Consider the following 144,179-nt stretch of genomic DNA (forward strand, 5'->3'; position numbering starts at 1 on the left):
TCTTGAAGACTGCGCCAAGTTGTGACCGTGGATGAGATGAATGAGTGGACACAACCAATGATCGGTAAAAACAATTTATTGTTTTAAAATTAAAAAAAATAAAAATTACAAAATTGATTTAAAAAATGATTTCATTGATTTGTTTCAGGTTTTGTCAAGAGATTGATTCAAATTCAAGTGAAGGTTTGAATGTCAAGAAAACAGTGAATGTCAGAGAAGAGAGAACTGTTGTGATTGAAGAGTGATTGATCAGAGAGAGAGAAAAAGTGAATTGTCGTCCACTTAAGTAGTGGAAGGCCTGAAGAGTCGTCCAATGAGAGTGAAGGGTTGGTTGAAGTCTGTTGTAAGTGTGTGTGTGTGATCTGTGGGCCATCTAGGGTCACAATACTGTAGTTATAACTTATGGACAAATAAGATAATTAGATAAATTATAAATAGATGTTATTGTACAATATATTATTATTTTTTATTATATTTTTAAAAATTATAAGTGTATAAAAATTAAAATCGATAATTATCCGATAAAAATATAAGTATATTATTTTAATAATAGTGATAAAATAATATATTATGAATTTAACATTAACATTATTATTATTTGATATAATTAATACAATTGAAAACAAATAAACTTCAATATTTTTTTATAGTTTATTTCTAATAACTAGTTGGATAAATTTAATTAACTAATTATAAATTTATATATAATTAACAATAACAATAAAATGTTTGATGAATATTATTAGTTATATTTTTAAAAATAATTTGAAAATTTGTTAAATAATTTGTATGATTTGTTTGCACAGTAGTTGACCGACGCTGCAGTAAATATAATAAATAAAAACGATATCAATAATCCAATAAAACCATAAAATAAAATTAGATTTAAGTATAAAATTCACTTGAATACCTGTCCATAATAAGATATACAATGAGAAAACAATAACTAATCCAAAGTACARCCAAATAATTAACAAAAACTTTGACCAATAGGTTTGATTATAGCAATCAATTTCGGCAAACAATTTGTACATTTGTTTCATAATATTTAACAAAAATTTACGCTTATTTCGGTTTCGGTGTATTTTTTCCAATTTATTGTAGATTTTCATGATTTTTAATTTTAAATATCGACATAATATATAAAAATAGATTACCTGATAAAATAGTAGAGTGAAAAAATATTTACTAAATAAAGCAAAACAACAGGCATTGGGTATACCATATAATAGGACTCAAATTAGGGATAATCTGTGGACATAGGGTACCAATGCCAGCATAATTGATACAATTGGTACTACAAAATCAGTATTAAACTGACAAATACTACACAATCGGGTCATCGATTTGATAAGTTTCAGAATATCCTTGGGATCGGTTAGACCAACATTTTTGGGTGTTATCAGCAAACCGGACATCATTTGAAAGACACGCATAAATGTCGTTTCAATGCCACAAATATAGTTATGATAATACATTAATTGTGACATTAATATTATCAACGATATAAATATTAGTATCGTATCAATTAGTATCCGTGCGCCGAAAAAATAACCGAAATCACCTAACAATGCAAACATTTGCCAATTTGTTTCATCGATGACAAACAGGGCTATTATACGTTCAAACATATATATCATACTAAATATAAATATAAAAAACGGTTTATAAAACCAGTGTCTAATGGGATAACAATTGTGAATCCGATGATGACTTAAACCGATTCTATATAAATGATAGGCCGACCACTTGTAGGCCATATTTTTTGATAATAACTTTGATGAATCAAAACTATTCATTTTTCAACTATTTTTATCTTAATAATAAATATTTGCAACAAAATAACTGTAGATAAAAAATTATAGATAAACAAAAATTTTATGACTAAATAATTACTATAATATTATTAATAATAAATAATAGTATTATATTTAATTGACAACTATTTAAATATGTTTTTGTTAAMAAATACTGTATACTGACTGGAAATGTCAAACTARTATAACTTAATTAAAGTTAATAAAAAATATTATTAMTAGTWATTATTATAAMAATATTAWTATTCATAATTTAAATAATTATAACTATTAAACAAATAATTAGAAATCTATAATTAATTAATTAATTTGCAAATATATATATATACTGTACAATACATTTACATAAAATACTAGTAATATCCAGTTTTAATGATTACATAACTGTAACTTTTTTTATGARAATGTGTTAACAATATGTTATTTAAAAAAAWTCCATTAATTAACTGTTAAATTAAAAACAATTAAACTTAATTTATTATAATTATAATAGTTTTGTTAATTATCTTATTTGACTATRACTATTAATTAGTACACGTATAGACAAAATTAAATAATTTATAAACACATATTCATTAAAAGRTACTGTATGTTTAAAAAAAAATATATATTATTATTATATTAGTATATATTTTACAGTTTAAAACAAAAGTTTACTATTTGAATAGTAGAATAAAATTAATAAAWATATAATTTTTTATGTAAATAAAAACAAATTAAAAAACATAATACAAATATTATTAGTGTAATAWTAATAATAGTATATAAAATAAATGTTTTATTATTATTAGTATAGTCTAGATAATTTTCAACAAAAAATGTGAAAATAAAATGTGAAATATTATATAAATTAAATTTTTAATAAAAATATTTTATAATTTTTAAAAATTATATACAGAGTACAATATTTTTTTCCCCAAAATAATTTAACTAACTAATTAGTATATACTTAAATTTATTAAATTGATGACCCGATTGTGTTTATGTCAGTTAAATGTAGATTTTGTAATACCTATTATAACATTTATAATGGTTATGATATCCTATGTTCACAGATTGTCACCAATTTGTCTCCTACTATATGTTTGCCTTATTTAGTAAATATTTTTTTTAGTATATTATTTTAGCAAGTTTAATAATTTTATCTATTTTTATATAATGTGTCGCTATTTAAAGTTTAAAATGAATAAACTATACAATGAATTTGGGGAAAAAAATATCAAAAATACATAAATAATAATAAATTATTGTTAAACATACTGAAAACAATTGACAAATTGTTTGCCGAAATTGATTGCTATAATCAAACCTATTGGTCAAAGTTTTTTGTTAATTGTTTGGCTGTACTTTGGATTAGTTATTGTTATCTCATTGTATACCTTATTATGGACAGGTAGGCAATTGAATTTTATATAAAATCTAAGTTTATTTTATGGTTTTATGTATTTTTATACCATTTTTATTTATTATATTTACTGCAGCGTCGGTCAACTACTGTGCAAACAAATCATATTAATTATTTAACAATAATTATATGTAATTTTTTAAAAAAATATAACTAATAATATTCATAACTTTTTGTTATATATATATATATAAATTTACAATTAGTTAATTAAATTTATCATAAATGTTATTAGAAATAAACTATAAAAATTATTGCATTATATTAGATAATTATTTTTTTTATTATCTAATTTAATTATTTTTGTTTAATTATCTAATTTATTGTACGTGTATAACAAAAACAACAAATATAATATCAAATGTATTATTAATAGATATTATAAGTGCATATTTATTAATTAATTAATTTTTCTGTAATATCTATAAAAGATTGCATAATTAATAACTTTTTTAGCCAATATTATTAATATTGTAACTGTTATAACAAATTATTATAATATTTTTATTTATTATCTTATTTTTCATTATACTAATTAATTAATTTTATATTATTTCTTAAATAGTTTATTTTTTTAGTCACAAATTATTTTATTACTACTAAGTTTTAGCTATTCATAAGTAAATTAATTAAAATATTAGTTACAATAACAACTATCTATAATTTAATAAAAATTATCTATTATTATATTATTTATCTATAAGTTATTCACTATTACTATTAACTATTATTAAATATATAGACTATAACTTGAAAATTATTCTGTATGTATGATTAAAACAAAGTAAAAAATTTATATAAGCTTAAAACTAATGTAAAAATATAACACATTTTAATTTAATAATTGCTAATCAAAATGTCTATCATTAAAACAACAATGTTATTACCTGCAAATATGGCCTACAAGTGGTCGGCCTATCATTTATATAGAATCGGTTTAAGTCATCATCGGATTGACGATTGTTATCCCATTAGACAATGGTTTTATAGACCGCTTCTCATATTTACATTTTGTATGATATATATGTTTGAACGTATAATATCACTGTTTATTATCGATGAAACAAATTGGCAAATGTTTGCACTGTTGGGTGATTTCGGCTATTTTATCGACGCCCCGACACAAATTGATACGATAATAATATTACTATCACTGATAATATTAGTGTCACAATTAATCTATTATTATAACCACATGAATGGCATTGAACCGACATTTTTGCGGGTTTTCAAAATGATGTCCGGTTTGCTGACTACACCCAAAAGTGTTGGTCTAACCGATTCCAATGAGATACTAAAACTCATAAAATCAATGACCCGATTGTGTAAATTTTGTCAGTTTAACACTGATATTGTAATACCAATTGTGTCAATTATGTTGGTATTGTTAACCTATGTTCATCGATTATCGCCAGTGTATGTCCTACTATATGGTGTACCCAATGCCTGTTGTTTAGCTTTATTTGATAAACATGCTTACAGTATAATATTTTATCAGATGATCTACTTTTATATATTGTGTCGATATTTAAAGATTAAAATGAATAAAATATACAATAAAATGCATAAAATATCAAAATACAGAAATAAAAATAAATTTTTGTTAAATATTATGAAACAGTTGAACAAATTGTGTGTCGAAATTGCTGACTATAATCAAACCTATTGGTCAAAGTTTATGCTAAATGTATGGCTTTTTCTTGGATTACCTACTATTGTTACATTATATACCTTATTATGGACAGGTAGTCAATTGAATTTCATGCAAAATTTAATTATATTTTATGGTTTTATGGGATGTTTGATACCATTTTTATTTATCATATTTACGTCCGCATCAGTTAACTATTGTACAAACAAAGCATACAAATTATTTAACAATAATTGTTTAGTTTATTTTTAATACAGTATATCATAATAATATTCATTACAGTTTATGCTAATTGTTATTAATGAATATTTTTTTATAGGTAAATTTTTATTAAAAAATCTAATTATAATTTGTTATCTAATAATATGTTTGATACTGTTTTGATATGTTTGATAGTTGTATAATTAGTTTTTTCAAAATTACTAAAATCCTATTATTAATATTTTTTCAAGTATTTATTTATTTTTTTTTAATTAACTAATTTAATTATTTTTAGAAAAGATAATTAACTTTACACTTGAATCATTATAATTTATATTGTATTTAACCATATTAAAAAATTTATTAAATTGTCTTGTTACAATTTTAATTATTTAAGCAAAAATAAATCATATTATAATTTATAATATTATAATATGACTTATTTTTGCTTAAATAATTAAAATTGTAACAAGACAATTTAATAAATTTTTTAATATATTTATTATAATGTAGATTTATTTATTAATCTTGGATTAATTTAGTTAATAAATTAGTATTTTTTTGGTTTTTAATTATTATTTTTATTATTAAAAGGTGTTAACTAAAAAAATTTATAGTATTATTTTATTATAAATAGCAAAATACTATACAATATTATATTAAAACTCATAAAACTATATGTTTAACAAATATTATTATATTTAATTTTTAAATAAACATTTATAATAATATTTTTACATTATTGTTAATTAAAATATGAATTAAAAATTAGTTTATACATAAAATGTACAATAATTAAGTAATAAACAGTATTATTAAATAATTTTATAAATATTTCAAGTGTAATAAAATTATACAAACTTTATTATGAATTTAATATATTAAAAACATATTATTACCAAATACTTAATTATTTTTTTTAATTATTATTTTGTAATTAGTATTAAGATATTATTTTATATTTTTTATGATATTATTATTATTTCTAGTTTATACTGGTTTTATGTTTAATTATCTAAAAGGTTAATAATATAAATTTTTATTATTATTATAATATTAATTATATATATTTTTATTTTATATTAATATTTCTAATATATTACAATAATATTTATTAACAATAATTTATATATAAACTTTTTTTTATTCAATATAATATCATTAATATAATAATTGACTTAACATTTAAATCTATTTATATTATATTGATGTTTAATTTAATTGTATTCTTATAATATTAGATAAACTTGTTTTTTGAGTTTTAAAATTTTTTAGTCTGTTTAAAACAAAAATTTTTATATATGAATAGTTGAGTAAAATTAATATATATATATTACAATTTAACTAAACAAGAAATAAACTGCTAATCAAAATGCCTATAATTGACACCTCTATGTTATTATCTGCAAATACGGCTCGCAAGTGGTCGGCCTATCATTTATATAGAATCGGTTTAAGTCATCATCGGATTGATGATTGTTATCCCATTAGACACTGGTTTTATAAACCGTTTTTTATATTTACATTACAATCAAAAAATATGTTAAAAGTTTATTGTATTAATATTATATTTTGTTAATTATCTTAATTGAAATAATTCTAAAAAATATAAATAATAAAATAAATAATTAGTATGTACATTACAATTTAAAAAATAAATTTTTTAATAACAAAAAAAAATAAAATTATATAGAATAATATAAATCGATTATTATATTAATGATATAATATTGAATAAAAATAATGTATTTTTCTAAAGTTTATTTATATATATTATAATATTATAAAAGTCTATAGTATAGTAAATGTGTTTTTATTTTTATACAGTATTAAGTAATATAAAGTAATATAAATACAATATATGTATAAAAATATAATGTATATACTGTACAAACATACATTTACTATATACTAAATTTATTATTACGATTTATATTTTAATAGTTTGCTAATTGTTGCTAAAAATTTGTTTATAACTAATTAGACAAAATTAAATAATTTATAAACACATATTCATTAAAAGATACTATATGTTAAAAAAATATATATCCATTATAGTAGTATATATTTTTAAAGTTTAAAACAAAAAGCTATATGAATAGTAGAATAAAAATTTTTATTTTAATAAAAAGCCAATTTAAAAAACATAATACAAATATTACTAGTGTATTTATAATACATAATAGTGTAGTATATAAATTTAATCTTTTATTATTATTATTAGTATAGTTTAATAATTATGAACCAAAAATAAAATTTATAATTTAATTTTTTATAATTTTTTAAAATTGCCGCCGCCGCCGTAAATATGATAAACAAAAACGGTATCAAACATCCCATCAGACCATAAAATAAAGTTAAATTTTGTATGAAATTCAATTGTCTACCTGTCCATAATAAGGTATATAATGTAATAACAATAGCTGATCCAAACATTTAATAAAAATTTTGACCAATAAGTTTGATTATAGTCAGCAATTTCTAAACACAATTTTTTCATCGGTTTCATAATATTTACGAATAATTTGTGTTTATTTCTGTGTTGTGATATTTTTTTCAATTTACTATAGATTTTATTCATTTTAAGCTTTAAATAGCGACACATTATATAAAAATAGATTACCTGATAGTATAGTATATTGAAAAAATGTTTACTAAATAAGGCAAACAAACAGGCATTGGGTACACCATATAGTAGGACCCAAATTGGGGACAATCTGTGAGCATAGGTAACTAATGTCACCGTAAATGTTATAAAAGGTATAATAAAATCTGTGTTAAACTGACAAATACTACACAATCGGGTCATCGATTTGATAAGTTTCAGTATATCCTTGGGATCGGTTAGACCAACACTTTTGGGTGTTATCAGTAAACCGGACATCATTTTGAATACCATCAAAAATGACGGTTCAATGCCTGACATGTAGTTATAATAATAGATTAGTTGTGATACTAATATTATAAGTAATAACAATATAAATACAATAGCAATTTGTTTGCGGGCGCCATAAAAATAGCCGAAATCACGCAAAAGTGCAAACATTAGCCAATTTGTTTCATCGATGAAAATCAGTGATATTATGCGTTCAAACAAATAAATTAAACAAAATGTAAATATGAGAACCGGTCGATAAATCCAGTGTCTAATGGGATAACATTCATCAATCCGATGATGACTTAAACCGATACGATATAAATGATAGGCCGACCATTTGTAGGCCATATTTTCGGATAATAACTTTGATGAATCAAAATTATTCATTTTCAACTATTTTTATCTTAATAATAAATATTTGCAACAATAAAAAAACTGTAGATTACTATTATAGATAAACAAAATTTTTTGACTGTATATTATATTAAATAATATAATATACATAATAACATATATATAGTATTATATTTAGTTGAAAACTATTTAAATATGTTTTTGTTAAACGCTGTATACTGACTGAAAATGTCAAAGTAGTATAACTTAATTAAAATAAAATACTAATTATCATTATAACAATATATTAATATTCATAATTTTAAATAATAACTATTAAGCAAATAATTAAAAATATATAAATTAATTAATTAATTAATTTGCAATTGAACTTAATATAATAGTTATTTGTTATAAATGTTATATAATGTTATACGTAATGATTAAGCAAGGTTTTGGCTCACTTACTTATTTTAATTTTTTTTAAAAATTTTATTACATATCAATATTACAAAATACTTATACAATAAAATATTTATAGAAACTATAGTATTATTTATAAGATATACTATACATCAAACAACATTTGAAATTTAAAAAAATGTAATATTAAAACTAGTTTAATATATAAAAAGTTTTATTATACATTAAATATATTTTTAGTATATTATTTTATCAGTTAATCTATTTTTATATAATGTGTCGCTATTTAAAGATCTATACAATGAATTTGAAAAAAATATCAAAACACATAAATAATAATAATAATCATTATTGCTATAATAATTAACATAATGAAAACAATTGATAAATTGTTTGTTAAAATTGTTGACTATAATCAAACTTATTGGTCAAAGTTTATGCTAAATGTATGGTTTTTCTTGGATTACCTACTATTGTCACATTATATACCTTATTATGGACAGGTAGTCAATTTAATTTCATGCAAAATTTAATTATATTTTATGGTTTTATGGTATGTTTGATGATGGTTTTTAATAAAAACTTTAGAATTTAATATATTAAAAACATATTATTACCAAATACTTAATTATTATTAATTAAGTATTTTGTAATTATTATTAAGATATTATTATTATATTTTTATGGTATTATTAGTATTTCTAGTTTATACTAGATGGTTTTATGTTAAATAATTTAAAAGGTTAATAATATAAATTTTTATTATTATTATGATATTAATTATATATTTTTATTTTATATTAATATTTCTAATATATTACAATAACAATTAATAATAATAATTAATTTATATATATAAACTTTTTTTTTAATCAATACAATATCATTAATATAATAATTGACTTAACATTTCTAATATTTATATTATATTATATTGCTGTTTAATTTAATTGTATTAAAACATATTAGTCTGTTTTAAACAAAAATTTCATATATGAATAGTTGAGTAAAATTAATTTGTATTACAATTTAACTAAACAAAAAATAAACTGCTAATCAAAATGCCTATCATTGACACCTCTATGTTATTACCTGCAAATATGGCCTACAAGTGGTCGGCCTATCATTTATATAGAATCGGTTTAAGTCATCATCGGATTGACGATTGTTATCCCATTAGACACTGGTTTTATAGACCGCTTCTCATATTTACATTTTGTATGATATATATGTTTGAACGTATAATATCACTGTTTATTATCGATGAAACAAATTGGCAAATGTTTGCACTGTTGGGTGATTTCGGCTATTTTATCGACGCCCCGACACAAATTGATACGATAATAATATTACTATCACTGATAATATTAGTGTCACAACTAATCTATTATTATAACCACATGAATGGCATTGAACCGACATTTTTGCGGGTTTTCAAAATGATGTCCGGTTTGCTGACTACACCCAAAAGTGTTGGTCTAACCGATTCCAATGAGATACTAAAACTCATAAAATCAATGACCCGATTGTGTAAATTTTGTCAGTTTAACACTGATATTGTAATACCAATTGTGTCAATTATGTTGGTATTGTTAACCTATGTTCATCGATTATCGCCAGTGTATGTCCTACTATATGGTGTACCCAATGCCTGTTGTTTAGCTTTATTTGATAAACATGCTTACAGTATAATATTTTATCAGATGATCTACTTTTATATATTGTGTCGATATTTAAAGATTAAAATGAATAAAATATACAATAAAATGCATAAAATATCAAAATACAGAAATAAAAATAAATTTTTGTTAAATATTATGAAACAGTTGAACAAATTGTGTGTCGAAATTGCTGACTATAATCAAACCTATTGGTCAAAGTTTATGCTAAATGTATGGCTTTTTCTTGGATTACCTACTATTGTTACATTATATACCTTATTATGGACAGGTAGTCAATTGAATTTCATGCAAAATTTAATTATATTTTATGGTTTTATGGGATGTTTGATACCATTTTTATTTATCATATTTACGTCCGCATCAGTTAACTATTGTACAAACAAAGCATACAAATTATTTAACAATAATTGTTTAGTTTATTTTTAATACAGTATATCATAATAATATTCATTACAGTTTATGCTAATTGTTATTAATGAATATTTTTTTATAGGTAAATTTTTATTAAAAAATCTAATTATAATTTGTTATCTAATAATATGTTTGATACTGTTTTGATATGTTTGATAGTTGTATAATTAGTTTTTTCAAAATTACTAAAATCCTATTATTAATATTTTTTCAAGTATTTATTTATTTTTTTAATTAACTAATTTAATTATTTTTAGAAAAGATAATTAACTTTACACTTGAATCATTATAATTTATATTGTATTTAACCATATTAAAAAATTTATTAAATTGTCTTGTTACAATTTTAATTATTTAAGCAAAAATAAATCATATTATAATTTATAATATTATAATATGACTTATTTTTGCTTAAATAATTAAAATTGTAACAAGACAATTTAATAAATTTTTTAATATATTTATTATAATGTAGATTTATTTATTAATCTTGGATTAATTTAGTTAATAAATTAGTATTTTTTTGGTTTTTAATTATTATTTTTATTATTAAAAGGTGTTAACTAAAAAAATTTATAGTATTATTTTATTATAAATAGCAAAATACTATACAATATTATATTAAAACTCATAAAACTATATGTTTAACAAATATTATTATATTTAATTTTTAAATAAACATTTATAATAATATTTTTACATTATTGTTAATTAAAATATGAATTAAAAATTAGTTTATACATAAAATGTACAATAATTAAGTAATAAACAGTATTATTAAATAATTTTATAAATATTTCAAGTGTAATAAAATTATACAAACTTTATTATGAATTTAATATATTAAAAACATATTATTACCAAATACTTAATTATTTTTTTTAATTATTATTTTGTAATTAGTATTAAGATATTATTTTATATTTTTTATGATATTATTATTATTTCTAGTTTATACTGGTTTTATGTTTAATTATCTAAAAGGTTAATAATATAAATTTTTATTATTATTATAATATTAATTATATATATTTTTATTTTATATTAATATTTCTAATATATTACAATAATATTTATTAACAATAATTTATATATAAACTTTTTTTTATTCAATATAATATCATTAATATAATAATTGACTTAACATTTAAATCTATTTATATTATATTGATGTTTAATTTAATTGTATTCTTATAATATTAGATAAACTTGTTTTTTGAGTTTTAAAATTTTTTAGTCTGTTTAAAACAAAAATTTTTATATATGAATAGTTGAGTAAAATTAATATATATATATTACAATTTAACTAAACAAGAAATAAACTGCTAATCAAAATGCCTATAATTGACACCTCTATGTTATTATCTGCAAATACGGCTCGCAAGTGGTCGGCCTATCATTTATATAGAATCGGTTTAAGTCATCATCGGATTGATGATTGTTATCCCATTAGACACTGGTTTTATAAACCGTTTTTTATATTTACATTACAATCAAAAAATATGTTAAAAGTTTATTGTATTAATATTATATTTTGTTAATTATCTTAWTKGAAATAATTCTAAAAAATATAAATAATAAAATAAATAATTAGTATGTACATTACAATTTAAAAAATAAATTTTTTAATAACAAAAAAATAAAATTATATAGAATAATATAAATCGATTATTATATTAATGATATAATATTGAATAAAAATAATGTATTTTTCTAAAGTTTATTTATATATATTATAATATTATAAAAGTCTATAGTATAGTAAATGTGTTTTTATTTTTATACAGTATTAAGTAATATAAAGTAATATAAATACAATATATGTATAAAAATATAATGTATATACTGTACAAACATACATTTACTATATACTAAATTTATTATTACGATTTATATTTTAATAGTTTGCTAATTGTTGCTAAAAATTTGTTTATAACTAATTAGACAAAATTAAATAATTTATAAACACATATTCATTAAAAGATACTATATGTTAAAAAAATATATATCCATTATAGTAGTATATATTTTTAAAGTTTAAAACAAAAAGCTATATGAATAGTAGAATAAAAATTTTTATTTTAATAAAAAGCCAATTTAAAAAACATAATACAAATATTACTAGTGTATTTATAATACATAATAGTGTAGTATATAAATTTAATCTTTTATTATTATTATTAGTATAGTTTAATAATTATGAACCAAAAATAAAATTTATAATTTAATTTTTTATAATTTTTTAAAATTGCCGCCGCCGCCGTAAATATGATAAACAAAAACGGTATCAAACATCCCATCAGACCATAAAATAAAGTTAAATTTTGTATGAAATTCAATTGTCTACCTGTCCATAATAAGGTATATAATGTAATAACAATAGCTGATCCAAACATTTAATAAAAATTTTGACCAATAAGTTTGATTATAGTCAGCAATTTCTAAACACAATTTTTTCATCGGTTTCATAATATTTACGAATAATTTGTGTTTATTTCTGTGTTGTGATATTTTTTTCAATTTACTATAGATTTTATTCATTTTAAGCTTTAAATAGCGACACATTATATAAAAATAGATTACCTGATAGTATAGTATATTGAAAAAATGTTTACTAAATAAGGCAAACAAACAGGCATTGGGTACACCATATAGTAGGACCCAAATTGGGGACAATCTGTGAGCATAGGTAACTAATGTCACCGTAAATGTTATAAAAGGTATAATAAAATCTGTGTTAAACTGACAAATACTACACAATCGGGTCATCGATTTGATAAGTTTCAGTATATCCTTGGGATCGGTTAGACCAACACTTTTGGGTGTTATCAGTAAACCGGACATCATTTTGAATACCATCAAAAATGWCGGTTCAATGCCTGACATGTAGTTATAATAATAGATTAGTTGTGATACTAATATTATAAGTAATAAYAATATAAATACAATAGCAATTTGTTTGCGGGCGCCATAAAAATAGCCGAAATCACCCAAAAGTGCAAACATTTGCCAATTTGTTTCATCGATGAAAAWCAGTGATATTATGCGTTCAAACATATATATCATAMAAAATGTAAATATRAGRASMGGTCTATAAAACCAGTGTCTAATRGGATAACAATTGTSAATCCGATGATGACTTAAACCGATACGATATAAATGATAGGCCGACCATTTGTAGGCCATATTTTCAGATAATAACTTTGATGAATCAAAACTATTCATTTTCAACTATTTTTATCTTAATAATAAATATTTGCAACAATAAAAAAACTGTAGATTACTATTATAGATAAACAACATTTTGTGATTGTATATTATATTAAACAATTGTAGTATATTTAGTTTGACAACTATTTAAATATGTTTTTGTTAAATACTGTATACTGACTGAAAATGTCAAAGTAATAGCAACTTAATAAAAATAAAATATGAATTATCATTATAACAATATATTAATATTCATAATTTTAAATAATAACTATTAAGCAAATAATTAAAAATATATAAATAAATTAATTAATTAATTTGCAATTGAACTTAATATAATAGTTATTTGTTATAAATGTTATATAATGTTATACGTAATGATTAAGCAAAGTTTTGGCTCACTTACTTATTTTAATTTTTTTAAAAATTTTATTACATATCAATATTACAAAATACTTATACAATAAAATATTTATAGAAACTATAGTATTATTTATAAGATATACTATACATCAAACAACATTTGAAATTTAAAAAAATGTAATATTAAAACTAGTTTAATATATAAAAAGTTTTATTATACATTAAATATATTTTTAGTATATTATTTTATCAGTTAATCTATTTTTATATAATGTGTCGCTATTTAAAGATCTATACAATGAATTTGAAAAAAATATCAAAACACATAAATAATAATAATAATCATTATTGCTATAATAATTAACATAATGAAAACAATTGATAAATTGTTTGTTAAAATTGTTGACTATAATCAAACTTATTGGTCAAAGTTTATGCTAAATGTATGGTTTTTTCTTGGATTACCTACTATTGTCACATTATATACCTTATTATGGACAGGTAGTCAATTTAATTTCATGCAAAATTTAATTATATTTTATGGTTTTATGGTATGTTTGATGATGGTTTTTAATAAAAACTTTAGAATTTAATATATTAAAAACATATTATTACCAAATACTTAATTATTATTAATTAAGTATTTTGTAATTATTATTAAGATATTATTATTATATTTTTATGGTATTATTAGTATTTCTAGTTTATACTAGATGGTTTTATGTTAAATAATTTAAAAGGTTAATAATATAAATTTTTATTATTATTATGATATTAATTATATATTTTATTTTATATTAATATTTCTAATATATTACAATAACAATTAATAATAATAATTAATTTATATATATAAACTTTTTTTTTAATCAATACAATATCATTAATATAATAATTGACTTAACATTTCTAATATTTATATTATATTATATTGCTGTTTAATTTAATTGTATTAAAACATATTAGTCTGTTTTAAACAAAAATTTCATATATGAATAGTTGAGTAAAATTAATTTGTATTACAATTTAACTAAACAAAAAATAAACTGCTAATCAAAATGCCTATCATTGACACCTCTATGTTATTACCTGCAAATATGGCCTACAAGTGGTCGGCCTATCATTTATATAGAATCGGTTTAAGTCATCATCGGATTGACGATTGTTATCCCATTAGACACTGGTTTTATAGACCGCTTCTCATATTTACATTTTGTATGATATATATGTTTGAACGTATAATATCACTGTTTATTATCGATGAAACAAATTGGCAAATGTTTGCACTGTTGGGTGATTTCGGCTATTTTATCGACGCCCCGACACAAATTGATACGATAATAATATTACTATCACTGATAATATTAGTGTCACAACTAATCTATTATTATAACCACATGAATGGCATTGAACCGACATTTTTGCGGGTTTTCAAAATGATGTCCGGTTTGCTGACTACACCCAAAAGTGTTGGTCTAACCGATTCCAATGAGATACTAAAACTCATAAAATCAATGACCCGATTGTGTAAATTTTGTCAGTTTAACACTGATATTGTAATACCAATTGTGTCAATTATGTTGGTATTGTTAACCTATGTTCATCGATTATCGCCAGTGTATGTCCTACTATATGGTGTACCCAATGCCTGTTGTTTAGCTTTATTTGATAAACATGCTTACAGTATAATATTTTATCAGATGATCTACTTTTATATATTGTGTCGATATTTAAAGATTAAAATGAATAAAATATACAATAAAATGCATAAAATATCAAAATACAGAAATAAAAATAAATTTTTGTTAAATATTATGAAACAGTTGAACAAATTGTGTGTCGAAATTGCTGACTATAATCAAACCTATTGGTCAAAGTTTATGCTAAATGTATGGCTTTTTCTTGGATTACCTACTATTGTTACATTATATACCTTATTATGGACAGGTAGTCAATTGAATTTCATGCAAAATTTAATTATATTTTATGGTTTTATGGGATGTTTGATACCATTTTTATTTATCATATTTACGTCCGCATCAGTTAACTATTGTACAAACAAAGCATACAAATTATTTAACAACAATTGTTTAGTTTATTTTTAATACAGTATATCATAATAATATTCATTACAGTTTATGCTAATTGTTATTAATGAATATTTTTTTATAGGTAAATTTTTATTAAAAAATCTAATTATAATTTGTTATCTAATAATATGTTTGATACTGTTTTGATATGTTTGATAGTTGTATAATTAGTTTTTTCAAAATTACTAAAATCCTATTATTAATATTTTTTCAAGTATTTATTTATTTTTTAATTAACTAATTTAATTATTTTTAGAAAAGATAATTAACTTTACACTTGAATCATTATAATTTATATTGTATTTAATCATATTAAAAAATTTATTAAATTGTCTTGTTAGAATTTTAATTATTTAAGCAAAAATAAGTCATATTATAATTTATAATATTATAATATGACTTATTTTTGCTTAAATAATTAAAATTGTAACAAGACAATTTAATAAATTTTTTAATATATTTATTATAATGTAGATTTATTTATTAAACTTGGATTAATTTAGTTAATAAATTAGTATTTTTTTTGGTTTTTTAATTATTATTTTTATTATTAAAAGGTGTTAACTAAAAAAATTTATAGTATTATTTTTTATAAATAGCAAAATACTAAACAATATTATATTAAAACTCATAAAACTATATGTTTAAGCTAATATTATTATATTTAATTTTTAAATAAACATATATAATAATATTTTTACATTATTGCTAATTAAAATATGAATTAATAATTAGTTTGAAATATTTTAATTACAATAAAATTATAAAAACTTTATTATGAATTTAATATATTAAAAACATATTATTACCAAATACTTAATTATTATTAATTATTATTTTGTAATTATTATTAAGATATTATTATATATTTTATGATATTATTATTTTTTTTTAGTTTATACTAGATGGTTTTATGTTTAATTATTAAAAGGTTAATAACAAATTTTTTTATTATTATTATGATATTAATTATATATTTTTATTTTATATAAATATTTCTAATATATTACAATAATATTTATTAAAAATAATTTATATATAAACTTTTTTTTTATATTCAATATAATATCATTAATATGATAATTGACTTAACATTTCTAATTTTTATATAATATTATATTGATGTTTAATTTAATTGCATTTTTATAATATTAGATAAACTTATTTTTGAGTTTTAAAAATTTTTAGTCTGTTTAAAACAAAAATTTTTATATATGAATAGTTGAGTAAAATTAATATATATATTACAATTTAACTAAACAAAAAATAAACTGCTAATCAAAATGCCTATCAATGACACCTCTATGTTATTATCTGCAAATACGGCTCGCAAGTGGTCGGCCTATCATTTATATAGAATCGGTTTAAGTCATCATCGGATTGACGATTGTTATCCCATTAGACACTGGATTTATATACCGTTACTTATATTTACATTTAGTATGATATATATGTTTGAACGTATAATATCACTGTTTGTCATCGATGAAACAAATTGGCAAATGTTTGCATTGTTGGGTGATTTTGGCTATTTTTTCGGCGCACGGATAGTAATTGATACGATTCTAATATTTATATCGTTGATAATATTAATGTTACAATTAATGTATTATTATAACTATATTTATGCAATTGAACCGACATTTTTGCGGGTCTTTCAAATGATGTCCGGTTTGCTGATAACACCCAAAAATGTTGGTCTAACCCATCCCAAGGATATACTAAAACTTATCAAATTGATGACCCGATTGTGTAGTATTTGTCAGTTTGACACTGATTTTATTGTACCAATTGTATCATTTATGCTGGCATTTGTAACCTATTCCCACAGTTTATCGCCACTGTATGTCCTACTATATGGTATACCCAATGCCTGTTGTTTTGCTTTATTTAGTAAATATTTTTTTCACTCTACTATTTTATCAGGTAATCTATTTTTATATATTATGTCGATATTTAAAATTAAAAATCATGAAAATCTACAATAAATTGGAAAAATACACCAAAATAAGCATAAATTGTTGTTAAATATTATGAAACAAATGGACAAATTGTTTGCCGAAATTGATTGCTATAATCAAACCTATTGGTCAAAGTTTTTGTTAATTGTTTGGCTGTACTTTGGATTAGTTATTGTTGTCTCATTGTATACCTTATTATGGACAGGTAGTCAATTGAATTTTATACAAAATTTAATTATATTTTATGGTTTTATTGGTTTTTTGATATCGATTATATTTATCATATTTACTGCAGCGTCGGTCAACTACTGTGCAAACAAATCATATAAATTATTTAACAATAATTGTATGTAATTTTTTTTAAAAATATAATTAATAATATTCATTATTTTTTGTTGTTTGTTATTGTTATATATAAATTTATAATTATTTAATTAAATTTATTCAAAATAAACTATAAAAAATATTGTTGTTTTTTCTATATAATAATATCAGGTAATATTTTTTTTAATTATCTAATTTAACAATTTTTGTTTAATTATCTAATTTATATTACTTGTATAATAATAAAAAATCTAAATCTAAAACTTGTCTTGTTACAATTTTAATTATTTAATCAAAAAATATGTCAAAAGTTATTTATTGTATTAATATTATATTTTGTTAATTATCTTATTGGAAATAATTCTAAAAAATATAAATAATAAAATAAATAATTAGTATGTACATTACAATTTAAAAAATAAATTTTTTAATAACAAAAAAAATAAAATTATATAGAATAATATAAATCGATTATTATATTAATGATATAATATTGAATAAAAATAATGTATTTTTCTAAAGTTTATTTATATATATTATAATATTATAAAAGTCTATAGTATAGTAAATGTGTTTTTCTTTTTATACAGTATTAAGTAATATAAAGTAATATAAATACAATATATGTATAAAAATATAATGTATATACTGTACAAACATACATTTACTATATACTAAATTTATTATTACGATTTATATTTTAATAGTTTGCTAATTATCTTATTTGTCTATAACTAATTAGACAAAATTAAATAATTTATAAACACATATTCATTAAAAGATACTATATATTAAAATATATATATATCCATTATAGTAGTATATATTTTTAAAGTTTAAAACAAAAAGCTATATGAATAGTAGAATAAAAATTTTTATTTTAATAAAAAGCCAATTTAAAAAACATAATACAAATATTACTAGTGTATTTATAATATATAATAGTGTAGTATATAAATTTAATCTTTTATTATTATTAGTATAGTTTAATAATTATGAACCAAAAATAAAATTTATAATTTAATTTTTTATAATTTTTTAAAATTGCATACAAAATACACATTTTTTTACAAAATAATTTAATTAGCTAATTAAAATATAATATTGTTATATAATTTTATAAATGATATCAGCATTATGATATGTTATCAGCAAGTGTTTTATTATTTATTATTATTAAATTTATAATATTATATAATTAACTTTGAAAATAATAGATTAATTAATAACAATATAAACTAGTAATGATTAAAATATTATATTAACATAAAATAACATACATTTGTTAAATATTATGAAACAGTTGAACAAATTGTGTGTTGAAATTGTTGACTATAATCAAACCTATTGGTCAAAGTTTATGCTAAATGTCTGGCTATTTCTTGGATCTCCTATTGTTATCACATTATATACCCTATTATGGACAGGTAGTCAATTGAATTTCATGCAAAATTTAATTATATTTTATGGTTTGATAGGATGTTTGATACCGTTTTTATTTATCATATTTACGGCCGCATCAGTTAACTATTGTACAAACAAAGCATACAAATTATTTAACAATAATTGTATTTAATTTATTTTTCAATATAATCAATTGATTATATTTATCGTATTTTTGTTTTTGCTAATTGTTGTTAATTATTAATATATTTCTAATTAATTAATAAAATTATTGTATTAATAATAACTATAAAAATATTGTTGTTTATTTTGTTCATTCTATAATTCTATAATTTTTTTTTTAATTACCTAGTTTAATTAATATTTTTAAATAATATTTAATTGCATATCAATTCATAAGGGTGACTGGGGTTAGTGCMTTAGGAACATAGGGGTGGGGAGGGGTCTAGATTTATTTTTTAAAAATGCGAACGTAATATGAGAATCACTTTCTTATTTATATTTTAAACTATATTTAAATTTAATAAAAATTACTAATCAATAGTGTAAATACTTTAACCTAATATTATATTATTTAATTTTTAAATAAAACATTTATAATAATATTTTAATACATTATTGCTAATTAAAATATGAATTAATAATTAGTTTGGAYATAAAATTTACAATAATTAAGTCAACAGTATTATTAAAAATATTTTAATTTGTTTATCTTATAAATATTTCAAGTATAATAAAATTAAAACAAACTTTATTATGAATTTATTATGAATTTAACATATTAATGTTAAATTCATAATATATTATTTTGTCATTATTATTAAAATATTATTATTATATTTTTATGAGATAATTATCATTTCTAATTTTTATACACTTAAAATTTTTATAATATAATAAAACATAATAATATACAGTACAATAACAACTATTTCAATTATATTTTATTTTATTTTACATACATACATACATACATACATACATACATACATACATACATACATACATACATACATACATACATACATACATACATACATACATACATACATACATACATACATACATACATACATACATACATACATACATACATACATAATACAAGTATATTATTAATAGATAATAAATAGTTCAGGTACATATTGATTAATTGATTAATTAATTTTTCTGTAATATCTATAAAAGTTTGCATAATTAATAACTTTTTTAAACCAATAATATTAATATTGTAACTGTTATAATAAATTATTATAATTATTAATTAATTATCTTATTTTTCAATATATTAATTAATTAATTTTTCTATTATTTCTTAAATAGTTTATTATTTTAGTCAAAAATTATTTTATTACTATTTAGCTATGCATAAGTAAATTATTWAAATATACTGTACAATAACAACTATTTATAATTTAATAAAAATATCTTTTATTATCTTATTTGTCTATAAGTTATTCACTATTAACTATTATTAAATATATTGATTATAACTATTAATTATTAGACAAAACAATWATATTCTAATATAATATAAAATATAAAATTAATAAAATATTAAATAAAATATATACACGAAAACTATTAATATTTTTGTTTAAAAATTAATGTTTAAAAATAAATATATTTATATTATTATAGTCTGTATGTATGTTACGYACAGTATGTCTATGTATTTTGTATGTATAATTATAATAAAGTAAAAATTTATATAAGCTTAAAACTAATCTAAAAATATCAATATATCACTTATTAATTTTAGAACTTAAATTAAACAAAAATTAATTAATTAAAAAAAATAATTGCTAATCAAAATGCCTATTATTGACACATCAATGTTATTACCTGCAAATATGGCCTACAAGTGGTCGGCCTATCATTTATATAGAATCGGTTTAAGTCATCATCGGATTGCAGATTGTTATCCCATTAGACACTGGTTTTATACTCCATATATAATATTTATATTTTGTGTAATATATTTATTTGAACGCATAATATCACTGTTTGTTTGCGATGAAACAATGTTTGCACTGTTGGGTGATTTAGGCTATTATTTTGGCGTTTATACACTAATTGATACGATATTAATATTACTATCACTGATAATATTAGTGTCACAACTAATCTATTATTATAACTACATGAATGGCATTGAACCGACATTTTTGCTGGTATTCAAAATGATGTCCGGTTTGCTGATTACACCCAAAAGTGTTGGTCTAACCGATACCCAAAAAATACTGAAACTTATCAAATCGATGACCCGATTGTGTAAATTTTGTCAGTTTAACACTGATTTTGTTGTACCAATTGTATCAATAATGTTGGTATTGGTAACCTATGCCCACAGTTTAACGCCAGTGTATGTCCTACTATATGGTGTACCCAATGCCTGTTGTTTAGCCTTATTTGGTAAACATTTTTTCAGTATAATATTTTATCAGTTAATCTACTTTTATATATTGTGTCGATATTTAAARATTAAAATTMACAAAATATACAATAAATTGCAAAAAATATCACAACACAGAAATAAAAATCAATTTTTGTTAAATATTATGAAACAGTTGAACAAATTGTGTGTTGAAATTGTTGACTATAATCAAACCTATTGGTCAAAGTTTATGCTAAATGTCTGGCTTTTTCTTGGATCACCTATTGTTATCACATTATATACCTTATTATGGACAGGTAGTCAATTGAATTTCATGCAAAATTTAATTATATTTTATGGTTTGATGGGATGTTTGATACCGTTTTTATTTATCATATTTACGGCCGCATCAGTTAACTATTGTACAAACAAAGCATACAAATTATTTAACAATTTATTTATTTTTTAATTAGCTAGTTTAATTATTTTTAGCAAAAAATAATTAAATTTACATTTGTAACATTATACTTTATGTTGTATAATAAATAACTATATATTTTTAAAAACTTATTATATTAATTTAAATCTTTAAATTAAWATTTGTTATAATATTTAATATAATTATTGCTATTGTTCTGTATAAATCTATCTATAATTATAATGTTGTTTTTTTATTATGAAAAATAATAACTAACATATAATTTAATAATATACTAAATAATTATAATAAAATARGTGTTAAATTATATTTCAAATTAAATTAAACAATAATTGCTTRATAAAAATGCCTAACATTAAAGTTTTATTTTAYAGATTAAATWCTATTAATTATGTAATAAAATAAAATTTTTAATATTTATATTATCGTATTATTATAAATTGATTTTTAAAATTTACTATTAATTAATAAATARAMAATAGTTATTTATTAATTGCTAGATTGGTAGTTAATACTGTACAAATAAAGCATTCAAAMAATAATTTATTTTTTAKTTTTCTATTATTTCTACATATATCAATAATTATTTTATTAATGTTAAATTAGTGTTTTTTGTATAATTAATATTTATATTAGATAATTATTATAWATTTTTAATAATAATCAAATTTTTATAACTARATATAAATTATAATTGATAAGTTGATAATCTTATATATCTATAATTAGTAAAATTTTTAATTATTTCAATTATATTTTATTTTTATATATTGTAGTCAATGTATTCTATAACTATTAGTACCAAATGATAAAATAATAATATGTTATATTAAAAATATAATATTATTAAAATTAATTAAATTATAAAYACAACTTACTAWATACTGTGAGTTTATAAATAAAAATATAATATAAGTGTAAAAATAAGTGATAAAAATAAAGTCATTATAATTATAGATTTCAATATAAGTATAAWAAWTTTTAGTTTTATACAATTTTATATAGTTTATACAGTTATAATGTATTAATTAAGTATTTATACARAAAAATARCAATTATTGTATTAAATATTAGCATTTATTTAAAAAAGATATTTTCAATTATTATAATAAAAGTCAATAATATTTTATTTTTAAAAAAATATTTAAAATTATTATAGATAAGCTAAAAATAATATATATATTATCATAAATTTTATATATTTAATTGCCATTAAATACGAAATATTATTTACTTTAAAATACTCATTATATTTAATGAATAATAAAACTTAAGTCAAATATAACATTTTAAGTGTTAAATTAATTTTTATATTACATTTTTATTAGTTAAAATGTTGTTTGTTGTATACCGTATATAATACTATAGTTTCTATAAATATTTGATTATATAATCAATAAGTATTTATACTATTGATTAGTAAAAAAAATTTCATAAAGTTTAAAATATAAATAATAAGATGATTCTCATATTACGTTCGCACTTTTTAATAAATCTAGACCCCTCTCCCCTATGTTTACATGTACCTAACCCAGCTACCCTTACTAATGTAAGTTWATTATTAAGTAACTAAAGTAAATATTATTTTTTTAAAACAATTAATTAATCTAGGTAATTTAGTAAATCAAATAATTATAGAAAGAATAAAATAAACAAAAATATTTTTATAGTTATTATTAATACAATAATTTTATTATGTAATTAAARTTATAATTAATAATTAACAACAATTAGGATAAACCAATAATAAATATCAGATATTAAAAATAAATAATACAATTATTGTTAAATAGTTTGTATGATTTGTTTGTACAGTAGTTAACTGATGCGGCCGTAAATATGATAAATAAAAACGGTATCAAACATGCCATCAAACCATAAAATATAGTTAAGTTTTGCATGAAATTCAATTGACTACCTGTCCATAATAAGGTATATAATGTGATAACAATAGGTGATCCAAGAAATAGCCATACATTTAGCATAAACTTTGACCAATAGGTTTGATTATAGTCAGCAATTTCGACAAACAATTTATCAATTGTTTTCATTATGTTTAACAATAATTTATYATTAATTATGTTTATTGATATATTTTCCAATTGATTGTAGATTATATGCATTTTAAGCTTTAAATAKCGACACATTATATAAAAATAGATTACYTGATAGAGTATTATACTGAATAAATGCTTACAAAATATGGCAAACAAACAGGCATTGGGTACACCATATAGTAGGACCCAAATTGGGGATAATCTATGAGCATAGGTTACAACTACAAAACTAAATGCTAAAATAGGTATAACATAATCAGTATTAAACTGACATAAAGTACATAATCGGGTCATCAATTTGATAAGTTTGAGTATCTCCTGGGAATCGGTTAGACCAACACTTTTGGGTGTAATCAGCAAACCGGACATCATTTTGAATACCAGCAAAAATGTCGGTTCAATGCCATTCATGTAGTTATAATAATACATTAGTTGTGATAATAATATTATTAAGGATATCAATATTTCTATTGTAGCAATTTGTGTCCGGCGCCAAAATAATAGCCGAAATCATCCAACAGTGCAAACGTTTGCCAATTTGTTTCATTGATGACAAACAGTGATATTAGGCGTACAAATAAATATATCTTAATAAATGTAAATAYGAKAACCGGTCTATWAAACCAGTGTCTAATGGGATAACAATCGTCAATCCGATGATGACTTAAACCGATTCTATATAAATGATAGGCCGACCACTTATAGGCTATATTTGCTGGTAATAACATTGATGTATCAATAATAGACATTTTGATTAATTTATTAATTTATCAATTTATATCTGTTTAATTAAATAATAAATTATAAAAATATTTTTAGAAAATTAGCAAAATATTATACATTTAAATTAAGTAATAGTTTATATTATTATAATAAGTTAATAAACATATTCTAAAATAAAACAATAGCAATAATAACTTAACTGTAATAAAAAAATTATCGAAAAATTAACTATTATTTAAAAATATAATAACAAATATTTATCTTAATATTATAATAATATAATATTTATATATAGAATAATATTAATTGTTATGTTTATGTCGATTATTATATTAAGGATATATTACTAAATAAAAAATAATGTATTGAATAATATTTTTATAAATAAATACAGTATACGTATATAAGTATATATTGTAACACTAGTTGATTTGTTGGGTTAGTTGGTTGTGAAGGTTAGGTTATAAAATATATTGTAACAATATTGGTACTGGTATTGAAATAATTTTAATATCATTTTAAAATTTTAAATGGATTTATTGAATTAATTTATTGGATAAATTTAATGGAAAAAATTAAAATGGATTTTAAACGTTATCCAATAGGATGATAGTTGAGGAGTGGCATAAAGTATGTTACAATTTTACTCAGCTACAGATAAATGTTGTCCATAAACATTGTACATTATTTATGGTATGAATGGATATAATATTAGTAAATTGATATTACATATTTGCAACTGCGGTCTATGGGAAACAGGGTCCAAAAGTATTTGTTTTTTGGATTTGGTTAGTTGATTGGTCTAACGCTAATGTAGAAAATTATTAGGATTTAGCAGCTTCACCGGCTTTAAAACTTTTTAATCATCCCGAGACTTAAAAATACTGGTGCGTCGGTTTACTACTTCTGTTAATAGTAATTGACAACACTCTCATTCTGGTAGACAGTATTAAAACGATGACCCTACTTTTCCGCTATAGGAATTTGTTGATTCCCGTACGAGGATTCATAAGGTTATTAGTATTATTTTTATATTTAACGACACGTCTCAGTTGACTCATGAGATTTCGCGTACAGCTATAAGTTTATCGAGAGATGTTAGAGTTGTTATAAACTTTGTAATAAATAATAAACTATACTAATTACCTCCATAATAGGATGGAAGAGGGAAGTTGTATATATATGTCAACCTTTTTTAATCATTTCGTCAATAGCATATTTTCTTTTGATATTTTTATTTTTAATTATTTGAAGTAATTTTATTTTAGGTAATTTCGCCTTTTTTCCAACTATTATTTGGAACTCTAAAAAATAATAAATAATTATAATAAGTAACATATATAGTTATTTTTTCTGCTGATATAAAATCAGCTTTTGTTGAAATGCTAACAAATATTTGATTTGATTATTAGCCAAATAGAAGCTAAATATTTGGATCAAAATTCTCAGGTAAAGACTGTTTCAACTTAAGTGATCATACAAATATAATGTCCCCCATTACGTCCAATACATATATAAAAACGATAAATTAAATTATCTTTGATTTTAATAAAACTATTTTTATCAAAATTAATAAATGCATTTATAATTCTTGTTTTCAATTCAATTAAATTATTTGTGGGATTATCGAACGGGAAAACATTCATTTTTGTTTTCCCCCAAAAACAAAAGTCCAGCGGATTGAGATCTGGTGAATGACTTGGCCACTCAATTACATCTGATTTTAAACTAATTAGTCTATTATCAAAATGTTGTTGTAATAAATTAAGTTGTTTGTGCTATTAAATAATTATATAATTTAATCGATTGCAATGGTTGGCAAGCAATAAAATTACAGTTTGAGAATATAGCTTACAATGAAAAGTTTATTTACCTGTATGAGAACTGGCTCCGTCCTGCATAAAAATTTGTCTATTATAATCATCTTTGGTCAATTGTTTGAGTGTAGGGATAAAAAACTGTTGAATCATTTGTTGGTATTTTTCATCATTAATGGTATTTTTGCCCTTTTATTTTTTCAAAAAAATGTGGGCCAATAAATCCAAATTTGACATTCCAGGCCACCCACACATAAATAATCGGGGTGAGCCTGAATTTCTTATTTTATTAATTGATATAATATTGTAGTTCCAATTGCAGAATTAAATCGCAATTGTTTAACAATGTCTTTATTTTATATGTGATTTTTTAATAATTTGTTATATTTATTTAATACTAATTTAATTATAACAAATTATTGACTAGTAATTAATAACTATTAACTAAAATTTTAATATAACTAAATATCACAAATAATTGCACTCTAAGATATAAATAAAACATAATATAATATAAAAATAATAATTTATGGTCAGACATGTGCTCATATCTGAAAATATAAGCGCGCTTTATAAAACCTGCTTTGAAATTTATTATTTTCAAAGTTAATTATATGATATTTTAAATTTAATAATAATAATATAATAAAACAATTTTTCTAAAATTATATAATTATTATATTTTAATTAGTTAAATTATTTTGTAAAAAAAATTGTAATCTGTATGTAATTATTGAAAATTTCATTTTTTATAGGATATTTTACTAAATTTTACATTAATTTGTCACCCAATGACAAACGACGTCTCACTCAATTGGCCAATAATCACCGAATGCAAAATTCGATGGGATTGCGGCTGAATTGTTCAAAATAAGTCGTAGCGGCGGTTCGGACTTTTAAAAAGGCTCACGAAACCAGTCATAATCAACACCACTCCACAAATAAAAAAAAGCTGGTGGAGTTGTGTATGGTCAACCTCTATCGGAACTGAACTATCGTCCTATTCACCGACGATACCTATTTTCTCATTTTCCACAACAAAGTCAATCTATAGTTGAGGAAATGACGGTAAAAACAAGTACCTAAACATGGACTGGAAATAATGGTTTGAGGAGGCATTAGTGCTAACGGAACGTCAACTTTAGGGATGGCCATGGATACTATTACCGCCGATAGATATCAAGATATTTTTGATAAAAACTTGTTGTCCACTGTTGATGTTCTTCTTTTTCCCCATGGATTTGTCTTTCAATAAGACAGCTTCTAACGTCATTTATGTAACAATTTTGATTATATAAATACTTATTATAACTAACTATATATTAGTAATTGTATAAATATAAATAATTGTATTTTGTTATCAATAAATAATTAAAATAAAATAATTTTTGTTTTTATAATTATTATATACTATATAACAAAACATAATAATCCATTCTAATGGCGGAAGAATTAAATATTCATTTTTAATTAAATTAATTAAATATTATTTATATTTTATTTATATATATTTTATGTTAATTTTTATTCAACTTAATTAACTATTGTAACTACTAACTAAATAGTAAATTGTCTCAAAAATATTTGTCTCAATAAACTTTAATATATAATAAAAAATATGTTTAATTGTGTTTAATTTAATAGATAATAAATGGAAATGTTTTTTTTAAATAATATATTGTTTATCTYACTTGTTATTAACACAAAAATACAATTATTTTTTAATAAATATAACTRGWTATTACTAGWATATAGTAAATARTATATTTAAAAAAATAATAATAATTAAAATATATTAGTTATTCAAAAAACAAAAAAAAAYACATTTASTTTATACTTTTATATTATTATAAGATATATATATATATATATATCAACTTTAGAAAAATACATTATTTTTATTCAATATTATATCATTAATTTTAGTATCGATTTAAACTTAACAATTTACTTATTATTCTAAATAATATTACAATTTTTTGTTATTTAAAAATTTTTTTTTTCACGAGTAATATTATATATTGAAATTATAAATAGTACATGTACAAGTACTTACTAATTAATTAATTATTTTATTATTACTATATTTTAGTTTATTTAAGTTGTCAATAATATTTTAATATTTTTTATTATTGTTGTTATTGCTTTTTGGCATAACTAATATTACTTTTATATAAATTAATTTTAATCTAATTTGTCTATAATTATTAATTAGTAGACAAAAAAACTTATTAATCCCAATACTGTATGTTTAAAATAAAAAAGTGGCATAAAATTAATTTTTAAAAAAAATATTTATTAATTTTATTATTTAATTAAACAGAAATTAATTGTTAAATTACTTTAATAATCCAAATGTCTATAATTGACACATCAATGATATTACCTGCAAATATGGCCTACAAGTGGTCGGCTTATCATTTATATAGAATCGGTTTAATTATTCATCCGATTGCCGATTGTTATCCCATTAGACAGTGGTTTTATCGACCGGTTTTCATATTTATATTTTGTGTAATTTATTTATTTGTACGCATAATATCACTGTTTTTCATCGATGAAACTAATTGGCAAATGTTTGCACTGTTGGGTGATTTCGGCTATTTTTTTGGCGCCCGAAAACAAATTGCTATTATATTTATATTGTTATTACTTATAATATTAGTATCACAACTAATCTATTTTTATAACTACATGTATTGCATTAAACCGACTTTTCTCAGTGTCTTCAAAATGATGTCCGGTTTGCTGATAACACCCGATAGTATTGGTCTAACCGAACCCAAAGAGATACTGAAACTTATCAAATTGATGACCCGATTGTCTAGTTTTTGTCAGTTTAATACAGATATTTTTGTACCAATTATAACATTTATGATGATTGTGGTAACCTATGCACACAGATTGTCACCAATTTGGGTCCTACTATATGGTGTACCCAATGGCTGTTTGTTTGCCTTATTTAGTAAATATTTTTTCAGTATACTATTATATCAGGTAATCTATTTCTATATATTGTGTCGATATTTAAAGCTTAAAATGTATAAACTCTATAATAAATTGGATAAAATAAGACAACACCGAAATATACATTTATTATTGTTAAACATTTTAAAACCGATGGAAAAATTGTTTGTCGAAATTGTTGACTATAATCAAACCTATTGGTCAAAGTTTATGCTAATTGTATGGCTATTTCTCGGATCGCCTACTGTTGTCACATTGTATACCCTATTATGGTCGGGCAATGGACTGAATTTTATACCAAAATTAATTTTATTTTACGGTCTAATGGGATGTTTGATACCGTTTTTGTTTATCATATTTACGGCAGCGTCGGTCAACTATTGTGCTAACAAATCATACAAATTATTTAACAATAACTGTATTTAATATGTTTTATTATATATTAATWACTRATTATGCTTATTGTYGTTAATTATTAATAAAATTATATAATTAGTTTATTAAAGTTTTTTTTAGTAATAATTTAAATTTTAATACTAGTTAATATAAACATATTGTTGTTTATTTGTTGTTTCTATAGTTAATTAAAATAATTATTTTGAAAATAACTAATTTATTGTAYATTTGTAGTAACAAAAACAAAAAGTTGATTAATTAATTGATACATATTTTATTTGCATATTTAATTATTTACACACAAATATACTGTTATATTGTAAATAATTGAATAATAAATAATAAAATTGTATATAAAATAAAACAGATATTATTTATTAATTAATTTTATATTAATTTATTTACTAAATTAGTATTGATTTAGTTTTCATATAATTATTATTGTTATGGTTTAAACTTTTAAAATACATTTATATATATATATTATTTAAAAATACCTAATTATTTTGCAATATTTTTAAACTARTATTTTAATATAATATTTTTTTACATAATTACTGTTTATAATATTACTTAATAAGTACAGTAGTTTGGACCTAAAAATTGCAATAAATTTAGTCGACAGTATTATTAAAAATATGAGTTTATTTTATACACATAAAAAAACTAAAATTATTATAAAATTTATTACAAATAAAAAACATATTACTACAGCCTTATTATTATTTTTTGTTTTTTATTTTTATTATACATTTTTTCTAATAATAATAATTGACTTTAGCTTAAMAATTTAAAATTTCCAATATTTATATTATTCTATATATATTTATATATATATATATATAAATTTATCTATTTATTTATTATAGTATATATATACTGTATAAATACAATTAAATTATTTTGTTGTGTATTAAAATAAATTGCTACTTAATTTAATTGTATTTTTTATAATATTAGATAAACATGTTTTTAGTGAATAATTACTGTACTTTATAATGAAAATAACAACTATTTATATCTTAATATAAATAATAATATTTTGTTAATTACCTTATTTGTCTCTAATTATTGTTTTGTATAAAAGATAATAATAATAATAATAAAATGCTATTCAATATTATTGTATATATATATATATATATATTAGTTTAAAATAAAAAGTTTTCTATATGTATAGTAGAGTAAAATTATAACAATTTTAGCACTAAATTAAACAAAAAATAAATAAATAACAACTGTTTAAATCAAAATGTCTATTATTGATACATCAATGTTATTAYCTGTAAATATAGTCTACAAATGGTCGGCCTATCATTTATATCGTATCGGTTTAAGTCATCATCGGATTGCCGATTGTTATCCCATTAGACACTGGTATTATCGACCGGTTCTCATATTTATATTTTTTGCAATATATTTGTTTCAACGTTTAATAGCAATGTTTTTCATCGATGAGACAAATTGGCAAATGTTTGCACTGTTGGGTGATTTAGGCTATTATTTTGGCGCTCAGACACAGATTGATATGATATTAATATTGCTATCACTGATAATATTAGTTTCACAACTAACCTATTATTATAACTACATGAATGGCATTCAACCGACATTTTTGCGGGTCTTCCAAATGATGTCCGGTTTACTGATTACACCCAAAAGTGTTGGTCTAACCGATTCCCAGAATATACTCAAACTTATCAAATTGATGGCACTATTGTGTAGTTTTTGTCAGTTTAATATTGATTTTGTTATACAAATTGTATCATTTAGTCTTCTAGTGGTAACCTATGCCCATAGATTATCACCAATTTATGTCCTACTATATGGTGTACCCAATGCCTGTTGTTTTGCTGTATTTGGTAAACATTTTTTAAGTATAGTACTCTATCAAGTAATTTATTTATATATTTTGTGTCGCTATTTAAAATTAAAAATCAGAAAAAATTACAATAAATTGGAAAAAATATCACAACAGAGAAATAAAAATAAATTATTGTTAAACATAATGAAATCAATGGACAAATTGTTTGTCGAAATTGCTGACTATAATCAAACCTATTGGTCAAAATTTTTGCTAAATGTTTGGCTATTTTTTGGATCAGCTATTGTTGTTACATTGTATACCTTATTATGGACAGGTAGACAATTGAATTTTATACAAAATTTGATTATATTTTATGGTTTTATGGCATGTTTGATACCGTTTWTATTTATCATATTTACGGCAGCGTCGGTCAACTAYTGTGCAAACCAAGCATACAAACTATTTAATAATAATTATACAAAATGTTTTAAAAAATAATAATTTTTTTCACACACTGTTTTTCATATTGTTAGTAATTTATATATATATATATTGTTAAATTAAATGTTAAYTAAATTGTGTAAAATAATATAAAAATAAATTATTGCTTTTTTCTATACTTATATAATTATTAAGTTCAATTAGTAATGAAAAAAAATATTTATTATAACTGTGTAACACTATTAATGATATAAAAAATAAAATTTTTTAAATTACTATTTAGTTTTAAATTACTAAATATCAATATATACTAAGTTATTATTATTATTACCTTATTTTATTGTCATTATAATTATTATTTTAAAATTATAAATTTCATTACTAATATAATGTATAAAAAATTATTGATTTTTCAATTAAAATAAGTAAAATATAATATATAGAAACTACAATAAAATGTATTTTATTGTATTTTTATTTTAATTTTTGTTTATGAAGTCTATTGTAAATATTTTCATATATTCTTTAATTTTTTTCATAGGAATTATCATAAATTTAAAACAAAAATTATTATAAAACACATTAATTTAAATTCAATTGTAATTTCTATATTATGTTACTATTATTATTGTCTTATTATTTTATTGTTATAGTTATTGTCTTATTATTACTGATTTTTTGAAAATATTTATACAAATATAATAATAATGAATCAATCAATAGCTATATTATTTTTAAAAAACTCATGTGTGACAACAATTAAATTATTTTTATTTTGAATACTAAAAAATTGTTGAATAAATATATATTTATTAAACAATTATTAAATTGTTTGGACAGACAGTTCAGAGAGTTGTTTGTATTTGAACAGCAATTTTAGTAACCTATACCCGAGTATCTGTGTGTGTGTGTGGGTGTATGTCCTGTAAAATGTTACCTAAAATTGCTATCAAACGTCTACAAAAAGACTACAAAGAGCTACTCAAAGATCCCATACCATTCGTGACGGCCGTACCGCTCGAAAGCAATATACTTGAATGGCATTACGTACTGAAAGGACCGCCCGATAGTCCCTACGCGGGCGGTATATATCACGGAACTCTGGCGTTTCCCAAAGAGTTTCCCTACAAACCGCCGGCCATACGTATGCTGACACCGAACGGCCGTTTTGCTACCAATACCAGCCTATGTTTGTCGATGAGTGAATTTCATCCCGAAACGTGGTCACCCTTGTGGACAGCCGGTGCCGTACTCAACGGTTTACTTAGCTTTATGTTGGGCAACGAATACTCGACCGGAGCTGTACGTCAAAGTGATGAACAACGGCACCAATTGGCCAAACAGTCGTTGGATTTTAATATCAAAAACAAGACATTCTGTAAACTGTTTCCCGATTTGGCCAAAGAGGCCAAACAAATGAAGACTAAGTAGTAATAGTAATAGTTATCAATAAAATAGTAAATACAGTAATAAAAACATAAATATTTATTATACTAATTATATTAAAATTTTATATATCATTATATTTATAGACTTACAGACTCTAGACTGTAATTAGTGTATAGACTAATAGTTTTATAAATAATTGTAATTTAATAATTAAATTGATTTGAATTACTATTCATAAAAAAAAGTTATTGTAATAAAATATTATTATTTTTTTCTGCATAATTAATAACTTAATAAAAATTTTTTTAAAAATATTTTACTAATAAATTAACAAATACTATAAAAATATAACTTTGAATTACTTAATAATAAATATTGTTTACCATAAAAAAATTATTAATTAGTTGACAAAACAATTAGTTCAATGCTATTTAAATAAAGTTCATATAATAGTTTAAAGTTACCCACAACAACAAAATTAAATAAATTAAAATATATAAATTTTAACAAATAATAAGTTAATAACAACAATAACAAAAATTTAATAAACCAATTAATTTATTATAAATTAGAGAAACAAAATAATAATGATAATAATAATAATAAAATATACAAATTATTATTAATTGAAAAAAATCTTAATTTTTTATATATATATAAACAAATACGTAATCATCTTAAGACAGTACCGTTGATAATATTAGCCGAATGTATATCATATAGATTTTTCATTACATCCAACTGTTGATTGGCATCGATGGTAATTACAGGCGCCGGTAGCGGTGGTGCGGCAAACTTGTCGCTGATGTGGTCGTTGAAGAGTTGACCGCCGCCGTCGCCGCCGGCACCGATGACACCATGAGAGCAGCCCAGCAGCCATTGTTCGTGTAGGTCATGCAAGTCGCGCAAGTAGTCAATGGTCAGTCCGGTTTCTTCGTCGCGATTGCGCTTACGTATGCGTTCGTAGGCCACCTCCGGATCGGTCCTCAAATAGATAATCAGATCAATGCCAACTCTTTCGCAGTTTTTGACCATATATTCAAACCATTTGTCGTTAATGGCGTACTCTTCCCGACGCATACATTGGCGTCGATAGAGATTTTCGACAAAACAATAACGAGCCGAATATAGCGACCGTTCCATTAGTTTGATGGTCACTTCGGGACGACTGGGCCGGGTCTGGTGTATGGCCAACATCGACAACTGTACGTACGATTGAAATGTAAACGACCAGCGATTTAGATCTTTGTGAAGCAACTGAAACAAATTCATACCTCGTATGTCCCGCCACTGGCCGATAGGTTCGGCAAATGTTTCGACGTTGTTGTTGTTGTTGTGTCCGACTGTTGTTTGGCGGTCATTGAACTGCTGAATGTGTTGCAAAAATGTTGTCTTTCCCGAACCTATGTTACCTTCGATGGCAATTGTTATGTAGCTGTTGTTGTTAGTGGCGGAGGCGGCCGACAACGGTTTTGTCGACGACGTCAATGATGCCGAGGAGGAGGAGGAGGTGGCGGCGTCAACGGTAATCAATTGAGACATTGTTGTTGTCGATAATAAACCTAATGTGTGTCTGTGTCTTGTATGGACCAACTGCTAGTGATGATGATGATGATGTCCTGGATGTCCCAGTGATAAAACACAGTATGTTTTTTTATTAACAACAAAATTATTAAACTTATGTTTTGATTGTATATTTGATACCGTTTTTTAAAAAAAAAAAATTATTTATTTATTTATCATATTTACTAATGCAAAATAAATCAATAAAAAACTATTTAATATATTTTTTTTAATAATAATTTTATAGTTTATATATACAATTAATACATGTTCGATAATAAAATTTTCAATAATTATCTAGTTCATTTAATTTAAATTGTTTAGAGAAAAAAATTATAAATAAATTTATTATAGATGTGGTAATAAAAAATAGAAATTGTCATTAATTATAAATTTGATTTTTTTATAAACACGTAGTGCATCATGGTACATTAAATGTTTCAATAATGTTTTATTTTTTTAATAAAATTATCCAAAAAGTAATGTAACAAACTTTTTTTTTAAAAAAAATAAATTCTAAAATTTATAGTTTTTAAATTTTTTATTTTTGCTATTATAGATAATTGTATTTATTTTTTTTATTAAATAACATATTGAATTATTATTAATTATTAATGATGAATAAATATGCTTATTATAAATTTAGTTTTGTTATTAACACAAATTGTTGTAATAATAATTGTTAAAAAAATAGTATTACAAATTACACATTGGTTAATGTTTATTTCTATTTATTATTATTATTTTTGGTTATAGATTTAATAGTAAAAGTTTTTTTTAATGTAAAAAAATTGTTTGAATAAATGTATTTTTAAATATAAATTATTTCATTTTCGATTTAGACAGTTATCTATTTTTTTATATATATATAAAAAAGTTTATTATATTAACTGATGACCTTGATTATATAATTAAACTTATTATTTTGATTTATTTATGTATACTTAGAGTGCACGCAAGTGTATGTGTACGGCTAATGTATATGTACTTAATGATCATGTATTACAGTAACAAAATTATTATTATGATTACTTATATTATATAATAATAATAATGAGAGAAGCATTTTGTTTACAGTCAAACCTCGCTTTTATTAACTAACAAACAAAAAAAAACATCGACAAAAAAAATAATTTAATACTGTATATAAAACTTTGATAAGTATTTAAAAAAATTATTATTATTATTATAATTTATAGTATTATAAATAGCTTATAAATTATATAAAAGTTATATTAGTAAAATACTAATTTGTAATATAAATATGTACTAGTAGTATAGATTATTGTTTATTATAAATTAGCCAAGGTCATAACACACACACATAATAACTAGGTTTGAACATTATTTAAATGCTTTTCTAGACTTAAAAAACTATTAATATAATACACAGTAATTATATATTGCAATTATTTGTAATAACATTATACAGTATAATATTATAATTTATAATACACCCAGTATAATTACTATGATGCAAAATTAAATAGATATATTGCAACTTTTTTTTCACAGTGCACACATATTGCATAGTTTTTTTTAAAAAAAATTTAATTAAAATAAACAAATGGAAAACATTTTTCGTATATAAATACAAACTTAATTTGTTTGAAATTCATATGAGTATTATTTATTTATTTAATTTTTTTTATAAAAAAATATGAATACAAAAAGTTTATAATAATTTTCATATTTACTACTATTAATAATTTGATTCAATTGGTTTTTTTGTTGTGTGTGTATTAATCATAATTTTTGAATCAAATATTTGAATAATTTTGAATAATTAAATTTTTTGTCAACTTTTAATTTTTTTTTAATATACTTATTATTATTTGATTTACAGTTAGTATTTGTATCTATTTTTTTTGTCATTATTAATATAATTATTATATAATTAAATAAATAGATATACACTATATATATAATCAAAATATGTCGGCAAAAGTATCGGCAAAAGTGTCTACAAAAGTACCGTTTATGCGGTCATGTCTTCAGGAGTGCTCGGATACCATCGAAACTACTGTCACCGGTAGGTCATCTCAGAAAACATACATACCTTTACAAAAAAAACTAAACCATTTTAAACACATATACCCTATTCCCACCTAAATCGGCGGTCACTATATACAGGTATTATTCCCGACTGGATTAACGGTACACTAATACGGAACGGTTGCGGCCTTCAAGAGGTTGGACCTGATCGGTATAAGCATGCCTTCGACGGGTTAGCACTGTTGCATCGGTTCCGGATCAGTGACGGTCGGGTTGAATATCAGAATCGTTTTCTGCGTAGCGATGCCTATGTCAAGAATATGCGCGCCCAGCGTATAGTGGTCAGCGAATTCGGTACCCGAGCCCAGGCCGACCCGTGTCAGTCTATTTGGCAACGGCTGGCCAGTCGGTTTATACCGTCGTCCTCCAGCGAGTTGACCGACAACGACGCTGTCAATGTTTATCCTGTCGGCGATCGACTATACGCAGCCACTGAGACCAACTTTATCCGACAGGTAGACATGGATACACTGGCCACCATTGGCGATAAGGTTGATCTGAGTCGCTTAGTGGCCATCAATATGGCCACTGCACATCCGCACGTTGATCCGGACGGCTCCGTCTACAATATGGCAACGAGTTTTGGACGTAACGGCAAATATCATATAATTAAGATACCAAACGGCGGCGGCGGCGGTGAACAGCCACTGGAAAACATGTCGATTGTTGCCTCAGTACCGATGAAACGTCCACTCTATCCGTCCTACTATCACAGCTTCTCCATTACTGACAACTATTTTATACTTATTGAACAGCCGTTGGTTATGTCGGTACCGACAATGACGATCAGTCCGTTGACTGGCCATTCGTTTAGCGAATGTATGTCGTGGACGCCGGCCTACAAAACCCGATTTCATTTGATTCGCCGATCTGATGGTCAACTTGTGGACAACAACATCGACTATGTGGCCGACGAGTCGTTTGCTTTTTTCCATACCATCAATGCCTATGAAGACGATAACGGAAATCAATTGGTAATCGATATCTGTTGCTATCCGGACGGCAATATTATCAGTGCGTTGAGTGCCGACAACTTTCGTAAGGTCTACGAAAAAGGTTTCAAATTTGGTGCCGAATCTAATGTCCGAAGATTTGTTTTGCCACTGCAAATGATTGACCATAAAAATCAGTTCACATCAAAGTCCGGCAACAATAACAACAAAAATCTGGTCACTCTAACGGATACTAAAGCCGAAGCTTATGTAGTTGACAGAAAAAAATCTGATGGCGAGTCCCTAACTATTGTACTCAAACCGGATATACTGACAAAGTCGGGTAAATTAATTTTTTTTATAAAAAAATAATTTATAGTTATTTTTATTTAATTTTTTAATTTACTTTTTATAAAACTGTTGAATTTATTTATATATTTAGCTATTCTATTATTATTAGTTATTTATATTTTAATAATTAAATTAGTTATTTATTTTTATAATTAAATTAGTTATTTATTTTTAATAATTAAATTAGTTAACTAATTTGATATTATATTAATTAATCAAGGTATATTTGTGGGTGAATTGGCTCGTATTAATTACTTATTAAATGGTAAAAAATATAGATATTTTTATTCATTGTATAACACGGGTGTCTACGGTAACGATATTAAAGTTAAATTGGTATTTATAATTAAAAATATTTATTTATCTAATTAATTATTTTGACTAAAACTTAATTTTATTTTTATTTTATTTCTAATTTTTTTAGATGAAATTTGATACAAAAACAAATGAACCGATTTTCTGGTMCGAAGACAATACCCAACCATCGGAACCGATATTCATTGAAAAGCCGGGAGTCGACTATACAAACCCGGACAACGAAGACAATGGTTAGTTAGTTAAACAATAATATAAATTATATTTTTAAAAAATGTTTTTAATTGTATTTAAAATTGTATTCAAAACCATATGTATGGCGTAGGAGTAGTAGTGGCGTCGGTATTGTCTGAATTGGACGAAAGGGATGGCTTTCTACTGGTATTAGACGGCAAAACATTCAACGAGTTGGGTCGGGCATCGTTTCGGACACCGTCATCAATACCCGGCACTTTTCACGGATATTTTGCTAATTGATTTTAAATAAAAAAACATTTGTTAGACCCGTAACTACCATATATTATGCTATACTGTATAAAAATATATTTAATTTATAATTAATTACATAACAATTACCAGATTTATTAATACTAATACGATATACAATCAATATTTGCAATCAAAAAATATTTTTGAAAATAAATATAATTATTTAAAAATAAAAACTACTTATTATATAGAATCTAATGAATTTATAAATATATTACTTAATATTCATAAATTATTTATTATTATAATAATAAATATAGTTTTCATCAATTAATTTAGTTAAATAAATACACTAATAATATTTATTAATTTTATTAACAATAGCATACATTATTTTGATAAAATATCATGAAAAAATAAGTTATTATAAATAATTAAAATTAATAGATTAATTGAAAATAAAATAAAATTAAAATACCTTTTAATCGTTTATCTATTTCAGATAAATATATATTTGACTTTTCTGTAAAAATTTTTAATAATTTACCTAAATATATAAGAAATGAATGTAATTATAACAAATTTGTTAAACTAATTAACGAATATTTTATTTGATGTATCCTTAAGACAAGTTCTTATTGAAATAAATTATTATTATTATTATTATTATTATATATTATTATAATTATTAATAATCAAATACTTTATATACTAAATATATATAAATACTTTTATAAATATAATATTTGATAACCTATTATTTATCATATTATTATATATACTGTATAATATCTATGTATAATAATTTTAATAGAAATTTAACTTTAGTTTTTTAAATTAAAATTATATTAAATTTTTATTAAAAATAGATCAAGTCAAATCAATTTATTATTAATATAATGTGGTATTATAATCAATATGTGTATAATAACTATTTTAATTTAAATAATTATTTTACACAATCAATGTAATTAATAAATTTAACTATTTGATACAGTTTAGACAATTACTCAATACTTATAATTTATAACTTACGTAATACACTACACATACACAGCATATACCAGTACATGACATACCGGTGCTAAAGTGTAATAAAAAACTTAATAACTATATTGTTTGAATTTTGAAAATTTATTTAACTACTCTTTATTTTTTGAGTTTAATATTTTATACCTAAATATACGACTGTATAACAAAAAGCTGAGAGTTAACAACAACAACAACGAAAAAGTTTTGTAAATTAAAAACTTTTATTTTTTTTAAAAAATAATAATAAAAGTTAAACATTTATATTTAAAAAATAATAATAATAATAAAACATAATTTTGTAAAATTAAATATCTAATTGAGGCTTAAATCTATATTATAGACAGCCAGCAAAAAAGTATTGTTTTTTATGCAATTAAACATTTATAAAATGTTAGTTTTATTACTTATTTATTATTTAGTTAGGTTAGTTTGGGTGAGTGTGAGGTTAGGAAGTGGTTGGGTGGGTGGGGGTGGGTGGGTGGGGGTGGGTTTGGGGCAAATAATTTTCTACTGGCTGTCTATAATATAGATTTGTTCCCTAATTGAAATCACATTTTTTGTTATTATAAATTTCATTAATTTACAAGATTTTCAATGCGATCGCAAGCCTTATGAATGCTATCCGATTTAAGCATACGTTTGGATGCCATCGTTAGTCTATCGTCTAATTGTTTATCATTTAATAGTCTGTCAATTGAATCAACTAATTGGTTGTCTTTGAATAAATACGGATCCAATCGTATGCCATAACCTTTCTCCTGAATTCGCTGTGCATTATCAAACTGATCGGCAAATAATGGCATAACAATCATCGGTTTACCAAAACTAAACGTTTCGGTTACCGAATTGTTTCCGCCGTGAGTTATGACCAGATCGACTAATGGCAGGACATTTGTCTGCGGAACTGACGCCTGACCCCACATATTGTCTGCTAAATCGTATTTATCGGATAGAAATCCTTTGGATACGATATATTTGTGCGAAGTTTTCGACAATATATCGACAAATCGTTTCATTAGCTGGACATCCACTGAACCCATTGAACCCATCGATAGATATATTAATTTTGATTGACTTTTGTCACGATTATCAAATTTATCGGGAATTTTGAACTCTTTCGGATCAGTTCGCCGAAAGGCATCGACCGGACAAAAGTTGTCGGGAATGGGTCTGATATCTGTATAATCAAGTTCTTCAGGATAGCCATAAATGTTCAGATAGGGTGATATGGGAACCACTAGTTCCGAGTCGGTAATCAATGGTAAATCTAACTCCCGAAGCCATTCATTATACTTTACGAGTGCCTGTCCTCCAAATACTTGTTTACCTAACTGTCTCATCTCTAACCAACCGCTTTTATCGCTGTTTGTTGGAAAACCTATTATTAAATACATAGTATATTAAACAAACATTATAATTGTATTTTTTATATATTAAAATAAACTTATAATAAATTTATATATATATATACCGTATATAATATATATATATATCAGTTACCGGAAGCAAATGGTGGAGTACGTTCATCATCGATGGCAAACAATGGATTACCGCTAAACAAACTGATCCACGGTTTACCAGAATATATAAGCGCTGGTCGACCAATAAATTCATCCAAAATAATTAAATCGGGATTCAGTTTGTCAACAATTTTCATATATTTTTGATTGTCTAATCGGGCTTTTTCTAATACTTTATCAAAAATAGGCATTTTYAGCATAATATGCATTTTGTCCACTGATGACAGTCCCGATAGTAGACCCGATCCTAATAAATAATGTGCTCCCTCTTCGCCCATTTTTTTAGGATTGTCTGTTTGTTGTTGTGATTGTTGTTGTTGTATCTGATTATCCACAACAACATCATCATTGATGTCTTCAATAATTTCTTCATCAAATCCAAACTCAGCTAACTGTCCCTTATATGCCTTTTCCATAACAAATGTTAACCGATGGCCACGTTTTTGTAGTACTTGAGCCAAACCAATACAAGCGTTTACATGTCCGACGCCGTCCATTACGGACACTAAGATATTTAACTTTTTCGGCATTTTATTTATATAGTTATATATTATAAATAATAATTATTTTTTTTCAATTTTTCTGATAACACAAATTTAAACACACAAAAAACTAATTAAAAATATACTAATAATAATAATAATAACTTTTTACAAGTTTTTACATGACTTTTATAATAACATTAGAAGTTTGCGTCAGAAATGATAATCTCTTATCTTTTAATTAATTAAGATATGAAAAATCAATTTTCTTTTGACCACAAAATACAATATAATAACTGTAATGAAATGTATTATTAAAAAAAATTTTTTTGAGATAAATAAAATCATAGGGACAAAAATTTTAATATAATAATAATTATTTAGTAGTAGTATTTATATAGTTATATACAATATTATCATTATTTTAAGTTCATTAGGGATAAAATGCTTTCATATCTTATAATAAAAATAATATTAAAAATATAAAATCAAGGACTTTACTAACTTAATAAAATCCACTTAAAATCAAATATTAACAGTTAATAACTAAGTAATAGTAAATAAATTGATTCATAAAATATATATTTTTAGTTTTAATAAATTTAATATAATGCACTTATTTAAAATATTTTTTTAAAATAAAACAGTWACTGTCTTATTAAATATTATTTTAAAAAAATTATTAAACATATTTATAATTTACATATGATTCAATGATAAATAATTAATTAATAAAATGATAAATTTTAATGAAATATTTATTTCAGAAACAAAAAAAAACAATAATGTTTAAATAAAATGTTAGATTATTAACTTTTAAATTGTTAGGTCCAATAATTAAATAATTTATTTTCCATATAAGTTTCATTATAATAGTTTATTTAATAGTTTTATGGAATTTATATAAAATAATTTAATCTATTACTAAATTGTTATGAAATTTATTAAAATTTTTATATAATTAGACACATAATTAGAATATTTTAATAAAATAAATAATAATAATTAAATTAGTTAAATTAATTTATATAAAAWTATAAATAAATATRYAACAGTTATGCAAATTAATTAATAAAATATTAAAAATATATTTAATTAATTTCTGTTTATTATATAAAAAACAAATACTGTAATTATAAATATAWCAAACAATTTATTAAATAATCAGTAAATTTATAATAAAACTTATTATTATTATAAAAAAACAATTATTCAATGTTTTATTGCAAATGATAAGTCAAATAGCGGTTTAAAAATACATCAACAGGTTGTTGATTGTTAACCCGAAAAATATGTCGAATTTCTGACATATTTGTCACCACATTGTTGATAGTTTCGGCAGTTATTGTCCATTCATTGGCCAGAAGCAGTATTTCCGTACAACTGGGCCTTTCATTGGACATACGGTTTATCATACGGTTAAACAGTTCAATCAGGTTTGGTATCGGATGTGAACTATTAAATAAAAAAAAACAAKTTTTTTKATACTTAATTAAACTTTTATAATACTTAAAATTTATTAATATATTAATACTCTCTATTTTCCTCATAGATATTCACACCAAACAATTCCTGGCCAACAATTCCCAGACTATAGATATCGACCATTGAGTTATACTTACGGCCTTCCAGTACTTCGGGTGCCATATATCTGGTCGTTCCTACACTGGAAGTATGACTCATTAACGACCGTTCGTGAACAGTGGCCAAACCAAAGTCACATAATCTGATAAACCGATTCATAGGGTCTACCARTTCATCGGGAAGTACTACAAGAATATTCTGTAGTTTAATATCCCGGTGTATAATCACTGGTATGTTTTGATGCAAATATTCTAAACATTCAATAATTTCGATGAATAACCGACACCTAATAAAATTGATCACTAGATCCATGTGCTCAGTACTACTGGATTGTTTAKTSTCCGATTTAAAATCATTTCCAATCGTTTCATAACTGTTTCCATATTAATTGATCCCAATTTCATTTGAATATAATAACTATCGCCTTCCAGCCAATCGTCATAATATTTGATTACATAATTGGGATCCAATTGTTTCAATAGTGAAACTTCTTTTTTAATATCATCTTTGCTGACATTATTTTCATCAACTAATAATTGGAAATTTATTTTAAAAAATTAATAGACTAAATAATTTTTAAAAATATTAAATAGTAATAATAATAATATACATTTCAATTACCTTCAAGTATTACAATTTTAATAGCATAATATTGATTATTTTGTTTATGTTTAACTTTATATACCTGGCCAAATGTGCCGTCTCCTAAAAGTTCAAGTTGTTCAAAATTTTGACGATACTTAGACATAATGTCTAACTAATATTTAAATTATTAAAACTAACAAAAAAATTGGTAGTACTGTAATAAATCATTATATACTGTTTATATAGTTGTTTGAAAATAATTTTTAATTAATTAAAACACTTATTAAATGTTTATAATTTTTTTGTTGTTGATTATTATTAATAGTGCAATAGTGAAACACTTAAACTTTGAACCATTATAAGTGTATATAAATTATATATATATATATATRTATATATATGTATATGTGTGTGTGTATATATATATATATACACACACATATATATACATATATATACACTGTATATATATATATATATATATGTATTTATGTATGTATGTGTATTTTGTTGTGTGTGTGTGTATGTATGTGGGTGTGTGTGTGTGTATGCGTGTATGTATGACTATATTTATAAAATATTATCAGGATGAAATACATTTTATCACTAGTTTTTTTAAAAATTAAATTTACTTATTTTAAGTGTGTAACATAAAATAAGTTTTATATTTATTTATAATATATAAAGATTTTAAATAGTATTATCATATTTTTTGTCATTATTATTATTAATATTATATACTTGTATTTTGAATTTTATTATTTATTTATTAATACATTAAATAAAGTTGAATACACTTTAAAACATTTGTATTTATTATTCCTAATCATATTTATAAATATTTATTGATTTTATAAATAATATAATAAAATGTTGKAAAATAWAAACATATTATTCAAAATTATTTTAATAATATTTTAACCATTAAATTAACCATTATTATTATTATTATTATTATTATTATTAWTATCATTTATTTTATTAAATAAACTAAAAACAATTTAATTTGTTTATTATAGGTTTACAATTTTAATGATTATTTTTGTTGCTGACTTTTATTATTGCTAGTTTTTAACATTAATTTTGATAAGTTGACTAAATTATTGTATAAAAAACTAAAAAAATAATAAATTTAATAATAGCTATTTATAAATTACTGGTATTTTTATATAATATGTTGAAATAATTAAATATTTTTTTTAATATATATTTTTCTTTTAATTAGCTATAGTTTCAATTGATTTGGGAAAAAAAGTCTTAATRAATTATAGTGAAAATATAATTAAAAAAAACTATATAATTATTATTTTTAATTATATTTTTAAAATTATTATTAATACAGTTAATTATTTTATCTGTTGTTAATTAAAGTATATATTATTTTCTTAATAATTTTAAGCTATCGTATAGTTAGCACTCTATATATAAATATATATATTATTTAATAGCTATAGTTATTATTATTACAGTATTATTATTATTATTATATACAGTAAATAAATAATTTTTCCACAATTATAATATATAATAAACTATTGATATTTATTTTACAAATTACTTTTATATATTGAATACTAACTTATTTCAATAATATTGTATTTAAATTAACTATTCAATAGTATATTATTATTATTATTATCAAATATTATTTTTGTATTAAGTATTTTAATCCATAGTTATTAGTCTATATTTACATATAATGGCTATATTTTTTTTATCATTATTTTTAGTYTAAAAATAAATTCATTTTCAAACTAATAATTTACAATATAATATACAATACATATATATATATAACTTTTATATTTTTATTCAATACTATTATTAATATTTAAATTAACAACTTTATTRTATATTATTATTATTATTATTATTRTTGATATCATCAAATAATTGAATTCAATTAATTCAATAAAAATAAAATTAGTAAAAAAAAAYTATTATAAATAGTASYGTAWTAGTTGAAAACTATTAATAAAACAAAACAAAAAAAAACATTGTCTACTAGTCTTAAAACTTTTAAAAAATAACAAAAAATGCTTATAAATAACAAAATGTTATATTTTGATACATCAAAAGTATTATCAATTGTTACAAACTTATTTATATCAAATCGGTTAAAAAAATTGATTTTATAAACAAAATGATTAATTTTGTTATTATCAGTTATTATTAATAAATTGGTATTAATTGAAAATTATTAATAGACAAAAAAATTGTCTACTAGGTTAAAAAATTTAATTACAAACTTTAATTAAACAACAAAATTGTTTATAAACAAAATGATTAATTTTGATACATCAAAGTTATTACCCACAAGTATTGCCTACAAATGGTCGGCCTATCATTTATATCAAATCGGTTTAATTGTGGATCCAATTTCAGCCGATTGTTATCCCAGTAGACATTGGTTTTACAGTCCTGTCCTTATGTTTACAGTTTGTATCATCTATTTGTTTGAACGCATTATATCMMTAATGTTTGTCATTGATATGAATAATTGGAAATTGTTTATATTGTTCGGTGATTTCGGCTATTTTATAGGCGATCGTATAATAATGGAAACCTTATTACTATTACTATCGCTGTTCATATGGTTATCGCAACTAATCTATTATTATAACTAYTTGAATGGCATTCAACCGACATTTATGCTGGTCTTTCAAATGATGTCGGTTGTTCGGTGATAACACCCGAAAATGTTGGTCTAACCGATCCCCAGGAGATACAGAAACTGACAAAATKGATGACCCGATTGTGCAAATTATGTCAGTTTAGCATTGATTTTGTTGCACCAATTACTGGTATATTGCTTATAGTGTTTACTTATGTCCATAATTTGCCGCTTATGTATGTCCTAGTCTATGGCTTACCCAGTATATGCCATTTTGCTGTTATGTGTAAATATTTATATAGTATAGGACTCTATCAGGTTATCTACTATTATCTATTGTGTCGATATTTTAAATGCAAACTCCGGATAATAAACGATAAGTTGGGAYATATATCCCGATATCATAATACTGTAAATGTATTGTTAGTTAATATAAAATCAATGGACAAATTGTGTGCCGAAATCTCCGACTATAATCAAACCTATTGGTCAAAGTTTTTGCTAAATGTTTGGTTGATTTTTGGATCGGCCGGTGTTATCATATTGAATACAGTATTATTTAGTTCATTGGATTTTATATCAAAAATTATTATGTTTTACGCACTGATGGCGTATACAATACTATTTTTATTTATCATATTAACGGCTGCATCGGTCAACTACTGGGCAAACAATACATACAAACTATTTAATAATTGTATAATTGGTTTTTGAATTTTTTTGTTATAAATAAATTATTACTATTTTTTATGATTTTACAATAATATAATAAATATAACTAAGCAAAACATATATTGTTCAATATTATATTAATAATATTGTATCTAAATTGACCTTGATATATTAAAAATATTAATATAATAACCAATACAAATCAATATCAAGGTAGGAAAGGGTAAAAACAAATTGTTACACCTAAAGGGGATGGGTGGGGGAGGGAATCCACCCGTAAAAATTAGAAACAATAGTATTAAAAATATATACTGTATAATATTTAATTATTAATATATATTTTTAAATTAATATTCTATTTTTTTGTGATAGATTTTATAAATTTTCATATCTCTAATTAACTAAAATATTTTATTACTTTTATTTATTTAGTTATTTTTTTACAAATAATTATAATTTTGTTAATTATTCTAATCTATATATATATATATTTATATTTAGTCTTAAATGTCTATATTTATTATCATTATTCTATTGATCAATAAATGAATTATATTTTTCAATATAATAATAATAAACCTTAAATAAATAAAAAATTTAAATAATTACTATTTTATTCAATACTATTATTAATAGCATATTTAAATTAACTACTATATAATAGTATTATTATTATGTAAGATATTATATTAATTTAATATAATATATACGGTAAATATATATATTTGAATCATAAAATAATTTATGATTTTTTTTAAATGTATAATAAATACTCTCGAATTAATTTATTAATATATTTAATATAAATAATACGGTATTAATAATTAATAATAATAATAATAATAATAATAATAATAATATGAAAGTTATTTAAGTTTTATTTTTATTATTATATAAAAAAAGACAATTTAAAGACATTGTTTTTCTTTATATTCCTATATAAGATATAGTAAGAGATAAGAGAGAGAGAGAGAGAGTGACACCAACAAAAAAAATTGACAAATTTGTTGGACAGTTGGGTCCAAACACACACRCACACACAATACATACATTGGTCTGGATAGTCGTGTGTGTGTGCCGTTACCCCCCCCCCCCCCAACTCCCGCATCCTATTTACCTATTGGCCGACGGACTGGCCTTTTTGGTGGTGGTGGTGGTGGGCGACACACTACTACCTGTAGCTGTTGATGTTTTTGGCGGACTCTTAACTGTTGATTTAACTCCCGGCTTCTGCGGTGATTCGTTAGCCGATGATTTTTGTTTGGCCGATCGTTTGCTGAGCCGTGAGCCGCCGCCGCCGCCGGTTCGTGTACTGCTACCACCGGTACTGGTCATTCCAGTTGATCCGTCGGTGCCGTCATGTTTGCCAACGCGTGCAGTGCACAGGTATATCATTACAATCAGACAGATCACGTCAAACAAGGCTACAAATACTATCGCTATCAACAATATTAGACGATAGGTCCTGTAATTGCTGCCATCACTGCTGCCGCTGTCATCACTGTCGTCTGTTTGGGCGCTGACCACTTTGATACCGCCACCACCACCACTACCTCCGGTGTTAATGATGGACATCATAATCAACAATAACCATACAATCAGTGTCATCATCGTAGACGATGTACAGTAATTGTATGACATTMGTGATGACGACGACGACGCCGATGACATACCTGTCCTGTTTTTTTTTTTTGGTGGTGAGGGTGAGGGAGGGCCGGGTTTTTGGTCGATAAATAACTGTCCGGTAAATAAAACAACAACAAAACCAGGGGTTTGTTAAAAAATATGATGTGATTTGATTGAAGTGACAGTTATTTAAAAAAAAATGGTGACAAATAAGTTTGTTTTAATAGTTTTTAAATGTTTTTTATTGTGTGTGTTATTGAAATGATTTGAATATCAATTTGAATTTGAATATCAATATAATTAATCTATAAATGTATAATAATTATTAATTGATTGCTGTATATTAATATTGTTGTAAATTACAACTTGTAATACAATATATATATACATGTATTGTAAAGTAATCTAATACAGTAGTAGTGGTGTATATTTTTGATGAATTATAAAATTCAATAATACAATTATATTGGTATTAATGTGTGTGTGTTTGTGTGTCTACTACACCTCCCAACCCACCCAACCCACCTAACCTCACACCTAAAATCATAGATATAAAGTAATGGTTTTATAATAATAATAATAAAAAATTGTACAGTCTCGCACACATTTTTAAAAATACAGTATAATACCCATATAATGCATGTTTTCTAAACGCGCGTATAAATCGTGAAACAATTTTTTTTAACCATTTCGGGTAGTATTACAAGTAGTTATCCGTGAAATAGTAAATAATAAATATTATTTGTTTATTTTTAAAGAAAATTACTATTATTATTATTTTTCAATACAATAATTTTTCTAATAGTTAATCATTAATAAATAATTTAATTGTTATTATTTGAAAATAAAATATACTTATATACATTATTAAATATACTAAATATAAATATTTATAAAATTATTGCTAAACTATTGTATTTTTATTACACTAAAAAACTTTTACTTAAAACTTTTATTAGTTTTACATTATTCTAATAAAAATTATATATTTAATATTTAATTTTAATATTATATTTTTATAGTAGTATTTTGAACTATAATTTTGGCAATATATAAGTTTATTAAAAAAAATATTGATTACTAAATAATTTTTAAAACAATTTCAAGTACAGTTTACTTACGAATATAATTTCTAATATTTGTATTTAATTAATAAAATAAAGTTTAAATAAAACTTTTGATACTTTACTAAAAATATGTGTATTATTTAATTAATTACTTAAATTTATTTTTTGTTCTTATTTATTATTAAAGTTTAAATTAGATTTTGTTTATAAATTTTAACTGGGTAAAATAATTATTTTAAACATCAATATAACAAAATAAAATAAGTTTGATTCATCAAAAATTATTACCATTAAGTATTGCCTACAAATACATATATAAACTTTATTTATAAAATAACTTTATATTTTATTCAATATACAGTAATATCATTACTATAAAAATTGACTTACAATTTATATAAGTAATAATAAACATTTATTATATAATTATATAGTTATCATACATATACCGTGTGTTTATTTTATACATATATATTATTTCAATATACTTAATATAATATATACAAACATACAATATATTTATTATACACTAGTAATATCCAATTATAGTGATTTTTTATAACATTAAATACAGATATAATTAAATAATTGTAAAAAACATAATTCTATTTAATTAATAAAATAGTTTTTTTTAAAAAAAACATCAATCTACTTAATTTTAATTATTTTAAACTAGACAAAAAAAATTAATTTTATTATAATTATTTCAAAATTATTTCAAACAAACATTATTTTTTTAAAATTACAAATTGTTTGCCGAAATTGTTGAAACTATAATCACAATACTATTTACTAGTATGTGCTAAATATATGACTTTATTTTGTATCTGTTATTTATATTACTAATAAAATATTGAAATATTTGCTAATTTAATAATAAGCAAATTGTTATTGATTTTTGTAATGTACACTAAAAATATATTTAATTAATTTATGAGTTAGTAATAAACAAAAATTTGTTTGTATTAAAACAATCAATCAATTAATATAAAATATTATCTCATGTTTTAACAATGAAATTGAAAAAAATTAAAATTGAATAAATATTTTTCTTTTTTTGAAAAAAAACAATTTAAAAAAACTATTGTTACCGGTATTGCAAAACAACTTATTTGTTTGTTGGGACAGACAGTTCAAAATTTGACACCACTTGAACCAGAGTTTTGAATTTGTTAGGGACAGMCCTTTAGTAGTGTCAATACCCCCGGTATCTGAGTGWGTGTGWGTGTGTGTGTGTCRAGTGASCGGAAATGTCGAGTCAAGTGCCGAAAATTGCTATCAAACGTCTACAAAAAGACTACAAAGAGCTACTCCAGGATCCCATACCATTCGTGACGGCCGTACCGCTCGAAAGCAATATACTTGAATGGCATTACGTACTGAAAGGACCGCCCGATAGTCCCTACTCGGGCGGTATATATCACGGAACTCTGGCGTTTCCCAAAGAGTTTCCCTACAAACCGCCGGCCATACGTATGCTGACACCGAACGGCCGTTTCGCTATCAATACCAGTCTGTGTTTGTCGATGAGTGAGTTTCATCCCGAAACGTGGTCACCCTTGTGGACTGGCGGTGCCGTACTCAACGGGTTGCTTAGTTTTATGGTCGGCAACGAAAGGGCTACCGGTTGTGTCCACAATACGGACGAAGAGCGCCGCCAATTGGCCGCCCAGTCGTGGAATTTCAATCTGAAAAACAAGACATTCTGTGAACTGTTTCCCGATTTGGCCAAAGAGGCCAAACAAAAGAAGACTAATTAGTAGTAGTAGTAGTAGTGGTGGTAGTAATAGATAGTAAAAGTAGTAGTAGTTATCCAATGAAATAGTCAAACAATACAAACAAAACTCTAACCAAACTCTATATCTATACTTATTTTTTCAATTATTTATTTTTTACAAAACTGTTTTACTTTGAAACTATTGAGATTGATATCTGTTTTCATTGTATTCATTGAAAACAAAAATAAAATCTTAATTTTTTATATTTTTTATTTTACTATACTGTATATTATATACATGTGATAACTGCCGGCTAGAAAATTTGGGATCAATTGAAATTGAAATATCATTTGAAAAAACAAATTAAATGTCCAAAACATTTTTATTATTAATATGTTATTATTACTGTATATATATATATATAAGTACTGTATATATTCATTGACATTATTAGACTATTTCATACCTGACCGTTGGTGTGACCGTTGTGTCTGTATTGTCCTTATCCTTACAATCAATATAAATACGATGACCAGTGGCACTGATCCGTATCCTAACTTTACCGCTAAGTATGCGCACGTGTTGACCAGCCCTGAGCTCGTACTCCAGTGTTTCGTCGTCGCCCGACTCGTGATCGTTGTCAATGTCGTCGTTGACAATATAGGTACGACCCAACAGTGTAGCACAGGTACCACCAGATAGTGTACACACCGACTGATGACAATAGGACAGATAGACTTCGGCGTCTGTATTATTGTTGGTGGTGTTGTCATCGCCAACATAGATATTATGTACACCAGTAGGTCCTCTATCGAGTGCCTGTATGTGTGCGGCCGGTGTCTGAATCTGTGTGTTGCGGTCGCGGCTGATAATCGACTTGCGTATCACTCGTCGACTATTGAAGACAATCATAATACTGCCTTCGGCTGTACCGATGCCGGCAAATATCTGCGATCGCTGGCCAATGATCTCATCCGTGGACGACAGCTTCTCTATGATCTTATTCATTGAATTGATAGCTAACTCCTAATTTTTTAGAYCAAAACTCTTTGTATGTCTCTCTCTCTCTCTCTCTGTTAGTGTGTCAGGTGTTTTGGCGGAACAGTTAGCTTTAACAGTCTATTCTAACTGTCACTGTTGTTACTGGTAGTGTTGTTGTTGTCTAAATCTGTACAACCCTTAGATATAAGCACCGGTAGATTCAACAGCTCTGGATATATCTCTCACTGATGGATATGAAGCGCCTGTAGAGCTGACTGTCACTGTCTAAGTCTCACTGTTGACTGTCTGTCTGTTTTATTTTTTGTTGAGAAACTTTTAATTTTATAATAAAATTGAGTTTTTTTTAAAAAAATTAATTTAATATAACAATATTATATTTTATATAATTAAAAAATTTTAATTTTTTTAATGTATAAGTTTTAACATTGTATACATACTATTGAGACATAACTTACTAGAATTTTTATATACARTAAAATTAAGTTAAAAAATTGATAGTAATTAATACAAGATTACAATATCAATATAAGTAAATAAATATTTTTTTTATAATACAGTAGTATAGTGTCTGAAATTTTATCATATATAAAAAAATTATATATTTTTTTATGTATAAACTATTTTGTTTTACTATTAATAACATTAATTAATAGTTTATTTTTATATACCATACTAACATTTGTCCATTTGATTACACTAATTGATTAATAATATCTAATAATATACAAAAACACAAACAAATATTATTGTATATAAATATATTAAAAGTTATTTAAAAAAAAACAAAAAATCCATTCATTGATTTTTCACTCATACATTACATGTATCACATGTATTAAAATTTTTACACAATTATTATTATTATTTTCATTCATCAATTAATTGTATATATATATATATATATATATATATATATATATATATATATATATATATATATATTAATAGGTCTAAGATTTTTAGTGTCTTATCGGTCATCTATTTGATAAAATTGTTATCAAAAAAATAATAATAATAATAATTAAGTTATGATATCTGTCAAGTGTTAAAGCAATTGACTAAAAAAATTTTTTTAATTAGTTAATTGTAAAAACTATGTCTTTTAAAAACAACAAAAACAATGAAGAAAATCGRCCACTTCTTGGTGGTGGTGGTGGTRGTGGTGGTGGTAATGGTGATAGTTATGTGTCAACGGTGGCCATATGTCGGCGGCTTTATCATCGGCGGCCACTTTATCGACGACTACTACCAGTTATTTATCACATAACCGACACAGTTATCCTAATAGTAGTAAGTTTCCTATTAGTATATGTTTAATAATAATAATAATAATAATAATACTAAAGTATAGTTATTTTTTATAACTACTATATAAAAGTTATTATAAATTTTAGAAAAATTCATTCATAACATTAGTAACTAAATTTTTTTTACAATATAATAAATATATTTTATGGTATTATTTTTTAATTTAATTTATCATTTAATTAATAACAGTTATATCAATAAAATACATGTATAAGATTCTGTCTATTTCAAAGTACATTTATGATATTATAATTACTAATATAAATGATAAGTTATCAAATAAATTAGATATTATAAAAATTTTTATTTATTCATTCATTAAAATAAAAATAAAAATCTGTATGATTTTTATAAAAAAAATAATAATTTCATTTAATTAAAGTATTATTTAACTAACACTTAGAAAATAGATATTATATATTGATAAATAATAATAATAATAATACTAAATTTATAACTTTGCGGCAAAATTGCTTATTTTTAATTAATACAATTTTAATAATATAATAATTTGAAAATGTATAATAAAACTTTTATYATTATCATTAACAATATACTACAGTACTATATAAATAATAGACGGAAATATATATAAATAATTTAATAAAACTAAAAAAAAGTAATGATACCATTATTATAAAAGTTATAAAATATTTATACAGATATGCTATATATATTAATAAAAAAATTTTACTAAAAACTAAATTATTTTTCACTTTCTAATATTATACTTTTAGACATTATCTACAGTATATGATTTTAAAACAAAGTATAGATTTTTTTAAAATTGTAATTTATATCATAAAAAGTATATTACAAACAAATAGATAATTAATTAATTAATTAAATGACAGCAATAATTCAACAATTAATTAAATGTTCAAAAATAGATTTACCGAAAATCTACGACAAATGTCAACGATATTTGTGTCAACTATTGTTAGTACTGATATTCTGGTCAATTGTTTGGTCAATCTATGGCCAGCCGGCACTACCGCCAAACGGTCATCTCTATCATCTGATCCTATTGTTTACACTGTCGTGCATTTGTGGCAAACTATGTAAACTAGTGGCCTGTCCGCCACTATTTGGTTCTTTAATCGTCGGGTTTCTCTATGGCAACCTATTGTCGGTTGAATTGGACAATCAGTTATGTTCGGTACTTCGGTCGGCATCACTGGTATCGGTTCTACTTGAAGCTGGTCTTGAATTGGATCCGAAAGTGATTCGTAAGTTAAGTTTTGTAGCCCTGAGGATGGCATTCGTACCGATGATGGTCGAAGTAGTGGCCATTACATTTGCTACCTACTGGTTGATCCAATTCCCGATTAAATGGGGGTTTCTGTTGGGTTTTGTATTGGCTGCCGCGTCGCCGGCCATTGTAGTGCCCGGTATGTTGAATCTACAGAAACGCCAGCTGGGCGTCGACAAAGGTATACCTACACTAGTGATAGCAGCGGCCAGTATTGACGATATATTGGCCATCACCGGGTTTAGTATATGTTTGGGACAGGTGTTTACCAGTAATGAGTCGCTGGCCTGGACTGTACTCAAGGGACCGGTCGAGGCAGTGGCCGGAGCTTTGATAGCGTCGGCGATCGGCGTTTTGTTGTGGTATATCGTACTTTATATTATATACTGTAAAATATACGATAATTAAATAATAATGGTTTTTTAGGTATATCCCCAATAAGGACGAGTCAAAACTTGAACGTATTATCCTATTGATAATGTCGGGTGTGGCGGCCATGTTTGTCAGCCAATCGCTTGGTCTCGAAAGTTTCGGTACTATTGCCTGCATTACACTGGCATTTGTGGCGGCATTGAAATGGCGCGATACTGGCCGCGATCGCCCAGTGCTGGCCACATTAAAAGTATCGTGGTCAGTGTTTGAACCATTGCTGTTTGCACTGATCGGCTATCAGGTCAAGATAGCCGACCTACAGTCCAATGCCATCGGATTGGCAGTATTGGCACTGATCATTGCACTGGTATTGCGTACCGTATCGTCGATGTTGGTCATCATTGGTGCCAATCTTAATCTGAAAGAAAAAATCTATGTATCCATTGCATGGACACCGAAAGCTACTGTTCAGGCAGCTATCGGTTCAGTGGCACTGGATTTGGCCCGACAACGAGGCAATGATCCCCAACTCATAGAGTTTGGTACGTTTGTATTGACTGTATCCGTACTGTCCATATTGATTACGGCACCGTTAGGTGCCATTTGGATATCTTTTATGGGCTCTCGGTGTCTGAAAGTAGCCGTTCCCTCAGCGGTTGTCGAAAGTATTGAGATTCATGATAGAGGAGATGTTGTTGTTGTTTCCGCTGCCGTCGGCGGCGGCGCAACTGTTTCTGACCAAACGGTTGATTTAAAAACCCAATAAATCCTACAAACAAACAAAAAATCTGTATAACTATTGATTAACTTTAGCTGATTATTATTATTAGTATAAATATCTGTACCGGTAATTGYTTTTTTTTTTAAATATGTTTAACTATAATAATCAATACTAAGTTAATAATCAATAATTATTATCAAAACAAAATTAAAAATTAATCTATAAGTTATATCAAATACTGGTAAAACATTTATTATAACCTTATTATAAATATTAATTTTGTATTTTTAATATTTCATGCTTAAAATAAACATTAAATTTTATATAAATGATTTGTTTATTATTTTTTTATATAAATGACAATTAATTTGCTAACATAAATTATTTTATATGCTGTCAAAGTTTTTTTTCTGATAATGCTTTCTAACATTATTAACTGGTTTTTAATATTTATTTTACTAATCAGTTATTTTTAAAAATAAATTATATGCAATTTGCATAATCATCATAACTGAATATCTAGTCTATATAGACTGATATCAGTTATAATGATTTTAGACATATAAAACATAATCACAAAATTTTATTACAAACAAATAGATAATTAATTAATTAAATGACAGCAATAATTCAACAATTAATTAAATGTTCAAAAATAGATTTACCGAAAATCTACGACAAATGTCAACAATATTTGTGCCAACTATTGTTAGTACTGATATTCTGGTCAATTGTTTGGTCAATCTATGGCCAGCCGGCACTACCGCCAAACGGTCATCTCTATCATCTGATCCTATTGTTTACACTGTCGTGTATTTGTGGTAAACTATGTAAACTAGTGGCCTGTCCGCCACTATTTGGTTCTTTAATCATTGGTTTTCTCTACGGCAACCTATTGTCGGTTGAATTGGACAATCAGTTATGTTCGGTACTTCGGTCGGCATCACTGGTATCGGTACTACTCGAAGCTGGTCTTGAATTGGATCCGAAAGTGATTCGTAAGTTAAGTTTTGTAGCCCTGAGGATGGCATTCGTACCGATGATGGTCGAAGTAGTGGCCATTACATTTGCTACCTACTGGTTGATCCAATTCCCGATTAAATGGGGGTTTCTGTTGGGTTTTGTATTGGCTGCAGCGTCGCCGGCCATTGTAGTGCCCGGTATGTTGAATCTACAGAAACGCCAGCTTGGCGTCGACAAAGGTATACCTACACTGGTCATAGCAGCTGCCAGTATTGATGATATATTGGCCATCACCGGGTTTAGTATATGTTTGGGACAGGTGTTTACCAGCAACGAGTCGCTTGTCTGGACTGTACTCAAGGGACCGGTCGAGGCAGTGGCCGGAGCTTTGATAGCGGCGGCGATCGGCGTTTTGTTGTGGTATATCGTACTTTATATTATATACTGTGAAATATACGATAATTAAATAATAATTGTTTTGTTGTTTTTTTAGGTATATCCCCAATAAGGACGAGTCAAAACTTGAACGTATCACTCTATTAGTGATGTCGGGTGTGGCGGCCATGTTTGTCAGCCAATCGCTTGGTCTCGAAAGTTTCGGTACTATTGCCTGCATTACACTGGCATTTGTGGCGGCATTGAAATGGCGCGATACTGGCCGCGATCGCCCAGTGCTGGCCACACTAAAAATATCCTGGTCACTGTTTGAACCATTACTGTTTGCACTGATCGGCTATCAGGTCAAGATAGCCGACCTACATTCCAATGCCATCGGATTGGCAGTATTGGCACTGATCATTGCACTGGTATTGCGTACCGTATCGTCGATGTTTGTCATCATTGGTGCCAATCTTAATCTGAAAGAAAAAATCTATGTATCCATTGCATGGATACCGAAAGCTACTGTTCAGGCAGCTATCGGTTCAGTGGCACTGGATTTGGCCCGACAACGAGGCAATGATCCCCAACTCATAGAGTTTGGTACGTTTGTATTGACTGTATCCGTACTGTCCATATTGATTACGGCACCGTTAGGTGCCATTTGGATATCTTTTATGGGCTCCCGGTGTCTGAAAGTAGCCGTTCCCTCAGCGGTTGTCGAAAGTATTCATATTCATGATAGAGGAAATGTTGTTGTTGTTGACGCCGGCGGAGGCGCAGCCGTTTCTGACCAAACGATCGATTTAATAGCACAATAAATCCTACAAACAAACAAAAAATCGGTACAACTATTGATTAACTTTCGCTAATTATTACAGTATTATTAGTATAAATATCTGCAATTGCTTTAATAAAAAAAATATGTTTAAACTATAATAATCAATAATTATTATCATAACAAAAAAAACTAATCAATAAGTTATATCAAATACAATAATTATAACTTTTTAAAAATAAATATATTTATTTAATTAATTAAGTCAATTAAAAATTAAGTTATGGTAACTTATGTAATGTGAAAATAAATGTGATTACAATTGATATTTAATTTGAAAAAATAAGTCTTATATATTGATATACAATATATACTGTATATATTCATTGAAGATATTTAATATTTAAATAATTATATAGTTTTTTAAAAAATAATTTTCTTATTTTGTTTGCAAACTATATAATGAATTTTTCCGTTGATTGGCCTCTTCGACCAAATCGGGAAACAGTTTACAAAATGTCTTGTCTTTCAGATTGAAATCCCACGACTGAGCGGCTAATTCTTGTTTCATTTGATCGCTTGACTGGACAACACCAACACCATAGTCGGTGTCCAACATAAAACTAAGCAAACCGTTCAGTACGGCACCGACTGTCCACAGGGGTGACCAGGTTTTCGGATGATATTCGCTCATCGACATACAAATGCTGGCCTGCGGCCTGAATCGGCCATTCGGTGTCAGCATACGCAAGGCTGGCGGTTTGAATGGGAAATCCGGTGGAAAATTAACTTTTCCGTGATATATACCGCCCGTATAGGGACTATCCGGAGGTCCTCTCAGTACGTAATGCCACTCCAATATATTGCTTTCCAACGGATGGGCTGTCACATAGGGTATGGGATCCTGTAGTAGTTTTACGTAATCTTCGCCAAGTCGTTTGGTTGATATGGTCGACGCCTGACTGGCCATTGCTGTGTATGTATGTGTTTKTCTGTATGGATGTGTGTGTGTGTGTGTGTRTGTATGGTTTAGGTGGACAACCAAACCACTTAGTATGCCAACCAACCAACAAAAAAAAAAAWAATCACTAACTGTGTGTCCAAGTAACTAACTAACTAACCAACAACATAAAAAATAGTCACAWTTTTTTTGTTGAAAACTGTATAGTTTTAGGCTATACTTACAGATTTTATATTAACATAAGTATATCACATGTTTTTATTTCAGAGGAGTGTTTATATTTATAATTAATAAAAGATTATWACACACAGTGTGTATAGTGTAGTACTGTATTTAATACAACTAATACCTGTATATAATTTTTGTTGTTGAAGGGTATTATAAATAAATACTGAAATATATATATATATTTAATAGGAAAACAAAATAAAACAACAAAATATCTGTATTTAAAAACTTGTTTATAAAATTTTGTTATTTTTATATATATATTTTTTGTTGTTGAAGGGTATTATAAATAAATAGGTAGAGAAATATATATATGTACTGTAAATAGGAAAACAAAATAAAACAACAAAATTTTTATCTGTATTTAAAAACTTGTTTATAAAATTTTGTTATTTTTATATATATATATTTTTAATTCATGTGTAAAGTACAGTACAGTACGGGTACATACAGAAACAGGTATATAATACGCATACAGTTTACATTATTAAAGGATATACATATATGTATATACCGGTACATTACAGTACTGTATTATACTGTATTTGATTGATAGTAAATATTAAATAGTGATGTAATTTTCAATACACTATAATTTAGTAGAAAGTTTTCTTGAAAAAAAAATTTTTAGACCTAAAATATAACAACACTAACAAAACATATATAACTTATGGGTAACTTTAAAAAACAACTTTCGCTTTACAGTACACTATGATATCCTACTATATTATACAGTATTATCATACCGTTCCCCTCCTACCCTACCCTACCAATAGACAGTTACATTTATTTAGTATATGTGCTAGAGTACTATAGATATATATCAAATGTATCTTTAAATTTTTTTTTAATATCTTCAATTAAAAAATATATATACAATTTATTAATGATTATAATAATAAAAACTAAAAAGACAAACACAATATTGAAACTTAAATTTTTGTTTGTTGTTGATGTTGTTGTTGTTTAATGTATAACTTGTGACATTGGATATCAATGGCTGGCAAATGTTGGCTAAGCTGTACGGGATCTATGAGTACGGCAGTCGATATGTCCAGATCGCGGACATAGGCATCCCGGTGGGTGTACTCCCGTAGGATATAGTCGGTTCCCACCTAAACAACAAACACACCAAACAAACCCCCGTTATTTACAATACAAATAAAACAATAATAGATTGACATTTTTTTAGTGGGAACGGGAGAATAGGTATGAATATCTTTTTTTTAAAAAACTGAGACTAGACTGACCTCATGGTAGAGTCGGGTGTCATTCATGCGGACCAATACATTGTCGATACGGAGAAAATAGCGCATTAATATGAAAAACGATTGTTTCATAACTCTCTGCAAATAAATAGATAAATACAAAAAAATGAAATTATTAATACAAAAAAACCCGATATACTGGTCAAAACCCGATTGGCCAACAATAACATACAATTTTGACCGACAATTTGGCCACACCGTGATCGGCCAGTTCGTCCTCAAACAGATCCACTTCATCGTAGAATAGTATCTCGTCTTTTGATTTGAGTTTTTCAATGTCGATCCGTTCGTCAGTGTCCACCACCTCCACTACTACTACACTACCACCGTCTTCGTGGCCATCGGTTGTTGGCACTACCGATGATGTTGTAATCGTGCCCTTATAGTCGGTAGTAAACGTCCAGTCGAAGACTTTTTTCGTAACTTTTGTAAACTCGCTGTCAGCCCGAGCCTTCATCCATTCGGCGGCGGCATCGACTTTCAGATGGGCCGGCAGCTGCCGAGAGACCAGTCTCAGTGCGTCCAAACAGTTGAACTCTAGCCGAAAGCCGCTACTGTGGACAAGTGTTAGCCAATTGTTGGCGTAGGTCATGTCGGGCATGTGCGGCAATTCGAGTATCTGTTCGTAGCTGTTGAAAGAAAATAAAAAATAATTGAATGAACGGATCAGTTAAAGTGGAGATCACCGTTGATATCGGTGTGTCTCTCGACGACAGCTCTACGTACCGGCAGGTCATACACAGCCGATCCAAATCCATCTGAGAAGGCGGCGGCGGCGGCTGCTGTTGATGGCCATCATCGCCGGCATTGGTCAAGCTATCGGTGACGGTGTCAGCGGCGGTGTTGGCGATAGCGGTCTTAGTCTTGTCGCAGATGAACGGCGAGACACACTTTGATTGCAAGATATGGGATCTCTTTGTCGAGATTAGCCAATCGCTGGTATATTGGTAGCGATCTTCGTGTATGTTATTGATATCGGAGCTCTCGATGGTGGCCGACATGTCTTTTGTCCGCTAATAACAGCTGATCCAATCGTTTACCCGAAAAATATTTTAATTGTTTTATTATTAATAATAAAAATCATTGGATTTTCTTAGTTATAGTTAATTGAATGGACATTAAGTTTTATGTAATATTTTTATATTAGTTATTATAATATTAAAAGGTACTAATTTGTTGAGTACAATTATACAGTAATATTTGGGCCTTTTTTCCTACTATTAACTAAACTTGTACTACAGTATAAAGTAGACAATAAACAATTTATTTACAATTTTCAAGTAATAGTATACAAATGTGTAGCTATAAGTACAGTAAACACTGTTTATTAATACATAGTGTTCATGTAGTTATTATACAGTAGTTACAGTGTATAATAGTAATACAGTAGTAGTAGTGTATTGTAAGGAAAACAACAATAAACTAAAAACTTATTTAAAAATAGCAAACTTTTTAATAAATTTGTTGTTGAAATTATTTAATTTAAAAATAATATTATCTTGATAACTTTATTATTATTATTATTATTATTTATTACAAACTTAATTGAGTGGGGTAACAATTTAATAATTTTAATTTTATGATTTTTTTAGTTTATTTTTTATCTTATAATATATTTATTGTACTAAATGTTAATGTTTTCTTGCTTAATGATTTTTAGTTAAATAATTTTAATTATTTTTGGTTTTTAAATATTTGTTCAATTAACTAAATAAAATCTAACTAAAATTAATCTAAAAAAAACTATAAGTTATATTTTAAATAAAACTACTATATGATATATGCAAGCTAAAAATTTATAATAATTACTTAAAATATTATATAATATTATATTAATTTGCATTTAACATGATAATAATAATAATAATAGTGTATAATTATATAACTATTACAATCAAAAATAAATATTTTTGTTTGTTAATTAGATAATATTTAGATTATATAAAAAATTTTGTTTTTATAAAAGTCAATTTACAAAATCTATTAGTTATATAGATATAAAATTATCAAGTATCTTTTATATTGTGATTATAAATATTGTAACTAATTTTACACCACAAAAAAATTAAGTACTAATTTAAAAATATTTATTTAATTGTATTAAATATAGTATTTTTTAATTAAAGAAATCAAATAGTATTTTATTTTAAGTAAAAGTATATATAAATTAACTAAATTTTAATATTAGTAAACTTATCATAAAATGTGTGTTATTATAATTTTTATTTATTTAATAATTTTTAGTTTATTTTATGTAAAAAATATAATAAACTTTTTTTATTATATTACTAAACTTAGTAAACAAATAATTATGAATTATAAACAATATAATTATTAATTTAAATGTATTTAAAATAAATTTATTTATTTATTATTTCACATTTTATTGTACTTCAAAAATTATAACTATTTTATATTATCTTATAAATATAAAATGTTATAAATAAGTTGATAAAAAGTATAAATATTASATAAAAAATATATATATAAATAATAATAATAATAATATTTATAATCAAAAACCGTTATTATTATTATTATTATTACATAATTATTACAATAATAATAAAATTATTTWTATTTAAACGGATACATGTGCAAACTGTTAAAACTGTATCTAATTAGATAACCCCAACAACAACAACAAAAATTAAATAAATAATAAAAAAAATTGATACAGTATCATTTATTTATTTTTTTTAAACAAATTTACCGACTAGTAAGCATTATTATTATTTTTTTTTTAATTTTATGATTTAGTGATTAAATATTAATATTAAATTACATTTGCACTACTCTCTATATAATAATACAGTATTATAATAATAATTTAGTATATTATATATACTAGTAAGCAATATTTTTTAAATTTTATTATTTAGTGATTAAATACTAATATTAAATTACATTATGTTAGCAATAACTCAATCAAAATGTGATTCAAATAATATTAAACTATTATAATAATATTTTTTAATTAATAATATATAGTGTATATAATATATAATATATATGATTATTTGAAATTTAAATACAGTATATATTCAAATGTTATCAAATGTAATAAAAAAAAATAATACAGGAGTATTTTATTACATAATGTTATTTGAATATTTATTTATTTTATTTTTTTTAATAAAAAATTTAAGTGATAATTAAGATTTTTTTTTTGTCATATTATAATAAATTATGATATTTTTTCAATTTTAAATTAGAAAATATCAAAATTCAAGGCTATATTCATTTGAGATCTCTGTGGACACACACACACACACACACAYACATCAAATACCAACCAACCATACAAACTACCAGTGCTATTGGCTTTCAAGTGGATCATCACTTTTTTTATTAAAAAAAAAAAAATAAATTAAAAAAATATTTTTATTATTTGATTAAATTGATATMCATTTGCATTTTTATAAGCCGTTTATTTTACCGTAATCTTGCCGTCAGTAGTCGCCTACACATGTCTTTCACATTTGTTATAAATTATTAATAATTTTTTTTTATATATATTTATAATACACACACACACAYAGTGTAATAATAATAATCTACCGGTGCTTCCAATAAGTCGCTTATATAATATATATATAATGTAATTGTATAATACCTGTGCAACTAATAGCTAAGTGTTAATGTTGTGTAAAATTGTGTACAAAAAAATAATTTAATATTTTATTTTTTTTTGCGAAAAAAAATTGTAAATTATTTAGTAAATTARYAAAATTATTTAATTTATTTTTAATTTAAATATATGTATATATATATGTAGTATTAAATATTAATTTTTTAATTAATTATCAATTTTTTACAAGTGTTTTTAATATTTTTATTGTGGTTGTTTAGTTAATAATAATTTCAAACAAGTTTTGTTGTTGTTGTTGTTGTTGTTGAAACTAATTTATAATTTCTAATATTAAATTATTACACATATTAAGTGATAATAATTATAATATTATTAATATTGTGTAAGAAATTACAATAAAATAATAATAATATGAAATAACTTAATGCGATAACAACAACAACAACAAAAATAATTATCAATAATATAACTTATCTAAAATATTTTTTGTGTTTTATCAATTCAAATTTATATTAAAAAAAATTTTATTTAATAATTTATTTTTTTATTAACTAATAATTATGTGTAATCAATTGAAATTGTTTTCAAATAATTTATTATTATTAATTGTAATAATAATAATACTATTGACTAATTTATCTGGATTAATGGGAAATATTTTAGAAATACCCAGGTATGTGATAATAAAAAAATATATTTTATTTTTAAAAAATGTTTTTATATTAACAATTTCAAATGATAAGATAGGATATTATATTTTTTAAATAAATTAATAAAATTTTATTTTATAATATACCATGTATAGAATAGTGCTCGTTTAAATTGTTACAGTTTTATAAAAAAAATAAATCAAATTAATATACAGTATATATAAAACCTAAAATCAAGTTAATCAAGTAATAGATTAATTAATTATGATAATATATTACAACACATTTATTATAAATTATTTATAATAATAATAATTATTATCATTCAAAAAAAATAAAGATAATGTTAATAAAAATTTTTATTAATTTGCAATATTTTCTAATTTTTTTTGTATAAATTTTTTTTTTGATGAAAAAAATTATATTAGACATCATAGAGATGACCACTTATTGAATAAAATGCTATCGACTGATAGATATGACTATCGGTTTAGACCTGAAGGTATGGTAAACCAATTGTTAACTAATTTTTTTTTTGTCTAAATATATATATATGACTACTAAATAAACAATTTAAATAAGTGATAATTATATATATATATTTATATAACTAACCTAACTTTCCCGTATAAATAATATATGACGACAGCACACACTACCGTCAATGTTAGTCTAACATTGTTGGCCATATCGTCGCCGTCAGAGTCCAGCAATAGCTACGATCTGGAGCTACTGTTGCACCAGCACTGGCCCGACCATCGGCTACAATACGAGGACAGGGATGGCGGCGGCGACGGTGGTGGTGGTCAACACCACAAATACCTGAACGCATTGCTTCATTCGGATAAACTATGGATACCTGATCTGTATTTCATTAGACACGGCCGACTGCCGTCCCGTAAACATTTGGACGATTTGTTAACATTGAAGATAATCAGTGACGGAACCGTTTACTCTACCAATCGGTTTGATTATTATTATTATTATTATTATTATTATTATTAACTAAACCTTTACTACTAAACATCATATAACTAATAATTATTGTTTTTTTTTAATTAAATTTATTCATCAATTACTAATTATTATAGATATGATATGCAGATAAACTGTTTAGCCGATAACATACGGTTCCCGTTTGATACAGTCAAATGTCGATTTGCTATTGAAAGCAAATACAGTTTAGTTTTTATAATAATATTGTTTTTTTTAATTTTTAAATTACTAATACTAATATAGATTTTTTTTTAAAAAAAACAATAATTAAATTGTATTTTTGTTTAAAATCTACTCAATTGATAGTATCTAATGAAAGACAACAGTTAGAGCTGGTATGGGATGAGCCAGCACTGGTCAGTTCGGGGTCGTCTATCAACACCGACATCAACGGTGCTGGCTATCTAATTGGTACCACAACCAGCGTATGCCTATCGGAACTGAACAGTTTGCGCGATAACTACAGTTGTCTTGACGTTGAGCTAGTATTCAAACGAGACATATCCTACTATATTAGCGTTTATTACATCCCGACACTTGTGTTGCTGTCATTGATATATCTGGGCTTTTGGTTGCATACAAGTTCACTGGCGATGATCACCACCGGCCGTATAATCATCAACACCGGTAGTCTATTGGCACTGTTGACTCTGTTTGTATGGTTTCGACACACACTACCCCTGTCGGCAGAGTTGTGGACAATTAATTTGTGGCAATTTGTATCCATGTTATATGCGTTTGTCGGTCACATTGTTTTGATAGTCCAATGGACAGTCAGTCGTCGTGACATTGATTATACAGATACCACCGATTTTGACGACGACGACGACGACAATGACGATAATATTGTTGGCCGTCAACGGCTGCCATCAAATGGTGTACCCGAAGAGATCGAGATGAAAGCGCCACTGTGTGGTCGTAATAGCCGGTCGTCGGCAATAGAGATGACACCGATCGGTGGTCAGCATCAGCAGTGCAATGATGAATCGTCATCCAATGATATCAATCATTATCATCGGCAACGGGGCGTCGACAGTAGTCGTCCAAAAACAATGTCCACCAAGTGGTCAATAGGGCGCCGGCGGCGGCGGTGGCGACAGCACCGCAACAGCCGATGGATATCAAACAACTTGTTGGACAAGTGTTGCAAATATTTGTATCCCATATCTTATGTCATGTTTTTGGTCTACTATTTCATTGTTAATCATTAAATCATTAATTTTTTTTAAAAAAAAAACATTAATATATTGTGTGATTATAAATATTGTAACACATTTATAGCCCTATTAATTATTTAGTTTTTCTACTGTATAATTAATTTTGTTTTTTTTAATGAAATATATATCATATATATTAATAACTAAATTATATCATATATATATAAATTTTTTTTTAAAAAAGTTTTAAATAAAATAAATATTATTTTTGATTTTTATTTAACAGATTTTAATGCCGTTTGAAAACATTGCTTCAGTTTCATAAACTCTTGAATACATAGATCTTTGCGTACGTTTTGGATGTCATTGATTTCAATACATTTGCCATACAATTGACTCTTTTTTTAAATAATTAAAAAAATTTAAATTTTTAGTAATAATTAATTAAATTAATTAAATTAATAATTAATTGCAAACCTCTGGCAAACACTGTGTGAACGCATAGGGAAAGTGTTGTCTCAAACGTTTGGTTGCATTCAATACACTGTTTGTTGCATTGTTTGTACTATTCATTGCTATTATATATTTATCATATGTTTTATTATTATTATTACAAAAAATAATTTTATTCACAATTATTTTATATTAAATTTTAAACTAAAATTTCAATGATTATGATATCAAACAAACAAAACATTAATATTATTACTAAAAATTGAAAACACAATTGTTATGCAATGCATACTAGAGTATGCAGTTTGTATGCAAACGGTTTGGTTCTACGGTCTAAACCAAATAAAATTGATTAAAAAAATTTTTGTTATTAGTTTTGTTATAAACTATTTTTTACTGTGATTTAGTTTTAATTTTTGTTTTAAAATTACATTAATTTTTTCTAAATATATACAAACTTAACGGTTTGGTTGTTATATAATTTACACAATAATTTTTATTTTGGTTATCGGTTTGATTCCCGAAAACAAACCAAACCAAACACTTAACTGTTTGTATAATAACTCTAATGTATAACAAAAACAATAACAACAATAATAACGTTAACTTTCTATTGAAAACACGTGACACGTGTTTGTATTGTTATTATTATTATTATTATCGTTAACTTTACCGCTACTACAGTACTAGTGGTCACCAAAAACAACAAAAATGGTCTATAAATTCCCGATCGGTACGTATCTGCGATGATGATGACGATTGGCCAGAGATTGGCCGCCGATTATCATATAATAAATGATTTACTTTTTTTTTCGCGGCGCGGATCTAATCGCGGATTTGATGACAACAAACAAATAGCTCACTGGATGTACAAACGATATCCGACGGTAAGTGTGCGGTCACACCATCACCGCCGCCGCCGACCAATCACTTGATTGTTTGACCATTTAATTGATTGTATTTTGTTTACTTCCGCAGACATCGGTCGATAAGCTGATGCCGCGGATGCGCTATGAGATCCATAAGGAGACCATCAAAGTCAAGAGCGGTCCCCGTTGGCGACGTGACATCCTGGGTCCCGATGCCCGACTCAAGGCCATTGCCGCGTCGGTTACACATCTGGTACGCGAAGAACGAATCGAATTGGGCTATTGGAGGGGTTGGGAGATCAGAAACTATACCGAACGGGTACGACCACCACCGCAGCGGCGGCGGCTATTATACCGGCCGCGAGATAATTGCCAATTGATTTAAAATTAATTTATGATATGATTTGTTTTTTGGGAACCGCTCTGTAATCACTGATGATGATAATGGATGGATGGATACTAAAACAGTTGATTATGGATGCCATCCGATATGGCGACTGTCATCGGCCAACAATGGAAACGGCCGATTTTTATCTATTGGTAAACTATTGGTTTATCATTTTGAATTATTTTTAACTTATTGATCACCCAAATTGATCCACAATTATCACTATTATTATTATTAATTATTTACTATTACTGTTTTTTTTTTAATTCAGGACAAGAGTCTGATCCATAAGCTGTTCAAAGTGTTGGCACCGCGTTATATGAATTATAGCGAATCGTTTACCAAAATGTTTGTTTTGCCGATCGAAGTGGAAAATACTTTGAAACAATCGGGAAAAGGTGTCTTCTATGATGTCAATCAAGTGGCTGTACTCGAGCTGAAAGGAAATCCATTGCCGCCGATACTGAGGCCACCATTGAAAAGTGATCAATATCTGACCAATGTCCTATTGAAAGCGGCCAAACGGGACTACTATATGGAACGGCAAAAGTCGTCGGGTGGCGCCGCCGCCGCAACCGCTGATAATACTAACAAATAATTATTATAATTTTGAATCTATTTTTTTCCGTAAACTGTTTTTTTTTGTTTATCGGTAATAATAATAATAATGATGACAACTATTACCGGTATATTAATATTATATGTTTAATAACTATTTATAAATTTAATATTTTGTAAATTAAGTCATGATATATATATCGTAAGTCATATTATATAATCTGTTTTTTTATTATCAAATAAATAAAAAATAATTTATTGTAGCAATTCATTGGTGTTTTTAACAAACAAACAAAAAATATTTTATTTGACTATTAAATTTAAAAAAAAAACATTTTATACAATATTTAAATTTTTATTGCTATTATTGATGACGATTTTTAAGAGGTTTTTTTGCATTAATTTTCTGAATTTTATTTTTTTTAGAAATATATATATAATTTAAAAATCTTTAGTACATTTGTATTTGTTTTTTGATGGCATTTATTATTATCTAATATTTACTGTATATTTAAGGAAAAAAATATTGATATTTAAGTAAAATTGTTTTTATAATAATTATATAAATATTTGCTATGTTTCTAAAACTTAAATATTATATTTCTTTGTGAGTTATTTTCAAAAAAAAAATAAACTATAGTATTGATATCTTATATACTGTATTATTGTTTATAAATATAACTTTTATACTAAAATACAGTATTATTAAACAAACAAAAATATTAAATATTCTTGTATTTAATTACGTATACTTACAGGAAATCTGTCATTTTTGTTGATTTATATATATATAAATAATTTATTGTTTTAATAAATAAGTTTTGTTATTTAAATAAATAGATATATCAAGTTTTAAAGTTTATATTTTTTAATATAGCAATCCTATTATAATCAAATAACTATTGGGATATCAAATAATCAAATTCTTAATAAAAATTACAATATGTTTATTGGTTTCCAATTTAAAAAAAAATTATTGATATAATAATGATTTCATATTATATGTAAATAAATATCCTAAACATTTATAGTATATATACGGTATATAGCGGTATATAAGCACTGGTATCTGTCTATATAACTATTTAGTACAATAATTGTATTTATCTGAGATTATCTGAGAAAAATACTACTGTCCTCTTAAAATAAATCACTACTAAACTTAATGTGTATAATAATTACTAAAAAATATTAAAATAATTTTTTTTATATTTTAATTAAATTCTGTAATTTTAATATATTAATATATACTGTATATATATATATATATATATTTAAATTACAGTACATAACTGTACAGTAGTTATATTGGGACAACTATTTAATTAACTTAAAATCAATGGATCAAAATAAGGGTAATTGATTTTGTTTTCAAAATAACAATTTATTTAATAATAATAATAATATAACAAAATTAATTTAATTAACACAAAAAACCACCCATTGTTTTAATAGATAATAAATCTGGTACATCATCATCACCATCGACAGCAACAACAACAACAACAACAACAACAACATCATCATCATCATCATCAACAACAACAACTGATACTAATACTACCCCTAAAGTTGATGACTTTATGGATCAATTGACCGAAGTTATAGATGCCGGATCACACGGTATATTATATAAAGTGCAAAACTCGCTAAAAGACCAGTCGTATGCCGTGAAAGTGGCTACACTTCACGGTTAGTATAAAGATAATGACAATTAACAGTTTAAATTTTAGTAATATAGTGTGTACAGTTAACTTTATGCTAAGCAAGGTAACTTAGTATACAGTAGTACCTTATATTAGGTAAGTTATATACAGTACCTTGCTAAATCATTAAATAATATTATTGAAATTTATAATTTTAAGTGGCATATAATTGTAGTACAGTACTGTATATATTATTGTATAATTAATAGAAATAGAGATTTTGTTAAAAAAGATTTTTTAAAAATAAATTTTATTTTAATTAACAAAAACAACCTACCTCCTGCTCCCACCCACCCCACCCCCACAATAGAGTGTGAGGAACGTGATGTACTGGAAACGGAGATCCTATGTCTGATGAGTGCCCGTTCAAAATACGTGACCGCCTATTATGATCACAAAATAGTCAACGACCAGTTATATTTGCTGATGGATATCAGTACCGGTAATCTACAAAATCTATTGGACGTCAAACCTAAGATATGTCGCCGAAAATCGGGTGATCCTATTGGCGTACCCGAGTTTTATCTGACCGCTTGGATATTCAAACTATTGTTGGAAGCTGTCAATCATATACATAGTCTCGATCCGAAAATCATTCACCGGGATATCATACCGAAAAACATATTGATTGAAGTGAACGGCTTTAATGACAGTTATGTCAAACTGTGCGACTTTGGCGTCTCTACTCAATACCCGAATGTGTATAATAAGAAAAACACTACCAATGCCGGCACTACAGAATACAGGGCTCCCGAAGTTCGCGAATCGGGTAGCGATTATGACCATCGGGCGGACATCTATTCGGTGTCCATTGTCGGTGGCCAATTATTTGAACTAACAAATCACAATGATATAGATATACTTGAAGCTTGGTAAGTTTATGTTTGTTTGTTTGTTTTTATTTACTAGGGTTAATTAAAAAATAATCTTGGTAATAATCTGGATATTTTTGTTTAAATTTCCAGTGATTCCAGTCTATTAAGACCGGGAGCCTATTGTAGGGAACGGCTGGCAAAGATTTATGACTGGCTGTGTCGTATGCATAGAACGAATCCCGCTGGCCGACCCGATTGTGGGCAAGTGTTAGACGATTTTGGTAACTGGAATTTTCCGATGGACAAAATTATGATGATATGGATGGCCAACTATAACTATAGATTCTGGAAACTGGTACCACCCGTCACACCCGATCAACCTAACGAAGAGAATGTTATGGTTAGGGCCGGACTCGACCGATACGATAGTCTACAGAAGCTTATCGCCAAACTGGAGACACCCGAGTGGTCGGAACTGTTGGACGCAGTGTTTACCGAAAACAGGTATAGACTGTGAAATCAAATGGGAAATCAAAAGTTTTGATCACTTGATTAATGATTAATATTTGTAATAAATGTTTTTTTTAAATTGAATAATACTATTAATACAGTAATAATGTAATTATTTATATTAAACATTGTACTTTATTAAACTAATAAATAAAATTTATAAATAATAATAATATTTTTTAGCTATTTAGATATCTAAAAATAAATTTATTATTATTATTGAAATACAGTACTATATTATTTACATATATATACAGAATTTATATAAACAAATAAATTTATTGTTTATAAAATTATAAAAGTCTATGAATTATATGATGCAATTCGCAAAAAATAATAATATATTAAATATATACTGGTATTTAATTTCATAGATTTTAATTTAATAGTATATCTGTTTGTTTGGATATATCAATATACGGCAAATACAATACATATGTAATCTAATATATCATTGTTTATAGGATTTATAAAAACCAATTATTTATAATTCAATTAATAATTGATCTCAAAAAATTTGTTGTATAATCTATACAATGGATTATATTTAATATGGAAAATATTTTTTGTTGTTGTAAATATAAAAATAAATAATTTATTATTACTTTTGAAATTTTGTTATTTAAATAAATAAATTATTTATTTAATAAATTTTTTTTAATACACTTACATATCAGTTGTCTATTTGATATCGACAATGACTTAAATATAATTTTAAAAAAAAAATTATTTATTTATTTTTATAAATATTGTAAACCTATTAATCCAAACAAGTATTGGGATATTTATAATTTAATGATTAATGAGTATATTAATGCTAATAATAATAATATTGGTTTCAAATTTTTTTATACACAAACAATGATTTCAGATTACTTATTAAAAATCTAAATAAGTTTTAGGGTATAAATTAAAGCACTGGTATCTCTATAATGGCTATAAGTTTTTAAATTGTATTAATAATTGGATAGTAATCACTACATAATACTCTACTACTGTTAATATATTTAAAAAAAATAATGGTTCAAAATAACGGTATTGAAATTATTTTATTATAACCCATAAAAAATTATTATTAATAAATTTACTTAATAAAACAATTTTTTTAATTGGTACTTATTTATTTATTTTTGACAGATCCATCGACACCATCACCATTGAAAATAGATGATCATGGTACATTTGGCTATTCAATTGAAGGTAAATTTTTTAAAAATAGTAATATGCAATTTAATAAATTATTCTGTATAATTACTATATATATATATATATATATATATATATAGATTCGAAAATAAATTATATAATATTAAACTAAATTATAATTATTATATAAAGTTAGCTAGTTAATATTTGCTAACATATTAACTAGATTGCTAAATAAAATTTTAATTGCCAATAAATAATTTTAGTACTGTCCCTAAATTTAAATTTAATAATATAATTTTAATATGAAAATAAATTAAAATATCAATAATTATTAAATATACAAAATAAAATTTAAAAAATTACCTACTAGCCTCGGCACCATTATCTATGGATACAACAACTACTACTACTATTACCCCGAAAGTTGGTGACTTTAGGGACCAATTGACCGAAGTTATGGATCAGGGATCACACGGTATGATATATAAAGTACGATATCCGCAAACTAACCGGTCGTATGCCGTGAAAATTGCTACACTTCACGGTTAGTATTAAATATATTAATTATAATTTTTTTCTTAATTAAATTTTTAAACTTAAATTTAAATATAATATGACATAATTATTATTATCAAAACCAAACAAACCCATAGCTGGTGAGGATAGTAATGTATTGGAATGGGAGATCAATTATCTCATGAGCGCCCGTTCAAAATACGTGACCACCTATTTTGATCACGAAATCATTGGCGATCAACTATTTCTATTGATGGACATCAGTGCCGGCAATTTACATCATCTATTGGACGCCAAACCTGGTATATGTCGGCGAAAACCGGGTGATCCTATTGGTGTACCCGAATTTTATCTGACCGCTTGGCTATTCAAACTATTGTTGGAAGCGGTCAATCATATACATAGTCTCGAACCGAAAATCATTCACCGGGACATCAAACCCGAAAACATATTGATTGAAGTGAACGGCTTTGGGAACAGTTATGTCAAACTGTGCGACTTTGGTATCGCTACCCATCAGCCGAACAGTGATAAGCTGAAAAACAGCACAAATATCGGCACCGGTCACTATATGGCACCCGAAGTGGCCGTTTCGGGTCGCGATTATGATTATCGGGCAGATATATATTCGGTGGCCGTTGTCAGCGCCGAATTGTTTGAACTATACGGCGATAATAACGATATCGATATACTAGCAGCTTGGTAAGTTAATTACCCCCGGGTTAAATTAATACCCGATAAAATAAAATAATTATTTTTACACTAAATGGCAATTATTTCTCTGACCCCCCAGTGATTCCAGTTTACTAAAACCGGGAGCCTATTGTAGGGAACGGCTGACAAAGATTTATGACTGGCTGTGCCGTATGCATAGCACGAATCCCGCCGACCGACCCGATTGTCGGCAAGTGTTGGCCGATTTTGATAACTGGAATTTTCCGATGTCGAAAATTATGACGATATGGATGGCCAACTATAACGATAGATTCTGGAAACTGGTACCACCCGTAACACCCGATCAACCTAATGAAGACAATGGTTAGGGCCGGACTCGACCAGTACGCCAGTCTCGATGAGGTTATCGGCAAACTGAAGACATCTGAATGGGCGGAACTGTTGGACGCCGTGTTTACCGAAAATAAGTTTAAGTTTTGAACAAAAAATATTTGGAAATTGTTTTCCAAATTTTTTTTTTGATAATAAATTTTATTTAAAATTTTTAGATATTAATTGAATAACAATAATACAGTAAATATATCCCTACTATTACTTATAACTGTATTATTAGTATTAAATATCAATATATGTATTATTATTTTATTATTTCTACTAATTATGCTATACTTAAAAAACAAATCATTTATTAAATATATTAATTATTATAATTACTAACTATTAATATAATCTTTATATAAATAATGATTATTATTATCTATTAATTATTACTACTAATTATTATTATGAAAGTTTTTTTTATGATAACTGTATAAACCTTACTTGAAAAGTAAATTAAACAATTTTTTTTAAAATAAACTAAAAATATTTTATATAATTTCAAAAATCTTTATTGCATTGAATCTGTATTTTGATGGCATTATTGTCCGGTTCTATCATTTTGTTGAAAGCGTCCATCGATTGCTCCAAACGGTACTTATGAGTGACCAGTGATTTGATGTTAACTTTTCCCGTTTCCAGCAAATGTATAGCCATTGGAAAACTGTTTGTTTTTTTTTTGGTGAATGGGTTTTAGTTAATAGAAATATAATTACCGATATAAACAATAAAAAAACATTATCTAAAGTTTTGATACCAATTGCGATAAGTAAACACTCCGACAATGTCCAGCTCACGAATCGCTACGGTAACCAATGGCACCGTTACCTGTTGTGGGCCGAGACCAATCAGACCAACTTTACCGGCTTTACGGGTAGAATTGATGGCCACTTGTGTGCTATTCTCGCTACCCGTACATTCCAGTGTTACATCAACTCCCTGTCCTCTTTCATTGCCAAGTATTTGGTGGATAATGTCGTCAATACCATCATCAGTGGAACTCTTGGTCGGATCAATAAGTATAGTTTGGTCGGCGCCCATCTGTTTGGCCACATTTAGTCGGAACTCATTGATGTCTTAATTGATTTATTGATTACTAACTGAATTAATATAGTAAGCAATTAATAACAAAACGAAAAATACCAGTAATAATGACTTTGGCGGCTCCGTAGGCTTTAGCCACAGCCAAACACATCTGACCGATAGTACCGGCGCCGCATATCAATACTGACTGACCGATGGTTAGCTTTACACGACGTACGGCCTGTACGGCTACGGTCAACGGTTCAACCATAGCTCCCTCTTCGTAGGTAATATTAGCCGGTAGTCTAGTTTTTTTTGGGGGGGGGTGTGAGGTCAATCATAGTTAGATATATACCGTTCCTCTAAGAGACCCTAGAGAAACACATAGACATACTTGAAACAAAAATCAGCCGGGTGTGTAAACTGTCTGCACAACATTCCCGGCATTGGCGGTACACCCTTGAGTTGTATGTTAGCCATCGGACAGTGATTATAGATACCGGTTTTGCAATAGTTGCACCTGCGACAGGGTACTGCCGGCTCGATGGCTACCCGATCACCGGCTACCAAATGTTTGACATTGACACCTACTTTAACTACCAGTGCGCTGCACTCGTGGCCCAATACTTGCGGCTGGTTTATGACATATTGGCCGATACCTCCCTTTTTCCATAGACTAATATCACTGCCACATATGCCGCACGAATGTGTCTTACATAACACCTCTGGAGATGTTATTAATTAGAGAAACAAAATTACTTCATATAATAATTATGTAATTTTTTTTGTTTACTTATTTGATTATTAAAACAAAATTTATATATTAAAAAATATATTAAGTATTGCTATGCCATACCATTAGGTCCCGGTTCTGTAGCTATGGGTAGTTCCTTATTCTCTAAACGCAAGTCACCTGTTTTATGTAAAACCAGTGATAAATTATCATTGATAGACATTATGGGATAAATAAAAATTATAATTATTTAAAAAAAAAAATAATTTTGAAAATCTCTTTACTGTTATATACAGTAATATTAAATTAATATTTTTATGACAAGTTTTATTGTATATTATATATATTGAATTTACTGTAAAATAAAAAGTTATACTAATTTTTTTTGTTTCAAATACAGTATAACATATCATGATTATACAATGATGATGATTAATCAATATGTGATACTATAGTATTATATATAAAATATTTATCATAAAACTTATATGACATAAGCTTAACTATAGCTATATTTTGACACTTTTAGCTATTTTAACAAAAAAAAAAAAAAAAAAAAAAATATTACTACTATTAAATAATATATTGTATAAATTGTGCAAAAATTATTATAAATGTCTATATATATATGATATATGTTGTTTGTATGATTGATTGATTAATAATATTTCCAACAATACTGTATTATATAATACATACAGAATCTATAGAAATAAATTAGTGATAAATCAAATAAAAATAAGTTATTAAACATATGGTTTTTTAAATACATAAAAAATATAACTTTATTATTATTATTAGTTATTAATATAATTATTATATTATATAATTTATTATTAAAATAATGTTCTCTTATCATAAATATAAATAATCCAAATGTTTATTTGAATTATTTATTTATTTTATTATAAAAAAATAAAATAAAAATGAGTATTATATTTATATAAAAAAATACTTAATGAATGAATCAGTGCAAAAATTTACAGTAAATGAGTTTATAAAAAATGTTTTTTTTAAATTAAAAAATACTAATATATTATATTATAAAATAATTATCAATATTACTCATAATATTGAGGTAATTCAGTAAATGATAGTTTTCAGCCAATGATTATATGATAAAAATTTATCATAAATTTAAAAAAAATCATATCATATGTACCGTAGTATTAATCAATGCTTTTATCGCTCAATAGTCCGCTATCTATTAGACTATTGCCGCCGACTATAATCCTGTCATCGGCGGTATTGGCCAACACATGGGTCAACTCAATCGGCTCATCATCCGCATCACTACTGCTGATAGACGGGTTTGTCGGTGTACTATCGGTGCCGACGCCGGCGGCGGTGGCCATCTCCCGCTGGCAGTGTAACAATGCATTTTGGCGGCGCATTTCGTTTTTATAGTACTGCTGAAATTTGGTCACCAATACCGGTATCGGTAGTGCAATGACTACTAGACCGCACATTGAACAGACAACACCGACTAGTTTGCCGTACGGTGTGGCCGGAACCATATCACCGTAGCCGACGGTAGTCATTGTAATGGCTGCCCACCAAAATGTTCGCGGGATCGACGAAAATGTTGTCTCGTGAACATCGCGTTCGGCAAAGTAGACCAAACTGGAGAATACGATGACTGCAATCGTGAAGAATAGTGTCACTTGGATTAGCTCGCGATAGCTGTGGCGTACGGCATAGCCCATCGATTTGAGACCAGGTATATGGCGGCTAAGTTTCAGTACCCGTAGCGTACGTAACGTAACAAACATTTGACGGGCAACATACAGGTGCTGGGCCTCGAGCCGTGTTTGTACCAGAGCTAGATTGACATAATATGGCAAAACAGCGCACAAGTCTATAATGTTTAGCCAGCGTCTAAAGTATGACCACTTGTTGCCGGGTGTGGCCACAAATCGGAGTACACATTCAAGGGTAAACCATACGATACAGATTAGTTCGAGTAGACTGAGTACTGGACTGTCCTCTATTTCGCGTCGGGTCGACGACAACTGTCCACTAGGATTGTTGTTGTTGTAGTTGTTGTCCATTGAACTAACTATTACCACTACTGTCGATAGTATAATGTATAGGATGGTTACGGCAGCAAATAGCCGGCCCAACCACGATGATTGTGGCCGCTCCAGTAGCTGCCAGAGCCGATGCCGATAGTCGACACACCGGCCATCGCCACCTTTGACCTTCAGTGACCGTTGTTCTCTGGCGGCCAGAAGTTCGGCTTCTATTTGCATTTGTTCGTCAAGTTTCTCTTTTTTATGGTCATACCGGTGCCGACAACACTGGTCAATGTGCGACTCGCACACTCCCCAGTAGTCCAGTTCGGCGCCGACCGCAGCCACACAGTGGCCGTCCTGTAGATGAAGTTTACCGGTTCGGTAAAAATCCAAAACGGCCGCAAATATTGTCGGCTGCCGATCGAAATAGTATTCGTTGGCCGTACTGTCGTATGTGTCGCACAGTCGCCGGCCAACCGCTTCGTCGGGAATTGTGTGCCGCAGTCGGCCGAGCCGTGAACGCGGCAATCGGTTCAGTGTTTGCCACATAACTTCGTGTCGGACGCCGCCGACATTGAGTATAACTTTTTCATGGTTACCGACGGGTAAAKTAGTCGGACTACTGGCCAATAATATTGTTGACATAGTTTTTTAATATATATATATAAAAAATATTAACTAATATTTGACAMCAAATGTATTGTTTAAAAATAAACTAATTTATAATATAATAAAAACTTTTTTGTTTTGTTTGTTTGCCTAAAAAACAATTCAACCGCGGTTAAATATTTAACAAAAAAAAACAAAACAAATAATTTAATACATTTTTAGTATAGTTATACTGACTTTTACACACAMAAAAATTGTATCTAGTACATATTTTCAAAATGATATACAGTATTTTTTATGTATATATATATATATATWAAAAAAAACTTGTTGTAATTATTTAGAAAATTTGTTATTTATTTATATAAATATTTATATATATATTATTTTTTTGTTATTTTCAAAACTCCTTTATGTGAATAAACTGCTACCACCAGTATATAACCTACTGTATAAATACAAACTGGTAAATGTATTCAAGGTCTGTTAGCTCAAGCTGACAGTGCAAATGTTTTTTTTTGTGTTTTGTGTGTATATAGAGTACAGTATAGCTTGTTTTTGGGGACTGTCCAACCCTTTCCTCTCCCCCATCAAATGCKAAACCTACCCCCAAACAGGGGGAGGGKTGTATATATTTATTATTATTATTATTGATAGATAAGCGCTCTAAAAWCAAAAAATGGTACCCAATTGAATAAAAAAATACCCGTAATAATAAATTGCTACTTAAACTAATTGTATTTAAAAAAAAGTTCATAATTTTAACTTTATTATAAATAATTTATTTTTTAAGTTTATTATTTTGAACAAATATTAAATTAATGGAAAAACAGTTATTAAATTTATTCATACATTAAATTGTTTGAAAATTATTAATATTATTACAGTATTATTATTGTTTAAAAATTAATTTTAACAACAACAAAAAATACAATACAAAATTAATACTTTTATTATTATTATTTATTTTACACAAAATAAAACCAATATATATATATATAAATCAGTGATAAATTAGGATAATTATGATATATATTATATAAATTGAATTTTTTGTAAAAATTACAATTTCAAAATTTAATATCAATATTATTATTTTTTTTTGTTTTAAACAAACTAATGAAATGGTTTTCTTTAAAAATTCAATTATCCGATTTCAAGCACCCGATTCCCGCRACCCGATCCCGCGCCCCCACCACCTGAGTGACTAACTGGTCAATCGGGTGCACACGTCTTCGCCYTTTTCGCGGAACTCCTCGATTTTGGCAATACGTGACCCGAACTGAATGGCCCGTTTCAGATGATGGGATGTACGGCACAGTCCTAATCGRTCGGCCACCTGACGTAACAGTAGTTTTTCGCCAGTACTACGATCCAGACGTAGGTCACACTTATGCCAAACGGGTATACCGTTCAAAAAGTTGATAACATCTTCATCGAGAAACGGATACCGTGGTTCGCGGCCATGATCGCTGGCCACCCGATCGTCGCGTCCCAGATTCCGCGAAGACAATCGATCCAATTCGAGTGCAATTTCGTCGATCAGACCGCTGAGGCCTTGTTTGTCGAATACACGCCGATGGCGGGTATAGCCGGCCAGCTGTTCGTCGGCTCCCATACCCAACAGTACTACTCGGGCGGGCGTTTCGTAGACTTTCGTAACCATATGTTCTTCCATTAGTAGACCGCGACCGTTGGCGGCAAACCAAATGGCGCAACCGATACTGTCGTCGAGTACCGTTTGCGACGGTTTAACCAAATACTTGATATGTTTGTCGCGCATAGTCTGTAGTTCTTCTTTCGAGACATAGATGGACACGAAATTCCAGCGCCGATTCGGTCGCAATGCTTTCAGTTCGTCCCAAGCTTTCAGTCCGGTTTCCCGATCGGGTGCATCGTTGTCGAAGGCAACGTTCAACAGGTCAATCGGCAGAGCCGGCGGTACACATTCATCGGCCAACAGTGCAATGATTGTCGAGTCCAGACCACCCGAAAACAGTATGGCTGTCGAAGCGTGTGTACACTCCTTGTTTCGCTGTCGACTGTTCAACATCTTATTGATCAACATGTCCTGCTGTATGGGTGATGTTCCCAGAATGTCGCCCTCGCTATCGGATGAAAATTCGGCCACMAGTTCACCGCCATCGTCATCGGTAGTCAAACCGTTTTCGGTGTCATCCATAGTACGGGCAAAACATTTCTTGCACAGTGTTTGCTGATTATGACACCGGCGTCGCAACGATTGCCGCAGAACTTCGATAAAACCTTTGATCACTTGTTCGGGTATTTGCTGGTCATCTGAATCGATCGGCTGAGACAATCGATTCAGTGGTACAGTTATCGGTGATTTCAGTGTCAGCGATACATCATTGGCGGAGGAGATTATTTCGGTRCCCGAAATTTGCCGATTCCACGGATAGTGTCTGATGTCGGCAATGGTATCTTTTAGCGGACGATCTGCTGATAGATCCAAACAATAGACACCGTTGGCCGGTATTTCTGACCACTCGCGAGCCGGTTCCGACTCGAAATAACTGATTGAACTAATGATAAGCACCTGATCCCGGGCATCGGTATTCCAGCACAGACTACGGCGTCCCAGCAGATCTCTGCCGAACCAAAAGCGGCGGCGATTTGAGTCCCAGTACGTAAAACTCCAGGGACCGCATATCCGGGACAGTTTGGCCAACATTTCCGCATCGGTCAAACAGTTGGCCAGTTCGCGCATCATGGCTTCGGTATCTGATTCGCTATCGTCGACAGTCATACTGCCGGCAAATACCTGACCGTTCCATTGCAATACATTGCCGACGGAGTCCATYAGCGGCTGATCGCACGGTTCGCGTCCGCCGCGTAACTGTAGAACCGAACTCATCAGACATAGCTGTAGTCCTGAATGATAATCGGCTCCACCGACAGGTATCTGAAGTTTGGCGAACTGGTCGGGACCTCTGCGGCACAGAAAATGCCGAATCGATTCGTTATTATTGATCTGTAAATTAAATTAAATAATTAATTATTTTAATTAATTAAATTTCATTAACAACTTTATTATTTTAGTAGTAGTTATAGTTATATTAGTATTTTTTTTTAGTAATAAATAGCAATAAAAAAAAAAGTTTTTTGATAAAAATTATGATATATATATATATATATATATTGTGCTATAATTAGAAGTTAATAGATATTAGAAGTATAATAATAAAACTGCGATAAAAAAAACTTTTTTTTTGTTTGTTATCAAACTAATAATAAAACGTGAAAACTATTAATATATTAAAACTTATTATATTATTATTATAGTCGTTGAACTTTGTCTATAATAAAGTCTAAATTTAATTTATATTTATAATAATTATTGTAAACATCACTTGATTTTATAGTAAAAACTATATTATAGATTGAACCTAACCTTCCTTTACATTGTTTTTTTTTATTATTATTGAATATTATTAGAGGTTTTTGACTAATTAATTATCTATACATTAAAAACTAAGAATTTAAACTATTAAAAAAAAGTTTTATACATTAGAAAATTATTTGACAAAAATTTTCACTTTTAAAATCAAAATAAAATTTTATATAAACATTAGTAGTATTTAAAAAAATTTATAAACATATATTATTTAACTATTTCAAAAAAAATAAATTAACATAAATATGGTAATTATTTTTTTAAWAAAAAATTAAGCTAGCAAGTTATATATAATTTTAACATTGAAAAAATATATATAATTTATAAATTAAATAATAATTACCTTGGTTATCAAACTATGATCACAAAAACAGGCAAATATACCGCACATAATTTTTTTTAATAAAATTATGATTTAAAATCACTTGGTCACTTTAATGATAATTAAATAATTTAAAATATTTTATTATTAACAATTTAAAAAAAAACTTCACTTAAATATCACTTAAATTCACTAATAATAATATTAATAATAATTGTCATTGAAATTAAAGTCATTTATTGTTATTATTATTATTATATTATTTATTAAATCTTGAAACTTTTCATTAATAAAAAAAATAAGTTATAAAACTAAATGTATAATAAATTTTATAAATAAAATTATTTTTAAAAACAATTTATACACTTATATATATATTTTCAATACAATATACTGTATGATAGTATATCTAAATTATATATATATATATATACTTTATATTTACTGTCAATGTTTGTGTCAATAGTTTTATGTATGTATATATGTATGTATGTATGTATATATATATTAGTATATATGTATATATATATATATATATATATATATATATATATATATATATATATATGTATATGTATGGGTACTAGAATATGATAAACGCGTCTAGCAACTTTTTTTTGTGTTTTTGATAAAAATAATTACACAGAAAAATAAGATAATATAGGTATATATATCATATATATATATATATATATATATATATAATAAATTATTATAAATTAAAAATTATCATAATTTATATACTATACTGTATTATATTGTACTGCAGTCAATGTATTATCATATCTTATTTTATACTGTAGTACAGTATATACTGTATATATATATGCAGTCAATAACTTGATGTTTATTATTATTATTAAAATTATTAATGTATTATTTTAACAAAAATTTATTTTTTTTATTAAAAAAAAAAGTCTATGACTTAAAATATATACTAAACAACACACACACGAAAAAAAATTAATAAATAATTTTTAATTTTAATGACAGCACAAAATTTTCCAATAAATAAAATTATAATGAAAAATTTTTAACATATAAATAACACTAAATTATTATAATAATTATGATTTTAACTATAGTTATTAATTTGTTGTTTTATTTGTGTATTAATTAATTAATTAACTAGAAATTAATTGATAAAATTTTTTTGTTGTAATTTTATTGTTTAAACATCAAAAACATATGAGATATCAATTTGAAAAATACAGTGTAAACGGGTTTGTATTGTAAGAGAGAGAGAGAGAGAGAGAGAGAGAGAGACACGTGTGGTGTAAATGTATTAAATATATTTCTAAAGAAATTTAGTGATAAATTTTTCCGGAAAATTTCCAACAACAACAAAATTAAAAGCATGATTTTTTAAAAATGAATAAATAACATAAATAAACAAATGTTAAAATATTTGTTTTAATTTATTGTTATAATTGCATATAAATATTAAATTTTTTAAAAATTATCATATATTAAAAATTATCTAGTTTAAATACTAAAGGGGCGTGTACTGTTTCTAAATGTACTACATGTAGAAATTTCAAATGGGTAGACAAACAATTTTTTATTAATAACAATATACACACCTATACAAGTAGTACAGTAGATTCTAGTTTAAATTTTTTTTTTAATTTTACAATTTTTTGTACAATGAACATTTATAATAATATAACTAATTAAATATATAAAAAAAATTAATTAAATTTATAAACTAAATATATAATTAATAAATTATTTAAATAATTATTATATTATAAAAATTATTATTATTGTTAACTCTAGTGTACAATTTTCATCAAAGTTCATGTTGTCATTGGTAACACAATACAATTTCATAAATAACTTAAAAAATTAAAATAATTATTTTTTTATTGTAAACTTGTAATAATGTAAAAACAATACAAAAAAATAAATAAATAACTTATCTAGTTCAACAAACAAACAAAAAAATCAAATCTATTTTAATTTTTTAAATATAATTTTTTAGTAGAAATAGAATTTTAACACAAAAAAAATTATAACAAGTAACATTTATTATATATATATATWTATATATACATTATTTATGTTTATGAACTCTACTATTTGTGTTTATTTATTATTTTTTTTGGTAAATTTGTAATAATAATAATAATAATAGAAAAAATGTTATTCCATTCAATAGAATGTTTTTTTTATTAATAAAGTGATGTTAAAAATTTCGATTCGATTTTAGTTTCGATTTTAAAAATTTAAAAATAAAATTAAAACAACAACTGGTATGTAAATAATATCATAAATATTTTTTTTTAAAAATAGTTATTATTATTATTATTAAAAATATAGAAATATTTTTTTAACTCAATTATTATTGAAATACCAATTATTTTGTTGGATATATTATCTATAATATCATATAACTTAAAATTACATTTTTAAAAAAAATTAAATTAAGTTAACATTTATGTTTAATTGGCTTAAATCTATATTATAGACAGCCAGCAAAAAAAGTATTGTTTTTATGCAGTTATACATACATATTGTATATAAAATGTTAGTTTTATTACTTAATTATCATTTAGTTAGGTTAGTTTGGGGTGGGTGTGAGGTTAGGAAGTGGTTGGTTGGGTGGGGTGGGTTTGGGTCAAATAAATTTCTACTGGCTGTCTATAATATAGATTTGTTCCATTAACAGTTAGTTTTTACTTGTTGATTTTTTAATTTTTTTTAATTATTATTTGCATTTTATATTTTAATAAAAAACTAAATCATTTATTTATATTAATTACAATGCATTTTACACTACAATAATACAGTACTGTATATAATATATATATATAACTAAACAATAGGTTTGTTTAAAATAAATACATTTAAAATACATTATAATTATTATTTAAAATCACTGAAAAACATATTATAATTTTATATATAATAACTGTTTGATTATTACAATATCTCATATTATTAACTATATTATTACCCGATATATTAGGACAAACTATATATATATAGTGGCCACTCTCCGTGGATTCGTTGACTGATTGACCGAAACCCCGATATATMGAKAGAKAGAGAGAGATGTCTGGTTACGAATCCAATGGCAGCAGCGGTAGTAGTGATGGCCATCAACAACAACAACAACAACATCAGCATAACTATCATCATCGGTGGTGTAGCGGTTGCCGCGGGGACATTAACATCGGCGGTAATAACAGCAACAACAACAGTGGCGGCGGTGGCAGCAGTAGTTGTCACGGATGTCAGCCCCAGAAGATCGACAATTCGGTTAAAGTATTGGAAAAGATTGCCGGTCTGTACGCCGAACGACTGCTAAGCGATATCGTACTCGAAGTCAATGGCCGGCCGTATGCATCGCATCGGCTAATACTGTGCGCGTCCAGTGATGTCTTTCAGGTGATGCTAATGAATCCGAATTGGACGGAAAGCCAAGAGCGGACAATCGTATTGCAAGAGGCGGCCGATTGTGCCCGAGTTTTCCCCGAATTTCTCAAATATCTCTACACCGGTATTATCAATATTAATCACTCGCTGGTGTTGCCGCTGGTTTCGTTGGCCGACAAATACAATGTACGCGATTTGGTGGCCCTATGTGTCGATTATATGCGCAATCATATGGTAGCGGCCACCAAACACAATCGTGTTGTATCGTGGCTACAGCATATACTCGGTAGTGATGGCCACGACCAATGTGTACGGGCGTGTGTCAACTTTGTTACCGCCAATTTCGAACAAGTGGCCAAAACTAGCGATTTCCAGACAATGGAAACCGATGTTCTGATACTATTTCTACGTAAATCGGATCTGGTTGTTACCGACGAGTATCGATTGTTGCAAATTGTTACCGAATGGCTTGAGTCGCAAGAGGACAAACTTCGTTTGGTTGGCGACGAATTTTTCGATTCAATGGTACCGATAGTCATGTCGTTCATACGGTTCCCGATGATGGAGCCCAGACAGTTGGCCGAGTTGTTAATCAATCCGCTGATGATACGCTACAAAGAGTTTTTCGTACACAACATGTCGCTGGCCATGAAATATCATCACGAAGGCTTGACCGGTGAACTACTCGGCCAATTGCCGGCCAACTCATTCACACCGCGACTCTATACTACCGAAAAGTGGAGTTCTAGTCTAGTTATTGACAACTATCGTAATCTCCCGGTTTACGGCGTCCGGACACTAGTGTTTACGACGCCGTCGGCACTGTCCGAAGTTGATGCCCGACGTAGTGCCCAAACTGCTACCTATCATACGTCAACATTCAATGACCAGTGCTGTCCGTACGAGTGGGCCATCGAAATCTATCCGAAAGGTGTCTGGTTTAAGAAGTTTTTGCTGATCCACTATAGCGGTTGTCTGGAAATACCCGAATCAGTGTCGAAAACCGTTCGGCTGACTGTTCGACAAAGCGATCGGCTGTCCAGTCGTCGGGTATCTATAGGTGTACTGCTCTACGGACGAGTCGATGGCATCGAATACATTCATCGGGTCATCCAGAAGACACACATATTTACCGATAAACATCGTCTGGTCAACATTGACGATATTGTCGACTTTGGCCAACTTAACGAACAATTTGTGTCCTCCTCGTCAGCCAATGGCAGCCCAATGCCCGATACCGGTGCTGGCGGTTGTTTCCAAGACACTGGCAATAGTAGTAATAGCTATAGTTTTGGTAGCAATACTACTAATATTAATAATAATAATAATAATAATAATACAAATAAATCTCCATATCTTGTTGGACCAGATGGTGACACTCTGAAGATCCAAATTGTGATAACACCCTTATCTGATAATTATTAGACAAACAAAAACCAAAACAAAACAAAAATAATCATTTTTTCTACAATACCTCCAATTAATTGTTATTGACATTTATGCCAAAATTCATTACAAAAAAATATATATAAAACTACAAAAAAATTGTTTTTACATTTATCTCATATATTATTATTATTATTATTATTATTACAATATACTGTATATCTATACTGTATATAAATTATAATCATCATTTAGTACTATACCCACACCTTGTTTCACCACTAATTGTTTTAAGGGGGTAGGGGGTGGGTAGCAAACTGTTGTGTAATACCGGTAATCATATATAAATACAATCTTATATTTACCGATATAAAAAAAATATTGGATTTTTTGTTTGTTTGTTTGTTTTATAATTACCGTAAATATTGTTTCAATTATTGTAATTGTCAGACATTTCCCTTAAAAAAAAAAWWTTTGTTAATTTTTTGTTTGTGGATATCATTTGTATTGTAATTAATTAATTTTTTCTGTTGTTATTTTTAATGATTAATTAAAAAACGTTGAATTGTTTATTAAAAAAAAAAAAAAATAAAAACCTTAATTGTTTATTGATATAACAAAATTAATAATTTGATTATTAATTTTTTGTTTGTAAAGTTATTTATACAGTATTTTATAAGTACTTTTAAAAAACAATTATAAATGTTTATTATTAATAATTATTTTTATTATTATTGTTTGTTTGTACCGAATTAATAATAATTATAAATTATAAGATATATAGTTATAAATATAAATTAAAAAATTATTAATTAATTAAAAAACTTTTTGTGATTAATTATTATTAATTAAAACAATTAAACAAAAAAAAATTAAAAATCAGTTTACAATACATACTAAACACTAGATGTCAATACAAAACGTATTGTATTTATTATAATGTGTTTACAAAATGCAATGCTTTTCAAAACCTAAAGTAAATTTAATATAACTTAAAAAATTGTAAACAAAATAATTATTTATTATTTAAAAAACAAACAAWCATTTAATTTGATTGAAATTTTTTTTATAGTTAAAAAAACTTAATATTGTTTTTCATTATTATTATTATTAACTACACATATGTTTGTCCATACAGTGGTTCGGCGGCAGTCATACGTGCAATGGTGTTGTCGTCGGGCRTGCGTTTCGCGCGTGAGGTCTTCTCAGTCGAGGATGACGGCCGCGATCGGCGTCAACGACCAATATTACGGCGGCGGCAACAACGGTGTTGACCATCAGCAGCGTCGCTACATTCGCGACTACGACAAAGTGGTCAGATTGTTACCCGAACARGTGAAATACGACTACAAGAATAGCCGATTTTTCAATGAACACCAACTGGAAGACGAACCGTATCTGAAGTATACCGACGACCAGATGTTAGATCTGACCAAAATTAAACTGGAAAAAGACTATCCGAACCGACACATCGAACAAGTGGACATTAACGCCGACCCGTATCGGCAGATATTGGTCGGCCAGCCGGACGACAAAGGATTTACCGAAACCGAAGTTGTCGACGATCCGGACGCCTGGTTTTGGGTCGAACGACTGTTTCCGGCCAATCAATTGCCGCCGATGTCTGCCTGCAAATCGTCGGCTGATTCGCTGGTACGGCCACCACCGTCGACTGGGTCGGCCATCAAACCAGATCTACCGTATTTTGTGGCCCGTACACGTGGCCATTTGTTACCCGTTTATCGTCGATACGAAGTCTGGGATCGCGATCAGCAAACCTATTGGCGTAACCGTTGGGACGGTTTGTTCAATAAATATTATGCCAAACAAGTTTTGAAAGATTTCGATGAAATCAAATGGCCAAACAACGAAAAAACGGTTACGTTGACTATTGTCCAACAAATTCACGGCGATTTGTGGCAACTGGAAGCCGATTTACGGGGCCATCTCGAAGCCAAACACTGTCTGGACGGCGGCAACGGTAGTGGCCAACAACGCATATTGTCGGCCGTCAGCGAAGTTAACGGTGTTTTGCGTCTGAAAGGCGATTATGTTGTCGATTGTGTCAATTGGTTAATAGATAAGGGATTTTGATAGACAAACAAATAAAACAGATATTTATAATACCGTATAATGTGATTATACTGATTGTAATTATAGTTTTAACAATAATTCCGTTTATTTATCGGTAATTGTGTGTTGTGTGTGTGTGTGTGTGTGTGTGTGTGTGTGTTAACAATGATTTTTAGACACGGAAAACATATTTTTATTTAATTTTTTTATACATATATTTTTGTTTTGTTTTTTTTATAATTATTATTTATTTCGGTATTATTATTGTTGTTATTTAAAAATCTTGGTTACATTGGATCAACACTTTGATGGCATTATTGTCCGGTTCTATCATTTTCTTGAAGGCGTCCAATGATTGCTCCAATCGGTACTTATGAGTGACCAGTGGTTTGAGATTTACTTTTCCCGTTTCCAACAAATAGATAGCCATTGGATAACTATTTTTGTTTATCGGTGATAAACAAAAMAAAAATRTTAGATTAATGGCCAAAAACTAATAATTAATTTACCAATTTCTAAAACGACACACTCCWATGATGTCTACCTCCCGGAGCGAGGCATTAACTAGCGGTGCCTTGACTTCAAGCGGTCCGAGACCTACCAGTGCCACTTTGCCGCCRTTGTTAGTCGAATATATGGCCACTTTGGTACTGCCCTCGTTACCAGTACACTCAAACGTAATGTCGACTCCTCCCTGTCCTCCATCCTCACCATTGTTTCCGATCGACTGTTTGACCTGTGCTACTACATCCTCGACACTGAATGTCTTCAGATTGATGAGTATTGTCTCGTCGGCGCCCATCTCTTTGGCCACATTCAGTCGGAACTGATTGATGTCTAATTAATAATTGTTTGTTTTTATTTATTTATTTAATTTAAAGTTTATAATTGAAAATATTGATATATATAATACCAGTCATAATGACTTTGGAGGCACCGTGCGCTTTGGCCGCAGCCAAACACATCATACCCATAGTACCGGCGCCGCATACGAGCACTGTCTGGCCAAGTGTTAGATTAACGCGACGTACGGCGTGTACGGCTACGGCCAACGGTTCAACCATAGCTCCCTCTTCGTAGGTAACATTGTCGGGTAGTCTAGTTTTTTTGTCGATGGGGATGGGGAAGGGTATAAGTTAGACATATACCGTTCCCTCTTAAGCTYCAATAGCATATTTTGTTTAATTACTTACTTGAAACAAAAATCGGCCGGGTGCGTAAACTTTCTGGTCAACATTCCGTGAAAGTTTGGCGACCCCTTGACTTGTTTGTTGGACAGCGGACAGTGATTATACATACCGGTCTTGCAGTTATGGCACATACGACAGGGCAGCGACGGCTCGATGGCCACTTTGTCGCCCGGTTTCAAATGTTTAACATTTGAACCGACTTTGTCTACCAGTGCGCTGACTTCGTGGCCGAGTATTAGCGGATCGGTGACCACAAAGCTGCTCATATAGCCGTGCATCCAATAGTGAATATCAGTGCCGCATATACCGCACGAATGGGTTTTACATAATACCTCTGTTGGGATTGGAGGGGGGAGGGGAGGGGTAAAAAAGGTATCAATMAATTAATTTTATATTTAAATATTGAAAGTCATATTATTGTTATTATTAGACAGTATTTTTTTAATTATAATTATATTTAGTTTTGCATTAATTAAAAAAATACTGATTAATGCAAATTATTTTTTAAAAAAATAATAATTAGGCGGCCCTACCATCGGGTCCCAGTTCAGTAGGTATGGGTGTCTGCTCTAAACGCAAGTCACCCTTTTTGTGGATAACCAACGATAAATTGTCCTCTTTGGTCATTATTTAAAATATAAAATTAATTTTTTTATATATATATACARTAATTATTAAACACTTAAACAAATTATAAAAGTTTTTTATTTAATGGAAAAATAAAATATTWTTTAAAAAATTAGGAAAAATTTAGGATTGAATATATATACACAGTGTATAAATTTAATTGAAACACTTTTAGTTAAAAAATATATAAAGTAATTAATTGCTAAAAATATGTGTGATTTATATTTATATATGAACACACATTTTGTATTGCAATTTKCAATATATATATATATTTTTAAAAATCTATAAACTAATCAATTTATTAGTATTATTATCAATTTTATAATAAGCTATTGATTAATGATATTAATAAATCATATCATATGATATGAAATAYCGTTTTTTATATATATTTATATAATTTAGCAGATTTTTTAAACAGATGTTAACCGGTTTGCTATCAATTTTTTTAGCAATTTTTTAAAAAATAAATTTTTGGGAATCAAAAGACCTTGATTAGTACTATATTTTCCGATGACTTTTACTTAAATATATTTAATAATAATAATATATTATTATTTAGATATACAATACACTCATGTATAGAAAAATTTCCAAATATCGTCCAAATCATGAATTAATATTACAAAATAAATTTTGCATAAAAACCAGTTTTTTTCTTAAAAATAAATTTATTTTGGTATTTAATATTAATTAAAAAATAAATAAATTATCAGTCGAAATTAATTTTTGTTATATAAAATATAATGTAATCATATTTATAATAGCTTATTACTCAATAATAATTATTATAATTTATTTTTTTTATAAATTATATTTATATTTATTTTAAAAAATTATCAAAAAAATATTACGCAATAAAAACTTTAATCTAATATTATGTAATTATTATCTACTATATATATATATGATAGGTGTTTAAGATAAATAGGTTTACCGGTAAATAATTTTTTTTTTTGAAAATTTAATTTATTAAATATTTAAATCAATACAGTATTTTMAATTTTTTGTTTAGTTTTTATAAATGTATTTATAATTATTAATATCAAGTATTTGAAAAATTTTATAATAAATTTGGAAAAGAATAAACAATTTTTGGTCCAAAATTTTTAGAGGACAAACACATATGTATCTACCAGTCCTTGAAAATTAGATTCAATTAACTAAACCCTACGGTATATAAAAGCTATATACAGTATATTACTATAGGAATTGATTATATCAGGGATTGACTAACAATCATCACAAATATATATATATATATATACTGTAATACTGTATAAATATAATTATATAAAACAATTTTTTTTGATCTGTAATATAGATATCAATTATGAAAAATATCAAAAAATATAAATAAATATTAATTACAAAAAAATATATATAATTTTCATGACTTTTAAAGCTAAATATTAATTCATTGTTTTTTTGTTGTTGTTGAATACAATTACGGTTTAAATAAATAATATAATAAACGACTTGTATATACAATAATAATGAGAAAAAAAATCTGTATTTTAATTATTATTATTATTATTACTATCACTTGTTTTCTGTGATTTCTTGTTGTTGTTGTTATCCTTCTTCTTGTGTCTGATCGCCGGCTTTTTAATCTCAAACTTTTCGCACCATTTTACCCAATCTTTCATCGTAAATGTAAACACCGATTGGATACCTTGTTCGGGTAGACCAGATTGGACATCAAGTCCTGAATTATCGATCGACTGGACACCAGGTAGTCCGTCATCGGCGGCTCGCAGGCGAACCAGACCGTCTTTAACAAGAAATGCCGAATGAAATATATTTTCAACAGTTTCGGCCATTGACTTCGGATTGGTAACCACTTGAATGTACGGCAATGAATCAAAGTTTTTGTTACGCGACTCCAGTTTCTTGATTGTCTCCATTATGAGTTCCACTTCTTCGGGAGTGCCGTCATCGTTCATATTTTCTGTCACAAGTTGTGTGGCCTGTGTTTGTTCGGATAGTACTGTTTTCTGGCGTTTTTGGCGCTGTTTGACCGGTCGTTCGGCTGGCGGTTCGCTTTCGAAAGCGCCGAATATGTAGTTCATGGGCGGAACAATTGATTGGATGTTTGGACAGTATTTGCGGCCAAACTCAACCCAATCGCTGGTATCGAAACCAATGGTTCGTCGGACAATCGAATCGTCGTTGTCATCATTACCGCCGCGGCGACGGCTGCCGCTCCCATCGGTAGCAGTCGTCGCCCAATCGGTCGGATCCAATGCGCGAACACATTTGCCGGCAAATTCCATAACATTGAACCGTTTGGTGTCCGTCTGCAACCGTTTGGTCGCCTCGTAAAGCAGTCTAGCGGCTAGTTTCATAATCCATGCGTCCAACGACATGTTGACCGTCGGTCCCGTACACATAAACTCTTTGTTTAGTCTTTGAATTACTTTGTTTAACAGTTCGACCATCTGGTCGATGGACTCGCATTTATCGGCTTCTTTTATCTGGCGTTCGATGTCCGCCAATGTGGCCCTCTGTTTGTCAATCTCTTCGTCGGTAACCTTTGTATTCAGTAACGGTTTTTTCGCTTTGATGGCTGTCTTCAACTGTTCGGTAATAACATCTTCCTCTTCCTCCTCCACCTCTTCATTATCTTCCGCCGCAGACGCCAACTCTTCGTCYGCCGCCTCCCTCTTCCTCTTCTACTTCTTCTTCATTACCACTATTGTCGTCCATTGGCTGGTCATCATCGGCAGTGTTGACGGCGGCGTCGGCGTCGTCGTCGTCRTCATCGATAACTTGACGGCGACGTCGAGGAGGAGGACGACTATTGTTGTCCTGCGATACAAACATTTCTTGAGACATATTCATGTATRCGGTTTCGGGTATATATATATATGTGTGTGTGTGGCCAGTGGTCGATGCGGTCAATCGTAATTGTCGGTCACAAAATGCTTAAAGCAATTGAAATTGAATGAATGAATGATTGAATCAATGAAATCAATAACTCATAGGAAATACTAATATTAATAACACATTGTATTCATAATAAATAATAATAATTGTGCAACACTTGGACTTTTTAATACAACAGATTCATTATCTAATTTATTGAAATAATTATTAGTACAAATAGTACCAAAAAAATATAAATTATCAAATTGCTAACAATAATATCCAAAACAAATAATTGCCGCTTAAATACTGTAGAAAAATATTTATTTTTTTAAAACATTAATGTTAACTGTAATAAAACAATTTTATAACTTTATTACACTATAGTTTGACAGATGAAACACATAGATATAGTCATTATGATAAATAGTACCAATAGTTCGATAACTATATACTAGTCAATTATTGTATTATTTTATTATAATACTAATAGCAATGCATTCAAAGTTATTATTATTATTATTATTGATATTTACATAACAATTGCTATTATTATTATATAATAGGATATCATTTAATGAGATAATAATAATAATAATAAACACATCGATAAACCCGTCGGTAATTATGACCGAAACGCTCATCTCTGGCTCCTCCGCCGCATCCGCCGCCGCCTCGGCCGGTGGCGATCACGAGTTTACCCGAGCCTTACGACTGTTGCACAGTCGGGCCAAAGATTCGGCCGACTTATTAAAGGCAATGCTGGACGACGTACTCAAAAGTCGGGCCAATACGGCTACAGCCGGCGGTAGTGCGGCCGCCGCCAGCAAACACGTGAGAGTTATTGACTGATTTTTGTTGTTGKTGGTGGTGGTGACCACTGTTTCTATCGGTTACTAAATATATTTCTTACCGATTATTATTAGGAAACAAAGTCAAAACAGTCGCTGCAGCCGATGAAAGGCATCGAAACAGCGGTCATAAAATCGTCGGCCGATTACAAGAGAGATCACTTGTTTGACGGCAACAGCCGAAGACATGATATCCAGAGAGCAGAAAAAGTAAGCGCAAGAGTGTGTGTGTGTCTGTCTGTCTGTGATCCGTATCTGATCCGCAAAAAATCGGATAATTTTTTTTGGAAATTTTGATTGACATCTCTCTCTCTCTCTCTCTCTCTCTCTCTCCAGAGTTTTGAATATCCATTGGAGAAGAAACGAATGCGTTTGGATTCACCGCAACGCCAGACCAGCTCCCGATCGACGACGTCATCGCCTCAGCCGAGCGGCGCCGGCATTCATCCGCAGCCAAAAGTATTACTACCGACCAGTAGTAGTAGTAGTAGTAGTATTGGTAGTAGCAGTTGTTTAACCACTACTGATGAGGATATGAGATCCAGTGTCATAACCAGTACATCGACCTCGTCGTCATCGGCATCGTCCAGCTCTCTGTCGGCTGCAGTGCCGATCAAAGTGGAGGACGACTCAGAGGCTACCGATATCGAGGACGAGAATCAAGACGCCGGCGAGTTTGCTATGGAAATGGGTTTGGCGTGCGTTACGTGCAAACAGATCGATATCGCACCGAACAACCAGTTAGTCGAATGCCAGGAATGTCATAATCTCTATCATCAGGAATGCCATAAACCGCCGCTAATGGACAGAGACATATCGGATCCCAGATTTGTCTGGTATTGCGCCAAATGCCAGAAGTCGATGATGAAAAAGTCGGCGGCGGCCGCGTCATCGGCAAAGCCGACCAAAACAATGGGCGGCAAAACATCCACGTCGTCGACCACATCAATCACCAGTTCTTTGTTGTCGTCATCGCCGGTGATCTCACAATCCAGAGAACATCACTTGACATCGTCTTCGTTGTTGTCGTCCTCGTCGACAACAGTCAGCGGACTTAAGACACCCGTCAAGGTTGAGACCAATGCCGATACTTATGTGTCGTCGTCGACAGCGGCCACCAGATTAATACAGCCGTTTAAACGCGAACCTAAAACACAGTTGTCTACTGGCGGCGGCTCGGGTAACGGTGGCAACGGTAGTAGCAAACCTATTGGATTGGCCGCTTTGGCCAACATTAGCCGTGCGGTTACCGGTGGTTCGGCGACATTCAAGACGAACAAAAACAACGGCGGCAACAATGGCTCGTCGGCTGTGTCCTCGTCGACGGCTACCGGCGGCTCATCGCTGATGTCAAGCGGTCTCGAGAAGCGATTACAGAGTCTCAAGAAAAACAAATCGAAGAAGTGATAGAAAAAAATAACAATTATTTTAAATCAAATATTTTTGTTATGATTTTTTTTTTATAACAATTATTTATCACTATATATTGATATGCAATTTTTATTGTCGGTAATTACGGTAAATGTTTTTTTTGTTGTTGTTGTGGATTCATTGCATCTATTGGTAATTGAATTAAAAATTATGAACACATTTTTTATATATAAAAAAATTGTTGCTATAATTATAATTTAATGTAATTTAAATGGATAATAAATATATGATAATATTATCAGTATTGTAATATATGTATCAATATATTTATACATATTTTTTTTATGTTTTTAAAACTTATATAAATCTAATTATTGATTATAAATAAGTAAAAAATTAAAAATGTTAAAACTCATTTTTTATATATATTAAACTAAAAAATTAAAAAATGAAAAGAATAATCATATTACAATATAAATAGAAGTTTGAGATAGTTTAAGAAGTTAGTAAAACAATAAATACTTATATTATAAAGTTTTTATTGATAATTTTTAAAATTTTATATAAAAAATTGAAAATATTTTCAATTTTATAATTAATATAAATAAAACTTTAACGAAAATTGAGTTAAATAATTAGTATTCAGTCAGTATTTGTATAAATATAACATTAAAAATCAAAAAATATATATACCTATAACTATAAACATTAAATATTATTTTAAAAATTAATTATTAAAATTTAAAAATTACTAAAATAATAAAAAGAACTCATGAATGCTTTTATCAACTATTTTAATCTAAAATACACAATATTTATTACTAAAATTTAAGTTTTTATTAATTTTTTTAATAAAAACATATTTATTTTTTGTTAAAATAAGAGTTTTTATTAATTTTTAATTTTTATTTTATAGTTTTAAATTAAACATTTTAATATTACGGTTCAGTAATATTGTATTTTAAAATTAAATTAATTAATTTATAGTAAATATATTCTAAATAATTTATTTCAATATAAATTATAATTATTTATGACAAACATTTATTTTTTTTAAAAAAATATATTCATTTTTTATATATTGTATAATAATTACCGGTAATGTTATATAAGATAAAAATGTTAAATAACTTTTTGTATTAAAATTATTTCAATAAATTTTTTTWATACATTTATTTATAAATTTATATAATAATAATAATTGTATATTAAATTAAATCAAATTTTTTTTTATCAAATCTATAAAATTATAATAAATATATCTATTTATATATATACAAAGTTTGGGGTGAAAAATAAAACATTAAATAAATGAGATATAATTTTTTTTGACAATCAAATAAATTAAAATAAAATACAAKACATTAATAATAATAACAACAACGAGTTAATCAATAAATAAATCAATCAATCTTTGAGTAATCTGTCCACTCGTCCATCAATATTAGTATAGTTAGTCTGAACGGGTTTGACTGCATCGTCATCGGCGGCGGCGGCGGCGGTCGAGACAGGAGGAGGTGTAGGGGTAACCGGTTTCTGTTTTTTACGGCCACCACCACCGCCGGCACCACCTTTTGGCGGATCGCTTACATGTGATTTCATTTCGGCGATACGTTTCTCCATAGCTGACTGTTTTGTTGTTTGTTTTGGCTTATCTTCGGGAGCGGTCGAGACAGCAGATACTGGMGCCGCCGTCGACGTCGGTGTTGTTTTTTGCTGTTGTTGTTGTTTGACGTCTTCATCGAAAGCGTGTCCAACTTTTTTGCCCCAATTTGTATGAATTCGTTTGACTTTTGTTGACTTTTCGTCTTTGTTGTCGTCATTATTATTATTATTATCGTTGTCTTCATTGGATTTTTGTTTTTTTGGTTGACCACCGGTCGGTGTTTTTTGCGATTTTTTGCTACTCTTTTTAGATGAACTTCGTTTACCTTTGTTTTTGTTAGTACGGCGACGACAACAGGCAAAGAATAGGCAAAGAATGGCCAAAATTAGGGTCAATAGTCCGACAATACTGGCGCACACATACAGTGTTAGCTGTGATGTCTTATTGGATGTCGACTCTTGTGGTTGTTGTTGATGATGATGATGATTATGTCCATGGTCTGGATGTGCACCAACAATCTGATCCGCAATTATCAATGATAACACTGTCATCATTGACATCATCATCATTACAACTGTTTCAATTCAGACACCCGGTACTACACACAATCACCGCACAAATAATTGATCAGAAAATTTAATTGATTTTTAAAAAAATAATAAATTATTTATCGGTTATTCAATAACTATACAGAATATTCCAATGATATCATCAATCTATCAGTCAATTCAATTCAATACAAAAAACAGTAAAATAAAATAAAACAAGTTTTCCAAAAACATTAACGGTTTGTTGTAAAACAAATTTTATTTGCAATATTCAGTTAATTCAGATAAAAATTTTATTAATAATAATTAAAACTAAACAATAATAATGATTATTATACAATATAATAAATACTTTTTAATTATTTATATAAATTATATACATTATATTAAGCGCGCTGTTATTTATTATCGTTCAAAACGTTTTAATATATATGTGTCAATCAAATCGTTAAATTAAATTAACCACAAAATTAAAGAAATTAATCAATTATTAAATAAATCAATCAGTTAGTTAGCATTTAAATTATATTTAAAAAAGATAGGATTTTACTTATTTCTTTAGTTAGGATCAGTTAGTAGATTGTTAGAGACACACATAGTATGCCATTCATACTGCCACTAGTGGCCATCGTTTATGTCGGCAAACGTTTGATTGGTTGTAAGCAACAACAACAACAACGGGACAGTAATAGTAGAAATAGTAGTCATCATAATCAGCGACAACAAGATCACCAATTGGACAACCAATTGGTCAGACACAACAGCAGCAGTCGTGATGATGACGACGACAACGACTATGAAGACGACAACAATAACAGCAGCAATGATTGTACCAATAGTTCGCTGTTGTTTAGCAGCAAATTGTCGTCCAGTTTGTCCATTATTTCTGTAAATTCCGGTACAACAACATCTTCTGCAAGGAGGAGAAGCAGCACTAGTAGTAGTAGCTCCGGAACTATGGAGGAGGAGGAGGAGGACACCAACGATAATGACAACGACGACGACTGGTCTGCCAGCAGTGATTCCAGCAGTGATTCATTGGACAGTCAATTGTCGGACATTTGTTGTAGTTGTTTAGGACGACTGTCCACTTCTACTACCGATAGTTCGATGACCGATAGTAGCCGACAATTATTGCTAATGTCATCATCATTGCCGACAACGACCAGTACCTTATCGGACAAGTCGTCCTGTGCTGTCACCAGACGTAGTCCTGCGTGTCGTACGCCGTCCATAATGTCTGAAATCAGTAGTAGTAGTAGTACTAGTGATGCCGATACTGTCATTATCAGCGATACGTTATCATTGTCCTCATTATCATCATCATCGGCGGCAACCAGTGTCTACTCAGTGCAAAGCACCAGTAGTTTGTTATCGCAATGATTATCTGTCTTTTCCCTACCCTACCCATCCGAYYCCCMCCTACACCCGGTGTTGACACAAATTGTTATCACAAAACAAAATTATAAAATTATTATTGACTGAAAATTATTAAACTCATGTGATTTTTATTGAATATTTTTGTTCATTGAATTAGTTTATTGAATATAAATATATTAAAGTTAGAAATTAATTTACTAATTATCTAATTTTTTATAACCATAAAAATATAATTATACCAAACTTAAATTGTATAGTAAATATATGTTAATAATTTAGTTGCACTGATAGTTATCGCTGAGAAGTGGCCGCCAAAAGCCGAGACAATTATGTAAAACATTAGGTATGTAGCCGTCGTGTCCTCGATATCGGTTCAAACGGATCGCTCGGTTACCCGGAAACAGTGGATTCAGTTCTACGTAAGACACATTAACCGCACCATTGGATCGATTAATCTCATATTTTGGCCATTGATGGCCACTACTGTTGGACGGTTCAGGCTTACTAATAATTATTATATAATTAATTAGTTTACTAATACCGAACTATCAAATGTTAAAATATACCCGTATTTAGCAAAATCGGTCCATATTTTCAGCATCGCAGAACTCATTTTCCGATCGTCGGCTGTCCAACGATGGCCAGTCAGATAAAACGGTTGTCCAAACATGAGCGGCACGTCGTCGTCGTGATCTGTTCGGGCCCAACGGCTACCGTAAGCCTTGGATGTGCTCGGAGTGTACGACAACTTATAGCCATAAATATTACCACCAGTCCGCCGAAAACTGTCCGATTCAATCAATTGGCTGCCAAACAGTACCGGCAAACATGTGGTAACAATATCGCCGGCCATATAACACGACCTGACCAACAACTGTCCACTATTACGCTTACCGCCTACTTTCGCACCGCGTGTATACTCGTCGACAATACGGCGCACATCCCGTTCGCACAGTAGTCCCGGCGGTATTAACTTTCTGATATCGGAAGCCACCTGTTGTTTGGTCACACTAGTAGGTGCTGCCAAAACCGATTGTCTCGTATATCTGCCTCCTAGGCCGACATATTGATCGGTAATCTGAGCAAGCTTTAGGCCTTCCATCTCTGTATGGCCAATAAGCAACTGTAGTTTAGGATTGAACTGGTGTCTACCGATAGAGTCGGACACATTATACGGAAACAGTTTGTCACCAAATATCGGCGGCATAAACGGTGTCTGCAAACCGATCAATGATATCCAATATTTTTGTTGGGCTGTTAACAACTCGTCGGTACTTTTCCTGACCAAACACTTGACCCAATTGTTAGGGTCGGTGCACGTCTTTTTACCGAAATATTGTGGATTTGCGGCAAATTTCTGGGAATTTTCCAATCCTCGACTTTGATTAACAAGATAAGCCCGGTAGTGAACTCCTGGAAATTTGTTTAAACAATAACTAACTGTGCCAATTCAATAGTCTACCTGATTGTATGATAGCTTTTTTGAACAACTGCCGAGAAAACCTGCTAAACATATGTCCACTAACCGATAGACCGCCAACACTCTGGCCAACCAGTGTTATATCGTCGGGATTACCGCCAAAATTGCCGATCGTGTTGTGCACCCACTGGAGGGCAGCATTTTGATCCCAATTACCCATATTTCCCGGTGCTTCCCGTCCGCCAGCATATAGAAAACCAAAAACACCTAAACGGTAATTAATCGCAACAACAACTACATCCCGGAGCGCCAATTGTGTACCGTTGAACAGCAATTGGCCGTTAGTGTCCACTTCGAAAGCCGATCCGTGAAGATAACTACCGCCGTGTATCCACAACATTACCGGCAACCGGGCACTAGGAGTCAGATTCGGAGTCCATATGTTCAGATACAGACAATCTTCGCTTATCTGGTTTTTTGTCGACGTATTGAATGCCAATAGCGATTGGACACACATTATTGGTTTCAATTGTTGGCCATTGATATTAGTTGTGGACACTTTGGTGGTGGCATCCGGTTTCAATGGTACTGTCTGTTTGAATCGTAGTTTACCTATCGGTGGTTCAGCGTATGGTATTCCCTAAAAGTTGACAACATTTTTTGTTATTTTTTAAAAAATTATTTATTATTGTAAATTATAATAATTATTATAATTGTTTTGGTAATTATATTGTATTAATAGTTAAAATAATTTGATACCAAAAAATATGATATATTTTTGCCATCTGTTAGCCAACTGTTCCCCGAAATCAAACCGTAACGAGATTTAACATAAACAATATTAACACCACTATCATCACCAGTCCCATCAGCTCCTAATACCTGTCCATTTATAATGACAAACCAGATTAAAATTATACTTAACATCACTAAATTTATAAAAATAAAAATTATTAATTATAATTTAAACTTTTTACTTTATAAGTTTTAATAAGAACTATATCACTATATTTATACAATAAAATTAATATTATATAATGATGTAGTTTTTTTTAAAAAAAATTAACAGTGTCATTTAAAATCACAAAATTTTAACCAATATCTACATATAATAGTGTAGTCAAACAATAATTAAATTTACTAAATATACTAAACATAATTAAATTTATAATTTATTATTAATTATAATTTAAACTTTTCATTTTATAAGTGAATAATTATAATCACTTTATAAGTTATAATAAAAACTATATCACTATATTTATATAATAAAATTAATATTATATAATGATGTAGTTTTTTTTAAAAAAATTAACAGTGTCATTTAAAATAACAAAATTATAACCAATATCTAAGTAAAATTGTGTACTCAAACAATACTACCAATAATTCAAATATACAATTAAATTATAATTTTTCTATCAAGCTCACATTTTGCTAGAAATACTACTGTATTGTATTTGTAAAATAATAATTTTTAATTGCAATCTCATTGTACAGTATTAATAATTAAAATATAATCACTTAATTTTATATTGTTTTAAATAAAATTTTTATAAAATTAATCTATAATATTAATATAATTTTTATATATATATATCTAGGACCTAGGCTTTTTTTTAATATATAGTTTATAAAATACTTTAAAAATAATTTAATATAAAGTAATAATATTTATAAAAATATTCAAAATATTTAGTGTTTTAAGATAAATTAAAATATAATTTATTCAATACACACAGTAGTATAACATAAAAGTTAATTATATTGTCATTGATCATTTTCAAGTTTACATTAAAAAAAAATATTTTTGGAAAATAAAATCAATTATAAATATCCTGTATATTTCCGGTAAGTTTACACAACTATATCGTAGAGTATTTAGAGCTATTAACTAGTTTTTGTCGATTTTTTTGTTGTTGGTTTTGACAATAATTAGTTAAATTAATTGCTAATTAAAATTTTTTGTTTTTTTAAAAAAAAATCTATTAATAAAAATATATAAGTCAAATAATTTTTTTTTTAAAAAAACTAATAATAATAATTAATTAATTATAATACATAAATAAATGGAAATTATTCAGGATAAAATCAATTAATCAAAAAATCTATTTTTTTAGATGTATAAAACAAAATTATATAACTGTATTATACAGGTATAACCACAAAACAAAAATAAATAAAATAATAATCGATAATAAAAACAAAAACAAATTTACAGTTATATAATTTGAAAATTAAATAAATTTTCAAATTTATTTTACATACAGTATAAATTAAATTATTGACAGCAAAAAAAATTGAAAAAGTGAAAATATAAGGTTTTATTGTAGTTAATGTAAAAAAAACATAGTATAAAACTTTTATTTTGTAAAAATATGTTACTAAATGGGAAAAAAAATTTAAAAACATAATTATTTTTTTTATTTTATTAGTTTTGTAAATGTTTTTTTGTGTTATTGTTAAAATTTCTAAATTATATATATATATATACTTTGTATATAAAGGTAAAGATATTTTTTTTATTTTGTTTTATTTTGTGTGGAAAATAATTTTCTATTGATGTAAGCGAGAGAGAGAGAGAGAGAGAGAGAGAGAGAGAGAGAGAGAGAGAGAGAGAGAGAGAGAGAGAGAGAGAGAGAGATTACATAATAATGTTATTATAATATTAAATTAATCATAAATTTATTCATTTGATTTTTTTTCAATAATAATTTTATAATAGATGTTAACATATATACATAAGTATTTACATATGTATATACATAAGTTACACAATACTAAAACTCTATACTAACCAATAATAACAAACAAACAAAAATCTAGCTTGATACTATTTGTCAAAATGATTAAATTCTAAACGCTAGTTTAGATATAGTGTTTAATTTTTTCTAATATATATATATAAATCCGAAATAATTTTATATAAAAATTTAATTAAGTAAATACTATTTTTTTTTATTTTTTTAATATTTTATTGATATTTAATTTAATAGTTTAATATTTTTTTTTAGATTTTAATTTTGTTGTTGTTGTTGTTGGTAACACTAGATTGCGTTTGTACACAAACACACATACATACACATACAAATACACATATACATACATACAGACATACATACATACATACATACATACATACATACATACACACATACATACACACATACATACACACATACATACACACATACATACACACATACATACACACATACATACACACATACATACACACATACATACACACATACATACACACATACATACACACATACATACACACATACATACACACATACATACATACATACACATACACACACACACACATAGATACACATACATACATACATATAGATTTCCATCAATACATAAATTTAAATTTTATACATTGGTAAAATTGAAATTAAATAGCATTGCCTGCCCCTCAACCCCCCCCGCCCCCATTAGCTTAAACTAGTCCTAGCATGCACCCCATATAGTACCATATATATACTGTATATAAAATTAATTAAAAAAAAAAACGCATTGTACGTTTTTTTTTAAAATAAAATAAAAATGTTTGCATACACATCACGTGACACATAATATATTTAATACAACAATATGTGTACACATTGTGTATAAATATGACGTGTTTTTTAGTATACAGTCTATGTGTATGTGTGTTATGTGTTGTGTCTCTCGTATGGCGTGATCTCAACACAACACAACACACACACACACACACTGTAGTACATCTACATTGATAGTGGGCGGAGCCTAACAAACAGTATATGATATTACAGTATAGTAGGCAAAACATATATATATGAATCATATATACATATAAACAGTAGTATTATATAATACTATATATATATATACGTTGTATAAAAGTTATATATGAATCGCATGAATACATGTATACATACTGTACTGTACTCTGTATAACCATATAATCATATGAGGCGTCCAATAGTGTGTTGTGTTATGTATTGAGAGAGAGATATAGATAAGTGTCGTGTGATTTAGTGATTTGATTCATACATACAATAATAATATATGAATAAAAAAAAATATAAATAAATTTTAAATAATTATAAATATAAAACACATTTTTCTTCAGTGAAAAACATTTTAAAGTAATAATAATAATACAAAAAATAAATACAAGTTATGAACAAATTTTTATTTTGGGGTTTTTATTATTAATAATAATTTTTAAAAAAAAAACGTTTTAATAATAGATATTATGATATGATTCATACGATTTCATAAAATAATTAAAAACTAAAAAAAAAATACTGAAAAAAAATCCTTAACTTTTTGTTTGATTGTGTTTTATATTATAATTAATTAATTAATTTAATAATAACTGTGTGTTTGTGAAGATTAGAGAGAGGTATGTGTTTGTAGAGTACATCCCATTACCCGATAATAACATCGACAACAACAACAGTGACCACTGAATTCCAAAAAATCACCACTTCTTCGACTATATAGTCATCGTCAGCGCCGTAGACATCCAAAGACATCGACGACAACCACAACAATACAAAAGACTATACACTCGGGATTCAAACAAATATGGAGCCAAACGACGGCAAACCGGACGAGTTTTCGGTAATTGTGGCCATAATCAAGACACTGGTGTTTGTCTATACCTACCTGACCTACGGTATCTACTATGCCGTACAACAGCCGTGGCTGGCGTTGGCCAAAGCCCATCGAAGGCGTGCCCGACGCGAGAATCCCGACGATCCCTACTCGCCGTGGATACCGATTCCGGTCGACGATCGACCAGCGAAACACTATCTGCACGACTGTCGGACAATACCCGAAGCTCAGCAACGATCGCTGACAATGAACTCGCCAGACGAACCGTGTCTCGGCTATCGGCGTATACTGGCCGAAGAATCGGTCAAACAACGGGACGGCAAAGTAATGAAAAAGTGGCGATTGAGTGACTATCAGTGGCTCAGCCGACGCGAAGTTGACGATAGGATTGCGGCCATCAGTCGCGGTCTGTTACTCAATGGCGTTAAACCCAAAGATGTTGTTTTGATTGTTTGCGACACTCGTCTCGGTTTGTATTTACTACTACTACTACTTGATGGCCAACTAATTGGTTGATTTAGAGACGATTGATATCTTATAGTTTAATGTCTTGTTTTTTTATCTCTACATACAGAGTGGTTCCTCACAGCTCAGGCCGTTTTTCGTATCGGCGCAGCCATCAGTACACTGTATACAACACTGGGCGACGAAGCCCTGATCTACGGTATCAATGAAGTCCAGGTAACACATATTGTTACCACCGAAGACCAGTTGGCAAAGTTTGCCAAATTTCGCAATCGATTGCCAACTGTCGAGACGATTATCTATATCGAGTTGGACTATAGACGGAGCAGTAGTGTCGGCGGCGGCAGCGAACCAGATGTCGAACTGTCCAAATGGGACGTTGATTTGGTTCCGTTCGAACAGCTCGAAAGGGATGGCCTGTCATCGGCCGACGACAAAAATCTGGTCGGTGTTAGTCCAGGCGAAGATGATATCGCATTGATTCAGTACACGTCAGGTATGTCTATACTCTCTTTCTATTTTAATTAAATACTAACTAATTATTAATTACCGGTAATTAATTAATTTCTAAAAAATTGTATTTCAACTCCGTTTCCATTCCCTCTCCCCGTCCATCAAACTCTAGGCTCAACCGGAGTGCCCAAAGGTGTTATACTAACACACAAACAGGTTATGTTTGTCATGTGTATGTCGTTGGACATCACTCAGGAACAATGGTCGGATACACCCAACCAAACCTATATTGCATACCTACCCCTAACACATGTACTGGAATTTTATGCCGAATTCTATGTGTTTTCGTGCGGCATTAAAATAGGCTACGGAACACCCTATACGCTAACCGATTCGGGTACCGGACTATTGCCTGGCGTTACCAGTGATCTGAAATTGTTGCGGCCAACCATTGCCGCATTTGTACCGTTGATATTGGATCGCATTCACAGCGATATCAATACAAAAGTAGCTAAAAGGGGAACCGTATTTCGCCAGCTGTTCGACTTTGCCGTCGACTATAAGATCCAATGGAATCGTAGCGGTTTCCATACGCCTATTATCGACCGATTGATTTGTACATCAATTCGCGAACAGTTTGGCGGCCAAATTCAACATGTGGTCAGCGGCGGCGCTGCACTGACGTCCGATACGCACGATTTTGTCCGGGCCTGTCTTAACATTAAGTTGGCTCAGGTATGTATATAATAACCTCTTAGCGCACACCTATTATTTCTAATTTGGTTCCCAATTATCTATTAAAGGGATACGGAACTACTGAAACATTTGGCACAGTCATTGCACAGGATTTCGATGACCTGAGCAGCGGTAGTGTCGGCTCGATTTATACGGGCGTCAAAGTCAAACTGGTCAACTGGCCCGAAGGCGGCTATACTGTACACGACAAGCCGAGCGCCCGTGGCGAAGTGGTGGTCGGCGGAACTAATGTGGCAATGGGCTACTACAAGAGCCCGCAGCTGACACAGGAAGCGTTCGAAGTGTCCGAAGACGGTACCCGATGGTTCCGTACGGGCGATATATTCGAAGTGACCGACGACGGCATGTTTAAAGTGGTCGATCGGAAACGTGATTTAATTAAATTGCAATTCGGAGAGTATGTCTCACTGGGAAAGGTATGTACTGTTTGTTTGTTTGTTTAATGTTATATATATGATGTCACTAATGGTAATCTGTTTTTTTTTTCATTTCATAGATCGAGTCGGAGCTCAAAAATAACCGCTTTGTCGACAATATCTGTGTCTACGGTGACTCCTATAGGCAGTACTTAATAGCGTTTATAATACCGAATGCAGTATCACTTAAACAATTAGCCAAAGAGCTGATGCCTACCATCAACAACGGCAGCGGTGGTGGTGGTGGTGGCGATATCGGGTCGCTATGGCGTCAATTATGTACAAATCCGGCAATTGTCGACTATGTGGAAAAGGATCTGATGAGATGGGCAACCAAACTGGGTCTACCTAAACGTGAGATACCGGTGCGCATCAAACTGTGTCCAGACGAGTGGACACCGGCTAACGGTTTGGTTACGCCTATTATGAAGATCAAGCGCAAGAACATACAGAATCACTATCAGTCGGATATCGATAGACTATACGAACGAAAACTGTAGCGAAAAAAAAAAAAAACGAAGAGTTAATGTGATGTCTGGAGGAGAAGGAGGAAAAGGAAGAAGTGATTTATAATTAAAAATAATAGTTAATTAATTAAATTAATTAATTAATTGTCTCATAATATATATATAAATATATATATATATAAATATATAATACTGTATATGATATATAAGACATGAATTATTTATTATTATTATTATTATTATGGAAATCGATTTTATTATTATTATTATTTTTTTTTGTTAGTGAAGTAATAATACATTGAATTTGTAGAAAGTTTTTAATTAATTGATAATTATTATTGTTTTTTTTTATACATATCTATTAAGTCTATAATTATTAATTGATTGTTTTTTTATATATATAAATAATTTTTATTATTATTATTATCATTAGTAGTATTTATCGATAAAAATATATTTCATATATATTTATATATAATTATCATTAAAAAAAAGGATTGTTTTTGTTTTTACATTTTTCAACCAAACAAACAAACAAAAAATTTCAATTATTTATTAACAATAATAAAATACACACACATATTGTTTTTTTTTCTTAAAAACGTTTTTATGATTTATTTAATTATTTTTTGAAAAAAATATAAAATACAAAATCTATAGAGGGGAGGGGGGAAGATATCAGAGATCAGGGATAAACTTATTAAAAACTACAAATTATCAGATGTCGTGGTCGTCGCCGAATCATTGGATGTATTGTGAATACTTGTGTTCGGACTAATAGATGTGGCGCCCGATTGACCACTTGATGGCGAAGTGGGCGGACTAATAGAGACGGCGGCGGCGGCTGACTGTCCACTAGGCGGTAATGTAGCCGAAGATCCAGATAATACCGATGAAGAGCGATCGGCGTCATATTCTTCATCTTCGATTATTTTATTCTGTGTCACTATTTTTTCAGTCAGACTATCACTCATGACTAATCCGGAGCCGTATAGCGATGTCTGAACAGCTGAAGACTAAAATTGTAGACAAAAATTAATTTTAAATATAAATAAATAATAATATTATATAAAATGGTTTTGGGATGAAAGTGGGGGTATAGGGCCGGTTGAATAGAGGAACCGAATAATTTTTTTTATTAAATTAATATACAGTATATAGGTCTGTGTGTTCACATAATAGCCGTTATAATACGTTTATGACTAACCCTATCGACTAAATTCAATTGACAGGCAGTGGACGGTTTCGGCGCACTGGACATTGTAGTGTCCAACGCAGCGGTCAACCCGGCAATGGGCGCTTTTCTCGATGTAATACCGAAATAAATATAATAATTACCGAATAATTTTGTTTGTTAATGACATTAATATATTTATATATATTTTTTGTAGACCACTGAGGATGAGTTTGACAAAGTAATACACATATCTAACCGAAACCTAAACACTTCTACAGTACTGTATATTGTCTAACATTGCTATCTACTAACTTCCGCCACACTTCCAGATACTTCAGGTCAACATCAAAGCCTCGTTTCTATTGACCCGCGAGGCCTATCCGCTCATGCGATCGGGCGGTTCGTTTACATACGTCTCATCTATCGGCGCCTATCAGCCATTCTGTCTGATCGGTGCCTATTCGGTGTCGAAGACGGCACTGCTAGGTCTGGCCAAAGCCGTTGCCCAGCAATCGGCCGATCGCCAGATACGGGCCAACTGTGTCTGTCCGGGTATAATACGGACCCGATTTTCTCAGCCTTTCTGGCAGAGCGATGAGGCTATGGCTGAAATCTGTCGACTCGTACCGGCCCAGAGGTAAGAGAGAGAATTGAAAGAAATAGAGAGAGAGAGAGAGAGAGAGAGAGAGAGAGAGAGAGAGAGAGAGAGAGAGAGAGAGAGAGAGAGAGAGAGAGAGAGAGAGAGAGAGAGAGAGAGAGAGAGAGAGATGTAACGATTTATAGTACTTGTGTTCCCGAAGACGTGCCTTCCATAGCATTGTCTGTTTCTTCATCTAAATGAGGATCAACTTCTTGTGGTCGTCTTTTACGAGGCCTTTGGGATTCTTTTATCTTTCGTTTGGACTTAAGTTTACTGGAATTAATAAAAAAAATAAATTTATGGATCAAATCAAATAGTATTAGTAGTAGTAGTAGTCGTAGTAGTATTACATGAGTTCCTCATTCATGGAGTTATACTCTTCATTCATGTCATGTATTTTTGATTTGGTTTCATTCATTTTGGCCATTATTTTACTAATCTCTTCCTCGAGAGATATGGTTTTTATCGCACTGGCCGTCACTGTCGATGACACTTGAGTTTCATCTGATGTTTGGTCACTCATTATATGATTATTGATATTATAATTTGAAAAAATTAATGTTTTCCTAAACTGTTTGATTAATATATTATTTAGAAGTGAATTATGTTTTGACTTCTTTACGCGCCTTTTGAAACAATTTTTATTAGACATAATTTTTTTGATAAAATTATTATCAAATGAAATAAATGGAAATTATTTTGATTTAAAGTTTAAGAGTTTAACTTTTTATTTAAATAATAGAGTTTATGACTTGTATTTGCAAACAAGTATAAAATGTAAATAATAAACCAGTTGAGAATGCTACAAAGCATTTTCATATGAACTCATTATTGTTTTTATAAATTGCTATATCAACAGTGTATAGTAACAGTAATAGTGTAGGTACTGATAATAGTGTGACATCACAAGTAGGATTACCAAATGTAAAAAAACTAAAACATAAATATAGTTTTTTATTAAAAATAAATCAAAAATACAATTATAAAAAACTAAATTAGAAATTTAATAAACAAAATTCTCTATCTATAAATCAATAAATAGATCAATAAATAGAAAAATATAATAACACTACACTAACTATTACTTGTAATATTTTACTAGTAATGTACTATTATTACTATATTACTCATGTTTTTTAAAAGTATTTCGGATTTTTAGACAAATATCTTAATGTTTATACATTTAATTTATTCACTAAAATAATTTTACGTTAAATAAAATTAAATATTTTGAAAATTATCCGCCATTTTATAATTTACAAAAATATTTAATAGATTTTTTCTTTATTTTTTTTTTAACATTAAAGCCATTTTTCAATGTTGCTGGATAGTTTTTTATGTTTAGCACAAATCTAAACTTAAATATCTAATATATATTTTTTTACTTTGGCCATCATATTCTTTGTTTCTAAAGAGATATTATAATTTCAATGCTGATCTAAATATCTTATTTTTCTGTTTTATTCAAATTGGAAATAAAAATTTTCTAAATCCGAAACTAAAAGATAATCTCAGACAGTCAGACAGTCAGACAGTCAGACAGTCAGACAGTCAGACAGTCAGACAGTCAGACAGTCAGACAGTCAGACAGTCAGACAGTCAGACAGTCAGACAGTCAGACAGTCAGACAGTCAGACAGTCAGACAGTCAGACAGTCAGACAGTCAGACAGTCAGACAGTCAGACAGTCAGACAGTCAGACAGTCAGACAGTCAGACAGTCAGACAGTCAGACAGTCAGACAGTCAGACAGTCAGACAGTCAGACAGTCAGACAGTCAGACAGTCAGACAGACAGTCAGACAGTCAGACAGTCAGACAGTCAGACAGTCAGACAGTCAGACAGTCAGACAGTCAGAAATGTAGAATTCAGATAATCTTGAAAAGTGTACATGTTCAAATACAGCAATAAATTGGTCATAAATAACGTTAATTTTAGAAATTTTTATTTTAGTAAAAAAAAGTTTGTGCTTTTATTGAATACACACATTCTATAGACAAATATATAATGTAATGTAATATCAAGTTCGCTATGGCGTCAGTTATTTAAAAATCCGGGCAATTGTCGACTATGTGGTAAAGGATCTGATGAGATGTCCTACCAAACTGTGTGCCCAAACGTGAGTTACCAGCGGTGCCACGGATGAGTGGACACCGGCCTACAGGTTTGGTTACACACCTATTATTTGAAGATCAAGCGCAAGAACATCCTATCAGATCACTATCAGTCGGGATGTCACTATACTAAGAGACTCGGGATTCAAACAAATATGGAGCCAAACGACGGCAAACCGGACGAGTTTTCGGTAATTGTGGCCATAATCAAGACACTGGTGTTTATCTATACCTACCTGACCTACGGTATCTATTATGCCGTACAACAGCCGTGTCTGGCGTTACCCAAAGCCCATCGAAGGCGTGCCCGACGCGAGAATCCCGACGATCCGTATTCCGGTCGACGATCGGCCAGCGAAACACTATCTGCACGACTGTCGGACAATACCCGAAGCTCAGCAACGATCGCTGACAATGAACTCGCCAGACGAACCGTGTCTCGGCTATCGGCGTATACTGGCCGAAGAATTGGTCAAACAACGGGACGGCAAAGTAATGAAAAAGTGGCGATTAAGTGACTATCAGTGGCTTAGCCGACGCGAAGTTGACTATAGGATTGCGGCCATCAGTCGCGGACTGTTACTCAATAGTGTTAAACCCAAAGATGTTGTTTTGATTGTTTGCGACACTCGTCTCGGTTTGTATTTACTACTACTACTACTACTTGATGGCCAACTAATTGGTTGATTTAGAGACGATAGATATCTTATAGTTTGATGTCTTGTTTTTTTATCTCTACATACAGAGTGGTTCCTAACAGCTCAGGCCGTTTTTCGTATCGGCGCAGCCATCAGTACACTGTATACAACACTGGGCGACGAGGCACTGATCTACGGTATCAATGAAGTCCAGGTAACACATATTGTTACCACCGAAGACCAGTTGGCAAAGTTTGCCAAATTTCGCAATCGATTGCCAACTGTCGAGACGATTATCTATATCGAGTTGGACTATAGACGGAGCAGTAGTGTCGGCGGCGGCAGCGAACCAGATGTCGAACTGTCCAAATGGGACGTTGATTTGGTTCCGTTCGAACAGCTCGAAAGGGATGGCCTGTCATCGGCCGACGATCTGGTCGGTGTTAGTCCAGGCGAAGATGATATCGCATTGATTCAGTACACGTCAGGTATGTCTATACTCTCTTTCTATTTTAATTAAATACTAACTAATTATTAATTACCGGTAATTAATTAATTTCTAAAAAATTGTATTTCAACTCCGTTTCCATTCCCTCTCCCCGTCCATCAAACTCTAGGCTCAACCGGAGTGCCCAAAGGTGTTATACTAACACACAAACAGGTTATGTTTGTCATGTGTATGTCGTTGGACATCACTCAGGAACAATGGTCGGATACACCCAACCAAACCTATATTGCATACCTACCCCTAACACATGTACTGGAATTTTATGCCGAATTCTATGTGTTTTCGTGCGGCATTAAAATAGGCTACGGAACACCCTATACGCTAACCGATTCGGGTACCGGACTATTGCCTGGCGTTACCAGTGATCTGAAATTGTTGCGGCCAACCATTGCCGCATTTGTACCGTTGATATTGGATCGCATTCACAGCGATATCAATACAAAAGTAGCTAAAAGGGGAACCGTATTTCGCCAGCTGTTCGACTTTGCCGTCGACTATAAGATCCAATGGAATCGTAGCGGTTTCCATACGCCTATTATCGACCGATTGATTTGTACATCAATTCGCGAACAGTTTGGCGGCCAAATTCAACATGTGGTCAGCGGCGGCGCTGCACTGACGTCCGATACGCACGATTTTGTCCGGGCCTGTCTTAACATTAAGTTGGCTCAGGTATGTATATAATAACCTCTTAGCGCACACCTATTATTTCTAATTTGGTTCCCAATTATCTATTAAAGGGATACGGAACTACTGAAACATTTGGCACAGTCATTGCACAGGATTTCGATGACCTGAGCAGCGGTAGTGTCGGCTCGATTTATACGGGCGTCAAAGTCAAACTGGTCAACTGGCCCGAAGGCGGCTATACTGTACACGACAAGCCGAGCGCCCGTGGCGAAGTGGTGGTCGGCGGAACTAATGTGGCAATGGGCTACTACAAGAGCCCGCAGCTGACACAGGAAGCGTTCGAAGTGTCCGAAGACGGTACCCGATGGTTCCGTACGGGCGATATATTCGAAGTGACCGACGACGGCATGTTTAAAGTGGTCGATCGGAAACGTGATTTAATTAAATTGCAATTCGGAGAGTATGTCTCACTGGGAAAGGTATGTACTGTTTGTTTGTTTGTTTAATGTTATATATATGATGTCACTAATGGTAATCTGTTTTTTTTTTCATTTCATAGATCGAGTCGGAGCTCAAAAATAACCGCTTTGTCGACAATATCTGTGTCTACGGTGACTCCTATAGGCAGTACTTAATAGCGTTTATAATACCGAATGCAGTATCACTTAAACAATTAGCCAAAGAGCTGATGCCTACCATCAACAATGGCAGCGGTGGTGGTGGTGGTGGCGATATCGGGTCGCTATGGCGTCAATTATGTACAAATCCGGCAATTGTCGACTATGTGGAAAAGGATCTGATGAGATGGGCAACCAAACTGGGTCTACCTAAACGTGAGATACCGGTGCGCATCAAACTGTGTCCGGATGAGTGGACACCGGCTAACGGTTTGGTTACGCCTATTATGAAGATCAAGCGCAAGAACATCCAGAATCACTATCAGTCGGATATCGATAGACTATACGAACGAAAACTGTAGCGAAAAATAAAAAAAAAACGAAGAATTAATGTGATGTCTGGAGAAGCAGGAGAAGGAAGAAGTGATTTATAATTAAAAATAATAGTTAATTAATTAAATTAATTAATTAATTGTCTCATAATATATATATATATATATATATAAATATATAATACTGTATATGATATATAAGACATGAATTATTTATTATTATTATTATTATTATGGAAATCGATTTTATTATTATTTTTTTTTGTTAGTGAAGTAATAATACATTGAATTTGTAGAAAGTTTTTAATTAATTGATAATTATTATTGTTTTTTTTATTATACATATCTATTAAGTCTATAATTATTAATTGATTGTTTTTTTATATATATAAATAATTTTTATTATTATTATTATCATTAGTAGTATTTATCTATAAAAATATATTTCATATATATTTATATATAATTATCATTAAAAAAAAGGATTGTTTTTGTTTTTACATTTTTCAACCAAACAAACAAACAAAAAATTTCAATTATTTATTAACAATAATAAAATACACACACATATTGTTTTTTTTCTTAAAAAAAATCATTTATTTTGTTAATATGATTTTGTTTAATTATTTTTGAAAACAAAATTAATATAAAATAATAATTAACTATAGGAGGCGGGGGAGGGGCGATATATCAGAGATAAGGCGATAAATTAGTAAAAAAAAACTCCAAAAATAAAAACAAAACTAAAAATTATCAGATGATGTAGTAGTCGTCGCCACCGGAATCCGTCGATGAATTATAATTAGTTGACGGTGTGGTCGGACTAATTAGCGACGGGCGGCGGCCGACTGACCACTTGACGGCAATGTAACCGAAGATCCAGACAATTACCGGTGACAACCGATCGCCTTGAGTATTCTTTATCTTATTCTATCTTCTATTTTCTTTCTGTCAAATTGTCACTTATGACATCCATGAAGATGTTGTTCCTTCCAAGGAAGCCATTTGTGGATCAGTTTCTTGTCTCGCCTTCTTCTTCTTCTTCTTCTTTCGTGACATTAATGACTCAATTAGTTTGCGTTTTGATTTTAATTTACTAAAAGTTACCAAAAAAAAAACAAAAACAAAACAAAATATGAGAAAATAAGTTTTTACAGTAAAAATGTGTGAATTATTATTGTGTTTTTCAATATGGGATTCAAATGCATGGAAATACGGTAACACTGACTGTAATACAGTACTTAATTTTTTTTTGTTGTCGAACTCTTCGCTAAGTTTATCTCTTTCATCCAGAGTTTCAGATATTTTTTTTTATCTAAAGCAATGAGCTCTATAGTCTTCAGTTGCCACCGTCGATGACACTATTTGCGAGTCATTGCTGCCGTCGTTGTTACCGATGATATCGGAAATGTTGGCAATTGAAGACAAGAATGGATCACTTGAAGAAGACATCGTATTATTATTAATTAAATTATTATTAATTAAATTATTAAAACGTTTTATTAAAAGCGTTCTCAACAGTGGACTGTTGGCTACTGAGCGTCGCTTAAACTTAATTTTTTTAGACATATTTAATATTTTTTTTTTTGTAATATTTTAAAAAATTATATTCAAATTTATTTTTTGTTGTTGTAAATATTTACAAATAATTTAGTCAATTATATTTACATGTACTGTACATATATATGCAATATATATATATATATGCAAACTGTACATGCTCAAAACAACAAAAAGTTGGTCATAAACAACGCTAGTTTGTAAATATTTTATAAAAATTTTATTTGATTTTCAATTTATACAGATTTAGTATATACTACAGTAAGTTATTATATATTACTATATATATAATCTATAGGCGAGAAAAATAGCCGCCGGCGGCCACCACACTCTCGCCGGTAACATAGGAGGCGTCATCGGAGGCCAAAAAGGCTACAACGCCGGCAATTTCGTCGGGTTCGCCAATCCTGTATAGATATGTGGGAACAGATTGGACGGACACATGAATTAGTTTTGGACATTTAGCCTAACATTTTGGATATATTGAATGCAATAGTCTCTGGCTTATGGCCTCTGACCTCTGGGCCGGTACGAGTCGACAGATTTCAGTCATAGCCTCATTGCTCTGCCAGAGAGGCTGCGAAAATCGGGTCCGTATTACACCCGGACAGACACAGTTGGCCCGTATCTGGCGATCGGCTGATTGCTGGGCAACGGCTTTGGCCAGACCTAGCAGTGCCGTCTTCGACACCGAATAGGCACCGATCAGACCAAATGGCTGATAGGCGCCGATAGATGAGACGTATGTAAACGAACCGCCCGATCGCATGAGCGGATAGGCCTCGCGGGTCAATAGAAACGAGGCTTTGATGTTGACCTGAAGTATCTGGAAGTGTGGCGGAAGTTAGTAGATAGCAGTGTTAGACAATATACAGTACTGTAGAAGTGTTTAGGTTTCGGTTAGATATGTGCATTACTTTGTCAAACTCATCCTCAGTGGTCTACAAAATATATATATATGTCATTAACAAACAAAAAATATTCGGTAATTATTATATTTATTTCTGTATTACATCGAGAAAGGCGCCCATTGCCGGGTTGACCGCTGCGTTGGACACTACAATGTCCAGTGCGCCGAAACCGTCCACTGCCTGTCAATTGAATTCAGTCGATAGGATTAGTCGTAAACGTATTGTAACGGCTATTATGTGGACACACACACACACACAGACCTCACGAATCAATCGATTTCGGTCGTCGGCTTTGGCCACATGACAGACAACGCCGCGTACGTCCAGACCGTCGGCCCGAAGCTTATCGACAGTCGCCGAAACGTTCTTTTCCTTTCTAAATGGGGGCGAAAAAGACGCCGATATTAATGAATAGTATAGAGAGATATGGTTTGGTATGATTGGGATAACATCGGAGGCATTACCGGCTGCTGACCACCACTTTGGCACCTTCGGCGGCCAGTCTACGGGCTATTGCTAGGCCAATGCTGTGGCGGGACAATAAAAAAGTGCGGGTAAATACAGTATATGATTTAATAATCGCCACCTCGTGTCTGACATATACCGGTACTTACCCATCGGTCGAAGCCGTAACGACCGCTACTTTACCCACCAAACGACGACAAAGGACACCACCGCCCGCTTCGGTTGCCAATCCGCGACCCGCGGCAGACATTGTTGGGGTCAGCGATAGTGGTGGTCGTCGTCGGTATCGTAATAGTCCGACAGTAAAAGTTGTCAATCGGTTAGATAACATGTATGGAAGCGCGTTTGGGGGGGGGAACTAATAGATGGGATGGGGGGGGGAGGAGGCAGGTGTCGGGACCCGGTTTTTCAGGAAAAATGCAATGAATTAGATAATTAAATACAAAACAATTGTTATTTTTTTGTTTGTTGTTATTTTGTGTGTTTTAAAAATTTAGTACCAAGTTTAGTTTAGTAACAACTTAGAAAAATTATTATACAGTAATTATTATCAAATTTAAAATGTACTCATTTGTACTTTGATTTAAATACTGTATATATATATATATATATATATATATATATATATATTTTGATACTAAATGAGCATTATTTGTACTTTAAAAATAATAATTAAATAAATATCTTAATATAGTTTAAATATATTTTTATACATGTAAAATTTACTGTATGTATATTTTTGATTTTTTGTTGTTGTTAATAAACAATACCCCCTCCATAAAGGACGTTCAATTATATTATTTGGGGGGGGGGAGTATTATTTTCTTATTATTAAATAATTTAGTATTAAATGACACTAAAATTTACAATAAACAAAAATATATGATGCAGATTAATTTTTGTTTTCATAGTAGATTAAATATAATAAAAATGTTTTTTTTAAAATATAAAAATAATTATATAGTAATAATTATAAGCAACTACTAATAAATTGTATACTAATAATAATAATGTCAATATATTTAGATAATTAATATATATATATTTAATATGTGTATAAATCATACATACAAGTGTATGCAAGTTTTTTTTTTAAATATATTATTTTATTAATAAAATAAATTTTTTTGTGTTGAAAAAAATATGATACTAATTATTTAAAAATAATATATATATACTGTATATATATATATATATATTTAAAAAAACATTTAGGGATCAATTTTTTCAATATATATAATTTATTTATGTATTTAATTAKAGACAAATTTCAAATCAGGTTTTCAAAATCTAAAACTCATAGATAAATGCTATCATATATTATACTATAATTTGAGTACAAATATATTTATATTACTATAATAATTATAGTATAACCCCACTTCTATTAAAATGCTTACATTTTTTTGCCTACAAATGCACTATTTATTATACAGTGCTATAACTCCACCCATTTTACACACAAAAAAGTTAATGTAAATAATAGTACTTAAAGGTCTATATTTATTTGCCTAAAAATTAAGCGAAATTTTATTTATTTTAATTATTAATTTATTTTTTTATTATAATATTTAGTTATATACCGAATCCCACAATTATAGTTACAAAAATACAGTACAACATTTTTTAAGTTTAAAAAATTATAAATATTTTATTTAAATATTTTTTTTATTTATAATAATTTAAAATGTTCAAAATACTTACTATTATTAATAATCACAAAAGCAGATAATAACAATCTATTGATTCAATACAATGGTTGGTAGAGCTCTTTAAGGAATTTAAAATCCTGAATAGTGATGGAAAATTAGACCACCTGAGTCTCCCCATACCACAAACATAGCTATCTGACGTCAGAAATTCGATATATTCGACTTTAAAGTAGAATATTTTTGACGTTAGTTATGAATATATTTTCTATGTATTTTTCAATACTAATTATCAATACAAAAAATAATTTTTATTATGTAGAATATTTTTCGATATATTCGACTTTAAATTCCTAAATAAATGTGTTAAAATGTAAATTATTTGTTTTACTATAATACAAACTTGTTTTATTATAAATAAGATATTTTTAAAATTTAATATTTATAAATAAAATAAAATATTTAAAAATTTAACATTCTAAAATTATTTTATAACAAAATATTTTATTTTAATTTAAAGTCGAATATATCGAAATCTATTCTACATAATGAAAATTAGTTTTTGTATTGATAATTAGTATTGAAAATTATATAGAAAATATCATTCATAAATAACGTCAAAAATAGTCGACTTTAGTCGAATATATCGAATTTCTAACGTCAGATAGCTATGTGTGTGGTATGGGGAGACTCAGGTGGTCTAATTTTCCATCACTATTCAGGATTTTAAATTCCTTAAAGAGCTCTATCAACCTTTGTATTGAATCAATAGATTGTTATTATCTGTTTTTGTGATTATTAATAATAGTATTTTTTAGATTATTATAAATTATTATAAATAAAAAAATATTTAAATAAAATATTTATAATTTTTTAAACTTAAAAAATGTTGTACTGTATTTTTGAAACTATAATTGTGGGATTCGGTATATAAGTATATATTATAATAAAAAATAAATAAATAATTAAAATAAATAAAATTTCGCTTAATTTTTAGGCAAATAAATATAGACCTTTAAGTACTATTATTTACATTAACTTTTTTGTGTGTAAAATGGGTGGAGTTATAGCACTGTATAATAAATAGTGCATTTGTAGGCAAAAAAATGTAAGCATTTTAATAGAAGTGGGGTAATATAAATATATTTGTACTCAAATTATTTTTAAAAGTAATTAAATAAAAAATATTTTTCAAAAGTGACATACAATATAAAAATTAATATTATTTTCAACAACAAAATAGTTATTTATTAGAAAAAAAACTAAATAAATAATTATCAAATATATTGATATATAAAACTATATATAATATAAACGTATATAAAAATGTTTAAATCAATTTTGCGGCCAATTATCCGACAAAATAATAATAACTACTACTCATCGCTACTAATTTTACGGCAGTTATCCAGTAGTAGTAGTAGTAGTAGTAGTAGTAGTGGTCAGTCGTCACCGAATCGTATAGACAATGTACTGGTCATCGGATCGGGTCTTATGGGTTCGGGTATTGCCCAGTCGTGCGCTACTTCGGGTAAATTTCAATCGATAACACTGTACGACGTCAACGATAAACAGCTCGGAATCGCCAAGAAATCTATAGCCAAGAGTATTGAAAAACTGTACGCAAAAGGAAAGGTCGACATCGAGAGTGTGGACAGTGCTGTCAATAGTATAACATTTTCCAACCGAACTGATCCCAAATCGACAGATAATCTGTTGATAGTCGAAGCCGTTCCCGAACTATTGGATGTAAAACAGAAAATATTTGCCAATCTATACGATCAGTTCAAAGATAACCCGACGGTAATCTATGCGACCAATACGTCATCGTTGGCCGTCAAAGATATTGGTCTATCCGTACCGGTTAAGGACCGATACGCTGGACTACATTTTTTCAATCCGGTACCACTGATGAAATTAGTTGAAATTGTCAAATTGGTCGATACTAGTGACCAGACCGTGGAATCGTTGCGCCAGTTTGTAGCCGATATCGGCAAAGTTTCCGTCCAATGTCGCGATACTCCCGGTTTTATTGTCAACCGATTGCTGATACCGTATTCATCGGAAGCGGTGAAAATGATGGAAAGAGGCGACGCCAGTGTCGAAGATATCGATACGGCTATGAAGTTGGGCGCCGGATATCCGATGGGACCGTTCGAGTTGATGGATATGACCGGTATTGATACGGGAAAGTTTGTTAGGGATGCTTGGCTGGCCCGCAACGATCCGTCATTGAATATAGCGTCGTCCGAATTGGTCGACAAAATGGTAGCCGACGGCCGATTGGGCAGAAAAACGGGTAAAGGTTGGTATGATTATAGCAAATAACTGTTTGTTTTTTTTTTAATTAATTAACTGCTTATAACTATTAAAAAAATATATTATTTTTGTATTTTTTTTAAATAAAAATTTTGTATAACTTTTTTGTTTGTTATTGATTTGAATAAAACTTTTTTTTTATAAAACTAATTTATAGATTAAGTTATTTGAAAATAAAAATAAATACATTTATTCTATATATATATACCGCTATATAATCAACAAAAACAATAAAATTTAAATATTAATTAACAAAAATAATAATAAATAAATCAATAAAATTAATGCCAAAAAACATTGTGTAACTAAATATTTAAACAAAAAAACTATTAATTATATTAAATACTGTTATATAATACTAACAAAAAAAACTTCAAACAAAATATATATAAATATTAAAATAATAGTTAATATTATTAATTAAAATATATTAATAATTAATTAAATAATATTTTACTATTGATTTTATAAACAAACAAAAAAACTAAATATACTTTTAATTATTAATTATTTTTTTATAATACAATTCTCAATGCAAACCGTTATTTATGTATTAAAAAACATAGAGAGTATTGTATTATATAATAAATGTTTGTAAACATAACACATAAATATCAATACATTTATAGATAGAGAGAGACAACAAAAAAACAACAAAAAGTTTTTTGTTGTCAACAAAATTGATTGACAATTGAATTGATCCGCAAGTGTGAAGACATCACTGGAGGACCTAAAACAACAACAACAATGTCTTCAGATGACGACGACGACAACAACAAGCCGTTGATCACCAGTAAGTGATATTTCTGGTCATCGGTTAACCGATCGGACCAATCGATCCGCGCGCGCGATGTCTTTGATTATTATTCATGACTTTAATTATTATTATTATTATTATTACCATCTCTTCAGTCTCTGGCCAACGATCGCTGGTATTGTCCGGCCAGTTGTCTCAGGCCATTGTCAGGGATCTGCCGCAAGAAGGCGTCGAATGGCAACGGTTTGTGTGATATATGACACCCACTGTCCCGATGACTGACTGACTGACTGACTGATCCATAACTGTTTAACTGTCCATTAAATTGTTTCTTTACCGCCAATCAGATCCTATGGTCGATCGTCGAAGATTGTCTATCTGGAGGCCAAACTGGTACCGTTTGACGACAAATATTTGGCCGCCGAAATCAACGATATGCAACAGTTATTGTCGCGGCCATTGTTGTACACATTTTGGACGGATTGTTCCGATTTGGATACCTATAAGACGCAGACACGCGACGAAGTTAGCCAATGGTTGGCAAAGATGACTTCACGCGGTATTAGCGACTGGTTTATCGTACATTTGGACAACGGTTCGGATAAGAAGTCCGGAGCTGTCGGCGTTATCAACAAAACCAAACTGTTGCCATCTATTAAGACATCGTCGACCGTATTGGACAAATTGCGTAACGATTTCCCGCTGGTCAAATCCAATCCCGACCGTACTGTATCGCTGTTGGACACCACTATCGCCGGCGCTACGGGTAAGACCGACTCGAAGACCCAGGAAAGCTATCAACAGTTTATGTGTCGGCTGAGGTCACTGTTGTTGAGCTCCTATTCGCGTCAGTTGTTGCGTTACGAAGATTTTATACGAACTCAACGGGAAAGCCGTAACCAACCGAACTGGAATTTCTTTCACTTCTTCGGCCTACAGGAACAGTTGGCTTTTGCCTTTGAAATGTTAAGTCTTTACGACGAAGCACTCGTCCAGTACGACGAATTGGATGCACTGTTCTCACAGTTTGTTATCAACTCAAACTCGGGACCAATACCCGAATGGCTGACCCGGTTGTCGACCAACTACGATATCTGGCACGGACTCTGTCTATCGGCATCGGTATCCAAATCGTTGCGCCGACAGTTCTTTACCACCACTGCCACCGTCGATGGCAACGATACAACCACCACCACTACCACCTCCACACACAACAAGACACTGATCGAACTGCGCAACTATCTGTTTGCCCGACAATCCGAACTACTGTTACTATTGAACAAACCATGGGAGTTGGCCTCCAGGGCCCTGCCGTTCCTGCAAAACTGTTTCAACGAACTAAACATATTGGAGATTACGATGACACCGGGCGGTATGGCCTGTTGGGTGTTTCTCAGTGCACTGGAAATACTACACAAATGCGAACGCTATAGCGATTCATCGCAAATGGAGTCCTATTTGAGGCATACGGTCGGCCTGTGGTCGTACGCCAGGAATAAGGTATGACTGGACTAACTGGACTATCATTTTTGATTACCGATAGTAATGATTGAATTTTTAGTTAGCCGAATTGGGAACGTTATGCGGCCTAATGCCCGGCCAGACAATGACGTCCGAACATTTGCACCGTGTGGTCAACTTGATTGCCGGTATGGGTGACGATCCGCGACTAGGAGAAGTACCGCCCAGTCCACAGGAACGACTGAAAGAGGCACTTTCAGGCCAGGAGTCGTTTCTCAAACACTATATGGAAATATCGGAGCTAACAATGGGTACCTATAAACACATCGGACGCATGCGATTTGCCCGACTAATTGGCAAAGAGTTGGCCGAACTTTATATGTATGTAAACACGGACACATAAAATCTGTATTTTTTCCAATGAAACTAATATCTAATCGATTTGTTGTTGTTGTCGCTTATGTAGCAAAATGGGTAAACCACAGAAAGCTATGTCTTTTCTGCTCGACTTAGAGAAAGTCTATGTCCGAGAAAAATGGCCGCACCTGTTGAACGAAATACGTGTGCTATTGTTGAAGTGCTACGAAATGGTTGGCGACTCACGCCGTGTCTTCAAAGTCCAGTGCCAGTTGGCCGCCAACGAACTGATTGCCGGCGACCAGCGGCTAAACTATTGTCTGGAAAGCGAACGACTGTTGAAGACACTGCAACACCAGCCGAACAATAATACTAATACCGGTACTAATAATAATCATAATAGACATAACAGTGATCTGTCAATGATGTCATCGTCATCATCATCATCAGCGGTGGGGCCGATATGTATAGCAATGGACGAACTATTTGAGGTACAATCGATGCGATTGTTGGCTCTCGACGGTCACTATACGGTCGCCAATCGGCGTCTGGAGCTATCACTCGAGCTCATCAATAACTTTCCCAAAGATATTCATTGTGATAAAGTAGTGATTACGTTGATCTATGAAGACTTGTCGTCTAACATGACTACTACGGCTAACAAACATAGGTCGACAACGATCACCGGCGGCGGGTGTCCACACATGGATGAGATTATAGATGTCAAGTCACGAAACAATTTACTCAAAGCGACCGCCAATCTTAAACCAGAGGTCGAAACGTTTCACACGAGTATTTCGGTGGGCGTTAAGTGCAATAATACCGGAAAACTGTTGATCCGGCGCAGCGATAGTCACGGTTTTGTATTGCAGGACAAGGAACCAATGGTTCCCGAATATACAGACGCATTTGTGGCCACCGATGTACTACTGAGACCCGGTGTCAACGATATTCGACTGAAGTATTCGACAAAAATGACCGGAACTTTTCAATTGGATCAGATTGTACTCAATTGGGACGCCAATGCCAGCATTGTCGGGACCGATGTCCGACATCATCACCAATGTTTTTCGGTGATTACCGAAGCACCGACATTGAAGGTACTCCAGTTGACAACACTGGATGGACTGACCAGCGATATACTGTGCGGTGTCGAGCAGTCCATTGAATTGCAACTGAACTGCGGTAGCAGTAGTTTTCCGGCCCGAACACCGTTGACCATCCGGGCATCGCATGGCCTACGGCTACGACTGGAAACCGATGTGACGGCCGACGATTTACGTGATGAAGTGACGTTTGTATTGCCGGCAACGTTGGAACCGTTTCAGAAATACGAAATACCGTTGATAATCAAATCACAACTATTACCACAAAAAGACGATAATTCTGTTCGTCACGAGCTAACCATGAGTTGGCCGGCGTTGTCGGTAAACAATATCAACAACAGTCCTGTCGGCACCAATAGTAGATCACCATCAGTACCGACCATACGATTAGTGAACGTCCAGTTTCATCTGATGCCGCCGTTTATTGTCACTCATCGACTGCATACGTGCGAGTGTCGAAAGTTTGTCGAAATTATTGTCCAATGTGTGTCCAAACGGCCGATTGTTGTGTCCGAACCCCGGTTGACTGTTCCCAACGATTTTGCCGATAACGATCGCTTACATTTGATAGCCTATGTGCCAAAAAACGACTCGTGTGTTGTACACCACACCCAAACCGTACACTACGTTTGGGAATTGGTTGGCCAGAATCCACTCGATCGGACACTAGTAGTGGCCAACAAATTGCTATTCAAATTACAATACAAACTTTTTGACGATCCGCTGGCCGTCAATTGGCAACAGTTTATGTTTGATCTGAAATTTCTAACCAATTATCATACACTGTACACCATTGCGGCCAATATTGAACCGCAAAACGGTACCGAATTTTGTCGGGCTGGTGCACTGTGTCATTTGAATGTGGCCATCAGCCGACTTCAGGCTACCGACGATCACAAGTCAATTATGTACGAAATAGTGTCCGACCAGACCCTGTGGAATGTTTGCGGCAAAACAGCCGGTGTTGTCACCATTGACGGTCCGCAAGACAAATACGAGGTTCGGTTCGATGTGATGCCACTTATCAGCGGTTTTCTACCCTATCCTACAGTCAGGCTATCGAAATACATTAACCGTAACACTGATAGCAACAATGTGGCCACAGCAACGGCACCGGTAGTGCAGCCGCCGCCGCCCCCACCCGACCAACTCATGAACGGTATCGGTGAGGCCAAACTGGTGGCCTTCGATGTCGGACAGGTCTACAATTGGAGTCGGGCTACACAAGTGCATGTATTGCCATCATCTGGTCTGATCGTACCAGAGGTTCAATAATACTAGTAGTAGTTGTTGTAGTAGTAATCAAACAAACCTACGGTGCTATTATCTAACCGCACATTTCTGGGAGAGTCCATAACTCATTGGTTATATATTATCAACAATATCATATATATATACAGTATATAATGTATATATTCAACGATAAAAATTGAATGAATCGTGTTTTTATACACATATCTCGTAATAAATTATTTATTATTATTATTTTTTAAAAAATAAATAGATCTACTAATAATAGAAAAACATATGATAGATATTTTAATTATTTAGAAAAATATATAATAATTTATTTTAATGTTTAAAAAAATAATTTTTAATAAATAGAAATTTAAAATTTAAAGACTATAGCAATAAATAAAATATATTTAAATTAATTGATATTAAAACTAATGGAAAAACTTAAATTATTTTATTTAATGTTAATTTAGATACAATTTTTTGTAAGCTATTAGGATATGTGTCTCTGATTTTGTAATATTTAAAAAAAAATAATAATATGTATTTTTCTAATAATTATAAATTGATTTGTTTTTTTAATTTTATTTATTTATTTATTCATAAAAATTGTTTATTATTGTATTTTTATTAAATATAGTTATTAAATATTTATACTATTTAATAAAAGTATAATAAATTATATTTATTTGTTATTTATATATTTGTTTTTTTAAATAAAGAAATTATAACATTTTATTTCAATTAAAATGATAATCAAAATATAATTTAATTTCTTTTAAAAAATCAAATTATTTAAATCAAATAATTTAGTAAAATTTGAAAAGCAACTTAAATAATTTTTTTTGAAAAACAAACATATTAATATTAGTTATAAAAATAATAATTGATAATTAAAAAAAACAATCAGGATTTTAGCATATTTATTATAATTATTATTATCCTATAAATTATCATATAATAATAATTATAATGTATATTATTTCGGGAAATTGGCAATTCTATAGATAATAAATTGGCCAAAAAAAACATAACTGGCCAAATAAGTAAGGCCAACACACACATACACACACACACACACACAATAGGTATAACCTTCAAAGTCAGGTACCTATTTATATGTCCTAATCGGTGATAATCTAAACCTCTATTCAATAACAACAAAAAATCAATATAATAGTTATGTAATCAATAATTAATACCCACTCAAATCAATGTACAGTCAACTCAAGTTATTAAAAAAAACACAACAATATATCATATATACTGTACTCAATCAATACATATAATTTATATACATTTTTGTTGATACAATTAACTTAAAATTATAATTATCAATAAGTCAGTGCCTTAATTATAATGACGTCAGAAAAAAATATATTGCAATCATTGAAATCAATTACATAATTAAATATTATAAATAATGTCAATATATCTATCTATCTATACTGAATATCTATGATACCTATCCTCTCAATACATACATATTAATATCAATACATACATACCTTACATACCTATCGCGTGTTTAGACATCATTTTATATATACATATAAAAAACTTTTCCCTCATTAATGTCACCTATGATTTGTCAAAAAATTAAAAAATATATATATATTTATATTAACTTATGATTTATTTTAACGATTAACTTAAAGGATACAACATATATAACATATACTAAAAAAATATATGACTCTCACTTTATGGCAATAAAAAGTTATAATAAATTAAATTTATATATTATTTTTTTTGAAGTGTTATATTTGGAAATTTTTTGTGTGTATTTATTTATCTATTATATATGTATCTATTGTTGCAATTTTTGATTTTGTAATATTTTTAATACTTTATATTTTTACATTATATAATAAGTGAAAAAAAAACAATTTTATTGTTGGTATTAGCAATAATAGTTATAAAATAATAATTACAAATTATTAATTGTAAAAAAAATTAATTACCACTTATTCATTCAATCGTTTGAATTGTAGTTTTTTTTAATAACAAAATACTAAACAAAAGAAAAAGAGAGTATAAAAAAAATCTTAAAATTTTATTTCACAAAAGCGATTGAGAAAATCAGTATTTAATAATAATAATATTATTATTTTGTATTAATTAAAATTTAATAAATAATTTATTATTTCTTAGAAATTTTTTTCTATGTTAAGCATATGAAATAAAAAAAATTTTAATAAGATTTTAATTATCATTAATTATAGTTTGGTATTGAATTTATAGTATTTTTAAAATAATAATATATCGCTTTTGGTGTAATAATAATAATAACTATAATGAATATAAAAAATAAATAATGGTAACAATTATAATGGTTAACATTAGTTAATTTTTGTAAATTAATTTTTTTTGTATAATTTGTTTAGATTTTATCATGTATTAGACAATAAAAAAAATTGTAAATACACTAATAATAATAATAATCTATATAAACATTTTTTAAAATAATTATTGTTTTTAGTTATATTATCGCTAAAATAAAAGTACTATTCATCGGCAGATTTTAGTTTTTCCTATTTTTTATCATTTATTTATAATATTTTTATTTATATATATATATATATTATTCAATAAATTTAGTATTTAATAAGTAAGTCATCGATAATAGCGGAAAGAGAGAGAGAAAGAGAGAGAGAAAGTAAAATAGTAAATACATATTAATAGTGATATGAAAAAAGTTTTTTATTTTATTTTATTAAAAAAAAATTCACTCTTATATATATATTATAATATAAATATATATTAATAATAAAAAGTATTGATTAAAATGCCATTTAATTGCATTTAATAAGAATATCTAGGTATTGGGGTCAAGGTAACAGTGCTTACAGCGCCTGGCGTTTTATTTTATTTCAATTTTTGTTTTATTTATTTATTTTATTTTATTTTTTTGATGGCATGGCTCTGGCGATTGCATTACTACAGAGTACTTACTGACAGTGCGCTCATAAAGTGTATATAAATTTAATATAATATATATATTTATATATTGAATAATGAATTCAAGTGAATGATGTGATAAATGTGTTGTGAAAGAGAGAGAGAGAGAGAGAGAGAGAGAGAGAGAGAGAGAGAGATTTTAATTAAATATCTTTATAATTCTAGTGACCATTAAAAATACAGTAGAGAAATACATAAAAAAAATAAATACATAAAAAATAAAATAAAATAAATGATACCCGATATACAATTTAATTAAATAAATATTATTTATAAATAAATATATCTATATTTATAAACCAAACATTTATATAATAATAATATTATTATTAAATTATGGCATAAAAAATTAATCTATGATATAATTATCAAATAATCTGCAACACAGCAAACCGCCAGCAAAAAAATGCTTAAAATTTTTTACATATATATATAAGACATTACGTAATATTATGATTATTATAACAAAAATTATTATAAATTATATGATCATCACATCATTGACATCAATTTCTAACAAATCATATACAGGTAGTAGTAGTAGTAGTAATAGTTAGTATAGTCGGGTATAAATCTCATATAAAGTATATACTACTAGTATTTAATTAATATATACTATTGAAAAAAAGATAATTGAGTATAAACATCATTGTCATAATCATCATCATAATCAAACATAAGTAAAATAATTCAGCCATGTACTTGTACTAGTTAACACACACACACATACACACACACACACACACAAATAAATTATAGTTATTATATACTGTATATATGCAATACTGTATTACCTAAATAATTATAGCCTAAAAATTTAGCATGCATAATAATATTATATAATATTTAAGTGTCTTTTTTTAAAAAAAATAAGTGATATTGATCAAATCAAAATCAAACACAAACACACACACACACACACACACACACACACACACACACACACACACACACACACACACACACACACACACACACACACACACACACACACACACATACATACATACATAGAGTATATTTAATATACACTTTTAAAAAATTTGATGACATGTGTGGCGCATGCTATTTTTCAAGCTAGGCTAGAAAAATTTTTCAAAAAAAAAAATTATACAGTACATTATACCCTGTAATATAATTTTAAAGTTAAAGTTAATGTACTGTACTTAATGCAATTTAATATACTGTATAATAATAATAATAAAAATAGCAAATAAATTACTATAATAAAAATTATTAATTTCTTATTTTATTTTTTTAAATATTAAAAAATTTTCTAGGAATTAAAAAATTTAATTAGAAATTAACTTTAATTTTTGTTGTTGTTGATTTTCATTAAAAAATGTGATAATTTAAAATTATCAAACAAACAAAAAATGCACATTTAACAAATTTTTTTTGCAAGCTAGTCTAATTTTTAATTTAATTTAATTTTTTTTTGTTTGTTAAGCGATAATAAAATTTGCTAGATGTATCATTTTTTAATTTTTTTTAATTAATATATTTAATTATATAAATTATACTGTACATATATTAATTTGCATTTAAAGTTTAACATATATATACTGTATATATAGTTATAATAAATATTAATATATTATATATTATTAAAGTGATAATAATAATTAATAAATTTTTTATAATAAATTTTTTAAAAATTTTAATAATAATAATAATAAATATTATATATTAGATTTATGTAACCAACAAAAAAAATGTATACATAATATAGTGATTGTATAAAAAACCCACTATTTTACATGCCATCCCTCCCTTTCTTTCCCCCCCCCTCTTTATCCATAGACAAGTGACAGTTTTCACTGTACTAAATACCAGTCAGTTAGTCAGTCATCATATGACTGAGCTATATAGTCAGCTATATAGTAATATAATAGAGAGCGCCAGTATGTACATACAGGCGCTTAAACACTATAACATCGCATACGTCAACATTGCATTACGTGTACCGCAATGCTAGGCTCCGCCCCCACCCTATGCTTTATACACACTGTGTAATACTACTAATACTAATGCATAGCGCCATGAAAACTGGTTATACACTTTAGCACATGTATGTATATGTCATCATCACCATCACCAACACCACCACCACCAGAGCACTGGGTATAGTATAGTACTGTAGTAATCGACTCGAAGGTCTCCTCTCTTCTCTCTCTCTCTCTTACTCTCTTGACTATACACTACCAGTCCTTTAATCAGTAGATGTACTGACTTTGAGAGGTATTAGTCGTGTAGTAGTAGTACTGACTGAACTGACTGACTGCTTATACATACATACATACAGTAAGCGATTGCATACATGAAATGCTTTTCAAACTACACACCAGTGCTATTCTGTCTGACTATGCTATACATTAGTAGTAGTAGTACTGTATTAATATATATATGATATTACCTACCAGTGCTTGTGTTATGTGTGGACAGTTGTATGTGTAGTATGTAATGTGTTAGGCAAGTGAAGGCCTTTTAATAATAAAATAAAAATATACAGTAATATAATAATAATAATAATAATTATATTGAATTGAATTTATATTATAATAATTTTTTAAAAATATATATTAACTAATGCTAAGTTCATATATACTCTAATAATTAAAAAATAAAATAAAAAGTTATTTTTAATATATATAATAATAATATATGAAATAATAATAATTATTAAATTAATTGAAAAAATTATATAAATATAGTAAAATATTTAATAAAATAATTAATAATAATAATTAAAAAAAAAATTATTATAATATTTGTATTATATTAATATTTATTTTATATATATATATATGGTGTGTGCGCTTCTCATAATATATGAATAAATATATATATACGATATAATGATATGGATGTACTGTATATAATACAACCAATAATATCCAGTGCCTCAGCAGCACTACTGACCATAACATTATTATCATCATCTGATCCATTGATGATAATATATCAACATTGAATTGAATTGTGATTTTGAATTGAATTTAATTTTTTAAAAAAAAAATTTTGGATAATAAATACAATTACAACAACAAAAAATTAATCAAATTATTTAAAAAAAAAAACAATATTTTATTGACTGATAATTAATTCAAACAAAACTTTGTGATCCAACACCTCCTCCTGTGTTTAGTTAGTTAAGTGTTTGTGTAATAATAATAATAATAATACCCGACGGGAACACAACAACAAAAATGGACACAATATTCCCAAAGTTAGAGCCACTGGAGCTTGACTTTGACCCGGAACCGTTTCGGTCGCGTTCAAACACGTGGCCACTGCCCCGACCCGACATTAGCGACTTCGATGGTTCCGGTTTGCCAACAATTGGCCAAGAATTGGACGATCAGCTTATCAACGATGGCTGTCTGGGCGGCGGCGGCGGCTGTATGGATGGTCACAGTAGTGTTAACGGATCGTCTCACGAAATGCTGGCCGGTCTAGATTGCGATGGTATGGGCGGCGGCATGTCCGACGGTATGCCCGATTGTGTATCGGCTGCAGCTGCCGGCCATATGTCTGGCCAGTCGACACCGGTTGGCGGCGCCGCCGGTGGTGGTGGTGGTCCGGGCGGTCCCAAAAAGAACACCTCCCGGCGCAATGCCTGGGGTAACATGTCCTACGCCGACCTGATTACACAGGCCGTCAATGGTTCGCCAGATAAACGGCTGACACTGTCCCAGATATACGACTGGATGGTCCAGAATGTACCCTATTTTAAGGATAAGGGCGACAGTAATTCAAGCGCCGGTTGGAAAGTAAGTGTTTAAAAAAAACAAACTTTTATACTAACTATCATATATATATATACCGCTTACCCCCTGTGTTTTAATGGGAGGTGTATGTGTGTGTGTATAGGGGGGTCATTAAACTCTACTACTAGAGATCCTATTATACAGTAGTAGTAGTAGTAGTAGTAGTAGTAGTAATAGTAGTGTTATTTAATTTCACTTTTATTACTGGATGAATTTCATTATTTTATCATGCACATATTATTATTATTATTTTATTTGTTTGTTTGTTTGCTTATATTGTATTAATTGTGTGTGTGTGTGCAATCATATTTATTTATGTATTATTATTATTATTATATAAATAACTAAATATCCTAGGTTATATTTCACAATGTATGTGTGTCTGTGTTTGTTTAAACACATCCGTATTGTTAATTACTATACTATTAATTTTTTTCGGGGTGGGGGTGGGGGTAGGGAGGTGGTGGGGGTAGAGAGGTGGTGGTGTGGTGGGGCAGGGATATGCAATGTATCGATTGGTGTGTGAAATTGATTATTATAATTATTAAATATATAATTTTTTGTATACATTTATATGTGAAATTATTATTATTGATTTTGTTAAATTGCTAGTGCATACAATTTAAATTTTTTAATAAAAATATATCTTGCTAAATTTTTAAAATTATAATTAGACAATTAGTAGACTATTTACTTGGTACTTGGTAGCTATTGTTATTGTTAGTTTTTTTTATTATTTTTAGTTTATCTTCTATATAATCAAGATAAATTATGTATTAAGCACCATGCCAACAATTTTATTTTTTTAAAAAAATAGAAATAAATTAACTAATATTATTAATTAAATATAATCTTGGATAATAATAATTTATATATTTATATATATGCCGCCATTAATCAATTTAGTTATGCAATATAATTTATATACAGTATAATAAATACATAGTGTTATATAGTTATTGAAGACATGGTATTTAAAGCGCAATGTATGCGGAATGTATGGGTAGTCAGTCATACAGATAATGTTGAGATATATATATCTATATATATATTTAACTTAATTTATTTAATAGAGTAAATTAATTTTATTATTATTATTATTATTAACATTATTATCACACACACAAATTTATTTAAGTTAGATATGGTATTACTTAAATACCATACATTGGAAATACACACACACACACACACACACACACACACACACACACACACACACACACACACACACACACACACACACACACACACACACACACACACACACACACACACACACACACACACACACACACACTTACAATATTACTACTACTATATTGAATTTGCTATAAATTATATATAAATTTATATATATATATACATGTATATACTGTATTATATGATAATGTACATGTATATTATTATTATATATATATATGATAAGTGCTGGCATATATTATTATACAATATTAATATTAACTATATAGGCATTTAAAATATTTTTATCAAATACATTATTAGTGTATGAAATTGTTAATCATTATTATTTAATGTATTATAAATATTATAATTTTTTGATGAATATGTTGAATATGAATTTAATATTTTTAAATATATATATATATCTTTAATTAAATCTGTGTTAAAGTTTTTAAATTTTTTTTTATTGATGTCTTATGAGATGCAATGCAAAGCTTAACCGACATTTAAATGGTGTTATCGATGAAAGAGAGAGAGAGAGAGAGAGAGAGAGAGAGAGAGAGAGATAGCAATGGTATGGTATGTAATAGCTATCTGGTGTTTCTTAATGGGAAGTATATGTATAGTATAGTATAGTACTGTATATGTAATAATATACACTTCAATCGTATCGTAGAGAGAGAGAGAGAGAGAGAGAGAGAGAGAGAGAGAGAGAGAGTCTTATGATTTTTATAAATTAAACAAAAATAAAATGTAAAATAAAAATTTATTTAATACGTAGTCATTAATTGAAATGCTTTAATAATTTTTATTTTAATTAGTTTTATTTTTTTTTTTGTTATTAGTATTTCATTTTATAGTAAAATAATTCACTAAAATACGTGTGTTGTATGTGTCGTACTGATTATATTTATTATCAAATTGATATTATGATCATATTATGATCAAATTTATATTTAATATTATAATTTTGTTTGAATAAAAATAAAATTATAAAAATAAATTTTTTTTTTAGTTTCATTACAAAAACTGTTTAATAAAAAAAATAATATTTTTTTTTTGAAATTTATTTCCTGATGACAAAATTTCCTGATCTCTCTCTCTCTCTCTCTCTCTCWCTCACTCACTCACTCACTCACTCACTCACTCACTCTCATATTGCACTTAAAAAAACTATCTAAAAATAAAATTTATAAAAAAAAAGTTACAAAATTATATATATATAAATAATTATAATAATTAAAATAAAACTATTACTTATAAATACAGTATAATGATAAAAATTAAAAAGTATAATAATATAAACATGATAAATTATCATTGATAATAATATTATATATTTTTAGTTTGATGTGTGTGTGTGTGTGTGTGTGTGTTGCTAGTTAATTTAATTGATTTGATTGGACAGTTAGTTAGTTAGCTGATAACTATTGAAAACAAATTAAATTGTGTATGTGTGTTTTTTTAATATTATTTTATATGGATATAATAATAAATTATTATTATTATTATTATTGAGGGGAAAATGCACAACAATTTTTTTATGTGTATGATTTTATTGAGAGATATATTATTATAATATTAAATATATATATATATAATTTTTGTTTAATAAGTAAAAATAAAATAGATAGTTAATTTTTTTTTTATTTTTGTTTTGTTATTGGTTGTATTTTGTAATGTGTTATTGAAATTTGAGAAAGATAATTTATAGAAATATTTTATATATATATATTTATAAAAAAAATTCTAGACTATAATTCAGACAAGATAGAAGTATATATATAAATATAGTTATAATTTATTTGTCTAATAACATCAGTAATAATTTTTTAATTAGAAATTATTATTATTATTACTATTATTATTATATATACAGTATATAAAATTTATTTTTTTTGGTGAAAAAATTTCCATTTATAAAATATATTATACTGTATATATATATAATCTATTATATATATATATTATATCTATAGTTTTTAAATAACACATTTTGTTGCAAATGTACCTGTATTTTTCCAAAAAAAAAATGTAATGAGATTATAGTTAGTACTACTAGTAAGAGTGTAAATCCAATTACCGGCGCCCGGTTAGGTTAAGGTGACTGACCAGTATGTAGTAGTAGTAGTAGTAGTAATAGTATGAACACATGTATATAAATTATTATTATTATTATTATTTGTAAATCAATAATGTATGATTTATGTAAGCGCATATGTGACTTTAGAAACAAGGACAGTTAGTTATCATATATTACCATCACCCAATACATGTTTCATACATACACATACACACAATTGACACATTCATCTACATAGGTATATAGTAGACAATTGACCCCAAGGTCATAAGTGAAAGGGTTTTATATATATATATATAATACAATACAGTATATGTTATACTCATGTTTAAGATGAGTGGGATAGCGGTGGTGTGTTGTTAGGTTATCACACCAATGGATGGGATTAAATGAGTGGGCAATAAATTATCTCAATTTCTGGATTATCACCCGACCATTGTGCTGACCAAACACTTTCACACACACATACACACAGATGTCTATGTCGCCCCTCACACACACACACACACACACACACACACATACATCGCAAAAACATATGCTTAATATATATACAGTATTGTCCAGAGGTGTGTGTGTAACTGATCCAGAAAACTAATGCCCGGCGCTCTGATACCTAAGCCATGCGATTGTCTCTCTTTCACTTTCACATAGCAAAGTGACCAAAGGGTGATCCAACATATATATACAGTATATACCAGTGCTTAACTGGGGGCTAGTGGGGGTGCTGGTGTTGTTAAAACTGGGAGGCAATAAATTATTTACATATCCTTATTGTCAGGTTGTCTCTCTCTCTCTCTCTCTCTCATTTGTTATACCGTAGAGATGTCCGAGATACCCAGTGCACCAGATTGTTTAGTCACACCATTACCCTACTAGTAGTATCCACTATACACCATCACCACCACCACCACCACCAGATGATAATGTAGTGTTCAATGATTTGTATATTCAAAGTTTTTAGGTGGTGGTGTTGGTGGTAGTGGCGCACACTTTCACTTACCTGTTCTAACCCCATTGATAACTATTTATAATTTATTTTGTGTAATATATATACGGTATGTAAGAGTGTAACCCTTTTTCAACAACTGCAACACAAAAAAAGCCATAAATTTTTAATGTCAAGTGTCTAATATGTTTGGTGTGTTAAACGGTTTGGTGAATATATTTAATATATATATATATATACAGAATATACCGGTATATACTGTATATTTCAATGAATATTTACGGTATATATAATATATATATTCAATATACCGTATATACAATGTATATATATATGTGTGTGTATTGGAATAGTTGTTATTAGAAAATTATCACAATCACCAAGGTGTTTTTAATTTTTATATTGCCAGAAAAATACTATATATTGTATGCATAAATTTTAAATATATATATATATAATTTAATTGTTAATTTTTATAAATTATTATTATTGTTATATCTATGCAATTTAGTGCAATTTTTTTATTCAATGGTTATTGATTTATTTTTTTTAATGATAAATAAATTTTATATAAAAAATAATAATTATTGTTATTTAATAGATTTTTATATACAATATATACTGGCAGCAAAAAAATTGCAAACACAATGTCTAGTAGTTTTTTTGAAAAGTCATTAATACAGTTATTTAATAATGATTATGATATTACTATTACTATAATAAATTGATTTTTAAATAATGACAATTTTTTTTGATAAAACAAAAATTGCCTAGGTCATGCGACTTTATAGTAGTAGTAATAGGTAGTACATTGGATGATATTTAAGTAATAATGGCAATCAATATACTGTATTAATAAATATACTGTATATTGTAGGTAGTGGTGGTGGTAGTATTAGTAGTTAATAGTAGTTATAGTTAACTTTGTTTTATTTTTTATTTTATAATAATCATTGATTTAATAATCAAACACACAATGTGTTTCTTATTTAGAGTTTTTTGTGTGTTGTTTAAGTAATATTTTTTAAAAATAAATTTATTTTAGTTAAAATAAAAAAATACTAACAAATGGCTAACGAAAAAACATGATATAATATTTATTATCTCTCTCTCTCTCTCTCTTAAATATATATATATATATAATAATTATTATAAACTTTTTTTGTTGTTGATTAAAATGCAAGTTTTTTGCTCTTCAATTATTGGTGTGATATAAAATTGCATATACAGTATATAATACAGTAATACATAAGTTATAACACATATCATAATACTAGTAATAATAATAATACTTAAAAAAAATTATTGATAGATAAGCCCAAGCAAATTAGATGATAAATATATATATATATATTTATATTAATATTTTATATGAATTTAACATTTTAATACACACACACATACAAATTGAATAATAGACAAACATGTTTTTTTTTGTAATTATCAATATTATAAAATATAAATTATGTATTATATGAAGTTTATTAACCATTAGATGATATTTAATAATTTGCTTAATTTTCATATGATATGTAAAATTATTATATAATACTATTAAATTATATCTCATTATTAGTATTATTATTATATTCATAATTATTTAGTAGTAATAGTAGCATATGTTAGCTAATACTGTAGCTTATAGTTATTAGTAATTTATAACAATATATAATAAGTTATATAATGATTAATTATTTGTTAAAATTTTTCTTGTTGAATGTATTTACTATATATATGCAAATATTCCCTCCCCTACTCCCTACCCCCCAACAAAAAAACCAAAATTATTTTGCATAATATTTTTTTGACATATATAGCTATTTTTGGACCCAAAAAAAAATAAAATAAAAAAAAAATTTCAATTGAATTATCTCGAGTTTCTACAATTGTGTGAACAATTGTATATCTGATTGTTATATGTTTTTTTAAGCTCATACATACATACATATACACACACACACACACACATAACGGTGCAACCGGTGCTTATGTGATGTGTCGGGGAATAGTAGGGGTATTAGATGAGTAGTACTGTATAATATACACTGTATATACACTGTATATGGTTTTTGTTGGTTGTATGTGTTGATGATAAATACGTTTTACCGACGCTTAAGAAGCCATACCCATAACCCTCCGTAGTTTTCGCCAATTGTCTTCAAATATCTTTTTCTCTCTCTCTCTCTATGTACGGCTTCTCCAGTCTATAATATCTTTTTATTTTATTTTTTGCACTCAATATTTTCTCATAACCCCAACTCACACACACACACACACTCACTGTACTTATACTTTACTCACCTCACTCTTTTAGTTTAGCCCTCCCTTTCCGTTTCTCATTCAACTAATATGCTGTATGTGTTTCCCTAACTATTATTATTATTATTATTATTATTATCCAAAAAGTCTCACTCACTTTTTGGTTTTATTACAACTCGTTTGTTAAGAGAGAGAGAGAGAGAGAGAGAGAGAGAGAGAGAGAGAGATTGTATGTATGTATGGATAGTGAACTGTACTTTGCTTTTTGTACCGAAGACCCAGACATACACATACTGTACATCCATTTCCACATACAATCTCTCTCTCTCTCTCTCTCTCTCTCTTTAAGTTTTTTCTCTCTATTTTATTATAAAATATATACATTTTCCCAGTTATAATCATATGATATACGATATCGCGCCACCATATAGTACTACTACTACTACTACAGTTAGGACTGATGCATAATATAACTGTTCATTTGATATATTTATATATATTTTCATTTACCACCATTACTACTACTACTACTACTACTAAATACTAATCTATATATGATGTTTGATAATTGGGGTTAGAGATGATGATGGTATACACTATAAAGTTATACCTATTTTTAAAGGTGGGTTCTCTCTCATAGATTTTTATTTTGGTGGTGATTGAACTCTGTATGAATTTTTGTGTTTTGTTTGGGTAGTACCTATTGTCTAATTTTTGGGCAATAGGGGAGAGTTAGTTAATGTGTGTGTGTGAAAGAGAGAGAGAGAGAGAGAGTTATTAGGTATTTAGGGAAAGGTATGGCCAGTCGTCCATACGTTTTTTTGTGTGCAGAGGAGGGGAGGGGGTCAAGCGGTCGGTCGTGTCTTTAACCTTTTTTTCCTCTATATATATATATATATATATATATATATACTGAGTGTACACTTGACAAACTCTTAATGTGTGTGTGACTCTAATATATATATGTGACTGTCTGGGAAATCGGTGTGGTGTGTGTGTGTGTGTGTGTGTGCTGCCGATACACCACACATAACCGGTTGACCCCAAGTTTTAGCACACATACACACATACAAAAAAATTGCTGCAAAAATATCACATAAATCAAACAAAATTAGTAGTCAGAAAAAAATGTATGCATACTGAACAAAAATGATCCGGTTATGTATGGGTAAGGGATGTATGGATGTATGTATGTATGTATGTATGTTCATCTGCTAGTATGTGTGTGTGTGTGTGATCCCAATAGGTTTTATTTTGAGGTTTGGCAATGTGTGTGTGAGCTATATATATATATATATATATATGTGAATAAAATAAGGGTATAACCCGTGCGCACCCCCTCTCCCCTGAACTGATTAAGTAAGAAAGTACGGGTATATGAAAATCACATTTATATCTTAGATTTTTTTGTTGGGTGGGGGATATATACTGGTATATATATATATATATTGATAAAAAATCAATGTATAATAAATATAATATATTTAAATATGTGTAGCACTTGAAGGTAACAGTGTATGACAGCAACACATATATATACACATAGACATCTACATACAGTACATCTACATGCATACCTGTGCCAGCAGCAGGTCTAACCTAACTGCTTTAATAATATACAATATAATAATAGACTGTGTGGAGCAATCGTAACTGTAAAAATATTCAATATATAAATGTATATAAAACTCAATAACCGCTATCTCTCTCACATTTATTTTATATGTCTCTCTCTCTCTCTCTCTCTCTCTCTCTCTCGTCAC

The 144,179-nt window shown here is 28.0% G+C and overlaps 31 protein-coding genes across 32 annotated transcripts in view; 19 read left to right on the top strand and 12 right to left on the bottom strand.

The window, feature by feature from the left end:
• The first annotated feature begins 33,992 nt into the window (after nucleotides 1–33,992).
• Nucleotides 33,993–34,613, top strand: LOC128954826 (ubiquitin-conjugating enzyme E2 J2-like). The gene has a single exon (XM_054300426.1). The coding sequence runs from the start codon at nucleotides 34,096–34,098 to the stop codon at nucleotides 34,606–34,608; it is 513 nt and encodes a 170-aa protein (XP_054156401.1). The 5' UTR covers nucleotides 33,993–34,095; the 3' UTR covers nucleotides 34,609–34,613.
• Nucleotides 34,614–35,238: 625 nt separating this feature from the next.
• Nucleotides 35,239–36,108, bottom strand: LOC128954686 (deoxynucleoside kinase-like). The gene has a single exon (XM_054300284.1). It carries the CDS (start codon nucleotides 36,106–36,108, stop codon nucleotides 35,239–35,241), a length of 870 nt encoding a protein of 289 aa, XP_054156259.1.
• Nucleotides 36,109–37,908: 1,800 nt separating this feature from the next.
• On the top strand, nucleotides 37,909–40,353 carry LOC128954812 (carotenoid-cleaving dioxygenase, mitochondrial-like). The gene is made up of 6 exons (XM_054300410.1): nucleotides 37,909–37,974; nucleotides 38,039–38,161; nucleotides 38,263–39,459; nucleotides 39,688–39,803; nucleotides 39,892–40,015; nucleotides 40,108–40,353. The coding sequence occupies exons 2-6, from the start codon at nucleotides 38,065–38,067 to the stop codon at nucleotides 40,257–40,259; spliced, it is 1,686 nt and encodes a 561-aa protein (XP_054156385.1). The 5' UTR covers nucleotides 37,909–37,974; nucleotides 38,039–38,064; the 3' UTR covers nucleotides 40,260–40,353.
• A 1,465-nt stretch (nucleotides 40,354–41,818) lies between these two features.
• Nucleotides 41,819–45,141, bottom strand: LOC128954687 (NDP-glycosyltransferase YjiC-like). The gene is made up of 4 exons (XM_054300285.1): nucleotides 44,780–45,141; nucleotides 44,505–44,700; nucleotides 42,744–43,281; nucleotides 41,819–42,621 (listed from the first exon to the last, which is right to left on the bottom strand). The coding sequence occupies exons 1-4, from the start codon at nucleotides 45,139–45,141 to the stop codon at nucleotides 41,819–41,821; spliced, it is 1,899 nt and encodes a 632-aa protein (XP_054156260.1).
• Nucleotides 45,142–52,618: 7,477 nt separating this feature from the next.
• Nucleotides 52,619–53,242, top strand: LOC128954827 (ubiquitin-conjugating enzyme E2 J2-like). Its single transcript, XM_054300427.1, has one exon. It carries the CDS (start codon nucleotides 52,644–52,646, stop codon nucleotides 53,151–53,153), a length of 510 nt encoding a protein of 169 aa, XP_054156402.1. The 5' UTR covers nucleotides 52,619–52,643; the 3' UTR covers nucleotides 53,154–53,242.
• Nucleotides 53,243–56,264: 3,022 nt separating this feature from the next.
• Nucleotides 56,265–57,888, top strand: LOC128954813 (sodium/hydrogen exchanger 9B2-like). Its single transcript, XM_054300412.1, has 2 exons — nucleotides 56,265–57,035; nucleotides 57,100–57,888. The coding sequence occupies exons 1-2, from the start codon at nucleotides 56,269–56,271 to the stop codon at nucleotides 57,809–57,811; spliced, it is 1,479 nt and encodes a 492-aa protein (XP_054156387.1). The 5' UTR covers nucleotides 56,265–56,268; the 3' UTR covers nucleotides 57,812–57,888.
• Nucleotides 57,889–58,382: 494 nt separating this feature from the next.
• Nucleotides 58,383–59,959, top strand: LOC128954688 (sodium/hydrogen exchanger 9B2-like). Its single transcript, XM_054300286.1, has 2 exons — nucleotides 58,383–59,149; nucleotides 59,223–59,959. Exons 1-2 carry the CDS (start codon nucleotides 58,383–58,385, stop codon nucleotides 59,926–59,928), a joined length of 1,473 nt encoding a protein of 490 aa, XP_054156261.1. The 3' UTR covers nucleotides 59,929–59,959.
• Nucleotides 59,960–60,161: 202 nt separating this feature from the next.
• LOC128954689 (ubiquitin-conjugating enzyme E2 J2-like) lies at nucleotides 60,162–61,071 on the bottom strand. The gene is made up of 2 exons (XM_054300287.1): nucleotides 60,342–61,071; nucleotides 60,162–60,175 (listed from the first exon to the last, which is right to left on the bottom strand). Exons 1-2 carry the CDS (start codon nucleotides 60,853–60,855, stop codon nucleotides 60,162–60,164), a joined length of 528 nt encoding a protein of 175 aa, XP_054156262.1. The 5' UTR covers nucleotides 60,856–61,071.
• Nucleotides 61,072–61,925: 854 nt separating this feature from the next.
• LOC128954820 (TIP41-like protein) lies at nucleotides 61,926–63,465 on the bottom strand. The gene is made up of 4 exons (XM_054300419.1): nucleotides 63,069–63,465; nucleotides 62,515–62,971; nucleotides 62,325–62,420; nucleotides 61,926–62,189 (listed from the first exon to the last, which is right to left on the bottom strand). The coding sequence occupies exons 1-4, from the start codon at nucleotides 63,341–63,343 to the stop codon at nucleotides 62,007–62,009; spliced, it is 1,011 nt and encodes a 336-aa protein (XP_054156394.1). The 5' UTR covers nucleotides 63,344–63,465; the 3' UTR covers nucleotides 61,926–62,006.
• Nucleotides 63,466–67,023: 3,558 nt separating this feature from the next.
• Nucleotides 67,024–68,859, top strand: LOC128954815 (glutamate-gated chloride channel subunit beta-like). Its single transcript, XM_054300415.1, has 4 exons — nucleotides 67,024–67,086; nucleotides 67,234–67,549; nucleotides 67,676–67,764; nucleotides 67,887–68,859. The coding sequence occupies exons 1-4, from the start codon at nucleotides 67,044–67,046 to the stop codon at nucleotides 68,789–68,791; spliced, it is 1,353 nt and encodes a 450-aa protein (XP_054156390.1). The 5' UTR covers nucleotides 67,024–67,043; the 3' UTR covers nucleotides 68,792–68,859.
• Nucleotides 68,860–69,793: 934 nt separating this feature from the next.
• Nucleotides 69,794–71,159, top strand: LOC128954825 (39S ribosomal protein L17, mitochondrial-like). Its single transcript, XM_054300425.1, has 5 exons — nucleotides 69,794–69,923; nucleotides 70,049–70,077; nucleotides 70,169–70,378; nucleotides 70,528–70,599; nucleotides 70,719–71,159. The coding sequence occupies exons 1-5, from the start codon at nucleotides 69,902–69,904 to the stop codon at nucleotides 71,043–71,045; spliced, it is 660 nt and encodes a 219-aa protein (XP_054156400.1). The 5' UTR covers nucleotides 69,794–69,901; the 3' UTR covers nucleotides 71,046–71,159.
• Nucleotides 71,160–72,309: 1,150 nt separating this feature from the next.
• On the top strand, nucleotides 72,310–74,051 carry LOC128954816 (serine/threonine-protein kinase fray2-like). The gene is made up of 4 exons (XM_054300416.1): nucleotides 72,310–72,360; nucleotides 72,461–72,697; nucleotides 73,022–73,583; nucleotides 73,677–74,051. The coding sequence occupies exons 1-4, from the start codon at nucleotides 72,345–72,347 to the stop codon at nucleotides 74,041–74,043; spliced, it is 1,182 nt and encodes a 393-aa protein (XP_054156391.1). The 5' UTR covers nucleotides 72,310–72,344; the 3' UTR covers nucleotides 74,044–74,051.
• Nucleotides 74,052–75,055: 1,004 nt separating this feature from the next.
• LOC128954690 (uncharacterized) lies at nucleotides 75,056–76,744 on the top strand. The gene is made up of 5 exons (XM_054300288.1): nucleotides 75,056–75,071; nucleotides 75,174–75,236; nucleotides 75,556–75,729; nucleotides 75,839–76,403; nucleotides 76,495–76,744. The coding sequence occupies exons 1-5, from the start codon at nucleotides 75,056–75,058 to the stop codon at nucleotides 76,742–76,744; spliced, it is 1,068 nt and encodes a 355-aa protein (XP_054156263.1).
• Nucleotides 76,745–77,255: 511 nt separating this feature from the next.
• Nucleotides 77,256–78,733, bottom strand: LOC128954692 (sorbitol dehydrogenase-like). The gene is made up of 5 exons (XM_054300289.1): nucleotides 78,634–78,733; nucleotides 78,172–78,502; nucleotides 77,898–78,082; nucleotides 77,512–77,830; nucleotides 77,256–77,418 (listed from the first exon to the last, which is right to left on the bottom strand). Exons 1-5 carry the CDS (start codon nucleotides 78,731–78,733, stop codon nucleotides 77,256–77,258), a joined length of 1,098 nt encoding a protein of 365 aa, XP_054156264.1.
• Nucleotides 78,734–79,679: 946 nt separating this feature from the next.
• LOC128954693 (potassium voltage-gated channel protein Shab-like) lies at nucleotides 79,680–81,170 on the bottom strand. The gene has a single exon (XM_054300290.1). The coding sequence runs from the start codon at nucleotides 81,168–81,170 to the stop codon at nucleotides 79,680–79,682; it is 1,491 nt and encodes a 496-aa protein (XP_054156265.1).
• A 1,132-nt stretch (nucleotides 81,171–82,302) lies between these two features.
• Nucleotides 82,303–84,944, bottom strand: LOC128954811 (asparagine synthetase domain-containing protein 1-like). The gene is made up of 2 exons (XM_054300409.1): nucleotides 84,893–84,944; nucleotides 82,303–84,126 (listed from the first exon to the last, which is right to left on the bottom strand). Exons 1-2 carry the CDS (start codon nucleotides 84,938–84,940, stop codon nucleotides 82,342–82,344), a joined length of 1,833 nt encoding a protein of 610 aa, XP_054156384.1. The 5' UTR covers nucleotides 84,941–84,944; the 3' UTR covers nucleotides 82,303–82,341.
• Nucleotides 84,945–87,067: 2,123 nt separating this feature from the next.
• Nucleotides 87,068–89,560, top strand: LOC128954694 (BTB/POZ domain-containing protein 17-like; the record flags this gene model as incomplete). Its single annotated transcript, XM_054300291.1, has 2 exons — nucleotides 87,068–87,126; nucleotides 87,843–89,560. A coding segment is annotated over exon 2 (1,632 nt), but the record flags the coding sequence as incomplete, so codon positions are not given.
• A 1,169-nt stretch (nucleotides 89,561–90,729) lies between these two features.
• LOC128954822 (uncharacterized) lies at nucleotides 90,730–91,849 on the top strand. The gene has a single exon (XM_054300421.1). It carries the CDS (start codon nucleotides 90,761–90,763, stop codon nucleotides 91,730–91,732), a length of 972 nt encoding a protein of 323 aa, XP_054156396.1. The 5' UTR covers nucleotides 90,730–90,760; the 3' UTR covers nucleotides 91,733–91,849.
• A 59-nt stretch (nucleotides 91,850–91,908) lies between these two features.
• Nucleotides 91,909–93,552, bottom strand: LOC128954817 (sorbitol dehydrogenase-like). The gene is made up of 5 exons (XM_054300417.1): nucleotides 93,435–93,552; nucleotides 92,905–93,235; nucleotides 92,625–92,809; nucleotides 92,221–92,548; nucleotides 91,909–92,148 (listed from the first exon to the last, which is right to left on the bottom strand). The coding sequence occupies exons 1-5, from the start codon at nucleotides 93,526–93,528 to the stop codon at nucleotides 91,986–91,988; spliced, it is 1,101 nt and encodes a 366-aa protein (XP_054156392.1). The 5' UTR covers nucleotides 93,529–93,552; the 3' UTR covers nucleotides 91,909–91,985.
• A 1,493-nt stretch (nucleotides 93,553–95,045) lies between these two features.
• Nucleotides 95,046–96,424, bottom strand: LOC128954823 (non-structural maintenance of chromosomes element 4 homolog A-like). Its single transcript, XM_054300423.1, has one exon. It carries the CDS (start codon nucleotides 95,970–95,972, stop codon nucleotides 95,049–95,051), a length of 924 nt encoding a protein of 307 aa, XP_054156398.1. The 5' UTR covers nucleotides 95,973–96,424; the 3' UTR covers nucleotides 95,046–95,048.
• Nucleotides 96,425–96,990: 566 nt separating this feature from the next.
• On the top strand, nucleotides 96,991–98,734 carry LOC128954814 (integrator complex subunit 12-like). 2 transcript variants are annotated; one of them, XM_054300413.1, is made up of 3 exons: nucleotides 96,991–97,239; nucleotides 97,326–97,460; nucleotides 97,587–98,734. In XM_054300413.1, exons 1-3 carry the CDS (start codon nucleotides 97,027–97,029, stop codon nucleotides 98,655–98,657), a joined length of 1,419 nt encoding a protein of 472 aa, XP_054156388.1. In that variant the 5' UTR covers nucleotides 96,991–97,026; the 3' UTR covers nucleotides 98,658–98,734. The 2 variants fall into 2 exon arrangements, with proteins under 2 accessions (XP_054156388.1, XP_054156389.1); XM_054300414.1 differs by having other exon boundaries at nucleotides 96,991–97,233.
• A 2,641-nt stretch (nucleotides 98,735–101,375) lies between these two features.
• Nucleotides 101,376–102,158, top strand: LOC128954695 (serine-rich adhesin for platelets-like). The gene has a single exon (XM_054300293.1). The coding sequence runs from the start codon at nucleotides 101,376–101,378 to the stop codon at nucleotides 102,156–102,158; it is 783 nt and encodes a 260-aa protein (XP_054156268.1).
• Nucleotides 102,159–102,430: 272 nt separating this feature from the next.
• LOC128954696 (acetylcholinesterase-like) lies at nucleotides 102,431–103,362 on the bottom strand. Its single transcript, XM_054300294.1, has 2 exons — nucleotides 102,722–103,362; nucleotides 102,431–102,659 (listed from the first exon to the last, which is right to left on the bottom strand). Exons 1-2 carry the CDS (start codon nucleotides 103,360–103,362, stop codon nucleotides 102,431–102,433), a joined length of 870 nt encoding a protein of 289 aa, XP_054156269.1.
• A 210-nt stretch (nucleotides 103,363–103,572) lies between these two features.
• LOC128954697 (cholinesterase-like) lies at nucleotides 103,573–104,444 on the bottom strand. The gene is made up of 2 exons (XM_054300295.1): nucleotides 104,391–104,444; nucleotides 103,573–104,215 (listed from the first exon to the last, which is right to left on the bottom strand). The coding sequence occupies exons 1-2, from the start codon at nucleotides 104,442–104,444 to the stop codon at nucleotides 103,592–103,594; spliced, it is 678 nt and encodes a 225-aa protein (XP_054156270.1). The 3' UTR covers nucleotides 103,573–103,591.
• A 3,488-nt stretch (nucleotides 104,445–107,932) lies between these two features.
• Nucleotides 107,933–110,945, top strand: LOC128954806 (long-chain-fatty-acid--CoA ligase 4-like). Its single transcript, XM_054300405.1, has 5 exons — nucleotides 107,933–108,646; nucleotides 108,752–109,138; nucleotides 109,268–109,830; nucleotides 109,899–110,267; nucleotides 110,348–110,945. Exons 1-5 carry the CDS (start codon nucleotides 108,148–108,150, stop codon nucleotides 110,765–110,767), a joined length of 2,238 nt encoding a protein of 745 aa, XP_054156380.1. The 5' UTR covers nucleotides 107,933–108,147; the 3' UTR covers nucleotides 110,768–110,945.
• Nucleotides 110,946–112,026: 1,081 nt separating this feature from the next.
• On the top strand, nucleotides 112,027–112,552 carry LOC128954698 (dehydrogenase/reductase SDR family member 4-like). The gene is made up of 3 exons (XM_054300296.1): nucleotides 112,027–112,044; nucleotides 112,126–112,149; nucleotides 112,241–112,552. Exons 1-3 carry the CDS (start codon nucleotides 112,027–112,029, stop codon nucleotides 112,550–112,552), a joined length of 354 nt encoding a protein of 117 aa, XP_054156271.1.
• A 1,996-nt stretch (nucleotides 112,553–114,548) lies between these two features.
• On the top strand, nucleotides 114,549–117,523 carry LOC128954808 (long-chain-fatty-acid--CoA ligase 4-like). The gene is made up of 5 exons (XM_054300407.1): nucleotides 114,549–115,300; nucleotides 115,409–115,789; nucleotides 115,919–116,481; nucleotides 116,550–116,918; nucleotides 116,999–117,523. The coding sequence occupies exons 1-5, from the start codon at nucleotides 114,919–114,921 to the stop codon at nucleotides 117,416–117,418; spliced, it is 2,115 nt and encodes a 704-aa protein (XP_054156382.1). The 5' UTR covers nucleotides 114,549–114,918; the 3' UTR covers nucleotides 117,419–117,523.
• Nucleotides 117,524–119,208: 1,685 nt separating this feature from the next.
• Nucleotides 119,209–120,860, bottom strand: LOC128954824 (dehydrogenase/reductase SDR family member 4-like). Its single transcript, XM_054300424.1, has 7 exons — nucleotides 120,474–120,860; nucleotides 120,324–120,386; nucleotides 120,121–120,235; nucleotides 119,962–120,039; nucleotides 119,866–119,889; nucleotides 119,467–119,774; nucleotides 119,209–119,355 (listed from the first exon to the last, which is right to left on the bottom strand). Exons 1-7 carry the CDS (start codon nucleotides 120,653–120,655, stop codon nucleotides 119,241–119,243), a joined length of 885 nt encoding a protein of 294 aa, XP_054156399.1. The 5' UTR covers nucleotides 120,656–120,860; the 3' UTR covers nucleotides 119,209–119,240.
• Nucleotides 120,861–123,289: 2,429 nt separating this feature from the next.
• On the top strand, nucleotides 123,290–124,390 carry LOC128954821 (probable 3-hydroxyacyl-CoA dehydrogenase F54C8.1). Its single transcript, XM_054300420.1, has one exon. It carries the CDS (start codon nucleotides 123,300–123,302, stop codon nucleotides 124,299–124,301), a length of 1,002 nt encoding a protein of 333 aa, XP_054156395.1. The 5' UTR covers nucleotides 123,290–123,299; the 3' UTR covers nucleotides 124,302–124,390.
• Nucleotides 124,391–124,907: 517 nt separating this feature from the next.
• On the top strand, nucleotides 124,908–129,316 carry LOC128954805 (trafficking protein particle complex subunit 10-like). Its single transcript, XM_054300404.1, has 5 exons — nucleotides 124,908–125,085; nucleotides 125,205–125,292; nucleotides 125,397–126,549; nucleotides 126,611–126,891; nucleotides 126,977–129,316. Exons 1-5 carry the CDS (start codon nucleotides 125,040–125,042, stop codon nucleotides 129,246–129,248), a joined length of 3,840 nt encoding a protein of 1,279 aa, XP_054156379.1. The 5' UTR covers nucleotides 124,908–125,039; the 3' UTR covers nucleotides 129,249–129,316.
• A 5,686-nt stretch (nucleotides 129,317–135,002) lies between these two features.
• Nucleotides 135,003–144,179, top strand: part of LOC128954810 (forkhead box protein O-like) — a 29,058-nt gene continuing 19,881 nt past the window's right edge. The window contains exon 1 of the mRNA XM_054300408.1: nucleotides 135,003–135,943. Coding sequence (XP_054156383.1) covers nucleotides 135,380–135,943 — 564 coding nt within the window. The 5' untranslated portion in view covers nucleotides 135,003–135,379. The remainder of the gene's footprint in view (nucleotides 135,944–144,179) is intronic.

The sequence above is a fragment of the Oppia nitens genome, unplaced genomic scaffold (assembly GCF_028296485.1).
Source record: "Oppia nitens isolate AA-2021 unplaced genomic scaffold, nextdenovo-longstitch-racon4-pilon3 scaffold29_pilon_pilon_pilon, whole genome shotgun sequence".
Lineage (NCBI taxonomy): Eukaryota > Metazoa > Arthropoda > Arachnida > Sarcoptiformes > Oppiidae > Oppia > Oppia nitens.

Excerpts from the sequence above, each read along its gene's own strand:
- LOC128954688 (XM_054300286.1), top strand. The coding sequence starts at position 58,383 with ATGACAGCAATAATTCAACAATTAATTAAATGTTCAAAAATAGATTTA. Across the intron at positions 59,150-59,222 it reads GCGATCGGCGTTTTGTTGTG|GTATATCCCCAATAAGGACG; the intron begins GTATATCGTACT and ends TTGTTTTTTTAG.
- LOC128954821 (XM_054300420.1), top strand. The coding sequence starts at position 123,300 with ATGTTTAAATCAATTTTGCGGCCAATTATCCGACAAAATAATAATAAC.
- LOC128954698 (XM_054300296.1), top strand. Across the intron at positions 112,150-112,240 it reads CTGAGGATGAGTTTGACAAA|ATACTTCAGGTCAACATCAA; the intron begins GTAATACACATA and ends CCACACTTCCAG.
- LOC128954823 (XM_054300423.1), bottom strand. The coding sequence starts at position 95,972 with ATGGTCGAACTGTTAAACAAAGTAATTCAAAGACTAAACAAAGAGTTT.
- LOC128954815 (XM_054300415.1), top strand. The coding sequence starts at position 67,044 with ATGCTATCGACTGATAGATATGACTATCGGTTTAGACCTGAAG. Across the intron at positions 67,087-67,233 it reads CTATCGGTTTAGACCTGAAG|CACACACTACCGTCAATGTT; the intron begins GTATGGTAAACC and ends ATATGACGACAG. Across the intron at positions 67,765-67,886 it reads TGCTATTGAAAGCAAATACA|TATCTAATGAAAGACAACAG; the intron begins GTTTAGTTTTTA and ends CTCAATTGATAG.
- LOC128954826 (XM_054300426.1), top strand. The coding sequence starts at position 34,096 with ATGTCCTGTAAAATGTTACCTAAAATTGCTATCAAACGTCTACAAAAA.
- LOC128954825 (XM_054300425.1), top strand. The coding sequence starts at position 69,902 with ATGGTCTATAAATTCCCGATCG. Across the intron at positions 69,924-70,048 it reads GGTCTATAAATTCCCGATCG|CTCACTGGATGTACAAACGA; the intron begins GTACGTATCTGC and ends ACAAACAAATAG. Across the intron at positions 70,379-70,527 it reads TCAGAAACTATACCGAACGG|TTGATTATGGATGCCATCCG; the intron begins GTACGACCACCA and ends ATACTAAAACAG.
- LOC128954692 (XM_054300289.1), bottom strand. The coding sequence starts at position 78,733 with ATGTCTATCAATGATAATTTATCACTGGTTTTACATAAAACAGGTGAC. Across the intron at positions 78,083-78,171 it reads CCGGCTGATTTTTGTTTCAA|ACTACCGGCTAATATTACCT; the intron begins GTATGTCTATGT and ends AAAAAAAACTAG. Across the intron at positions 77,419-77,511 it reads GTGTTTACTTATCGCAATTG|TTTTCCAATGGCTATACATT; the intron begins GTATCAAAACTT and ends AAAAACAAACAG.
- LOC128954805 (XM_054300404.1), top strand. The coding sequence starts at position 125,040 with ATGTCTTCAGATGACGACGACGACAACAACAAGCCGTTGATCACCA. Across the intron at positions 125,086-125,204 it reads CAACAAGCCGTTGATCACCA|TCTCTGGCCAACGATCGCTG; the intron begins GTAAGTGATATT and ends CCATCTCTTCAG. Across the intron at positions 126,892-126,976 it reads GAGTTGGCCGAACTTTATAT|CAAAATGGGTAAACCACAGA; the intron begins GTATGTAAACAC and ends TCGCTTATGTAG.
- LOC128954806 (XM_054300405.1), top strand. The coding sequence starts at position 108,148 with ATGGAGCCAAACGACGGCAAACCGGACGAGTTTTCGGTAATTGTGGCC. Across the intron at positions 109,139-109,267 it reads ATTGATTCAGTACACGTCAG|GCTCAACCGGAGTGCCCAAA; the intron begins GTATGTCTATAC and ends ATCAAACTCTAG. Across the intron at positions 109,831-109,898 it reads TTAACATTAAGTTGGCTCAG|GGATACGGAACTACTGAAAC; the intron begins GTATGTATATAA and ends TATCTATTAAAG.
- LOC128954814 (XM_054300413.1), top strand. The coding sequence starts at position 97,027 with ATGACCGAAACGCTCATCTCTGGCTCCTCCGCCGCATCCGCCGCCGCC. Across the intron at positions 97,240-97,325 it reads CCGCCAGCAAACACGTGAGA|GAAACAAAGTCAAAACAGTC; the intron begins GTTATTGACTGA and ends GATTATTATTAG. Across the intron at positions 97,461-97,586 it reads ATATCCAGAGAGCAGAAAAA|AGTTTTGAATATCCATTGGA; the intron begins GTAAGCGCAAGA and ends CTCTCTCTCCAG.
- LOC128954816 (XM_054300416.1), top strand. Across the intron at positions 72,698-73,021 it reads GAAAGTGGCTACACTTCACG|AGTGTGAGGAACGTGATGTA; the intron begins GTTAGTATAAAG and ends CCCCCACAATAG. Across the intron at positions 73,584-73,676 it reads ATAGATATACTTGAAGCTTG|TGATTCCAGTCTATTAAGAC; the intron begins GTAAGTTTATGT and ends TTAAATTTCCAG.
- LOC128954808 (XM_054300407.1), top strand. The coding sequence starts at position 114,919 with ATGCCGTACAACAGCCGTGTCTGGCGTTACCCAAAGCCCATCGAAGGC. Across the intron at positions 115,301-115,408 it reads TGTTTGCGACACTCGTCTCG|AGTGGTTCCTAACAGCTCAG; the intron begins GTTTGTATTTAC and ends CTCTACATACAG. Across the intron at positions 115,790-115,918 it reads ATTGATTCAGTACACGTCAG|GCTCAACCGGAGTGCCCAAA; the intron begins GTATGTCTATAC and ends ATCAAACTCTAG.
- LOC128954686 (XM_054300284.1), bottom strand. The coding sequence starts at position 36,108 with ATGTCTCAATTGATTACCGTTGACGCCGCCACCTCCTCCTCCTCCTCG.
- LOC128954697 (XM_054300295.1), bottom strand. The coding sequence starts at position 104,444 with ATGGGACTGGTGATGATAGTGGTGTTAATATTGTTTATGTTAAATCTC. Across the intron at positions 104,216-104,390 it reads TTATGTTAAATCTCGTTACG|GGAATACCATACGCTGAACC; the intron begins GTTTGATTTCGG and ends GTCAACTTTTAG.
- LOC128954690 (XM_054300288.1), top strand. Across the intron at positions 75,237-75,555 it reads ATTTGGCTATTCAATTGAAG|CCTCGGCACCATTATCTATG; the intron begins GTAAATTTTTTA and ends ATTACCTACTAG. Across the intron at positions 75,730-75,838 it reads GAAAATTGCTACACTTCACG|CTGGTGAGGATAGTAATGTA; the intron begins GTTAGTATTAAA and ends ACAAACCCATAG.
- LOC128954827 (XM_054300427.1), top strand. The coding sequence starts at position 52,644 with ATGTCGAGTCAAGTGCCGAAAATTGCTATCAAACGTCTACAAAAAGAC.
- LOC128954696 (XM_054300294.1), bottom strand. The coding sequence starts at position 103,362 with ATGCCGCCGATATTTGGTGACAAACTGTTTCCGTATAATGTGTCCGAC. Across the intron at positions 102,660-102,721 it reads ACCGATTTTGCTAAATACGG|TAAGCCTGAACCGTCCAACA; the intron begins GTATATTTTAAC and ends AATAATTATTAG.
- LOC128954813 (XM_054300412.1), top strand. The coding sequence starts at position 56,269 with ATGACAGCAATAATTCAACAATTAATTAAATGTTCAAAAATAGATTTA. Across the intron at positions 57,036-57,099 it reads GCGATCGGCGTTTTGTTGTG|GTATATCCCCAATAAGGACG; the intron begins GTATATCGTACT and ends ATGGTTTTTTAG.
- LOC128954695 (XM_054300293.1), top strand. The coding sequence starts at position 101,376 with ATGCCATTCATACTGCCACTAGTGGCCATCGTTTATGTCGGCAAACGT.
- LOC128954689 (XM_054300287.1), bottom strand. The coding sequence starts at position 60,855 with ATGGCCAGTCAGGCGTCGACCATATCAACCAAACGACTTGGCGAAGAT.
- LOC128954824 (XM_054300424.1), bottom strand. The coding sequence starts at position 120,655 with ATGTTATCTAACCGATTGACAACTTTTACTGTCGGACTATTACGATAC. Across the intron at positions 119,890-119,961 it reads CAATGGGCGCCTTTCTCGAT|ACCACTGAGGATGAGTTTGA; the intron begins GTAATACAGAAA and ends TATATTTTGTAG. Across the intron at positions 119,775-119,865 it reads CTGAGGATGAGTTTGACAAA|ATACTTCAGGTCAACATCAA; the intron begins GTAATGCACATA and ends CCACACTTCCAG.
- LOC128954820 (XM_054300419.1), bottom strand. The coding sequence starts at position 63,343 with ATGTCGGCCACCATCGAGAGCTCCGATATCAATAACATACACGAAGAT. Across the intron at positions 62,421-62,514 it reads CCAAATTGTCGGTCAAAATT|AGAGTTATGAAACAATCGTT; the intron begins GTATGTTATTGT and ends ATTTATTTGCAG. Across the intron at positions 62,190-62,324 it reads ACACCCGACTCTACCATGAG|GTGGGAACCGACTATATCCT; the intron begins GTCAGTCTAGTC and ends TTTGTTGTTTAG.